This window comes from Rhinolophus hipposideros (assembly GCF_964194185.1).
Source record: "Rhinolophus hipposideros genome assembly, chromosome: 5".
Lineage (NCBI taxonomy): Eukaryota > Metazoa > Chordata > Mammalia > Chiroptera > Rhinolophidae > Rhinolophus > Rhinolophus hipposideros.
Window position 1 is genome coordinate 37319750 of NC_138051.1, and position 136818 is coordinate 37456567.

General features: G+C 42.5%; 2 protein-coding genes across 4 annotated transcripts; one reads left to right on the forward strand and one right to left on the reverse strand.

The window, feature by feature from the left end:
* Positions 1-4411: 4411 nt before the first annotated feature.
* On the forward strand, positions 4412-91737 carry EIF2AK4 (eukaryotic translation initiation factor 2 alpha kinase 4). Of its 3 annotated transcripts, XR_013993324.1 has the most exons (40): positions 4412-4628; positions 15936-16048; positions 17845-17947; positions 24049-24201; positions 25775-25855; positions 27786-27934; positions 29935-30050; positions 34214-34371; positions 35320-35855; positions 40209-40315; positions 40931-41088; positions 43862-44298; positions 45052-45121; positions 47258-47341; positions 49336-49458; positions 51288-51392; positions 53357-53414; positions 54217-54296; positions 56954-57055; positions 58352-58405; positions 59339-59575; positions 60800-60875; positions 61549-61670; positions 63771-63820; positions 64772-64940; positions 66042-66158; positions 67104-67249; positions 67668-67733; positions 70450-70620; positions 71011-71145; positions 74797-74904; positions 75466-75594; positions 77225-77311; positions 84278-84390; positions 86860-86918; positions 87832-87929; positions 89150-89218; positions 89685-89729; positions 90834-90952; positions 91498-91735. XR_013993324.1 is itself a non-coding variant. In XM_081048150.1 (39 exons), the coding sequence occupies exons 1-39, from the start codon at positions 4485-4487 to the stop codon at positions 91553-91555; spliced, it is 4959 nt and encodes a 1652-aa protein (XP_080904276.1). In that variant the 5' UTR covers positions 4412-4484; the 3' UTR covers positions 91556-91737. The 3 variants fall into 3 exon arrangements, 2 of the variants coding, with proteins under 2 accessions (XP_080904276.1, XP_080904277.1); XM_081048150.1 differs by lacking the exon at positions 67104-67249 and having other exon boundaries at positions 91498-91737; XM_081048151.1 differs by lacking the exons at positions 67668-67733; positions 70450-70620; positions 71011-71145; ... (8 more) ...; positions 90834-90952; positions 91498-91735 and having other exon boundaries at positions 67104-67285.
* A 132-nt stretch (positions 91738-91869) lies between these two features.
* SRP14 (signal recognition particle 14) lies at positions 91870-95406 on the reverse strand. The gene is made up of 5 exons (XM_081048152.1): positions 95246-95406; positions 95029-95101; positions 94436-94548; positions 93037-93069; positions 91870-92555 (listed from the first exon to the last, which is right to left on the reverse strand). Exons 1-5 carry the CDS (start codon positions 95267-95269, stop codon positions 92466-92468), a joined length of 333 nt encoding a protein of 110 aa, XP_080904278.1. The 5' UTR covers positions 95270-95406; the 3' UTR covers positions 91870-92465.
* Positions 95407-136818: the final 41412 nt, after the last annotated feature.

The window sequence follows — 136818 nt, forward strand, 5'->3', positions numbered from 1 at the left end:
GGACCAAGGACAGGAATAGAGTGGCATGGTTCCTATGGCTATGTGCTATCTGAATTTGTCACTGGCTAGAAGAGAATTTAAGATTGATCTAAGAAATTGGACATGATTTAAATATATGTTAAGTGTCTATAGGAGTGTTATTTATACTTGTCAGATCATCACAAACTTAGTGGCCTAAAAAGCAACAATCCTTTTTTTGCTCACAAATACGCAACTTGGGCAAGGCCCGGTGGGACAGCTTGTCCCTGTGCCACATGACATCAGCTGGGGCAGCTCAAAAGTTGAGTCCAGGGTGTGGAATCGGATAGTTTCTTCTCTCACAAGTCTGGCAGTTGATGCTGACTGTTGTGGGGACCTCAGCTGGGACTGTCCCCTTGAAGACCCATATGTGGCCTCTCCAGGTGGCTGCTTGGCTTCCTCGCTGCCTGGCAGCTATAATCCGAAAGTGAGTATTCCAAGAAAGACTCCCAAAAGAACGAGGCAGAAGCTGCATTGACTGTTATGACCTAATCTCAGAAGTCACATAGCATGGCTTCCACTGTATTTTATTTGTGGAAGCAGTCACACAAAAACCCCCACCACATTTAAGGGGAGGGGACACAGACCACACCTCCCAAGGGGAGGAGTGCCGGTCATATTGTAAGAACAGCATGTGAAATGAGATATTGTTGCAGTCATGTAAGGAAAATATAATCTGCCATAATACCTATTTTCCTTTTGTTAAAAAAAAAAATATCCTTCAGAAGGTCCCATTTCAGGAATAGTTCTTCTGGAATTAAACCTGAACCCGAAAAGGTCAAAAACCACAAAAATAAATTACAGTCCACTTTAATTAAAGTTTTTAAAGTCAGTTGTGTACCACTCAGGATCCATTTCCTTATAAAAATAATAAACACAACGATAGTTTCCCAGTCGGAGTGGGAGCAAAAAGAGGGAGTGAGAGGCTCTGGGGATTAAGGACTCCCACCCAGAGAGGTCCTACCTTCCTCCCTGAAAGATGGCCTCCTTCAGTCTCCACATCATTTAAAAAGAGTTACTTCTCTTTTCTTTGTACCAATAGTTCACTCATTTAATAAATGTTAATGCCCTTGTGCTGGGTAGGCTGGAATACAACAGATTCTCAATTTTCTCCAGTCACCTGTTCCTTAATCATATACCTACTGGGATTTGCTTAGGAATTTTCCTCCTTGCAACCATGGAAAAATAGGTATAATGGTTAATTTTATACGTCAATTTGATTGGGCCATGGGTTGCCCAGATATTTGGCCAAACGTTATTCTGGGTTTGTCTACAAGAGTATTTCTGGATGAGATTAACATTTGAATCTGTAGACTGAGTAAAGAAGATTGCCTTTCTTAAAATGGGTGGGACTCATCCAGTTGAAGGTCTGACTAGAACAGACAGGTAATAGGTAATTTTTAAAAGCCTATTTCCTTCTCAGTTTTTTTTCTCTTTTACTCCTGTAGTGTGGTAATAGGTAAAATTTGCATATAGGTGTTAATAACAAGTTTTTTCATACTTACAGAATCCATTTCTGCTCAAAAGAATTCCCATAGTCCAATGTTCTTGGACATTTATTAAAGAGCAGGAACGGGCTTGAGTAGGCAGGAAAAGAGATGAAACAGGATTTAGGATAATTGCAGAGACCAACATGGTGGGGGGAAGTGAGGAGGAGCTGTGGGTTTTATTTTCCCTTCCTTCTTCCCTTTCTTCATTGAAGGTGTCCTCTTCCTGCCACCTGTACTCCCCCACACCACTCTTACGTGCCCCTGCATGGCCTCTCACTAAAGGTAGGGAGAAGAGGAAAGCTGGAGAAATGAGAGTACTTTGAGTTGGTAAGCCCAAGAAGCAGCATGCTAATAAAAAAGAGGCCCTTATAGCACTTGGCTACCCATCTGGAATAAGTGGTTCTATTTCCAAATGGCTATTTCTATGCCTATATAACAGACATAGCTAGTGCAGATTATTACATAGACATTACTAGTGTTGAACAATGTCTCATTCTCTTCTTCTTCCAGGTACACAGAAGACTATTTTTCTGAGCTGCTCTTGCAAGTGGCCAGGGTTATGTGACTATTATGACTAATGGTATGTGAGCAAAAGTGACAAATCATTCTGGGCTACGACAGTGAAAAGCTGTTTTGTGATTCTCAAGTCTCTCTGTTGCCCTGCCATTGTGACTCTGGAAGGGGTCTTGTGTGGAAGTGGAAGAGCTGAAATAGTGAAGCAACCTGTGTTTCTGAGTCAACACTGGTGGGTGGGGGCACAAGCAGATGCCCTGGAGAGCCACCCAGACCCACAACAAATTTTATATGAGCAAGAAATAAACCTTTATTGTACTAACAACCAAGATTTTTGGAGCCTCTCATTATCACATCATAACCCAGACTATCCTGGCAGATATAGTTACGAAAATTGAGGCCTGCATTCTTAAGAGAGTGCAGATTTTTTCCTGGGGAATGAAAGCTCTTGAGTCAGGACTTTAAAAACTCTCTGCGTATATTCATGGGGGCAATAAGGATATCTTAGGTCCATACAAGAAAAAAAATGGTAGCTGACAATAGAGCCTCTGTGGATCTTTGATTTGAGCTATTGGGTTTTTTTCAAGTCCAAAAACAAATGGGTCTCTGAGAAGTTTATATCATTTGAACAGCTCCTTTGGAGAGTACTTAAGCTTAGTATACGTGATAACCCATTTCTTTCTTCCTGGAAACCCAGATTGTCTGTTTCCATTGGCAAACCTACCAATTCCCTCAAGATAAGAATCTAGTATAATGGAGGCAGGGGAACAAACAGCATGATTGTTGGTGTCATTTGGAGCTGGGTTTGAAATGCCTGCTCCACCATTTCCATTTGTGACACTCGGCAGTTACATGACCTCTCTAAGCTCAGTTTCTTCCTCTACCAAATAGAGATTAAAATGCCTATCTTGTAAGGCTTTATTGAGGACAATAAAATATTGAATTAATGAAAACTTCTGGCAAATTGTAGAAAATCACTAAAAGGTGATATAATATTGATTCCTATTTATTGACTTAAAGCAAATATCAAAAGGGTAGAAAGTATCACCTATCAACATTTTAAAGAATTCTCTCTTTGTAAATTGAAATAAAATACTGCCTAACAAGACTTGTATTTAAAAAAAAATTGAAGAACCACTTAATTTACAATTAGCAAAGGACAGAGTAACTTTGGGGAAATTTTGATTGAAAAGTTAGAAGTCTGTAATTTAGCCTTTATATTATTGGACGAAGTATATATTTACTTTAGAGTCTGAGTTTTTGGTATGTTAAATTACCATCAAAGCTATTATCTGTTTAAAAGATACTAACACAGACCTTCATATATTCCAAATTAACTTAATATGTGGACTGTGAAATTGTTTCCTACTAATATGAATCTATAAATATATCTAATCCAGTTTCCCAATTTGTAATAGTTCTCACACCCATAGATTGCTATTAAGTTCATCAAAATATCTGGGAGGTAGACAGCTGAATACTCCCCCACTCCAAGTAGCCTCAATAGTCTCACGACACAGATACACACATGTACATACACATAGTGATCATAAGGCAACCTGACTAGTGTTTTGTTAACAGCACATACGCCAAAACTGAAATACCCATGAGTATTATCACCTTTAAAGGAGTCAGTTTGGGAAGCTATTTCACCGTTGAAGAATACCATTTCTCAACACATTTGGGGGACTCTTTTTTTATAGTTAATTCCAGAAGCTAGCACATCCTTTCTTGTATCCCTGATTATAACAAACACGTCCTTTAAGAATAAATTTGATTTTTTTTAAAGAGCCAAAAGTTATCTGGTACCAATTATGGTGAATTAAGTGATCAAGACAGGAATATCTTCTTTGCTCTCACAGGAGATATGACTATAAAATACTGTGACTCGTAGTCTGGTTTGGAAGTAGTGGGACAGAAAATACACATAGGAGGTTGAATCTATGGCTAAGGGGATGAGTTTAGGGGTACAAAACTGGGGGGAAGAGAAGTAGTGGTCACGACTTTTACTCCTGGTAGACTTGTGGGAAGGTTCTAGCTGAGACAGTAAGTGACTTGAAAACCCATCAACGTCTGTCCCTTACGGGTTTCCAGTCATTCACTACCCATGCCAGGGTAAAGGAATTCCAGCAGGCATTTCTGTTAGAGATTTATTTTGTGAAAACGATACCATGTGGCGTTATCATTCCATTCTGATTGACTTATTCTCCCACGTTCCTGAAGATTGCTTTGCTCCGGTTCTACTGCATTTTGTGGGCAAAATCGTCTCCCGGCCTTGCTCCCTAGCTAGGATTCCTGGTGCCGCCAGAACCTACTCCTCCGGGAGCCGCACGCCGCCCCCGGCACGTCGCCCCGCCCACGGACCGCCCCCGGCGTGTGGCCCCGCCCACGGGCCGCTACTGGGAGCCGAGGAGCCGCTCCCCCGCGGCCGTGGGGCCGCCTAACTTTGGCTGCGGCGTTGCAATGGCTGGGGGTCGTGGGGTCCCCGGGCGCGCCCGTGACGAGCCTCCGGAGAGCTACCCGCAGCGGCAGGACCACGAGCTGCAGGCCTTGGAGGCCATCTACGGCGCCGACTTCCAGGACCTGCGGCCGGACGCGAGCGGACGGGTAGGAACGTGGCTCGTCGGGTCGGCGCTGGCTTGCGGCGGCCCAGCCTCCCTCGGCGCTACTTCCCCTGGCCGGGCCGGGCCTGAAAGAGCCGAGCCTCCCTCCCTCCCTCCCAGCCTCTGTAGATTTCTGCAGTCCTTGAATCCCTCGCGATTGCACCCACGCTCGCTTTTTGTACTTGCATCCGCATCCGCTCGGGGGTCTCCCGAACCCCCACCTGGGCGGAGTTCTCTCACAGTCTTTCCTCCAAGTCGGCTCCTTTCTCTTACCTCGCACTGCTTTTCTTTCCCCCTGGCACCCTATAACGTCCCTGCTTCCCTCCAGCGTTGCCCTTGCTCCCCAACCCAAAAGCCCTTGAATTTGATACAACAGCGCGTTCGTAAGGATCCATTGCAACTTGGTTGGGCTCTTGCACAGGCCTTACTGATGCCGTCCATCAGAATTCTCAAGTCGCACCCGTCCTTGTGTTCACAATTGTAAAGCGGGGAAACTCCACTTCACTCCCCAGGCATCCTCACTGTGTTTTCCAGTATGGAGGAACTTTCCTGTTATCTTAGCTGTAATGGAGAGGGAGTGTGCTGAGTAGGCTTTTTTAAGTGGCATTTGTTTTTTTGTTGTTGTTTTTTTAAAGATTTTATTGGGGAAGGGGAACAGGACTTTTTGGGGAATGTACTTCCAGTATGTACTTCCAGGACTTTTTTCCTAATCAAGTTGTTGTCCTTTCAGTCTTAGTTGTGGAGGGCGTAGCTCAGCTCCAGGTCCAGTTGCTGTTGCTAGTTGCAGATGGTGGAGCCCACTATCCCTTGCGGGAGTTGAACCGGCAACCTTGTGGTTGAGAGCCCACTGGCCCATGTGGGAATCGAACCAGCAGCCTTCGGAGTTAGGAGCATGAGCCACCGGGCTGGCCCAAGTGGCATTTGATTTTAAATATTATTTCCCTTTTTGTCTGAAAGTAAGTTAAGGCCCATTATAATCTGTTGATACTGACAGTTTTCCCCCCATCCTTGAAGAGTTATCTACCGAACTATTAGGTCTTTGGATGTTATCATTTAAAAGGTAGTTCTTCCTTCATCTGCCTTTAATTCTGATATTGCACAATCTTTTCGACACCTCCAGCATTTCAACAAATATGTATGCTCTCGGCTTTAGGCATTAGGAATACAGCGTAGGACAAAAGACGAAAACTCCTGCCCTCAGGGAGTTTACCTTTCTAGTGCTCAATTTCAAAAGTTATTTTAAACCTGAAATAGTAAAAATGTAAATATTCCCCAATGCTTCTAATAAAATAATAACATATTTTTTTTTATGATCTGGTGACTACTCCTAAACATTGAGAACCAGGAAGCAGGCCTATTAAGCAGCCAAAGTAGATGTTGCACCTGGACTCACTCACTGCGAAGCCAGCTAAGACTTCATTCAGAGCCAATTTATTTACTTTATACACGCTTAATTATCTAGTCCCAAGGCTGCAGAAAAACGGAAAGGAAAAAGGAGCTGCTGTAGGTAGGGATACCAGTACTCCCAGATTTTACAGCTGTTGACCTTTATAACAAGATAGACATGAAACAAAACCAAACAAAAACTATAGAAGGCAGGCAGAAGAATTCAAATAGTTGTCTGTGGTCCAGGATGTACAGGTCAATTAGCCTGAACAGTTTTATAGGACCCACAGGCAAATGGTCATAAGGATGAATCATAACGTAGTCATTCAACAAGTACTTATTATCTAGTATCGTCTGTTATTTGCAGTCTTTAGGAAAAGGTTATGCAGGTCTACAATCCTTTATCCAAAACCCTTGATACCTCTGATGAGTTTCAGAATTCAGAAGTGTTTGTGTTCATATTCGTGTTCATTTGCGCACATTCCATACCTTACCTAACACCTCCCTTGGTGTAGGAGGTGGGGGGTGGGGCAACATCCAAAATCAAACACGGCAACTAAACATGTAACCCAGATAAATAAAGAACTATTAATAGCCTCATGTCAGTTCAGGCCAAATGTGCTGCCAATAAATTCAGCTTAGAATTTATTGACCTGAATAAACTTAAGGTTTTTTAGAACTAAGTCTTTTAAACTTCTTTGGGGGTGCAGGAGGAATGTGATGTAGATTTCAGTTTAGTAGCATTTGTATATCATTTATAAATAACTAAACATTTTGGAAGTGAATGCAAAAAGTTATTTTATATACTAAAAAAGCTTGGACACCACTAATTTAAAATACAATTGACCCTAGAGTTATACATTTATTATTAATTATCTTGGCTAATTTTCCATGTCAGCGAAGGGTCTGTTCATTTATAATTTGATAGCTATTGCAAACTTCCTTTCCAAAGCTTGCTTCTGTTTCTGGGCCCACCAGTAGTATCTGAGAGTAGTTTTCCTACATCTTCACCAGCATTGTAGTCCTCAGACTTTTTCATCTTTGCCAGTAGATAAATGAAACATTTTTATTTCCTTAGTTTTAAATTTTGTAGGCCACCTTTGTTTGTAAGCCACGGATTTTTATTTTTCTATGGATTGTTTATGTGCTTTGGTACATTTTTTTCCACTGCACTACATATTATTCATTTGTCGGGCTATTTATAAGTTTAAGAAAATTTGCACTTTGGGTTATATATTGCAAATATTTTTCCCTAATTAACCATGTACATTTTGATATTTATGCAATTTTTTAAAACTTTAATATAGTCAAATGACTATATGATATATTTTATATATAATGTATGTATATTATATATATTTTGTTTGTTTTGTGGTCCCCATGGTTTGTTTTTCTAGAAAAGACACCTACTCCAATGTTACCAAAAAATTAATTCTTTGAGGTTTTCTTTTCATTCTTGCATGACTTTGTCTTAAAACTTTCATCAAATAAGTATAGAAAGAAGGGGGCGAGAGGATGGGCAAACTTTTTTTTAGTTTAAATAAATTGAATTTTAAAATCCTATAAAATCTAGAGAATGTTATCTCATTTCCATTTTCTGAGCTTTTGCTATCATCATTTTTAGTTTTGATATCTTCACAGGTCTAAAGCCAAAGCCTTGCCCAGATTACCCAGTTTGAACATATTACTTTATTTCTAGATTCGTTGTATTTTCACAGATTAGTTTCTTTCTCACAGAACTTACAGAATATGAGATCTAAAGCAAGTAAGAAACAAGAGGCCATGTTGAGCCAAGTCTTGCCATCAAAATTTAAGGAAGATATGATTAGCAGAATCCTAGGTAGCAATTCTAGGCCAAACACCTGAAAGTGGTTTCAGTTGTGTAATTTTTTTAAAAATGTGATTGTGGTAAAAAAACACAAACATAAAATTTACCACCTTAACCATTTTTAAGAGTACATTTCAGTAATGTTTAGTACTATATTGTATAACAAAAAATTGTGTTGGTTTTTTTAATTCATGTTCCAAACCTTATCATCACTCCCCTTCTTATCTTATAAACCTGTGAAGTCTAACCACAGGCTATAATTAACCCTATGTTTCAGCCTGGGAACCAAAAGATTTGCTGCTGTGTGGAATGGCTGATAAAATTCTGTTTTTAATAGTCTTATCCTTCACCCTAGTACTTTTTAACAGAAATAGACGCATTCTTTTTTTTTCTTGCAAAGATTTTATTGAGGAAGGGGAACAGGACTTTATTGGGGAACAGTGTGTACTTCCAGGACTTTTCCTAATCAAGATGTTGTCCTTTCTTGATGGTGGGCAGGGGGGCGCAGCCCACCATCCCTTGCAGGAGTGGAACAGGCAACATTGTTGTTGAGAGCCGGCTACAACCAACTGAGCCATTTAGCCAGCTGGGAGCTGAGTGGCAGCCCATTGACTTCATTCTAGTTGCAGAGGGCCAGCGAGGATTGTAGTTGCGGAGGGTGCAGCTCACTTGCCCATGTGGGAATCTAACCAGCAGCCCCATTGCCCAGAACTCAGCTCTAACCAACTGAGCCACCCGTCTGCCCCTAGACACATTCTTAAACCAGTTGATTTGTTGGTCCTGAGTGTTAGGAAATGTCTGAAGAAAGCACATGCGTGCTGAGCTACAGGGATTGTGACAGCATTGGCTCCTTCAGGCGGTATGCATTGTGCCAAGCAAGAGGGTCCCCAAGGCCAGTAGGGGTAATTTAAGATCCTTGGGGTTTCTTGAAGAGCTAAATTTTTTTATTTTTATTTTTTGGATGAGTTCCAAGTGAGCATTACATGTCTCCTGTTTCCGGACTGAGTTTATATCATTCTTTCACTTTTTATATACTTGAGGATTTGTTGGACTATTTTCTAACAGTTTAAGAGAGTGCCAGCTTCATGCTCCCATTAAGAAGCAAATTGAACTCATATCTTATTGTAGCAATGGACTTTTCTCCATTACTACTTTTTATGCTGCTTTTATGTCACTTGCATTTTCAGTCTTCAAAACATTTTTTTTCCTTATGTAGGATTTTGCATATTTTGTAGCTGATACAGTCTGCATTGTGTTTTCCGTTCCTTTAGTGCTCTCAAAAATTTTTGGTTACCCCTTATTTTGTGTTTATTTGAGTGCAAATATTCCAGGAATTCATTATTTCCTGATGCAGGTTAAGTCAAAGATTTTATCAACACTGAGTTCTAATGACCATTTGTCTTCTAAATGCATCCCTACCCCACTCCCCAATACATTTTGGTTGTTAAAATGTTTTTAATCAAGTTATGTTCAGCTCCAGGAGTCCTTGAATACCCTAATATGAGCTAATGCTCGGTATTCTAAATATGTTTTGCATAAAAGCTCTTCATATGTTGGGGAGCTCTCAGTTTGCTTGAGAAAAACCTGGCTGTTCCACTGTCCTTAATATGCCCTTCGTGATCCAAAATGGCTGCCTGAACTCCAACCATCACATCTGCATTCCAGCCAATTGGAAAGAGAAAGGGATGATGAAGTTGCATATGTTAGTTCTTTCATCTTATTGTCCAGGAATTAATTTAGTGGCCACACTTAGCTGCAAAGGAGTCTGGGAAATGTTCCAGCTAAAAAATCAGGGGTCCTATTGTTAAGAAATAAGGGGAGAACGGCTATTGTGGAACCATTAATAGGCTCTGCTGAGAAATACCCTAAAGTTTATGCCTTCGGGAGATGAATATAACTCTGGTCCAGTAAAACTGTCAACCAAAGATAAAGTCCTTCAAAGTAGCCAGTCACCTGGTAGCTTCAGTGTCCTCTTTTTTGGGTTAGCTTCACTTGGTACTCGATCTGGACAAATTGTGACGTTTTTGTCCAATCGTAGCTTATTCCTCAGTGGCCTTAGGTCTGTTCCTTCATCCAAGCCACCATCACTGGACTCCTGTGCCTCTTAAAGCTGAAACCTTTATGCCTTCAGGAGTCTCTTCACTTTGCATCCAAACTCTTTCCTCTTCCCTCGAAGTTGGATGGGGCATTATGTTGGCTCACCACCATTATCTGCTATCCTGCTGGTGTGAAAGTAACTGGAACACTAGGCCTGTATGGTTATATAGCTGGTCCAACCCAGGAGTGTTTACAGGATCCTAACTACTTTTTCGGGCCCCAGTGTTCTACATACAGTGTTCTCCTTAGTGGTCCCAGGGCCTGGGCAAGAGAGGCCTCCTTCCCAGAGGCTTGCCAGCAATCCTTAACTAGATTTGTTATGCTTTATGAAGCATTCCCTTTAGTAAAGACTATCTTCAAAATGTGTAGTTCCCCCAATAGGCCTCTGTTTGCTGAAGCTCACTTCCTGTTCCAATGACTCTGGGCATAATGTGAAGGCCTCTCTATCATTTCTGGAGAAGGGTAGTTACATTCAGATATACTCTTCACTTCCTACATAAAGACAAAAGACAGTGTTAAACCAGAGTTGTTACCTTACACATGCAGAGATAACTCACTTCCTGTGGTATCTCTCGTCTGTATGTTGCAAGTTCAGTTCTCTACTGGGCCCAAGGAAGTCCTATCCTTTGGTTTGCATTCGTAGTTTCCACTTACACAACTTGCTGATAATTACAGTTCTACTTATATTTACATGATTCTTGCTCCTTCCAACTACAGAGGGTTACTCAAATTTTGTTGCTTCAAAAATGGAAGATCTGTTGTTAATTCCTAGGTTGTATGCTTGCATTTTAACGTCTTGACTTAACCTCTTTCACACTGGGCTTGTTGGGTCTTGAATATTTTACTCTAAGACCATCTGTATGGCATTTCCCCTTGTTTTCTTACCTTCTTATTTCTTTTACCTTTTTTTTTTTTACTGTGATGCTGACACTCACACTCACCCTAACGTTGACCGTGACCCTTGCCCTGAGTTCTATGCAAACACTACCTAGACCCTGATCCTCGTCAAGACCTTGACACTTGTCCCAGCATCCCCTGAACCTGACTCAAATCTCATTGAGTTCATAGTCCTTTTCATATGCCTCTTGATCCTGATCATCACCATGACCCTGAAATAGATGCTAAACCTCGTTCTCAACCTTACCCTTACTTATGCTGTTACCCTGACCCTGACGCTCACTATCGTGTTTCCCCGAAAATAAGACCCAGCTGGACCATCAGCTCTAATGCGTCTTTTGGAGCAAAAATTAATACAAGACCCAGTCTTGTATTATATTATACTATATCATATCATATCATATCATATCATATCATATATTCCCAGTCTTATATTATAGTAAAATAAGACCGTATCTTACATTAATTTTTGCTCCAAAAGACACATTACAGCTGATGGTCCAGCTAGGTCTTATTTTCAGGGAAATACAGTAGGATACGCTTTGTGACCCTGAACCTGACCATGACTCTGACACTTACTTTTTCCCAAACCTTTCACTGAACCTTGAACCTATACATATCCTGAACCTGATCTGCAACCTTGACCAGACTTTCACCTAAGCCTGAACCTGACATTAAGCCTCATTCTCTACTCCACCCCTTACTTGATGCTCGCTTTAATTCTGATGCTCATTGTCACTTTTACCATGGACCCCCGACATTAACCCTCAACCTGACTGTCACACTGATCATCACCCTTTCACCCTGAACCATAGACCCTGTTTCCCTGAAAATAAGACGTAGCTGGACCATCAGCTCGAATGCATCTTTTGGAGCAAAAATTAATATAAGAGCTGGCATTATATTACATCACATCACATCACATCACATCACATCACATCAATCACATCACATCAATCACATCACATCACATTAATCACATCACATCACATCACATCCATCACATCACATCACATCAATCACATCACATCACATCACATCCATCACATCACATCACATCAATCACATCACATCACATCCATCACATCACATCACATCACATCCATCACATCACATCACATCAATCACATCACATCATATCACATCCATCACATCACATCATATCACATCAATCACATCACATCACATCAATCACATCACATCCATCACATCACATCAATCACATCACATCAATCACATCACATCACATCACATCACATCAATCACATCACATCAATCACATCACATCACATCACATCACATCAATCACATCACATCAATCACATCACATCAATCACATCACATCACATCACATCACATCACATCACATCAATCACATCACATCACACCACATCCATCACATCACATCAATCACATCACATCAATCACATCACATCAATCACATCACATCACATCACATCCATCACATCACATCAATCACATCACATCACATCACATCACATCAATCACATCCATCACATCACATCAATCACATCACATCACATCACATCAATCACATCACATCACACCACATCACATCACATCACATCACATCACATCACATCAATCACATCACATCAATCACATCACATCACATCAATCACATCACATCACATCACATCACATCACATCACATCAATCACATCACATCACACCACATCCATCACATCACATCAATCACATCACATCACATCACATCAATCACATCACATCACATCACATCCATCACATCACATCAATCACATCACATCACATCACATCAATCACATTCATCACATCACATCAATCACATCACATCACATCACATCACATCAATCACATCACATCACACCACATCACATCCGGCCTTATGTTACAGTAAAATAACACTGGGTCTTATATAATTTTGCCTCCAAAAGAAGCATCAGAGCTGATTGTCTGGCTAGGCCTTCTTTTCGGGAAAACGCTGTACTCATCCTCACCTTGATTCTGATTTTCACTTTCTTGCTGACATTGGGCCCAACCCATAATCCTTAACCTGACTCTGGCCATGGTGCTCATTCTGACAATGACCCCGAGCCTCACTTAGACGTGCTAATTCTCACGCTCACTCTGACTTTGACTATCACACTGAACTTGTGCTTAACTATGACCTGCACACTCACACTAATCTACTAATCTTTTTCTTTTTTTTCAGTTTCAGGTGTACAAAACAATGTAATAGTTAGACATTTACACTCCTCACAAAGTGATAACCCTCTTCCCCCAGTCTACTACCCCTCTCATATCACATATAGCTGTTGCAATTCCATTGGCTCTATTCCCTATGCTGTACTCCATATCCCATGACCATATATATACATATATATGGTCATATATGGACCATATATATATATACACATATATACGTACATATATATGTATATATATATATATATATGTTTAATTATAGTTGACATTCAATATCATTCAGCTTCTGCATCAGGTGTACAGCGCAGTGGTCAGGCATCTACACCGTCCATGAAGTAGTCTCCCTAATAAGATAAGTGTCCATCGGACACCCCACAAAATCTTTACAACATTATTGATTATATTCCCCAGACTGTATTTCATATCCCCATGGCTGTATTGTGATTACTAATTTGTACTTTAATCCCTTTACCTTCTCCCCCATCCTCACCCCCCTCCCATCTAGCAACCCTCAGTTTTTTTCCCTATATCTCTGAGTCTGTTTTGTTGGTTTGTTTATTCTATTCTTTAGGTTCCACATATAAGTGAGATCATATGGTATTTGTCTTTCTCCATCTGACTTATTTCACTTAGCATAATATTCTCTAGGTCCATCCATGTCGTTGCAAATGGTAAGATTTCATTCTTCTTTATGGTCAATCTTTTGCCTCTTTCAAGCTGTCAGTCCATATGGATTTAGAGCAGTATTCTCATTAGTTCTGAAATGAAGTTTTCACTGGTCAACAGTCAAATGAGAAAATGAAAGGCAGAATGATGTATAAGCGAAGACCTATTAGCATAAGATAAATTTACCCTTCTTAGGATAAGACTGAGCTCTGTTTTTGTCCTTCCTCCTACTTCTGGTACTAAAATATTCTATATCTTCAAAAGTGATATATACAGTAAACAGGAAGCACAAAAGTATTTCCTGGACAAATTTAAGTTGGTGATCATAATGTCTCTCTAAAATGTGTGGCCTGTGAGATGATCAACAGAAGAAAAGCACACAGATTTTTACACATACATGGGAAGCCCCATAGGAAAATGAAGACCCAAAGATGTAGCTAGGCCAAAAGTGTTGATATAGTGTGTTGAACAGAGAGAGGCAATTGTGCGAAACTAATTAAAATATATGGGGAGACTAAAGGAAAATGAGTTATTGTAACAAGGTCTGTTTGTACAGAATTCTCCCGGCCTCAAATCCCGGTCTCTGGTAAAAAGAATGTTTCTTTCTTCTTGGCATAGGAGGGCGTCTTTCACATGGGAGCTTCCTCTTCTGCTTTCAAGGAAGCAAAGAGGAAGTCAGAGTGCCCTTCTTGTACCTGCTGTTTTCAAGTAGGTAGCTCAAAATAATCCTTACACCAAAGTGGCATATTTTGGGATGGCCTATTCTGTCACCCTTCAAGGATATAACATCATCTATTCAGTAGCACTTTCTAAACTTGTTCTTCCATATGTATTGTTTGTTTTCCCCCACCAGAGCTGAAGTTACGTGACAGCTGGAAGCACATCTGTTTTCTCACCTGTGTGCAATAATAGCATTTGACCGAGTCAGGCAGGGGTCAACAAGTGTGGCTGACAACACGTTGTGAGTGAATGAGTGGCTGGAAGGCCTTGAGGATCACGGATATTTGTCCCTCCCCAGGACCACATTCACAGCGTCATGCTTCCCTGCAGCTTTACCACAGCTTTCATCAAGGATCATTATAAAGCCATAAAAAAACTGAGCTTACGTATTTTATACACATAGTTAGTGAGAACTTTGTTATAGAATTCAGGGTACCACACGTGAGGTTCTGGTTATAAATTTCTGCTAGAGTTTAGTATTGCTAAGTACTTTGTTGTCCCTAAAAGAATTTTTGTGCTTTCTCTTCTGTGAAATAATGTCACATTTTTTTGTTTTGTGCCCTGGCTGCCTGAACATTCTGAGACAAAGTTAAGGCAACAACTCAATCACAGCAAGTCAGGATTGGGCCTAACGAGAGAGGGCTGATACAGAGACAGAGGTTTGGGAGTCAAAGTTGGATTTGAATTCTAGCCTTATCACTATATCTCTGTGGACAGAAAACTGAAACTGAGCCTGAGCTGCTTCCTCTGTAAAACGGAGACAGCACCTACCTTGCAGAGTTGGTATAATGCCTGGATCCTGAGTAGCTGTTTCTTTCCTTTTCTCATGGTTTACATGGATAATAACCGCCTCGAATCTTTTCTTGGAAAAAAGTGTATTTAATACATTAAAAGGCAATAGAGTGTTTAGTTATATGGTGAAAAGCAGTTGATTGAAAGCATATATAAATTTAGAAGAGCTGTGAGGTTTCCATGTCAAGGTTTTCACTTGTTACTATCTCAGTATTCAACTCTCCCGTGAAGTATCCCCCGCTTAGGAGGCTTTCCCTGACCCACCTGTCTGAAGACCTTCTCCCCGCCACTGTGTCCTATGTCTCTGTCCTGTTTTCTTTATAGCACTCACCACTATTTGAAAGTATTCATTTGTCTTCTAGTTTTTATCAGCTAGTTGGACCCACGTATGTCTAAAGTGACCCCTGTCCTGCCAACCTCTAGGACAGCACCCGCACGTAATCGGCACTCAGCAACATTTGAAGGAATAGAAGCCACATAGAACATTGTGCTTCACTTCTTAGATGACTTTGAAAAGGAAAGTGCACTCTTTGGCACATGGCACAGGTGTTGTTTTTAAACCGCTTTTGGAAAATATGACCGAATTGCTCTATCAGATATAATTACATGTATTATTTGAAAAGGAGAACTTTTGAGCTAAGGTGATCATTATCTTAATCATTAATGATTGGCTCTCAGGATAAAAAATAATAATTTCTTTTTCTTTTCCTCTTTTAGGTCAAAGGACCCCCTGAAATCAATTTAGTTCTGTACCCTCAGGGCCTGACTGGTGAAGAAGTATACGTGAAAGTGGACTTAAGGGTAAAATGCCCACCAACCTATCCAGATGTGTGAGTACACTTATAAATAGCTGTGATGTGATTTCAGTTCTCTGTTTCAACAACATAGAAACAGGTTGAAATTAATGGTATTCTCTTCTTCCTGCCCCCATTCCATTTAAAATTTCATTTCCTGTTGCCCATATTTCATCAAAACTATATCAGCAATAGACATTTTCATAAAACCTATCTCATGTTAAGTCTGCTTCTAGTTGTAAAGTATACTAATATTTGCTCCATGACTAATTGCTGTTTCTGAGGTGTTAACTTCAGTTTGTTTAATTATTCATAAACTGAGAAGAGAAACAATCTAGAAGGAAGTGATAAAGGCATGGTAACTTGTGCTTAGTTTTAAAGTATGATCAGCATTAGCACCTGGAGTAGCTTTCTGGGCCGAATGGGACTTTACTCCCTAGATTAAAGGAGGATTTAGAGTTGCCCTGTTTCTGGGGGACGCTGAAGTATCATATATATTCCATGTAATCTTTCCCCAGAGATTCCACAGGGAAAGGCAGATTGGCCTGGATCTCATGTTTTATGGTTTGAACTTACCATGCAGGGAACCAGTGAAGGAAAGTGATACATATTAATAAAAAGAAGTACTGCCTTACACAGGGTGGTAAACGTATAGAATTTGTTATCCTAAGAGGTGATGGAGGATGTGAAAATACATATAGGTCAGGGCAAGCTTTTCAAAGTCAATAACCCTCTTTTGTCTCCAATACTGTGCCCAGAGTAGATGTAGTAGGCACGCAGCAAGTTAATGAATTGATTAAAGGGTAAATTAAATTTATGAAAGAAAAATAAGACAGTGCTTCTCTAGGTTTTATTTTTCCTGGCTATATTCTCTCAGATTTCCGTCTATCCAGGTAGATAATGATTGTAGCAATCTATTATAACTGAAGCCTTGAGAGCACTCAGAGATACTGAATAGTAAAGGCTGTGCTAAGTTAAATACCATGAATTACTCAGAAATGCTTGGTAGGAAGTAGAGAATCATCTTCTCTTCAGTAAAATCAAATAAAGCCTATTTAACCTCAGTGAATTGTTATTGGATGTCTATTGGTTGGGAACCAAAGGAAACCTGAAGGCTGGCTGTGTACTTTTCTTGAGTAGACAGTGTTGAGTCTTAGTTGTGCTCTGAAAGGATGAAGAGGAGTGTGAGTTAGGCATCTGCGGAACAGGCAGAGTTTGCAGAGCATGCAGGACTAGATTACTGCATGAGTCAGTGAGCATTTTTCCCCCTTGTTTACAATCACTGGGAGTGACGGGATGCAGCATGTTCTGGGAATACTAGATGGATCATCGTGACTCTGTGTGGCCCTAATTATTGTCCTGGTTTATGCTAGAGCACGTGAACTAGAACAGAGCACTTGGCCTCTTGCAGGTGAGCTATTAGAGCTGGGTGAATTGATACCAGGGGCAAGCCAGGGTCGAACCTGACCATAAAAGTGTCTGCATGGTTAAGTTACACACAGAGCTGGAGTGATTTTTTTTTTTTAAGGCAATAAAATAGTAGTTGATGTGGATCGAGCGCCAGTAAGCCTGGTTCTCTCGGGGAGCAGGACACCTGACAGCCCACACTGACGACTGGCCACAGGCGACGCCCTGACAAGCACTGTGTCAGAGTTGCTGAGGTGTAGATGAAATCCCTTGGAGGAGAAGGGAAGTGTTGCTGGGCGTATAGAGAGGTTCGCAAATTTGGCCTGTATGAAATCCCCGACCTAGTGCTTGGAACTTAGCAAATAGTAATGCAAACAAGCTACATTTTCGGGAGTAACTCCTTTCTGGTGTTGTTTCTTTTCCAGAGTCCCTGAAATAGAGTTAAAGAATGCCAAGGGTCTGTCAAATGAAAGTGTTAATTTGTTAAAACTCTGCCTGGAAGAAGTGGCCAAAAAACATTGTGGAGAGGTGAGATTTGTTTAGCTGAAATTATGAAAACTGGAACTATATTATAATTACAGTAAAAATGTCATCATGTTTACCAGTGCATGCCTTCCTGGCTTTTCTTTGGCTTAAAGGTTTTTCCATTGTACATCAAATCCAATTTTGACTATAAGGTTTTGTTTCGTATTGATACCTATAAAGTGAAACATTGCTGTTTGTATTTCTGTAATGTATAATATGTATGAATGACAAATTGTGGAGTATAGATGGTATTATTGATGCTAACGAATTTTTCAGAAAACGGTCTCTATGAACCTGGCCATACTTTTTATGTCCTTTCGACCTGGCATCATGACCTGATCTTGATTTGAACCTTTCTGTTGGAAAATGTTTACAGAGAAGTGATTTCTGACCAAACTTTGTCACTTCTCTTTCCCCATCAGAACTAATTATTTTCCTTGTCAGTAATTAGTGACATACTGTAACCCTTCAATGTCTCTTCTCTACTCGAGCATTTCCACTTCGTTTAGTACTAACGCTCTTTCTTAGTCCTCTGCACATCAGCATCTGCATGAGTTCTCCCGTGGGTGGCACGACTCTCTGGAGGGCTAGCTGGGTGACTTGTTAGGGCTGAGTGTTATTACTGTGTGTTGATGAGGACAGACCAATCCCCTCAACGTACAATCCTCACTTTGTGTAAAATCGGTGGTTTTGCCTAGGCAGCTCCTGTTGAACTGTCCCATCCTGGAAAAACTGAGAAGAGTTAAATAAGGACTGGCCCTCGGCCTCTGTTTCTGTTTCAGACCTCTAGTCAAGAGCCTGCACAGTTTTTCACTTGCATTCTATAACACAGTGAGTCACAGCGTGACCTCACAGTGTGAGGAGCTTTTGGGCTATAAAAGTTTTGCCCACTTAAGTTGCTGTTTCCACAAACTGTAGTGATTGTGGAGGAACAGAAAGTGTTTGTAGAACAGCTCAGACAAAAACAATAGGCGTTGAGAATTATTCCAAAGTTCTTTCTAGTGTAAGGGGACTCTAATTTCTAACTGAAAAATAATATGAAGTTCTATTGAAAATTCAGCTACAGAATCCTCTGGTTTCTTGAATTCATGACCTAAAGAGTTTTTTTGAAAACATTTTTTTGACTGTTTTTTTTAAATACAGTATTATTAACTGTAATCACTATGTTGTACATTAGATCCTCAAAACGTATTCATCTTATAACTGGAAGTTTGTACCCTTTGACCAACATCTGTCTTATTCCCCCACCCCAACCCCTGGCAATCACCATTCTAGTCTGTTTCTATGAGTTCCGCATTTTTAGATTCCACATGTAAGTGCTATCTCATAAGGTGGTTTTCCTTCTCTGACTTAGTTCATTTAGCACAATGCCCTCACGGTGCAGCAGGATGTCCTTCCTTATGGCTAAATAGTATTCCATTGAGTATATTTTCCACATCTTTTTCATTCATTCATCTATTGACACGTAGCTTGTTTTTATGTCTTGGCTATTGAAATAAAGCTGTGATAACTTGGGAGTGCAAATATCTCTTCAAGATCCTGTTTTCCTTTGAATATATACCTAGAAGTGGGATTGCTGGATGATGTGGTAGTTCTATTTTTAATTTTTTGAATAACCTCCATACTGCTTTCGATGGTAGCTTCACCGATTTACATTCCCACCCACAGTGCACGAGGGTTCCCTTTTCTCCACATCCTCAACACTTGTTATTTCTTTTTTTTATCTTTTTGATAATAGCCATTCTAGCACGTGTGAGGTGATAATCTCACTGTGGTTTTGATTTGCATTTCCATGATGATTAGTGATGTTTGACTACCTTTTCATGTACCTATTGGCCATTTGTATGTCATCTTTGGAAAAATGTCTATTGACTTCTTCTCTGCCCATTTTTCAGTTGGATTGTTTGATTTTTTGCTATTGAGTTATATGAGTTCTTTATATATAGTATCAGATAATATGATTTGTAGATATTCTCTCCCATGCTATAGGTTGCCTTTTAATTTTGTTGGTGATGCTTTTTAATTTGATTTAGTCCCATTTGTTTATTTTTGCTTTTGTTGCCCTTTTTTCCTTTATTTTAAATTACACTTTTTATATTGAGATAATTATAGATTCTCATGCCATTGTAAGGAATAATACTGAGAGATCACATATACCATTTATTCAGTTTGCCCCAGTGGTAACATTATACAAAATTGTAGTACAGTATCATAAGCAGGATATTGATATTGATACAGTCAGATACAGAAGAGGTCCATCACCACAGAATCCCTCGTGTCGCCCTTTGATAGCCGACTCCTTACACCTACCTCCCCCTCTCCCTGACACCTGAAATCATTAATTGTTCTCCATTTCTATAGTTTTATCATTTCAAGGAAATTATATAAGTAGAATTATACAATATGTAACCTTTAGAATTGGCTTTGTTTGAACTCAGCATAATTCTCTGGAGATTTATGCAGATTGTTGCATGTATCAATATTTCTTAGTCTTTATTCCTGAGTACTATTCTATGGTATAGTATGGTATTTCGTGGTACCACAATTTGTTTACCATCTACCAGGTGAAAGACATCTGGTTTGTTTCCAGTTTGGAGCTATTAAAAATAAAGCTGCTATAGATAGGGTGGGTTGACTGTGTTGGATACTGACCTTTGCTGTTCATGGTGGCTGCGGGTCCGGTTCAGATTGGTGTCCCAGACAGTTATTTGTTTCATCCTCATCTTCCTGTTCCTCTTCCTGTTAGTAGTCACTTCCGTGACGAAAGATAACTGTGTCCCAGTTATCTTTTTAAAAGACTTAAACAAGAATTCTTATATTTACTCAGATAGTTAACATTTGCAGTGCTCTTCAATCCTTTATGTAAATCTATATTTCCATCTGGTATGTTTTTTTCCTGCTTCAATTACAATTGACCCTTGAACAATGTAACGGTTAGGGGAGCATATAACTTAAGTCGGAGGATTCCCAGCCATGGAGTTGACCGTTGAACAAAATGGGTTTGTACTATGTAGATCCATTGGGAAAAACACACATATAAGTGAACCTGGGCACTTCAAACCCATGTTGTTCAAGGGTCAACTGAACTTCCATTAATGTTTCTTTTTGTTGTGGGTCTGCTGGTGATGAATTCTCTCGGTTTTTGAATGTTTCAGGTATTTAGTCTTTGTTTCTTGAAAGATATTTCTTGCTGGGTATAGAATTCTAGGTTGACAAAAGATGTTGCTTATCTTCTGTGTTGCATTTTTTACAATGAAAAGTCTGCTGTTATGTCAGTTCCTCTACACGTGTCTTTTTATCTAGTTGCCCTTAAGATTTTTTCTTTACTATTCCTTTTAAGAAGTTTGATGATGATGTCCCTTGTGTGGTTGTTTTCATATTTCCTGTGCTTGAGTTCCTTGAAATTCTTAGATCTGTGAGTTTATAGTTTTTATCACATTTAGGAATAATGGCTGAAAAAATTTTCTAATATTTTTTTCTGCCCTTTCTCCTAAGGACTTTAGTTGTTCACATGAAATTATCCTTCTGCTCAGTAATGCTCTGTTAATTCTTTTCTATTGTTTTCCATCTGTTTCATTTTGGATAAGTTTCTGTTGGTGTATTTTTAAATTCATTAATCTACTGCAGTGTCTAAGCTGCCTTTAATCCCATCCAGTGTATTTTTTTCATTTCAAAGATTGTCATTTTTTAATCTCTAGAATTTTGTTTTAGGTCTTTAAAAAATTTCCATGTCTTTACTTAACATGTTCAGTCTTTCCTTTTAGTTCCTTGAACATATGGAATACAATTATAACTTTTAATATTCTTATCTGCTTATTCTATCATCTCTTTCATTTCTGGGTTGGTTTTGATGGCTTTTTCTTATAGGATGGGTCATATTTTCTTTCTGCTTTATATGTCTGGTAATTTTACCTTATGGGGTACTGGATATTTTTATATTCCTATGTACTTGAGCTTTATTGTGGGGTATGATTAAGTTACTTGAACCAGTTTGATCTTTTTGGATTTGGGTTTTAAGCTTTGTTAGGCAGGACTAGAGCCGCATTTAGTCTAAGGCAGGTTTTTCCCTACTACTAAGGCAAAGAGGGAATTGTCAGGAGATGGCCTTTGGACTTGAACTGCAACATTAACTTCCCTGGGTCTCCAGCCTGCCAGCCTACCCTTTGGATGTGCCACCCTTAATAAATCTATAATTTCATGAACCAATTCTTTGAAAAAATAATCTCTCGCTCCCTTTCCCTCTCTCCCTCCCTTTCCGTTTCCCTCTCACTCACTCCCCGCCCCCACACATACAGCCTTTTGGTTTTCTTTCTCTGGAGAACTCTGACTAGATGTGTATTGCGAGAGTGAGAGTGGCTGTTGTAAATAAGGAGATCAGGAGAAGCCTCTGATAGGTGACATTTGAGCAGAAGCCTGAGGGAAGCAAGACAGGGAACCTTGTAGATATGTGGGGAAAAGAGGGACAGTTGTCAATTTTGAAAGTAGTTCTTATTTACAGCTAGTATTATATATTCTATCAGATTTGTATAGAAAATGCTAATAAATTAAACTGAAAGAAAAACCCTCCACTGCTTGGCTCCTGGCTCCTTTCTAGTATAGAAGTGGTTTTCCTTCGACATAATAGAAACTGCCTACTTTTCCCAGCTTTCTTTAAAAGAACTTTTCTTAGAAGAGCTTGCCTCCTAGACTCCACACTAGTGTGTCTCAACGGTAAATGAAAGTATATCCAGTGAAAGTATATCTGCTGTTTCTTTGCATTCATTCCCTGAAGGAAAGATAAATAGCAAGTGAACTAACTTTACATTCTGGTATACAGTGACTTCTGTTATTGACCACCCTGTTTAGTCCCTTTAGACACTGTTTTGAACATATAATTGATATAGTTTTTAAGCTGCTTGATTGTAATTGAGGATAAAGAAATCTCAGTATGGTGGTCCTCATCTGCAGAAGGAGTGTGGCATTCTTGACCTCTTTGGGGATGAGGTAGTTAGTCAGTGTAGGGTCCCAGAAACCCTGTTCTATTGAGTTACCAGCCCCGCTATGATTTATGACTCCTAGGAGCAGGGGAAAGTGGCTTCCTATAGTCACATAAAGAATGTCTGAGGGTGGGGGTGGCTCAGGTGGTTGGAGCACCAAGCTCCTGACGCCGAGGTCACCAATTTGATTCCCACATGGGCCAGTGAGCTGCGCCCTCTACAGCTAAGATTGTGAACAATGGCTCTCCCTGGAGCTGGGCTGCCATGAGCAGCCAGAGGTCTGTGTGGGCCTCTGTGTGCTGCCAGGAGTGGCCAGTGGCCGGCATGAGTGGCCGGCAGGGGGCGAGAGCTGCCGTGAGCTGCTATGAGCGGCCAAAGGGTGACCAACTGCCTCACCTGGGGGAGAGCGCAAGGCTCATAATGCCAGCATGGACCAGGAAGCTGTGTCCTACACAACTAGACTGAGAAACAACAGCGTGAACCAGAGTAGGGGGGGAGGCGGAACAAGGGGGGAGAAAAAAAAAAGAATGTCTGAGAGGGGGGCCTTTTTTTCTTCTGTACTGTCTTGTGAATGCATTCCTAAGTGGAAATAAAATGCTTTGTTGATATTGATCAGCCTCCTCCTGGCCCATTACTAGCAGGGAGATAATGAGAGCTTTAAACATCTGCCTCCGTACCCCTGTAGAACATTTTCAGTATGCTGTGTGGACAGATGAAAGCTCTGATGTTAGCAATGACCGTTCTCTGTTTAACTGTCATTACATAGACAGGTTTTCTACTTTCAGGCAATCTTAAATATTTTATTAGGTTTATTGGTACAGAAAAACATTTTATCAGATTTATTATACAGAAAATGCCAGTAAATCAACTAGGACTACAAAAGACAAGTGAAGCTTTTTATTTATCTAGTGATTTGTCTTGATAACAACATGATAAGATGAGCCCTGTAAAAGCCTTTTCCTGCTGTGCTTGCTTCATGTCCCTAATTCAGAGCGTGTCCTATCCAAATGAGCATCGCTATTGTAACTGGGTCTCTGATTGCCTGCATGTTTTTCTGTAGTCTCTCCTTTGGGCCCTCATCTTCCCATTATTTGACCATTTGTGGCTGATTTTCATCTACATGTTTAGGTGATGATATTTGAACTGGCTTCGCACGTGAAGTCATTTCTCAGCGAGCATAACAAGCCCCCTCCCAAGTCTTTTCATGAAGAAATGCTGAAAAGGCGGGCTCAGGAGGAGCAACAGAGGCTGTTAGAGGCCAAGCGGAAAGAGGAGCAAGAGGTGAGACCCTGGTCACCCACCCCAGGTGACCATCGCGGAGGACTGCGAGCTTCCATAGGTTGTAACTGTGTCTCTGCCTATACACATTTTTTTATCTTTATTTATGTTTTGCTTAGCATTGGAATCAAGAACTGTGGATTCATGTGACAGGACTGGCACTAAGAGGACCTGAGAGATTCTACCAGTTGTTCCCTCCCAACAAACATCAATGTTGCCCCTAAGGCCCTTAGTGCAGGTCTTTCAATTAAAAAAAGAAAGAAAAAAGAAGTCAGTTTAACCAATCTTCTTGTGTTCTTTCTGCACGTGTATAGCTATGCAGGAATTCACCGAGTTTTAGAGGCTGTTTTCTTCTTCCCTCTGTGGGGCCAGTATTGCATGTCCAAATAAGTAGCAAAAGGCAGAGACTGAACTATTTTTATGTTCACTAACCATCTGTATTTTCTTTATTTGCATAAGGATATACACTCCTGTGTTATTTTTAAAATCCTTTAATCAAAGTCAATATACACATCTCAATTTCATTCTCAATTTTTAAGTTGGTGAGGTGTTCTGGTTTTCATCCTATAGATGTTACTATTTCTTGTAGTTACTTCTAGGATTTTGTTTCTCCTGCTTTTCCTTTTTTTTTCCTGTTTCATTTTGTTCATCCTGTGCTTATGTTAATACTGTCTCTTTGTGGATCCCATTCACTTTCTTACTGTTTAGCTCCTATTTAATTGTGTAGCCTAGTTATCATTTAAAATTTAAAGCTTCTTATAGTCATTGTTTTTTAGGGAGGCACATTTTTATTAGAAGATAGTGAATATTTAGCTAAAAATCTTGTTTTGGTGTACTGCTGTAACTACCTATATAAGTTCTAGGTATGCTTTTTCATTTTGTTTTATTGCTGTTACAGTTTGTGGTGAGTCTCTTAATGGTTTTGATATTATAATCTGACAATTTAAGAGACTCATAAAAACACATTATTTCTTCCCTACCTACATTCAGATCCAATTGAGCAATAGATACGTGAGGCAATTGGATTGGGATCAAAATACCACTTTTAATACTGAGAAAGCTGATTGGAGAACGCAGCTGACAGCCTGTGGCGTGTGTGGGGGTGGTGGCTGTGCCACTGTGGGTTCAGGCACTGAGGGCAACTCAACCCAACTGCCCCACGTCGGCCCCACACCTCATAGCAGAGAACAGGCCCAAGTGCATGCTCTCCGCAGATAAGCAGACAGCAAAGAGATGGGACTAGGTCAAGTGTGGGGAGAAGTGACAAGCCAACAGGACTGCTGTGGTGAAAGTCTCTCCACGTGGAAACATGAAGAGGGGGGTAAGTGCCCCCTCCCCACACAGCCTTGATACCTTTTTAAATGGGAATGCCTATTGCGTAAGAACTCTTGATAAAACGGATATAACCACAGTTTGTACTAAGATTCTATATATTCAGGTCTATTAGGAAAGGAGGGCTTGAATTTCTTGCTTTTTCATTTTTTTTTTCAAATCACAAGAGTTTTTGTGATTTCAGAATTTATATGTTGCAAAGGTTTCAGAGACTGGCATTTGATGGCAATGTGATTTTTTTCAGCAACGTGAAATCCTTCATGAGATTCAGAAAAGGAAAGAAGAAATAAAAGAAGAGAAAAAAAGGAAAGAAATGGCTAAGCAGGTACTCTATCAATTCTACCATACTGAAATAGTTTACACTTTACGAAACATAAAATCTCCTTACTGCTATTAATGATCTTTTCCTCTCCTGTTTTACTATCAGTAGTAAAGCTTAAAGCGAAGCACTAAAAGGATCCCCAAACAGGAAGCAAAGTTGAGAATTGTATGTTATCTGTAGATGACTTAGGCTTATGTAACTACAGTCATTTATCAAATGAGTCGAAGGAGAGAAGAAATGGAAACTTCGATAATTAACCCAGACTGGAATTCTTTTTTTTTTTTTTTTTTAATTTTATTGGGTGTTTTCCAGGACCCATCAGCTCCAAGTCAAGTCATTGTCCTTCAGTCTAGTTGTGGAGGGCGCAGCCACCATCCCATGTGGGAATTGAACCCGGCAACCTTGTTGTTAAGAGCATGCGCTCTAACCAACTGAGCCATCGGCCACCCACCAGCAGCTCAGTGGCAGCTCAGCTCAAGTGGTTGTCCTCAATCTAGTTGTGGAGGGCGCAGCTCACTGTCCTATGTGGGAATCGAACCAGCAACCTTTTTAAGAGCACACACTCTAACCAACTGAGCTACCCGGCCACCCCTGGAATTCTTAACACTTGCAAAATAAAGCAATTTATTCCTACTGAATAGTGAATATAAACCATATAGATCTGTTTTGATATTTCATTCAGTGATGGAAAAGAAGGATTCAACAGAGCAGGTTTAAAAAGCAGTGGTGAAAAAGGATAATGTCCTTTTTCCTATATTTTTCCTGACTCCGGCTTCATCCAAAAGCCAGTTAATACATGTTTGGAGAAATCCAGAGAAAATATCACTCATTCTCTTTTATAGAATTATAAAATTATAGAATTATAGCATTTAACCTAAAGGAAATGATGAGGTGTAGTGGGAGGGCAGCACTGAGGTATAAGTAAGCAGCACCTGGCTTAAAGCTTTGCCTTTTGACTGCCTCCCTCTTTGACCTTTGGGTGACACCCTCTGTGACTCCTTTTCCTCATGCCTTAAAATGGGACTGATGATGCCTTCCTTTATGTCTCATGTAATTATTCCCACAGATAAATTCACTGCCCTCTGAATGTATAAAGCTGTGTACAAAATGTAAGATGATATTCCTGTTTCCACCAACATTCCTGTCTTAGGTCTGATCCGCCTTCCTGTCAGCCACTCCTCTCTCTCTCTCTCTCTCTCTCTCTCTCTCTCTCTCTCTCTCTCTCTCTCTCTCTTTCTTGCTCTCTTAATTGGGGAAAGAGAACAGGACTTTATTGGGGAACAGTGTGTACTTCCGGAACTTTTCCAAGTCAAGTTGTTTGCCTTTCAATCTTAGTTGTGGAGGGCACAGCTCAGCCCCAGGTCTAGTTGCCGTTGTTAGTTGCAGCGGGGTGCAACCCACCCTCCCTTGCGAGAGTCAAGGAGTCGAACCATCAACCTTTGATTGAGAGGCCGCGCTCCAACCAACTGAACCATCTGGCCATCTGGGAGCTGAGCAGCAGCTTACTGACTTCATTCTAATTGTGGAGGGCGTAGCTCGCTGGCCCATGTGGGAATTGAACTGGCAGCCCCGTTGCCTAGAGCTCGCACTCTAACCAACTGAACCACCTGTCCGCCCCTCTGCTCTCTCTTTGAACGCCTCCTTCTTTCTTTCTCTCCTCTCGCTCTTCTTTCTAACTTTTCATGCATATTCCAAGATTCTAGTATTTTCATTTATAAATACACATTCTCTTGAAAGTGTAACCTGGCCTTCAGTTCTTGAACCAGTACATATTTGGGCATTAAATTTTTAAAAGCAAGTTCAACTTTATTACACTTGAAAGCATTCAGCTTAAATAAAATGTGCACTCTCTATTGAATTCATAATTATATACCATGATTGTCTTGCATTTATGACTGACGCTTAAAGTAGGTTTTACTTTTCCTTTTTCTAGGAACGTTTAGAAATAGCTAGTTTATCAAACCAAGATGATAACTCTAGGAAGGACCCGGGAGGACACAGAACATCTGCCATTCTACGTGGAGGCTCTCCCGACTTTGTAGGAAATGGTAAACATCGGACCAACTCCTCTGGAAGGTCTAGGTAAGTTCCTGAGATTTCTGATCTGAAAGAATGAAACATGTAGAAGGAATACAAGGTCTGACAATTAAGTTTGTGAATTTGTTGCAACGATGTTGCTAACCTTTTCTGATATCAGAGGGATTATTCATTATGAATTTGTACCAACTGGACAAACAATTAACCAAGTTTACTATTTGGAAGTGCTGAAAAGACTGAGTGAAAAAGTTAGACCACCTGAACTTTTCGCCAACAATTCATGGCTCTTGCATCACGACAATGCACCAGCTCACACAGCACTGTCTGTGAGGGAGTTTTCAGCCAGTAAACAAATAACTGTATTGGAACACCCTCCCTACTCACCTGATTTGGCCCCCAATGACTTCTTTCTTTACCCGAAGATAAAGGAAATATTGAAAGGAAGACATTTTGATGACATTCAGGACATCAAGGCTAATACAACAACAGCTCTGATGGTCATTCCAGAAAGAGTCCCAAAATTGCTCTGAAGGGTGGACTATGCACTGGCATCGGTGCATAGCTTCCCAAGGGGAGTACTTCAAACGTGACCATAGTGACATTCAGCAATGAGGTATGTAGCACTTTTTCTAGGATGAGTTCGCAAACTTAATTTTCAGACCTCGTGAAACAACTTATAGTGAAATCTGATGGATTTTCAGGTAGGGAGACACACACATTTTTTACTGTTGAAACAGAATGGATGACTATGCCATGAACCAAAATAAAAGAACCAAAGGGAAAAGTTAGAGAGTGGGTAGGCGGGAGGTGGCAGTTTTATTGACATTACAGTAGTATGAGGAGTAAACAGAAGGGCAGAAGTGGAGACAGCAAGTGTAGAAGTTTGAAAACGAAGAACAAGAGGGTGCAGGGTGCAAGACTGAGTGGGTCCCAGAAGAGATGGGAGAGATGGATAGACTGAGGGGAAAGAACTAATCTAGAGGGACAGATTGAACATCAGGAGAGAGGGACAGGATCCCAGAGGAGACTAGGGAATGGAACTCGGGACAGGGTAGCTGACCCTTCTTAGATTCTGGGAAAGAGAAAGAATGCTACAGATTCAGGTAACTTTGTAGGTTGGACCATGGAAAATGTGGGCTTCACTCCTCATTGCTTCATGTTCTCAGTGAAAGGAGAAATCAAGATCATTCTAAGAGTGAGGGGGCTGCTTTCTAGAGATCTGTCCATGTGTCCCATCAAAGCATTTCTTACAAGTGTTCAATCCTGACCATCAGGAGCTCTCTCCCTGGCCTCTTCCCTGCAGCCCCCGCCTCCCGATTGATTCTTGAATTTTGCATTATAATCTAGCTGTCCAGCTGTTGCTCCCCACTCAGAAAAAAGGTAGGAAAGGGAAGGATGGGAGGAGGAGTTGGGCTTTGACTGTTTTGGAGAAGTCATGAGAGGGAATGGGGCAGAAAGTATCAACCTATCGACCAAAGACAAAGCAAGAGAATGGATAAGCATTCAGTGGTTTGGGGGCCCAAGTGGAGACCAGAAATTTGTAGAGCTCCAACACCTCCTGTTTTTCAGCTTTCTCCAGATGTACACATGCATGGAAATGAAGGGATTATGGCATCAGTGTGGCACTGAGCTAAATCACTGCTGTGGAACTGCTGTGATGATGGAAATGTTCCATATCAATGCTGTCCGATATGGTAGCCACTGGCTACTTGTTGCTATTGAGTACTTAAATGTGGCTACGATGGTTAAAGAACTGAATTTTAATTAATTTAAATTTCGGTAGCCGCATGTGGCTAGTGGCTACCATATTGGACAGCACAGCTCTAGAGTTAGGGGTCTGTAGAGTTCAAGTGGAGAAGACCGAAGACCTCTGTGGGGAGTGAGCAAGTTGAATAACTTTCCTATTAGCAACTTCAACTCAATTCCCAGTAAAGACAGATGTTAGACGGTAAATGGACTAGTAAAGAAGAGGAAATGTAGGGGCAAGAATTTCCTGCGTTAATCTTAAGTTGAAAAGAAAATCATTGTCCAAATTTATTTTTAAGGCAAGAGCGTCAGTATTCTCTACATAGTGGTGAAGATTCTCCTGGCTCTTGTGAAATCCTGTATTTCTCTATCGGTAATCCTGATCAGCTTATGGTGTACAAAGGAAAGTGTATTGGTGAGTAAACTAGCTAAATTCATTTAAATTATTCTAACAATAAAAGTTAATCATGAAGTTACAGGGTAGAGTAGACACTTGTGTCATCTGGCCCAGCACAGTCCAAGGAAGACTGTTAAGTCGTCCTTAATACAATGTTTCCCCAAAAATAAGACCTAGCCAGACAATCAGCTCTAATGCGTCTTTTGGAGCAAAAATTAATATAGGACTGGTATATTATATTATATTATATTATATTATATTTATTATATTATATATTATGTTATATTATATATTATGGCCGGTTTTATATTATGTAACACCCAGTCTTATTTTACTATAAGACCGAGTCTTATATTAATTTTGCTCCAAAAGACGCATTAGAGCTGATTGTCCAGCTAGGTCTTATTTTCAGGGAAACACAGTAGTTGGTCACTCTAGTTCCCATTACTAATGACCAGAATGAGAATTCACTCAAGGTTTCCCCTTCTGTAAGGTGGAAATTAAAACCTAGGGTCTTGGAAATAGTGTTAGAAAGATAATTTAAAGTTTGTCACCATTATAATTAATCGAGCTTTTTGAAGCCAAAATGGTTGAAATATTATGAATCAGTAGAATTTTTTATCGTGTGCATCTATTACTCATAAAGTAGATATAACAAAATGAGTTCTAATTCCTGTGATCTTTAATGACCAAGGCCCATTTTCTTAAGTTGATTTCCATCTGCTAAGCATTTTCCTGCTTAGCATGTTGTCCATGACTAGGAAAACCACTTTATTATTCTTTGTGCCTTGTTTAGAAGTTTTGTCTATTGATGGCTATTTGCAGTAAAGCAGTTCAGCAATTTGGGATTTGAATTATTTATATTAAAATCTGGGTTGCAGTATCTATTCCTTTGCCTTAAACATATGTCATCTTTTATCTACCGTACAGATAAAGCCACTAATTGGTTTAGGGATCACTTGCATATAATAAATTCGACAATTAAGTTTAATTTTTCAATCCCATGGGTATTTTTATCAGAGCTAACCGGTAGCCAGATTACCCAAGTCGAAATCGAGTTTGCTTTCTTTCAGAGTCTTTTTCCCTTCCTCTTTAAGGAGATGCAAATAAGCAAGGGAACTCCCTGGCAGCAGGTGGAGGGAGAAGAAGCCAAATATCTGACTAGTTTATGAACTGGATACTCAACCTTGGCTGCCTGAAAGCAGCCTAGACCTTGCAGGATTCTGCACGTATGCAGGGCTTGCCCTCTTCAGACAAAGCAACCATTGGGCAGGTTCAAGACTTTGGTAGAGATGACTAGCTTTGGTCTTTAGACTATCTGTGACTCACAGGCATTTCAGTCTCATGAACTGGCAGCATAAAACTCACTACTTTTAATAATCTGGGGAGATCAGGAAGGGAAATTAACTGCTTGTTACCTTAACTAGGTCTCTTATTCTCCTCAGTATTCATTAGATAGATTCACCTTAGTTAAGACCCTCATCAGGAGACACATTGGCAATCTGAAAGTTTTTTATTAGACAACTATGTAAATTTTTTATTTTGTTTTCTCACAACGGGTCTAGTTTTAAAATGTCCTAATTTTCTATGAAATGTTTTTATAAAGGATCACCTAATGAACATTTGTTTTGCTGTTTAAAATCATTTGAACTACAGAGAATTGAGAGCTTCCTCATGGATAAAGCACTAAAGAGACTATAAATGATGATTGTTCGCACATAATAGAGTATCAGTTAGACTTCTTTTGGTAACATGTTTTCCTTTAGCCTCACTGCAGTATGTTATTTTGTCCCTTTTATTATCCCCATCACCAAAAAGAGACAGGTAGAGGATGGCAATAATAAAATTATAATACCAGAAAACAACCCCGAAAGTAACCAGGAATTAAGAAATACCCACCTAGTCCCAATTGGGAAGAAATATTGCAAGACACTGCACTGTATAATGCGCAAATTTAACTAAGATTTATGTAAATAATATCATACTTTATCCCATAAACGTAATATCTTGTGTTTCTAATGTGTACTGCTTAGATCCCACATTGGTTGACAAATTTTAAAATGTCAGTTTTTTCGTAGGCTAAGAACATCAGGTGTTATTTATGTGTAGCATAACAGATCATTTTAACTAAATTTTCTTAAATTGTAAGCATTTCTGTGAAGTAAAAACTGTTTCTCAGATAAAAAGTCTCAGTGAGCTAGTTCAGCCACATTTCTCCAAAGTATATTTGCTAAGACCACTATGTCCTATGTCTTATATGTCTTATATTCTTCTTTTTTTAGATTTTATTGGGGAAGGGGAACAGGACTTTAATGGGGAACAGTGTGTACTTCCAGGCCTTTTTTTTTCCAAGTCAAGTTGTTGTCCTTTCAGTCTTAGTTGCGGAGGGCGCAGCTCAGCTCCAGGTCCAGTTGCCCTTGCTAGTTGCAGGGGGCGCAGCCCACCATCCCTTGTGGGAGGTCGAACCGGCAACCTTGTGGTTGAGAGGACACACTCCAACCAACTGAGCCATCTGGGAGCTCAACGGCAGCTCAGCTCAAGGTGCCGTGTTCAATCTTAGTTGCCAGGGGCGCTGCCCACCATCCCTTGCGGGATTCGAGGAGTCAAACTGGCAACCTTGTGGTTGAGAGGATGTGCTCCAACCAACTGAGCCATCCGGGAGGCAGCTCGGACACAGCTCGGAAGGTGCTGTGTTCAATCTTAGTTGCAGGGGACGGAGCCCACCATCCCTTGCAGGACTCGAGGAGTTTAACCAGCAACCTTGTGGTTGAGAGCCCACTGGCCCATGTGGGAATCAAACCGGCAGCCTTTGGAGTTAGGAGCACGGAGCTCCAACCACCTGAGCCACCGGGCCGGCCCTACTTTTCATTTTTTAAATGGAAAAATTATTATCAGTTTCTTTGAAAATTTTTTTTCTTTGTGAAGACAATGCAGCATCATGGAAAACTGTTATTTATATACTAAGAGAAAAAGAATGCTATATATCCATGATTCTCCATTGGGAGTGATTTTGTTCCCTAGGGAACATTTGGAGACATTTTTAGTGGTTGAGACCAGAGTGGGGGTGCTACTGGCATCTAAGGGGTAGAGAGTAGGGATGCTGCTAACATCTTGCAGTGCGCAAGACCGCTCCTTTCAACAAAGAATTTTCTGGTCCAAAATTTCAATTGTGTCAAGGGTGAGAAACCCTGTTACATAATGATTTGGTGCATTAGGGGGGAAAAAGAATAAAGGAAACTAGAAGAGAAATAAAATGGTGAAATTGTGGGTGGTGTTTTTCTCCATTTCCAATATTTTGGTAATTTTCTATTATAATCTTTAATGAAAATACAGACTTTTATGTACAGCACAGGAAAGATAGCCAATAATATCGTAATAACTTTGAATGGTGGCAGACGGTTACTAGACTTATTGTGGTGATCACATCACACGGTATAGAAATGCCACTATGTTGTACACCTGAAACTAATATAATACTATGTGTCAATTGTACTTTGATACAAAATTTCAAAGAAAGAAATACAGACTTTTATAAGAAAATTTTGGTGTTACAGAAATTTAGTTCTAGGTAGAAGTGAAAACCATACACCTATCACTAAATAAACATGTCTTTTTCTAGCTTCAGAGTAAACTGTCATTTGCTGTTCCTTCCCTCGAAACTATTAGCCAGTTTGTATTTACTGAGCATATTCAAATTTTGTGTTTAGAAAACCACTGATGTTTTCAAATTTCCAAATTCCTAAAATCGGTTTTTACTGTGCACGCCAGTCTACATTGATGGAGTAATCTCGGTGGAGTGTTCCTATTTCCAGATTCCTTCTGTCACTCTCGTGGGTGTTTAGCTGTGTGAGAGAGGGTACCCTATTGCACCCATAGCACAGTCATCAGAGGTGAACTATGGAAGGGACATTGTGAATACTGGCTACTAGAAAGAAACGTTGGTCTGATACTAAGATTTCATTGTTGATTCTTGTCCCTTTATAGTCATTAATATTTTAGGGCTCAGGGTATATTGTTAAATATTAAAAATTGGTTACAAAAGAGCATGTATTCCAAGAAATCATATTTTTTACAAGCACATGGTATCCACTGTTGAACGAATTAATATATACATCCCCTCTTTTTTTATCCCCCCAGAAAATGTACTAGTGAGATTTAATACATTTTCTTTTAATGTGCAGGCAGTGATGAGCAGCTTGGAAAATTAGTTTACAATGCTTTGGAAACAGCCACTGGCAACTTTGTCTTGTTGTATGAGTGGGTCCTTCAGTGGCAGAAAAAAATGGGCCGATTCCTTACCAGTCAAGAGAAAGAGAAGATTGATAAGTACAAAAAGCAGGTAGGCATCCAAGATGGCTCCCTAAGCGAAAGGCTTAATCACTAAACAAAACAGTTCTGCATTTGATTGGCTAGTAAAGGTAATCCAGAATGGTAAAGATGTGTTTAACCAGAAGGGATGGCTGGGGACCAGCTCTTCACCAGAGTTTCCTCAGCCCCTTGCTGCTGCTTTCAGAACTTTCACAACATGATCCAAACTTTTGCAGCTGCTTTCTTAACCTCCTTTCTCAGTCTTTATGATAGCATTAATAGCCATCTCTCCAACTAGAATTACATAGTATTTCATAATCACATGGTTTTTACAATCTTTTGAAATATTGCTTCAAAACTGAATTCTAGAGGACTGGAGAATTTTAGAGTTAATTTATAACACCGAGTTTAAGGAGAACATTTAATATTGAGTATTGTAGCGTTACATAAGAAAATGGTTACAAAACAGTAGGTAAAACTTTGTGTTTAGAAATACGTGTGTATTTTTGATAGAAGAAAAACTGTAAGTAAATACACCAAAATCATAACAGTTGTCTTTGGGTGGTGACCACCTGGCTAATTTGTGGGGGAGGGTTCTTTTGTATTAGTACTTATTAAAATTTTGACAGTGAATTTTTATATTCAGAAAAGTTAATTTTAAAATTATTTTTTCTGGTGGCCCTATCACAAAAGAAATTTTAAAAGCTCTTCACTAAGTTTATAGTATTTGAACACTAGGTTTTGAGATCAAAGAAGTTGAGGATTAACTAAATTTTTTCCATCTTTATGAACTTTACATTGATCATACGGTTTAAGGGGGAATTCAGTTCAGGGCATATTCCTTCTTCTCTCCTTTGAAAGTACGTTTTCTATTAAATATTTCACTTTTGAGGTGAAACATTAGTTAATGCTGATCCACCCAATATTATCTTACTGTTTTTAGTTGGTGTTTTTGTTTGGTTTTGTTTTTCCTTATCAGATTCAAGGGGCAGAAGCAGAATTCAACTCACTGGTAAAATTGAGCCATCCCAATGTGGTGCGCTACTTTGCAATGAATCTCAAAGAGCAAGACGACTCCATCATGGTGCACATTTTAGTGGAGCACTTTAATGGGGTCTCCCTTGCTGCACACCTGAGCCACTCAGGCCCCATCCCCGTGCATCAGCTTCGACAGTATGCATCTCAGCTCTTGTCTGGCCTTGACTATTTGCACAGCAATTCTGTGGTGCACAAAGTTCTGAGCATAGCAAATGTCTTGGTGGACGCAGAGGGCACCATCAAGATTACAGATTACAGCATTTCTAAACGCCTAGCAGACGTTTGCAAGGAGGATGTGTTTGAGCAAACCCGCGTCCGTTTTAGTGACAGTGCCCTACCATATAAAACGGGGAAGAAAGGGGATGTTTGGCATCTTGGCCTCCTGCTGCTCTCCCTCAGCCAAGGACAAGAATACGCAGAGTACCCTGTGACCATCCCTAGTGACTTACCAGCTGACTTCCAAGATTTCCTAAAGAAGTAAGTAGCACTGAGATTCCCTCTAATTGCACTTTACTCCTGTCCTTTTGATTGTGCTTGACTGTTAAACCATCTAAGTGATGTTTATAAGCTGAAAAGTGGCAACAGGATTAGAGATAATTCTTTGTTCTCCCAATCCTTTCCCAGCCACATATGTTCTGTTTTCTTGCTTATGTTTCTTGTGCCCTTAACTCCCACATTTGCCTAAATTCACTTGGGCTTAATAATATAATAGATTTTCAAGCTACTTTTTGGGGACCACCTGGTATACTCTAGGAAGTCAATGGAGATGGCTACGTGGAGAAATGCCCCAGGTGTTCCAATGGGAGACCCTTTCTGTCTGCCTTTGCTGTTAGTTCCTAAGGGGTCAAAGACAGGCTTCCTATTTAGAATGTTAGTTCCTAAGGGGTCAAAGACAGGCTTCCTATTTAGAAATCAGCTTCCGGAGTGGAATTATGCCCCCAGTTCTTAACCATTCTTCATTAGCAATGTCTCATTCAGCCAAGTTGTAGAATGCAAATGATTTTCTTGCTCTAGCCAAAGGATTTTCCACACCTATAAATTACAGGTGCACATTTCATTACAGAGCCAAATTTTACCCACTTTGAGAGAATCTGCTGAGAGGTTTTCCTTGGGCCTAAAGTCTTTGTGCGTGTCCTTCGATTTAGTATTTTCAAGTTTAGCCCTGCCTCTATTTTCAGTCCAAGCCAGACCTAGGTTCTCTGTTTCTCTGTTAAATGTGAAATAAGATCCCTCCAGTTAGGGTTTTTCTAGATACTCCCCTAGTCCAACTTCTCAGCAGAAGTTGACCTGGACTGGTTTCTTCCCTAACAATCTGTCTTGTTTCTTACCTTATTTCTTTTCCCAATCATTTGTTTTAATTCATTTGATTTACTCCCTACATTTCTTTTCTTTTACTCTTCACATTTCTTTTCCTAGTCCCATCTATCCCACTTCCCATTTGACTTAATCCATATTGTTATTTCCTGTCACTCATTGTCTTACCCATCACAAACAATGAAAGTATAGCAACATCTCATTTATAGTTACATTTTTGCTTATTGGTGAACATCCATTGGAGAAAGGTTTTGTTTCAAATCAGTCTCTGTGATGGGGAAGAGCCCAAACTCTGGAGCCAGACGGCTGGGTTCACATCCCACCTCTACCCTTCACTGGCTGAATGACTTCCACTGCCTCCCCTGAATTTCCTCCCTGTAAAATAGGGGTAATAGCACCGGCCACCTCAGGAGGTGGTTGTGAGGATTAAATGAGCTCACACCTGTAAAGTGCTTCCAGTGGTGCCTAGGACGTGGTGGTGCTGAGTCAGGGTTTGTTACCTCCATCCTGGGTAGTGGGAACTGTGGACTTAATATGTAACTTTCCAGGCATTCATCCCTTTTGGTTTAAAGCTGGACCTAGCATTTGCCTCTGCTATTTATGGCTATTATAATGCCAAAATTATTGGCTCAGAGAATTTCGTCTTTTTAACTGAAATCTTGGTGGCTATAAAAATCTCTTGAAGTTATAATTCATTCTAGGTAAGCTTTATTATTTCCTTGATCCAGATTTATTGTGATATCAATCACATTACTGTCACAGTTGAGGTAGAGTTTATAATATACTTCAGAAACCCCACAGGACACATATAGGGGTGTTCATTGCTGCATTTTTGGTACAAGTGAAAAGTTGGAAATAATCTAAATGTCCAACAGTAGGAGAATGTGTAAAATTCTGGTAAATTCAAAAAGATCTTTAAGTACAAGCTTAGAAAGATCTCTAAGACACATGGTGTGATATTGTAATTTATAGTAAATATACCTATATTTGGTCTTTGTCCCTATTTCCTGCACAGAGCTCCCAGAATTTCCTTGAGAGCAGTGAAGGTATCTTGTTATGGTAATGATGTGATTTTTTGGAACTACCTGAGGATTGGGGTTGATTGCCAGGAGAACCAACCACGTGATTGGAGGGTTGGCCCTTTCAGTCCCACCCCCCTCACCTCTGGGGAGGGGAAAGGGACTGGAGGTTGAATACATCACCAGTGGCCAATGATAAAATCAATCATGCCTGTGTAATGAAGCCTCCATAAAAACCCACAAGGACAAGGTTCGGAGAGCTTCCAAGTTGGTGAACACGTGGAGGTACAGGGACAGGGACGTGCCTAGAGAGGACGTGGAAGCTCTGCCTTCCCACAGATCTTGCTCTATGCCTCTTCTATCGGACTGTTCCTGAGTTATGTCTTTTCGTAATAAACCAGTAATCTAGTAAGGAAAATGTTTCTAAGTTCTCTGAACCTCTCTGGCAAATAAACCCAGGGAGGAGGTCATTGGAATCTCTGGTCTATAGCTGAAAGGTCAGAGCTCAGGTAACTAACTTGGGCTTGCTTATTGGCATCTGAAGTGGGGGTGGGGGGCAGTCTTGTAAAGGTGAACCCTTAACCTATGGGATCTGATGCTATGTCCAGTTTAATAGTGTCAGAATTAGATATCCAGCTAATGTCAGAGAATTGCTTCTTGGGTTTGGACACCACCTTCCACGGTGGAATTGGGTGCAGAATTTTTTACATGGTCAAATGAAAAAAGCAAGTTGTAGAATAATAGGTACAGGATGATGTCTTTTTTTTTTTTTTTTTAAATCAGTGTTCACAAAACCAAACTGTATCTTTTGTTTGTATGGTTGTCAAAGACTTTATCATTATCAGTAATGTTTTAATAGTACTTGCAAGGAGAAGTTATATTTTGCTCGTATAATTATTAATAAAAATTGATTTTAAATTTAGGGAACTACAGTATCTCATACAAATGCTTTTATTACCATCTTTTCTTCCCCTTTCAAAATATAAAGTTAGGAGTGCTTCATTTTTTTAGTGCTGACATAGTGCTTCATGATAGTTGCTGTCACCACTTCATAGGTATAGATTTTAAGTCCAGAATTCAGAACGATGGTTGATTCTTTTAAATACATTGTTTATAATCGGAGTCAAGTGCTACCAAGTGGTGCTATGTGGGTCATTTGTTATGAAAATCAAAGAGCTTAGATAAGTTAGAACAGTTGTTCTCTGACTTTATCTTGGATTGAAACCACCTGGAGAGTTTGTTAAGGCACAGATTACTGCCCAAATCCCCAGAGTTGCTGTTTTGCTAGGCCTGGGATGGAATAGAATTTGTATTTCTAATAAATTCCCATGCTACTGGTCAGGGACCCCACTTTGAGAACCACTGGGTTAAAAGTATGGCTTGTTTTCATTCATTAAAAAATGAAAATAAACAGTTAAGAGGTTCAAGGAATGAGAATTAAAAGATAGTAGTATATGATAAATGTGGGACTTTAAAAAAGTAGGTCTTAATTGTTACCAACTTCATACTGTAATGAACAGGCTTTATCTAAAGTTTATTGTATTGGGCCTCAACCCTGCTCAGCTATTTTATTTGCTTTTTTGGGGAGGGTGGGGGGAAGCTTTATGGTTGGTCTCCGGAAAGGCTTGATTTACCATGGCAAGACATTAAACTATTAAGGGAGTGAAAATTTATAGCATACTTGTGCAATCCAGGTGGTTTAAAAATTGTTCCATGAGGCTAAGTCTTTCTGCCTCTGGAAACTATAGTATTACCCCCCTTCTCTGAGGGGATACGTTCCAAGACCCCCAGTGGATGCCTGAAACCACAGGTAGTACTGAACCCTACATAGACTATGTTGTTTTTTTCCTATACATACATACCTATGATAGTTTAATGTATAAATGAGGCACAGTAAGAGGTTAACAGTAACTAATAATAAAATGGAACAATTATAACAATATACTGTAATAAAAGTTATGTGAATGTTGTCTCTCTTTACCTCTCTCTCAAAATATCTTATTGTACTGTACTTACCTTTCTTCTTGTGATGATGTGAGATGATACAATTTCCCACGTGCTGAGATGAAGTGAGGTAAATGACGCAGGCACTGTGAGTTAGCAGTAGGCTACTATTGACCTTGTATATAGTAGGCTATTATTAAGTAAAATAAGGGTTACTTGAACACAAGCACTGTAACACCAATAACAGCCTATCCGATAACCGGCTACTAAGTGATTAGCAGGCAGGTAGTGCACCTGCTGGACAAAGGGATGACTCAGAGCGAAACGACGGGAGATTTCATCATGTTGCTTAGAACAGCGCACAATTTAAAACTTAAGAATTGTTTCTGTAATTTTCCATTTAATATTTTCAGACCATGGTTGACTATGGGTAACTGAAACCGTGGAAAGTGAAACCGTGGATAAGGGGAGGCTACTGCGTACTTGTTTTTGATTCTCCCTTCATACCCAGCCTGGTACTCGGCATATAAATTCTTTCTTCCCTCTTACTGAGGTGTGTTTGCCTGGATGACAAAGAAAGATGGAGTCCTCAGCAGCTATTGAAACACAGCTTTATAAATCCTCAGCCAAAAATGCCTTTACTGGAACAAAGTCCTGAAGGTGAGTCTTTTACCATTCTTTTTTAAATTCACTTCTTGACATAAATTATTTTGAAAGTATACATAAACCTAAAACTGGAAAGGACTCTATGGATCATTTATTTTACCTATTTTATGCTGAACTGTACATAAATCCATTCACTTAATGGGTAGTATATGCATGGAATTGTTTTGCCATCCCGGTTTTTCTAGTCTTTACTGATGGGAGTATACATTGGTGTAGGCCCTTTTAGTGTTTAGTAACCTTTCTTGTCATGTCACCCTTATTACCACGTAACTGGATTTCCCTGCTGCTTCTAAAGTAGAAGTTTAAGGGACCTCGGTAGAGATTGGTATGGATCAGGAGACCTGGGCTTGGGTTCTGGCTCTATTGTGCAGTCATTTCCTTGCTCTCTGTCTCAGTTACCTCCACCTGTAAACTTGGGCGAATTGTATATTTCAACCTACTTTAAGGAGGACAAAGTGAGGAAAGTATTAAAGGGTCTGCCAGGTAAGAGGCACTTTTCAAACTACTGGTTGGGGCCCCTTCTTCTAGCGCTTGAATCACTGTTGTACATTGCAGCTCTTCCTGTATTTCCGATGCCTCATTTGTCTCTTGTCTTTTGTTTTATCTCAGATTCTGGAGGACGAGATTACATTGAGACCGTTATTCCTAGCAACCAGTTACCCAGTGCTGCATTCTTCAGTGAGACAGAGAGACAGTTTTCCCGCTATTTCATTGAGTTTGAAGAATTACAGCTTCTTGGCAAAGGAGCTTTTGGAGCTGTCATCAAGGTGTGATACATAGTTGTCCCCAGTTCCTTTTAGAGCTCCTACTCTGTTCCATTTCTTCAGATGTATGGACTTGGCTTCTGTTTTGAGAGGGGGAGGGAAGTGAATTCGACCATTTGAAACTATGATGACCTTCATGAAGTTAAAGGGTTTGAAGTTACACTAGACACTAAGAGTGCATCGTTCCTCTTCCTTGCTTGATGCATTGACATGAAAACCGTGTGATTATAACAGCCCTGCAAGTAGAGTCAAGACCTTTACACTAAGAACATTTTTGTGTCCTTTGGTTTAGAAAGAAAACTCTTTTTCTCTCATTTGCTTTCAGAGTTGCTGTAGATAAAAGGGCTGCAAGGTTAGAACTAAAAGATGGAATTCCAACTGGGAAATGGCCCTAGATGGTCTTAATGGCTTTTATTTTCCAGTTTTTATTGAGATGGAAAATTTGTGATACATTATTAAGGTATGCTCTTGTTAGGTCTGCCTTTCTTTATTCTGGTCTATTTGGGTGACTTTTATTATTATCTGCCCCTTTAGAAAGAGATTTCAGCTATTTTAATATAATTTAAGTATTTTGTTTGAATTTAGGAGACCCAGACTAATATTAAATCCATATAAAATATGTCATCTTGCCCATAAGAAGTAGCCCACCATCAATAAGGCCTATGTCTGTTTAGGATTCTGAGAGTATTATTTGGAAGCATGACTAGTATTACTGTGGAAGGACTTTTACACCCCCCCAGAAAAAGATTGGTTTTCTGCAGTAATCAGGCAGAAAGACCATCGTAAGCAAGTTTTACAAAGGGATGTTATAATATGGGAAATTTTTCACCTTTCTTCTTGAAAGAATACACATTACAGTTAGGGGATTAAATAGATCTGCTGTGGACAGACGGGGACCCTGATTGGCTCATCACAGTTACCTTGGGGAGGCGTGAAGGATGGAAGTGTGCTATTCGTCCTTTAGCTTAGACTGTCGTTTTGATCAAGTCCTTTCACTTCTTTATATTTTAATTATTTTTATTATTTTTTAATTTATTTATACTTTAGATTCTTGAATGCAAAACATTATCAAACTTAATTTCTTTACAAGTACTTAAAAATGATTAATAAGCTCATATAACAAAAACATCTCAGTAATGTAAGCCTTCGAGTTTTTCCTAAGGTTTCTGCCTCTGAGAACCCTACAGCCCTCACACCCCACCTCTATTTCCAGGTTAGGTTAGGGCGTTCTTCTCATTGTGTGGCATTTTCTTAGGAGTTGGGCCATAACTGTTTATGCACCTTTCCATTTGAATAAATGAATTCCTAGGAGTCTCCACCCCCCAGTCGGTGATTTATAGCATAAATGATGTGTGTATGGAGACATGAGATTGAAAGGCAACGTTAAGACTTCCTACTGTTTTCCACTCTACTAATGTAACAAGAAAAGAACTGTCATTTTTTTGGAGTATATTTCATATTTCATCTTGTGTGCCAGATGGCTTACAAACCTTTCCTTCAATCTCATGACATTCTTATGAAATACGTGTTATCCTCACTTTGCATATGAGGGAACTGAGGCTCAGAGAAGTTATGTGATTTGCTGAAAGTTACATGCATGCTAAAAGCAGCATTCAGACCCACATCAGTTTTACTCGAAAGCATGTGTTCTTTCCACTACTTCCACACAAAAAAGGTTACCTGAAACTCCATTTTATAGCATTCCTTTCTCATTCCTAGAAGTAGTTTTTTAGTACTTTAGTACTAAAAAAGTATTTTTTAGTACTTTTTAGTCCAGTTGAAACCTGAGCCAAACAAAAGAATGATGTTCTCTTATCTTTTGTTTTCAACTAGTTTTCTCTCTCTGCCCATGGCCACGTTGTTGCTCCCTTGACCTGCACGGGTGGGACTGGAATGTTCTGATGAATGAAATTTTATAAAAGTTACTTCAGTCAACTGAATTGCATAGTGCAACTGCCCAGCATAAGGATGGCTGGAGACTTGCCTTTGAAACTTTTTCTTATATTTGTAGTTTATTGTGCTCTTAATGATACCGTTCTAGTTTCAGTACATGTCATGAATTGTAAGTCTTCAGTCTTCGTAACAAATCAGTGGGCAAGAGTTGTGTTAATACTGAACACCTTTCTCTGTGAGGCCTTCATACAGGCCTTTACCCATCACATGTCATTTAATCCTTACAGTCACCCTTTGAGGTAAGAAAGGTGGTATAGATTCCATTTTACAGATGAGAAAATTGAGTCTCAAGGAAATTAATTAGTCCAAGTTCACACAGCTTTATAAGTTGAGAATTATAATTTTCATTTAAGTCTTAAAATATTTGGAGTTTAGTGCCTTTAAGTGTAAAAAAAAGGCAGAGGAACTAAAATCATTTGAAACCGTACATTGATTTTAGAAAATAACTATTTTTAAAACAAGGTTAAGAAAACAATAAGATTTACTTAGAAATTTAGGTAGCAGATGTGATATTGGAAAAGCAGGGATGTAATGGTTAATAAAACTAATGATTAAAACGGAAATTGTCTTCCCCAGGATCTCTTAGCAAGCTAAATACATCTAGTTTGGAGTGAGATGTTTTCTAAGTTGTTGTTAGTCAAGACTTTCCTCAGCATAACAGTTTCCAAACATGTGGATCTCGACTGTAGTTGTTGGTTTTCCCTCAGAATTCCAGGTTCTCCTTGCGAGGGGAATGGTGAGGGAACGTGTGACGGTCCAGATGCCAGGCCTCAAGGTTATGAGCTGCTGACAGTACCGGCTCCTTTCCCCTTCCGCACTGCAGGTGCAGAACAAGCTGGACGGCTGCTGCTATGCGGTGAAGCGCATCCCCATCAACCCAGCCAGCAGGCACTTCCGCAGGATCAAGGGCGAGGTGACACTGCTGTCGCGCCTGCACCATGAGAACATTGTGCGCTACTACAACGCCTGGATTGAGAGGCACGAGCGGCCGGCTGGCCAGGGCACGCCACGCTCTGGCACTGGGCGCCAGGCCCAGGATGGGCGAGCCTTGCCCCAGCTGCCGGTGGGCGACAGCGACACGGACGGCCCCGACAGCGTGGAGGCCGCCGCCCCGCCGCCCATCCTCACGGGCTCGGTGGAATGGAGCACGTCCGGGGAGCGCTCTGCCAGCGCCCGCTTCTCTGCCGCAAGCCCGGGCTCCAGCAGCGATGAGGAGGATGACGAAGATGAGCACGACGGTGTCTTCTCACAGTCCTTCCTGTAAGAGCACACAGCGCTCACAGCAGCCTGCCTTGGGGTCCCGCTGCTGGAGACAAGCCCCTGATCTAATTCTCACAAGCCCACCCAGGAAAGGGGTTCAGATAGAAATGCAATCCTGTTTGCCATGTCAAAAATACACAACAAAATATGAAACCCACTTTTACAGAGTAACCACATGCAATCCGAAGGGGTTTTTCCCACTGCCTTCAAAAGATCTCCAAAATCCAAGCCCTGGAGAAAGATAAAAATAGAAATTTTTTCCAATACCTTATCTTAACACATTGAACAGAATTTTTGTTTAAAGGTCATTCCTTTAGATAAGGGCTTCCAACTCTTTGGAACATTGAAGAACTAATTTGGAGTCTTGATATAGTGCCAACTGCAGTTCCAGAAAAGGTTACCAAACCAATAATTATGATCCTAACCTATAGTTATGCATCTCAGAATCTACCCCAGTCATTTAATTTTATGATTTTATTTCATTGTATCCAGGTGGATGCAGTTTATCATAACTCTTAACTATTAAATTTTTTTAGGAAAGTTATTCAGGCCAATTTTTATTTAAACCAAGAGTTCCGTGTTTCACATATTAGGAGAACACAAAGCAGCACAGGATTGTGGACAGATTCATGCCTACACGGTCATGGTACAGTGTCTCTAGCCTCTTTGCTTTCTAGTCATGAACAAATGTTGATTTTCAAAATTTTAACAGGGATTTTGGTTTCCTTAGTATTTCTCTATTTCTCTTTTAAGACCTGCTTCAGATTCTGAAAGTGACATCATCTTTGACAATGAAGATGAGAACAGTAAAAGCCAGAATCAGGTATATATATAAATAGAAATTATACCATTTTATTCATCATGGGATGGGTATGTAAGACACTAATATTTGATGATATAAACCTCAGGTCGAATAGTAAAGCATTAATCTGATATGCAAATATAGAAATCTTCCATTTAAAAACATAATTATTTAAAATATATGCTACTCACATTTATTTATAGGCCTTAATTTACCCACATAATAGAACATGCCTGCTTTTAGAAAAGAGGAGTAAAACCACATAATAGAACATGCCTGCTTTTAGAAAAGAGGAGTAAAATGATAGCTTATATTTATATATATATATATATATATACATATTTATATATATATATACATATATATATACATATACATACATATATATATATATATACATATTTAATAAAAACCATTTCCTAAAGGATTTGGGGAAATTTTATGTTTGGGGACGTGGATTCAATGCAAATTCATTGAGTGACTAAACAGCCTAATTGTGGAGTCAAGTAGGTCTCTCTCTCACACATCAGTTAATCTTGATTCCTTATTTTCATAATCCATCCCTTAGGTCAGTGTTTTACCGTGTGACCCATGATCCAATAACAGGATATGAAATCTATTTCAATGGTCACAACCATCTTTCTTTTATTCTCAATGCTGTACAAAAGAGTAGAGAATATCAAATGTATCACACTAGTAAAGGTAAACTCTATTTGTGGAACTTGTCTCTCATGAGTATGTGTACTGGGTGTGATATAAAATATATTTCTTCATGTGGATCACGCTCAGAAAAGTTTGAAAAGCGCTGTTCCAGGCCTTGAACCCTACCCAATTCTGTATTTTCATCTTCCCAGTCCAGCAAGGCCCCTCGATGCTGGTGTGTGAAGCCCAGCGTGAAGCTTTGTAACTACCAGGGCTGTCAGTTGTCGCTGCACAGAAGCATTCTGCACCTGGGGGTTGAATGCAATGACTTTATTACCAGAAATAAAAATATAATTACTAGCAGTTATAAAGGGCATTCGTAGTAGATAAAGAAAAGTCTACATATAGATTCTGTTAGATAAGCAGTTAAATTGATTTGAAGGAGGTTTGAATGCATTATCCAGCATTTTTTAATAAGCAATTCCCTTTCTATTAAAATCATCCTCTTGGTTTAAATTTAGAAATTACAAGTTTAACCAGGAATAATAGCAGAAATCATCTAAACTACTGGTTTTAGCATAAATCATCTACCTAATTATGGAGATATCAAATTTACAGTCTTGGTTTTGCTCTGTTAAGGGCACCATCCCATGGGCATTCTAATCGATGGGGAGAAGCCTGTAAGAGATTAACAGTCTTTCGCAGATAATTCCCATAGTATATAAAGGACTCGAGTAGAATCTGATTGTTTCCAGAACAAAGTTATTTTTTTTCTTTGATAAAGGAAAATGTTGAAAAATGCTTCTACAAAAAAACAAAACAAAAAACCCCATAAATCAGAAATGGTCAAATGCTACCTAATGCTTTTTTTCCATACTGGGACAGGGGAGTAGTTAAATACATCTATTAGAAAAACAAAGAAAAAATTTTTAAAGGGGACACAAGTTAGAAAATTAGCTGTGGGGGACAAACAGACTAGCCACGTGGAAAAGTAGTAGAGAGGATCGGTGGCTGTAAGTGCTTGTTCTGCAGGAGTGTAGCCCAGAGGGTAGCCTGTTCTTTGGTCATACCATCATATTTAAATTGTTTCAGCTAAAGATGGATTTTTAACCTTCTGTTTCCAAAGGAAGGCATTCTGGTAAAACTAAAGCCTTAAAGTATTAGCCTGTATACATTCTTTCCTTCTTATCCACAGAAAGATATTAATGGTAGAATTGACTTGACTTGGAGTCTTTCTATAGATTGCACACCTTTAATATCTACCTGTTTTCTATTTTCTCCATCGTTCTATACAGTGATAGACCTATAGAGCGGATTCTGGTAGTAGCAAAATTGCCTTTTGAATGCTGTACACAGCTAGAGGACAGTGGTTGTGTTCTGTTCCTTGAGCTCCCCTCTAAGACAGCAGAATGGCCATGTATTTAGTGGGGGCAGACACAAATGACTTGATGATGGTAATGACCTTGTTTAATTTTAGTCCCCATTTTGAGTTCTTATTTGCTCCTCTTGGGTTAGGATGAAGACTGCAATGGAAAGAACAGTTGCCACAAAAGTGAGCCATCAGCGACCACTGAGGCTGTGCATTACCTTTATATCCAGGTGAGACCCTGGCGTGTAACTTGGGGACACAGCAACTCCAGTAGTTGCTGGTGGGGATGTTTCAGGAGACCAGAGCAAGACATTGGGCAGAAGAGCAGTCACCGGCACTACCAAAGATTGATTGGCCAGAGAGAATTGCAGCATGGAGGCCCTTTCCCCTAGCCGTGCACTCATGCTTTCCTGTACCATAGCAGGAGATGGCATAGGGCGGTACTGATGGGCCCTGGACTCAGGCTTTGTAAGTTTATATCCTGGATCCACCAGTCACAGCTGTGTGAGCTCATGCAAGTTTCTTCATCATTCTGTACCTGAGGTTCCCCATCCATAACTTAAATAATAGTAGTTATGTCAATGCCTTATGATGAATAAATGAAATAACGTGTGAAGTAATTAGAACCATATCTGAGTTCCATAAAGACTAGGCGATGCATGTACAGAAACTCTACTTTGTCTAACAAGTTGAATACAGACAAGTAAGATACGCTGCGCACATATCCTTGTGTGCACAAAAGAAATCAACATACCCTGTTTCCCCGAAAATAAGACCTAGCTGGACAATCAGCTCTAATGTGTCTTTTGGAGCAAAAGTTAATATAAGACCCGGTCTTATTTTACTATAAGACCAGGTGTAATATGATATAATATATGATATGATATAATATATGATATGATATAATATAATACCGGGTCTTATATTAATTTTTGCTCCAAAAGACACATTAGAGCTGATTGTCTGGCTAGGTCTTATTTCGGGGAAACACGGTAGTTTTAGGCAGAATGACTTGTCCCAGAACCTCTAGGGGACAGGAGCCACAGGCAAACCAGATCCAATGACATGTATCTAAAGGGAAGCCTGCTCACACACCCGAGAGGTGGCATCCTAGACAGTGGTGAGCTCTGCCAGCAGAAGGACAGCCACAAACTGAAAAGGAAAGCTTGCTTCCGCCCCAGGTGAACAGGATCATTATGAATATTTTCAGTCATGTCTGCTAGTAGGCAAGTCTTCAAATGTGAGATAACAGTGGAAGAAGGAACCCTGAGACAAGAGAGTAATTAGGTGATCGTTTTCCTGGGATTGGAGCTGGTTTTAGGTATTCCCTAGCAGAAACATCTCTGAGGTACCACTCACACACATGATAAAGCATTTGTCTCCCAAACCACTAACTTCTGAGAACTCTCTAAACAATTATAATGATACAGAAGTACACAGAAGAGGTGCAGCTGAGGTGGGGTAGGATCAAGGTGTGGGAGTCAGAGGCCCTTGTGAGGCCTGGAGGATGAGTCAGAATTTGTAGACAGTTATTCTGAGCATGAGAGGATATTCCTCTCATTTAAAAGTTGATGTTCCTCTCTTTAAAAACAATTAGATCCTCCTTCATGAGAAATCTCAACTCTGGCACTGGTTTGGCACATACAGGCTAGTTTCATAAATCAAATGCTACATGTCAGTTGAAGATTTAAATGATGCTGTATTGTTTTGTGATACATCAGTACACTTAGGGGGTGAGCTAGAAATTGCCTTTACATTACACTTAAGGGTCCTTTCTTGAATGTTTTGATATTTATAGTTTTGTGCTAGACTTAAGGGCATTGTCATTAATTTAATGTACAAATGGGAAAGGCTAATGACATTATTAGATTAATTAGCACTTCTTGGAAATTTGGGATTAGAAACAATCCCGTAAAACAATAAATATGCTTCTCCATTTTTCATATTATTTGTGATAGATTTTAAACAAGTACGTTGTTTTTCTTAAGGAACAGTACTATGAAAAATTGCTTATGTTAGGATGCTAAGATTATGCATATTTCCTCCCCAATTTTTTTAAATACTCTTGGTTTCTTTTGTCAATTTATAAAGAATCAAGCCTTTCCCATAACTATTTGAAATCTGTGGTACGTATTTTAAAATGAGGGATTACATTAATTGCAGTTGTCCTCCTTAATTGAAACTCTGTGTAACCAAATCCTGCCTGGTTTGTTCTTGTCCGTAGATGGAGTACTGTGAAAAGAGCACTTTACGTGACACCATTGACCAGGGACTGTATCAAGATACCGTCAGACTCTGGAGGCTTTTTCGAGAGATTCTGGATGGATTGGCTTATATCCATGAGAAAGTAAACTTTACAACATTTCATACCAAAAAATTTCCGTTTACATAAAATTTAGGACTGAATAAAAAAGTAATGTAAGATTGGAGAAAGACAGAAATAGAGGGAAAATTATAGATGTATTGAAATAATCTATTTTTATAGGAAACAGAACAGTGTCTCAAAAGATAAGAAAATAGTACAAAGTCCCAAAGTTCAAAAAAAACACTGAAGGTTAAAACAAGGATCAGCAAACTGTGGCCCACTGGTCAAATCTAACCCACCACCTGCTTTTGTACAGCCTGTAAGCTAAGAGTGGCTTTTACATTTTTAAATGGTTATTTAAAAAAAAAAACCAAAAGACTAATAATATTTCATGACACGAAAATTCTATGAACTTCAAATGTCAGTGTTCATAAATAAAGTGTTAGTAGAACAGGGCCACACTTGTTTGTTTACATTATTTGCCTATAGCTGTTTTTGTGCTACAGTTGCAGAGTTGAATAGTTGGCGACAGAGATTGTATGGCCCCTAAAGCCTAAAATATTTACTTTCTGGCCCTTTACAGAAAAAGTTTGCTAGCCTCTGGGTTGGAGGAAATATATGAACACGTATGGAATGTGAGGATGATTCCTTGAGTTGTTCAGAATAAAGTGAGAGCGTGATTAATACATGCCATGTTATTTGATTCTGACTTAGTGCCGTCCTCCCTACGCGCATGGAGAAACCAGAAAGCCATCTAGCAAGGATAGAAATAAGACTCTGAGTAACATAGTTTGCCACATGTTTAGAATACCATTTTAAAGCTAGAAATTGCCATTACACTGTAAATGCTAATGGGCCTAGCTTCAGGATGAAATACTGCTCATTTTTTAAAAAATGGAATTATCTAATGCGTTAGCATTAGTATGTTTTTTCCTTTGCCTCAATTTTCTTTAACCTTAAAATGTTTATACTGTACCATATTTATACTAAAAAGCCAGGACCGTAATTTATACATGTCTACTTTATAAAGGATTTGGTGGAAGCAAAATTTGCAAGGTTAGAAATAAGAATGAGTTCTGACTAAGGCCGTTAGAACCCTGTTGCATCCTGAGGTCCTAGAACCGTGCCCTATACGCGCTCTTTTGTCAGTCTAACTTGCTCAGTATCTGCTAATCATTTGCTAACACTGTGCCACACCTAGAAATACAGAGAGGCACAAGTATGTGAGAAACCTCATATTTGAGAGGGACTTTTATTTATTTATTTTTTTTTGAGGGAGTCAAAATTTACCTTCATGTAAAGGTAATAGAGATCACAGTGTGTTTTTATTACGTATGATTATCTCATAATACCTGGAACAATAAGCATTATGAGGATGCCATTAGGAAGGGGAGAAAGCATGCTCATTTAACAAATAATCATTGAGCACTTTCTGTGTGTGCTGGGGATGCAAAGTTGAAGTGTTAGAAGTACTGCGATAGGCTTCGTGAACGAATTGGCACTTGTAAATGTTGGTACAGTTCAAATGAGTGGAGAAAAGCAAGAGTTCCCCAGGCAGGGCAAAAGTGTGAAGAAAGGAATTGAAACAGGAGTGAAAATGGTGTCCGTCTCCCTGACCAGAGCAGGGGATTTGCGATGCAGCAGAGAGAAAGAAAATTGTGACGTGGTAAAGGGGAGCCTTGTAGGTAGACTGGGAGAATGTGACAAGGCCATTGGCAGAACAGACAGGAGACATTGCCGTGGCTAGACAGCTTGGAGCAGCATGGTCTATGGGAGAAGACTCAGCCAATTTTGTCACTGGGTTGGCCTTTTAAATTAGGAAGCAGGTATAACTATAAACTATGCTTCGTTTCTCTGCTCTCTTCCGTCAGGGAATGATTCACCGGGATTTGAAGCCTGTCAACATTTTTTTGGATTCCGATGACCATGTAAAAATCGGTGATTTTGGTTTGGCGACAGACCACCTCACCTTTGCTGTGAGTATTTTTAAACGGGTCCTGAAAATGGACCCACCTTCCTTGGTAGTCATGGCAGCGTTAGAAGACAGGACGGATGATAAGTTCACTAAACTCTGCTGCGCAATCCCCAGGAAGTGACACAGACCCGAAGGGGTGGGCAAATGATCGTGTAGGCTTTCACGTTGTGAGTACGTTTTAGTGAGTACATTCCACTTGCGGGACACCAAATTATTGGTTTGTGAATGATTTTTACGTCAGAGGTATATAATACCTTATGAGATAATTTGGAATTTTGGTCTACCATGCCAGGCACTGGCCTAGATACTTTATACTCCAGGGGCTTTTAGTTAGTTTAGGGAAATTAGGCTTAAAGAAACATAAAACACCAATCCTAGAGCGCATATGATCCAGAAGGTGTTTGTTCTTCACAACATTGTACAGAAGCTGTTCAACCTACAAAGCTAAACTAATGTGAGTGAAATAGTGATATTAGAGTGAAAGACCAGAGAAAATTTACATATGGTTATGAGGGTCAAGAAAGGCTGTATAACGAAAACAGCATTTCAAATGTTCCTTAAAGGATGGGTAGGAGTTCAGCGGGCTGAGATTGACGGCAGAGCATGGTGACACCAGGGTAGGAGATTCCAGAGAGAAAGAACAGCATAAGCAAAGACCCTGGGGTGAGCAGACATGATTTTTTGAAAGCCAACATGTTGTCTGGTTGGTAGGAACTATGAGGTGTAGGGGTTCAGTGAGAGAGAATTCTGGAAGGTTGGGGTCTTATAGGTGGCAGGCATTGTGTGCCAGAGAAAGAGTTTTACTTACATCATAAAACAGAATTATAGGCACCAAAATCTAGAGTAGATGCAGTTAATTTTAAGGGTGGTCAGAAAAAGGAAATAGGATTTGGATTAATGCTCAATAATCCATTTGGATAAATGGTAAATAGGGGGTAGATTAGAAGGACAGGTTAGATGGAGCAGAGAGGGAGGAAATGGGAGGGGACAATAAGGACGTGTTCCTGACCAGAACAGCAGGGCATTTTGAAGAGTGCTAAGACCAAGCAAGGGCTAAATGATGGGGATCTTGATCACCAAACTAAAGAATTTAACTTGCTTTCTCGAAAGCTGTAGTATTAATTTAATGAGATAGATAAGAGCACAGGCTCTGGAGGACCACTGATCTGGGATAGAATCCTATGTCTGCCACTTCTTTATGGCATGATCTTAGGCAAGTTATTAGGTTGATGCAAAAGTAATTGTAGTTTAAAAGGTTAAAAATTGCAAACACCGCAGTTAATTTTGCACCAACCTCAGAGTTAACCTGTCAGTACCTCATCCGTACAGTGTGCCTAACACTAGTCCTTACTTCAGAGAGCTGTCAGCAGGATGAAGTAAGAATACAGATAAAGTACCTGGAACAGTGCCTAGCTCTAAGAATGTTAAAGCTGCTCGTGTCGATGGTGATGCTTGAAAAAGCAACCTGTGGAGAAAAGTGCTTTAGGGTCATATATGAGACAGCAGGTCACAGATACAGTGGGGGCAGCTGAGGCTACCTCCGAGGTGTTAGCAGTGACCGTGGAATAGATTCCGTGACAATGTCTAGGAAAGAAGAGTAAAATTGACCCAGATAAATAGGAAAGTTAGAAAGTGAGGTGGTTGTTATAGTTAAAATACTCTTATTCTTCCTACTAAATGGATTCATTCTGTTTTGGCGTTTGCTTCTATAAGCTTCCATGGGTTTCTGTCATGAAGAAAGAGTTCTATAGCGAATTCCTTTCTTCTTGATCTCATTGGGGTTTCTGAGAAGCCCTGCGTTAGTGGGCTAACGAAACCAAAAAAATGTAAGCTCAAGAAAAGCATTATTATAATTCTGGTTTCTGTGTAATATTTTTTACTCAGTCTTCATTTAGAAATGGATAAGCCATTCCTACGGAGTAATATAACATTTTAATGTGATATTTGGCTTACTTGTATTTTAAGGCTGACGGAAAACAGGATGATATGTCAGGAGATCGCTTGATTAAATCAGACCCTTCAGGTAAATCCAGTAGATTTAATTCGTGTATTAAAGAGCAGACCACAAAATTTCTTTTTTTCTCTCTTATCTTGTTTTTTTACATACCAAAAGTTGTGCATATGTAATGTATACAACCTGAGGACCTTAGAGCTATATATACACCCATGAAACCATCACCATAATCTATGTCATAAACATATCCATCACCTCCAAAAGTTTTCTCCTGCCCTTTTACTTATTATTACTGTTATTATTATTCATTTATTTATTTTGTGATAAGAACACTTAACATAAGATAAATTTTAAGCATACAGTGTAGCATAAACTATCTTAATCTGAAACCTGTTTTTCATTTGTAAAGATTTTATCCTAAAGTATAATTATTCATTAAATTAACAAAATAATGGAAATACTTTAATTTTTTTCCCCTTTTCACTATATTAATTGTTCTTTAGAACTCTAAGAGTTTAGAGCTTCAGTTAGAGTAATTGGCTGCTGTGGGTAGACAGTGCAGTTTGTCTGAGCCCATGAGGTCATAGGAGGTTACCTCATGAGCTGGGCCAATCGGGCCATCCCGGGTCTTCTATCTGGCCCTGCCTGTCCTCTGCAGCAGCAAAGACATCCTGTGTGGAACAGTGTGTGTCCATACAGGACTTGGCATCAGTCGCTTGGCGAAATGCACTCTGCTTCTTCCTGTGAAAAATGTGAACAGTTAACAGATCGTGCCTCACTCTTAAGCAACCTTTTTTTTTCTTTTAAATAAAAATTTGGCTTCTCTGAGTCCTCTTATTGGAAAGCCTTCCCTCCACCTTCTTCCATGCAGGTCATTTGACTGGAATGGTTGGCACTGCTCTGTATGTAAGCCCAGAGGTCCAAGGAAGCACCAAATCTGCGTACAACCAGGTAAAGGGGGAGCTTTCTGGGGAGAAGGAAAGGTCTCAAGAGTGAGATAATAGTATGAACATTAAAATCACAGCATGTGGGGTTTAGTTACCAGCTAAAATAGGAACATTCACTCATTCGATATATACTATATATCCATATATTTATCGAGTGACTACAGCAAATAGGACACGTGGTGCTCAAGGACTGACTGAAGCTGGCATGGTTGCCGCCAAGGGGTTTACAGTCCCCTCATCCATCCATAGATTTGAACTAGCCTGGTTCCTGGCCAGGCCCAGGCCACACAAGAAATAAGGCAATCGAGTAATAGGACAGATGTCTTGGTCCAGCCCTCACGGAGCTTATCCATTAGTGGATGAAACATGATAAACAAAAAGGAAAAGAAATAACCACAAATTGTGATAAGAGCTAAGAAGACAAGGAGTACAGTGACCAGAAAAAAATAGGAGACATCATCTTTAGATAGACCACGGAAGGCCTCCCCAAGAAGATGGCTTTAGAATAAAGGAGAAGGGAAAACTCATGCAAAATTGGAGCATGCCTGGGAGAGAAAAGGGTGAAGCACCAGAAATAGCATGCCTGAAGGAAAGGCTCTGGGTGAGAGTTAGCTTAGCACGTTCAAGACAGTAAAAAGCAGGTCCGTGTGGGTACCGCATGCGGAGAGAGGCATGAGGTGAAGCTGGAAAGGCAGGCGGGGCGAGACCTTGCCGGGCCAGCGTAGCATGATAAGGAATGTGCACAGGGAGCCACTGAAGGATCCTGAGTGACAGACTTCACTCTGGCTGCTGCTGGAGGCTTCACAGAAGTCCAGGTGGAGCTAGATGGCTAGAACCAGAGTGGTAGCAAATGAGATGGGGAGAAGCATGCTAATAAAAGATGCTCTGTGGGCAGGGCGATTGACAAAACGGTTTTCCTCATGGAGGGCGTGTTGCGTGAGGAAAAGGAAGGAAAACAGAACAGTGCTCAGGTTTCTGCCAGGAGCAGCTGGGGGCAGGATAGTTAGGAAAGACACTGGGGACAAGGAGGAGAAGACGGCAGGAAAATTCTGTTTGAGACATATTAAATTTGAAATGCCTCTTGAGAAATCCAATAGGAGATGTCCAGCAGGCTGTGAGAGGCTCGATTCAAGTTCAGAAGAAAGGTCAGAGACAGAGGTATAAATTTGAGAGTCATCAGCACACAGATGGAATTTAAAGTCATGAAACTGGATGAGATCACTTAAGGTGCAGAGTTCAATTTTTTAAATATACTAGGCAAGCAATTCACATCAAAGTGTATTTTCAGGCTTGCAGTGGAAGTACAGCTGGGTTTTGGTTCTGACAGGGAACAGTGACAGAGCTCCGAGGCAGACCTCCAAATACCCAGCAAGGGTGAGGGTGTGGGGAGCTGGACATGCACACAGCGTGGGTGTGGGAAGGCATCTTCAGTGCCCCCCTTTGAGTTCAGTTTGGAATAGCATAAGGAAACCCTTAAAAGGACTCTACTCTTCGGCCCAGCAGTTCCACCTTTTAAAATGTATCCAAAGGAAACAACTAGAGACAGTCCAAAACAATTACTGTGAAAGGGATTGCCACAGCAACATTTATATAACAGTGAAAACACCATAAAACTGTTTAAAAATAGAGAATTGGTTAAGTAAATTATGGGACTTCATGTAATTGAATACTATGTGTCATTAAAACCATATTTTAGAAACTTGTTTTAGAAAAATATCCTGAAAAATATTATTGCTATATTAAGGGAATAAAAGTTACAAAAACTAGTGTGTACATGTACATATACATTAAAAAAACAACACCAGATGTGCATATGAGACATCAGTAGTAACTTCTTGAGCAGTGGGATTATGGGTGAGTGCTATGTTATTCTTGGGGCTTTTCTATATGTTCCACATTTTCTGTAGCCAACACATGTAGGAAATGCCGCAATGAGTGTTTGTTTTTAAGACTTCGGGGGTCACCAGTGATAACGAGAGAGGCTCTCCTACTCACCCTTGAATCCAAATTCGTTCAAGAGTTTTTCTTGAAAGTGGCTTCTGCGCCTGTGAGCAGTTACCCTGCGCACGCAGGCCCCACAGCTGGGTGGTGCTCGGCTGCCTCAGGCACACTGCCGTCTGAAAGCCCTCTTCCCTCTGACACTCTGCACTGACTTGACCTTCTTTTTTACTTGTACTTGCATATTTTCATATGTTGTCAGGATTTATTACAGGATCTTGTTGTGCCGTTCTTCCATCCTCACTGGTATGGCTCTGCAAGCAATAGTTTTTCTCTGCTGTTAACTGCAGTGTTTGGTCAGTGTTTCACTTTTGAGACAATTAGTAAAGATGCACAGTAAAGATACGCCTATGGCAAATCGAGGTTGTCCTTGCTCTTTAGTGATTATTCTTAGTGGTCAACCAGTGGTTATGTACACCTGTATTCACAGCTAAACCAGTTCCAATTAATTTTCAAGGAAAATGTTGCAAAGTCATGCCACATGTTTTACCTCATCTATACTTTATACCTATACTTTTTCAGAAGAAATCAGATTTCTTCTTAGAGTGGCTTGGTTTTCACTTTCGCAAATTTTCTTCCAACTAACAGTGCTCATGCTCTAATTCCCTGTAAATTGCACGTTCCTATGAAGGCTGTCTAAATACAATTCTTTTTCCTCCCCAGAAAGTGGACCTCTTCAGCCTGGGAATTATCTTCTTTGAGATGTCCTATCACCCCATGGTCACAGCCTCAGAAAGGATCTTTGTTCTCACCCAACTCAGAGATGTATGTATCCGATGTTTCAGTGCACCAGTTTCTAGTAACCTGAATCTTAGCGTGAACATCAGAATTCAGTGCAGGGTATTTTTCTGGTATTTATAATATAGAAGAGGTGATCCTGCTGTAATTTTCTATGTTTCTAGTAAATGGCAACTTCCAGCGATGAGAAACTTTCCCTGTTTCATTTTTAGAAATCCTATTTGGAGAAATTGCTAGGTTATTTTTAAAAATTATTCTGAGAGATTTACTCTTAATTTTCAAACAAAGGAGGAATCCAAAAATTTTGCATAATATCAGTGCAGTTACACCAGTGGGAATAGGTGATAAGGATAATGGATATTCAGTTCTAGAAATTAAAGGTTCCAGCTGAATAGACCTGGTATAGTAATGCGTAAAGAAAACCACCATGACCAGAAGTTAAAAGGGGTCTGGGAAAAATATCAGGCACTTGAATTTTTTTCGGCAATGAAATTTCCATTTGTGTTCTTGGGATTAACCCTCTGTTATTGCCCAAACTGAAAAGGGACAAATGTTAACAGTGTCTGAGGTGAAGGATGCCCATTAGAAACAGCATTGAGGTGAAAGTGGGAGTGAGGTTTGGGTGAGGGTGATTTAGATTTACATATGCATGAACAAGAGATACGGAGAGCTTTCCTCTTCCTTCCTGAGCAGAGCAAAATAATGTTGAAAAACACTAGAATTATTTCACTGCCAGTATAGCATGGACAGCTGTGTTCATATAATATAGGAGTATATAAATTACTGTGCTCTTGCCTTGACTTGGAATGGTCTTAGAGAATGATATCTTTGATGAAGTGCCTTTCTTTAGTCTAAAAGTCATGTTTGTTCTCTCATTTCAACAATATCTAAATTATAAAGTTAATGTTAAGATTGAAGTCATATTTACCAGAAAGGTGAGAACTTTTGGGGAAGTAGAGATATCAGTGTTAATGTTTTTCTCTTACCCTGCATTGGTGTTTTGGTGTTTTTGCCTTTTTTCATCTGTGTGTTTAATAAAGCAACTTTGTCTTTCTCTGAAACCATTTGATTTTAAAATACGTACCTTTGTCCTCAGAGGAGGTGCTTTTTATCACCTAGGTTGTCATTTGGGTAAAGTTTGTATTAAAATAATACGTATGTACTTAGAAGGCTGTGCACTGGATATCAAGAAGAGGTTACATCAGTTTTCCTTTATTAGCAGATTTTCATCACTGTGTTTGATTTTCTTACCTCTGGTGAATAAATGCTTTCACTGTGGCAGTCTGCCAAGCACTTGCTGATTTGAATATAATATTCTTTTAGCCCACTTCACCTAAGTTTCCAGAAGACTTTGATGATGGAGAGCATACAAAGCAGGTAATTTTCTGATGCTTTAATTACTATCTTCACTCTTGGATTTTAATTACTATTTTTCTTCTTTTTCAATTAGTAATCTTCTGCCACTCATTCTTCTGTCCTGGGAACAATGTGTGTGGGGAGAGGGGGAGATGAAAAGATGAAGCACTTAAAATGTTGCTAGATTTTAAATACACCATAAAACGTCAAGAATTGGCATAGAAAATTAACAAACAGTGTTCTTTTGTGTGGTTCATTGTGCTTTTGAAGTGCTATTTGGAACCTTGGCTTAGCTGTTGAAAAAAAGAGACTGCTTTTACAGCTCATTGTTTTAGAGAAAGCTTGGTACTTTTAAGAAAAGAAAAAATAATTTAAAACTAATTGTATTCTGTTTTGTGGTTAAAGTAGCTCAGATTGTAAAGGGGAAGACTGGACAGTCTGATGGTACAGTATTTTAAAGCAAAATAAATTCTCCGTGTTACAAATCTCTGAGTGTGTATGTAACCGTGTCATAGGTTAATATTGGCATCCAGAGTAATTATTAGTGAATTTGTGCATTGCACTTCGGGCGTGTATTTCTTCTTAGTGTTGGTTTATCTTGGTGAAGTGTTCCTTGGTTAATACTTTGTCATATGGAAGTTTATTCCTTAAACTGACTTTCCTTAACAATTATAATCAAGGCAAAAATTTCTTAATTTCAATTATTAATGTTCAGAACAGAAACCTAGCTAGAACATTACATTAGTTTGCTATTTCTTACTTATTGGTTACCCGGTTGCACAACCCTATGGCTGTGACCAGAAGCAGGGGTAAAAGTGACAAATTCAGAGATTTCAGAAATTAAAATGCACCAACTAAGTGCAAGAAGTGTGGTGTCTTTTCTTTGACCTGAACCGACTGCTGCTCGTCCGGAGAATTCCTGAGCATCACTGGTGTGTCTGGGTCTTGTTCTAGAAGTCTGTCATCTCCTGGCTGTTGAACCACGATCCCGCCAAGCGGCCCACGGCCACAGAGCTGCTCAGGAGCGAGCTGCTGCCCCCACCCCAGCTGGAGGAAGCAGAGCTGCATGAGGTGCTGCACCACACGCTGGCCAACGCGGACGGGAAGGCCTACCGCACCATGATGGCCCACATCTTCTCCCAGCGCATCCCCCCCGCCATCGACTACACCTATGACAGCGACATCCTGAAGGTGGGCTTACGCCAGGCTCACGCAAGGCTCAAGTCAGTTCCTTGCTTTTCATGGATACCTTTAATGCCTCCAACATAAATTCTTAACCTGAGGTCTGTATATGCAGAATGTGTGCATATCCGTTATTCTGGGAAGAGCCAAGAGCCACACTCTTAATCACTTACTTGGAGGAATTCCTGACCCACCCACCCCTTTCCACCTTCCCACCAGATTAAGAAACAGTGCTTTTAGAGACTGAGCACTGGCCCAGCTGCCCTGAGCCAAAAACATCCAACCAGCTCTCATCCGGTTCAGGTGGTCAGCCTCTCCCAGTGTTGGCTGCACAGGAGAGCCACCCGGGAGGCCCTTTGACAATCCAGCTGCCTTTGTCCAACCGACATCCATGCTAATGACTTGGAATCTCCAGTGTGAGGTACCTCAAGAATCTGTTTGAAAGCTCCCAGGTGGTTTCTGAAGCATAGCTAGGTTTTCAATGTTTTCTTTAAAACACAAAAACAAAAAACAAAAAGCAGCAATCAGAATCTGAAGCAATATAGCAAAATGTTCAAATTTCATCAAGTTGGCTGGGCGTAGTAACAGATTTTTGTTACAGTGTCTGTATGTTTCTGTATGCTTAAAGTAGATAATTTCTTGGTAGAGGAAGTAGTGGTAAGATATGTGGAAGATTATTGTAGATTTCAGGAGCCAGTTTTTGCTGTCTGACAATATTAGAAAGATACAGAATTGTAGGTGATTTTTTTTATTTTTGTCTTTTTGTTCATCTATTGTTTCAAAATTTTCTCTAGTGAATGGTACCACTTTTATAATAAGAAACATGAAAAAGAAATGCCTTTACAAAATATGTAAATGCCATGTGGCTTTCAAGGGGCTCACTGTGAATCACCTTAATATGTGTGAGGGGACCTGCTGCCGTTAGGAATTTTACTGCTTACAGCATCCCTGAAAGTCGTCAGGGAGCACGTGGATATTTGACTAGCTCTTTCTGAAAGGCGTATGTCAATGTGGTTAAGATCTTGGACCTTGAACCTTGCTTTCCTCCTCAAGTAAGACATAGTGCAAGACACGTGGTTTCTTCTTCCCTGAATGTGTTCAAAAAGGGACTGACTTGTTGAGATCTCTTTTGTGATACTGAGAATAAGCAATGTAACACTGACTGCCACACATTAATATTTTAGGAGAATCCCTTTTATTAGGCTTTGATGACATTTTAATTGGTCATTTTAGGGTAGCTTCTCAATCCGTACCGCCAAGATACAGCAGCATGTGTGTGAAACCATCATCCGCATCTTCAAAAGACATGGTATGTTCTTTTTTAAAAGTCATATGCCTTCTCAAAATATTAGTTTCTTCATCATTAAAATGTACTGTCAATGGATTTGGGTGCAATCATATTTTACTTTTAAATTCAGTTATAAGCAGCTGACATCATGTGAAATTTAAGCTTACTTGTACAGCTCGGCTTGTTGAGGAGAAACAGATTTGAATATTACAACCTTGCTGTACAGCTGGTTGTAGAGTCAAAACTGTGACTAGGTTGACAAACTTAACCTTAGGTAAGTTCTCCATTAAGAATCAAAGATAGGGGGGTAGCCTGATGGCTCAGTTGGTTGTTGGAGCGCGAGCTCTCAACAAGGTTGCCGGTTCAATTCCCCCACGGGATGGTGGGCTGCGCCCCCTGCAACTAAAGATTGAAAATGGCGACTGGACTTGGAGTTGGGCTGCGCCCTCCACAACTAGATTTAAGGACAGCGACTTGGAGCTGATGGGCTCTGGAGAAACACACTGTTCCCCAATATTCCCCAATTTAAAAAATTTTTAAAAAAAGAGAGAAGAAGAAGAATCAAAGATAGACTGATGATGCTTCCAACAGTCCCAGTAGCAGGTTATTTAACTGTCAGCTTTGTATTCATGTTGACTTGCCTCCTAGGAGAAGGAGAACCTGATGATCAGCTATTTTTTCCCATTTGGTGTAGGAGCTGTCCAGTTGTGTACCCCACTACTGCTTCCCCGAAATAGGCAAATATACGAGCACAACGAAGCCGCCTTATTCATGGACCACAGCGGGATGTTGGTGATGCTTCCTTTCGACCTGAGGGTGAGGCTGGGAGCACTCTGCTGACAGTTCGGATGCCGTGTCTGGTCACAGGGGTGGCACATCTGTTAAAGGATTACCCCCACCAATCTTTTTTTTTTTTTTTTTGCTGGACTTACAATCTAAATGTCACCCTTAGGACACGTATTCTTATGGAAGTTATCAGGGTGAGAGCTTTACTAAATGTTTACTAGGAATTTAGTAAATGTCCACTGTGCTAATAGTACACGTACTTTTGGCCCTAGACACCGGAACCCTGCGTTGTAGGTGCCATGTCTGTACCTGTGTGCTGAGCTCGGCTGAGTAACCATAGCAAGTTAACCCAGGCAACTCAGACAGATAAATAAGAGTTTTTTCTTTACTTCCTGGCTAGATCTTCGGTAACTGCCTAATGTGTTAATGTCTGGAACAATTAAATTCTTGTAACAGCAGTGTCTCTGCTAATTGGATCTGCTGAATTTTGCTCATGCTTTTCTTCTGATCCCCAGGGTTCCCTTTGTCAGTGACGGTTCCAGTTGTTTACCCACGTAGTGTTGGCTGCTTGCTAACAAGCCTATCTATAGCACTGTCCCTTTGTAAGACAGACGAGTTTAATACCTCTCATGTACAGAAAGCACTCCTAAGTAGAGAGACGAGCAAAGGATATAACCAGGCAGTTCTCAGAAGAGAAAATGGACAGGGCTGATAAACTGCTGAAAAGATGTTCAACCTCACTAATAATAAGGAAATGCGAAGCAAGGGTATCTCCACTTCAACCATCAGACAGGCAAAAATATTTAAATTAATATCCAGAGAGGACAAGGGGGTAGGATAATAGGTACTTTCATATGTTGCTGATGGGAATGTAAATTGTAAACCTTTAGAAAAGCAATCTGAAAGTATTTAATAAAAATTTTTTAAATGTTGATGCACATGATATACCCTTTGAATCAGCAATTCCTCTCTGAGAAATTGATTTAAATAAAATAAACATATTGGTGTATGAATATTAAAAGGATGTTCACTGTCATATTATGGTGGTCAAAAACTGAAACTGCATGTTCATCTGTAGGAAAATGGTTGAATAATTTCTTACGGAATATTAATGAGGTATAAGATCAACCTACATGTATATTCAGATGTATCCATATCTATATTTGATCTGTAGGAATGCCCATGGTGTATTGTTAGCTGGGGAAAAAAAAAGTGTGTTTAAAAGGAACTCTAATATCCCATTTTGGTTATAAAGAAAGAGAGAAACTTTTTTTAAAATACCAACTGAGTTTGTACATACAGTGCACTACACGTTTGCGTCACATAGTATGTGTGAGGTGTGACATGCTCTCATGCATGTGAATGACCACGCACACCAACTTGTTTCTCTCACCATAGAGTGAAGTGTGAAAGAATACTCTGAACCTTTAACCATGTTTTTCTGGAGGCATTATGGGATCAAGGCAGTTTCTTTTTCATATCTATTTTGTGCAGCTTATTATAAGAACATGTTTTCAGAAGAAAGTTCCTTCCATATTCTTGGCTTCTGTTTTTCCTTTACAGTAAATAAAGTGACTTGGGATTATTTTGAGTGAGAGATGGATAAATAGTATCTCAGACTTTTGAGCTCTGTTAAGGAAAGTGTAAAAGTGCAAGCATTTACATAGCTATACTTAAAACTGGCTGCTGCTTCTCTAGACATTAGGAGACTAAAGTGTAGATTTTTAAACATCTCCCTTTCTGTGAGCTAATAGTCAATTCCAAAAATATAAAAAGTATTCACCCTTTGAAAATTTGACCCATTAGTTAATGATACTATCAGATCTCTTGGGACAATCTCAAAATTGTTTTATAAATTGTGGTGATTATTAGTGGATGATTATTAAGAATTTCTCCTAAAAGACTGATAGGAAAAACAGGAAACTCACCATAAGAGATAATACCAGTTCAAGAAAATGTGAATGATAAGCAGTGCACAACTTTGTACTAAAAACCAATGAATGTACACTTTCAAAGGGTGAACTTTGTGGTATGTGAGTTACATCTCAATAAAGCTGTTATCAAAAACAACCAAAAGGAGTGTGCTAGTTGGCACGTCTTGACATTGATCTTTGAAACTTTATTTTTCAGGTTCCTTTTGCAAGATACGTGGCAAGAAATAATATATCGAATTTAAAACGGTAAGAAGCAACAGGTGTTTCATTTGGTGGATGTGGGAAGAAACCCGGGACAAATGTCTTATCATCTGTGAGCCCTACACAGTAAAGAATTTGGGGTTTAGAGTACTGAGCTTGGAATATGGTCAAAACGCCCAGCCACAGTAACCCTTTCTATAAGGTGGGGAGGACAGCCAGCCTCCTCTTTAGAAGGAAGGTAGCAGTTGGGTAAGTACCTTGAAGCTCCTGCAGTCTTTTCTGTGCCTTCTAAATGTCCCCAAGGAACATCATAATTATTTTCACAAGTAGTGGCTTGAAAAAAACATCTGGCTATTCTTGATCATAGGTGGCCCCTTTTAAAATTTAATTGGAGGGACAAATGGCCGATGGTCCCTATGTGAAAACTGCCTACACAGGCAGCTGAACAAAAGCAGTGTGTAGGGAAGTGGAGTAAACCCAGCAGGAGCGGTGAACGCTGGGGAGCTCCAGGCACTTAGCACTAGAGAAAGGTTTTCTGTACATTCAAATACCACAGGGGTCTAACACCAAGGTCTTCATAAATTGGAGCAGTATGGTTGTCAACGAGGCACCCTACTTTGAAGCTTTTCTCCTCAAAAGAAATCAAAGCTCTTTACACACCTTTATTCTCAGCTGCCAGGTGAACAATTAATAGTCATAGTCCTAAGGTGTGGGTATCACTGTGTAGGAAGCAAGCATTTAAGGTAAAATTATTTTTGTGTGTAATTTCATCTCTATTTCAGACATTAAAAAACAAGTTGAGCCCCATCATGTAATAGTGGGAAAACTGGGAATGGAAACCTAGATCACGAGGCAGACTGTTCTGGGCAGATGTATCTTTAAGCGCTCTTGATCATACCACTGATTAACTTTTTCCCTTTATCTTGTTCAACAATCTCTTATGCATATTTGATCCCAGTAAACAATGACTTTAGAAATCCGGGTTTCTCTCTCCAGATACTGCATAGAACGTGTGTTCAGACCTCGCAAGTTGGACCGATTTCATCCCAAAGAACTTCTGGAATGTGCATTTGATATCGTCACCTCTACCACCAACAGCTCTCTGCCCACTGCTGAAATCATCTACACTATCTATGAAATCATCCAAGAGTTTCCAGCCCTTCAGGTTGCTTTCTGTATTCTAACGTTTTGAGGTTATTCCGCATAGGCTCCTTCATCCAACATGGGGGGAAGACACCGCCTGCAGAACTCCTCAGTGTGTGCAGGCAGGGAATCACAGTTTTACTAGAGCAACTGAAAAGAGTTCAGTGATGTTACTTTTGAGGTTTACCTCAGGCTCTCACCTCTGCCTTGATAGGAAAGGGTTTTGTTTTTGTCCATTTTGTTTTAGGGGGAGGGTGTTGTTTCTCTGCTCACTCTTCCAAAATACAAGAAATTAGGCTAAGATTCCTGGAATACTTTTAGTATGTTTGTACCCTGTTCAGAACCCTCAGCAGCTGCCTCCTCATGTTTGCATGCTACCTAGCCAGTGGAGACTGCTTCTAGCACAACGGTTTGCTCTCCGCAGGCCTTCCTGCCCCATCCCACACGCATGCCCCATCCACTTCCACCACGGTGCCATCAGTCATAGTGTTGCCTTGTCTTAAAAGATGTTTTCCTCCCAGCCATGGTTTGGGCCCTTTCTCCGCAGGAAGCCTGACTGCTCCCTCGTTTTGGGCTGGCTACCTTTTCATTCCCACTCTCACTGAGAGCACTTGAGATGAGACATCACTGCTTCCTTGAGTTGTGTCTGTTGTTTGTTGTTCGGTCAGAGTGTGTGCTCTTTCAGGGCAGAGCCCATGTGTCTGCTTTTCTGTATGCCCCACTGCACCTAGCCCAGCATGCAGGGAGCGACTCTGAATGCTCGTTAATGGGCTTGTGTGGACAAAATAACGATACCCATCCCACCAGCCTGTGCTTATAATTCAGTTGCTATTGAACTTGATCCTTTCCCTCTTGAAATCTGTGAATTTGCTCCACTTTTTTAACAGCTGAAGGCCAAGTTTCCTTCATGTGTGAAGTAAAGTGTTAAATTATACTCTGACTACAGCAATGTAAAAAGAATGTATATGAAAAAGTAAGCTGGAAAGCAATATGCTAACATTCAGTCTACCATGTTCAGTCCACCCATGTATTAGGATGCTAAATTGGTGGTAAGATTCTAGATTTGGTCTTGTACCTATATTACTTTCATAATGAAATTTTTTTTTTTTTTTTGGTATCCTAGGAAAGAAATTACAGTATTTACTTGAACCATACCATGTTATTGAAAGCAATACTCTTACACTGTGGGATCCCAGAAGATAAACTCAGTCAAGTATATGTTATTCTGTATGATGCCGTGGTAAGCATTTAATTACTTTCAGATGATATTGAAAGATAATGTTAGTTCATGAGCAGTTTCTTACTGATGTAACTACAACACTGAATTGGGAGTTTTGTCTCCTTTCCTCATTGCTGTAAGGTGGAAGAGCCAGTTAGCTTTGATTATATAAACAGTTAACAAGTACTGGTTAAGCTTTTATTCTGGACCAAGCCTTGTACTACTAGTGACTCCAGAGTGATTTTTTTTTCTGATTTCCAAAGATCAAATTATGTTATTTAATTTGTAAGATAATAAAGTTCTTCACTAACCTACTTCTCGAGGCAAAAAAAAAAAAAAAGAATGACCTATAGTGAGCACCTACCCCTGTGCCCAGCATATTCTAAGCTCTTCATGTGGATTAACTCACTCCATCCTCAGAAGAGCTGTTGTTATACTTACCTTACAGAAGCCAAGGAAAAGGAATGTTAATATTGAGAATAAAAGACTTATGCCCTGCCCTTAATTCTTCCAACCTGCCCACGCTATTCAGTGACGTCATTTTGGGTTTGGATTGGTTGCATTGGGGAAGAGTGGCTTAAGTCTCTGTCGGAGCCTCACTTAGCTCTCCTTCCTATGGGACTGGGGCAGTGGTACCTCCAGGTACTCTTCCTTATTAGCTGCATCGTGCAGTATTCAATACTCTAGTATGTGTGCAGGTCCTTTATCGTATGTGTACAGAGCTTGGAGGGGAAACATTTAGAATTTGAAATAGTGTTATATTGTGGGGCTTGGATGGAGGTGAATGCTTATCTTTTCTAATTTCTTTTCATGTTAAATATCGTTTTTATTATAAATAAGAGGCCTCTAAGCGATTCAGTAGCAGTGCCAGTCTATGATTAAGGCAGAACAAATAGTGGAAGTCCATAATGGCTTATTGTTTTTTATACACCAAAAGGCTTAACTAGTTTTTCTTTCGTCTGGCAGGTACACCTCGAGGTCCCTAACATTACTGTTTCTAGTGGTTCTCTCCTCCCCAAAAGTGCTGCTGCTGTTTAGCAGTGACAGATACAATATGATGATGTCAATCAGACACGGGCAGAAACCCCAGGGATCGTGCCGAGGGGTTTCAGGTCAGCCTTCTTCATATCCCGCAGCCACAGCCTAACTGCCAGCGTGGGATGAAATGCTGAGCCTGTCAGTACGTGGTTTTTATTAGGTGAACACAGATCAGTTGACTTAAATTTCCACTCCCCACCCAAACAGAAACACCCTGGGTAAGCCCATCCAACTCTGAGTCGCCTCACCAATTAGCAAGTGCAGCTTACCCCTTTTAATTATTTTATGTCAGAGTTTTTCAAATTTTAAAACACTGTTATAGTTTTATAAGTAACTTGGGAAAAAAAAATTTCAAATCAAAATTAATCCATCCTTCGTGATTAAGAGGAGTTTGTCCAAAATGAAGGGTGTACTTGTCAGAATTAGCCTGGAAATTGTATCTTGCTCAGGGCCAGTTTGATCACTCATCATTACCTTTTTCTTCTACATTAGACAGAAAAGCTGACAAGGAGAGAAGTGGAAGCTAAATTTTGTAATCTGTCTTTGTCTCCTAATAGTGTAAGTATAGTGTAAGTACCTCCTAATGGTGTTATTACAGCTCTCTCTGTGATTTTGATACCAGAAAAATGTCACCAAATTCTTGCTGCAGTAAGGCAGCAGCATTTCCTGCCGCCTCACAGACAGTTTTTCCCTTGAGTCTTAATAGGTACCATGGCAACCTCTGGGATTAGGGGAAGAGAGAAACCAGTGCTGTGATCAAAGAATGCCTCTCCCTGCTGCTGCTTAATGTGCTGTAATCATCGTTCTTTCTCCATCTCAGATACTTCTCTGTCACACCCCTTGTAAAGGCTCTGCTTGGCAGAGCCTCCTGCTGAGCAGACCTGGTACTAGCTGTCCTCTTCTGAAATAGATCCCATGGGACTAGAATGAGGCACAGAGCTCTGCAGACTCATTTGTGTATTCACCCATCCCACAGCCCACCCCACCCCAGTCTTCTGTCACCTCTGAGTCTAATTAAAGTTCTTGCTTTTCTGGTACATTTCCTATTCCTAAAATCTTGCATTTGATCCCATTGGCCATGAGGAACATCTCATGGCGTAACCAGGTTTGCTGTATTCTCTCTACAGGCATCAGATTGGGCCCAGATCTTTAGCATAATAACCCACACTTAACTGAGTCCCTAAAAAGCAGAAGACAACAGGGATTTCTTACATTTTTCTGAATGTTTATATAAGAAGAGAGATTTAAAAAACAAAACAAAGCAAAAAATCCTTTCCCAGAACCTTTCTAGCCCTTGGTCTGACACTCAATTACCTGAGCCTGTGATGCTCAGCAGAATTCATGATGGGGTAGATTAAAATATGATTATACACCAGTCAGGCAGAGTCACTCAATTTTTGGACAACTACAGTGTTACAGGCAGAGTGCTAGGGGTATAACGGGAAGTAAGTTGCAGAGTCTACAGACTGCTTTCAACGTCTTAATTCATATTGGCCTTTAAAAATCCATGTGGGGATACATTGCAGCATACTCATATATCTACCCTCAGCTCTTTAAAACAACTTTCACAGGGCACACGTAGACCCCAGTTTAAAGAAATCACCCGTATAGTCTGCAGACAGAGAAAGTAGACCAGGTACATAGCACTAGGAGTTCTAGAAATTCAGCCAGGTTAAATTTTAAGTGTTAAATATTGGAGGAGATATTAATGATATGCAAAGTGACCCAATGGCATAATATTCTAATATGAAGCACGGTATTTAAATGATACCCTAGACATGTACACAATACATACCTATGTGTACAAATGTATAAATAGCACAAAGAATCTGCTCAAGGAACTGCCCGGTTCAGTAATTTCTTACCTGAAGATTTAGGCCTCTGAAGTATTTTGAACTAATGTCACATTCCAAAAATATTTCACACTTGCACATGAAACCTGCACTGGTTGCTAAAGTAGCTTCTTTTTGCTAAATCCACTGGTCATTTGATGATGATAAGCATTAATTCAAAGTTGTATGTTTGATTAGTTGAAAATTGAAAAATTACTATGTAATAAAGGCAATTGGTATTCTCATTATTTAAAAATGGAACTCTAAGGATATTTAAAAAAAGGAGTAGAAAGATTGCAAAAGAGTTTCAAACATCTGGCCCAGTCTTACTTTACAGATGAGGCAGTAAGGCTAAAAGAGATACTATGACTTACCCAAGTGTGGCGTTAGTGGTGACAGGATAAGGACCCAAACCTGGGGATTTTGACTCGAGTGCTTCTGGTATTTTATTAATGGGGTAATTTAATGTTAAAATTTATTGAGAAGAAATAATTTATTACAAAGATTTTAATAAGACAATTAAAATTAAAATATTTTATCTTTAGTAAAGAGATTATAGATTTTAATACTTTTTGGATTTTTTTAAAAATACAAATGATTTAAGATTATATTATATTAAACTAATATTAAGCTTCATTCAGCTCTTAGGTTCCAGGTAGCAGTTTAGTTGAACCAAACCAGGTTCTCTGCTTGCCTACAACCTTAAAATAGCTATAATTTTGTTTGTTAATTTGCACTTCAGCTCCTGGGAGTTTTCTCTCTGGTCTTAGGATCCTAGTTATTTCCTTTCACCTGTGCCAGGGCCTGTGCCTGGCCCACAGAGGTCATCACCAGCCACTGCCCTCTCCTGGGGAGGACAATGTGTACAGCTGGTGAGAGGTGGGAGCTGGGTTCGAGGTGTGAGCAGAGAGAAGGAAAGATCATTGCCTACAGGAGATAACATCCGAGCTGCATCCCAGAGCTCCCAACAGGAGTCATTCAAGCAAAGGGAGGAGAGGGGATTTCTGGTTGACTGGGTGTGGTATTAGGACGAGTCTGTCTTTGCCTTCCTGCCCCCCTTTTGTGTGCCTGTAGTAATGGGAACTCATGAGAACGAGGATGAAAAGGGGAACAATACTGGCTTGAAAATGTATCATTAATGAAGACTCTGCTAGCACCAAGGTCTGCTCTATTGGGGCCAGCATTAACTGTAGGTTTGTGTGAGTAAAAATAAACTGGGAGTAGGTGCCTGAAGCACTTCTGCGAGGTGCCTTAGAGTTGCTGGAAAAGGATAATCCTCGATTGGGATTATGGTAAAGGCTCAAGTAACCTTCAACTACAAAATTCCCCTCTTGGCGGTGCAAAGCTCTGCGGGGGCCCCCTGTGTGTACAGAGCACAGTGCAAAGTGAGTCCTCCCGGCCGGCCGTGGACTGGAAGCTAACTGTCTCTCTTTGCTTTCCAGCTGGGTCGACTCTACAAATTTATTGAGCAGAAGGGAGATTTGCAAGATCTAACACCAACAATGAATTCATTAATAAAACAGAAAACAGGTGTTGCCCAGTTGGTGAAGTATGGGTTGAAAGACCTAGAAGAGGTGGTGGGACTGTTGAAGAAACTTGGCATAAAATTACAGGTTTGGCAATTGTTCGATTCTGGCATTTGTAGCATTAATAACAGCACAAGGGGGAAATGGTTTTTATTTTATTAATGCTAGTAAGTGTTTTATTTTTTCCAGAAGAACTCTGCTTTCTACATTTTGGAACATCTGATAGCTAGTAATACTTTTGGCTTACATCAGAATTCTTTTGCGAGGGTCAATTCCTATCGTACAGCAATTCTTACTATGTCAGCCTCAGAGAAGTGGTTATTCTTGAAGAGAGCAGAGTTTCTCTTGGCGATCTGTAGCTAAACGGACCTTGCGCCAGATCTTACTGAATATTTGGTTTATGCTGCGTAGATTGTTCTGATGCTACTCATGGAAGACGGAGCCCCTGACACATTCGTGTGGCGTTTCCCTTGACAGGTCTTGGTCAATTTGGGCTTGGTTTACAAGGTGCAGCAGCACAGCGGGATCGTCTTCCAGTTCATGGCACTCATCAGACGGAGGCAAAGGGCTATGTCCGAAATCCTTGCAGCTGGTGGCAGATACGACCTGCTGGTGAGGGCTTGCCCTGTGTTTGTTCATCTGTTCTGGCTTCATCTCCTTTCTTCCTCAGCTTGTTATTTTGAGATTTTTTTTCAAACCTGCAGAAAAATGGAACCAGTAGTAGAATGGAACACCTGTATACCTTTCTTCTAGGAATAGAAATGTCTTATGAACCACATTGGTAATGTTCTTAAACTTTTATTTTAAAATAATTATAGATTTACAGGAAGTTGCAAAGACAGTGCAGAGAGGTCTTGTGTACGTTTGACCTAGTTTCTTCCAATGGTTAAACCTGGCATACCTCATAAAACATCAACATCAGAAGTAGACATTGGTCTACTGTCTGTGTGCAGTTCTGTGCCATTTTATCACAAGTGTGTGATCTTTTATCACAAGTGTGTGGCTGTAACCACCACTGCCGTCAAGATGCAGAGTTGTTCCATCACCACAAAGTCTGTTGCTGTCACCTTTACCACCACGACAAAAGAAGTGTAGAAACCTGACCTGCCTTTATGTCTCTTACCCCATCCCCCATGTAGAATGTAATTGTCTTAAATTCTCCTTCTATATATACTGAGAGCCATCAGACAATGCTATGCTTACTACTTTGACTGTCAAACTCTAAGAAACTCGAGAGAAGAAAATCTATTGTATTTCCCAAACATCTCTGGTTTCTGATAAAAAATGTGCTGTCATTTGAATTATTTTTTTCCCCTATAGGAAAGGTGATTCTCACTCAATGCTTTTAAAGATTTATTTGTGTATTTGTTTGTTTACTTTTGTCGTTAGTTTGAAGTTTATGATGTGTCTTGGCATGATTTTCTTTGGATTTATCTTGTTTGGGACTTTCTCAGTTTCTTGAATCTATAGGTTTATGTCCTTTGCCAGTGTGGGCCCCCCACTGAACCCCAGCAGGGCAGCATCAGAGAAGATGAAATGGGAGCCAGGACTTTCACATCTGCCTGCAGGTAATGCTCCCCATCCCCAGTGTCAGTGGAGGCCAGCAACCCCAGGATCCTGGACTTTCACCCCCACCCAAGCAGCTACAAAGCCACCCTCCAAGCTGGGATGGTGCCAGAGGAGGCTGAGCGGGAAGCTGGAACTTGCACCACTCTGCAGCAGTAATGGGGTCGCCCACCACGCCCCCACCCCCTCACCACAGTATCAGTGTAGGCACGTTACAGGCATTACTATCTGTTGTCTCACCTTATTCCTCTCCTTGGACTGATGACACAAGTGTTAGGTCTTTTGTTATGTCCCTGAGGTTCTGGAACATTTTGCCTTATAGTCTGTTTTCTCTCTTGTTCACATTGAGTAATTCCTAATGTTTCATCTTCAGTTTCACTGATTCGCTCCGCTGTTATCTCCATTCTGCTACTGAGTCCATCCAGTGAGTTTTTAAATCTATTTCTTTAAAGATGTACTTTTTTCACTTCTTTCAAGACTGTTTGTTGTGGTGCTTGCTGAAGTGTTTTTATGATGGTTGCTTTCAAATCCTTAGGTAATTCCAATAACTGTGTCGTCTTAGTGTTGCTGTCTGTTGATTACCGTTTCTTACTCACTTTGAGATCGTCTACGTTCTTGGTATGATGTGTGACTATTGCATCCCAGATATTTTGAGTATTTTGAGTCTCTGGAGGTTATCTAGATCTTCTGGCTTAGCAGGCCTCCTGGGGTACCACACCTGTGAGGCAGAGAGGTGCCACCTTGCTGCTGCCGACTGAGGGTAAAGATCCAGGTTCCTCATTCAGCCTTCTTAGACGTCCCCTGAGTAGGAGACTCGTGCCTTGTTACTGCTTCCCACACGTCTCCACTGACACTGTGGTGAGCGGGGTGGGGGCGTGGTGGGAGACCTCCTTACTGCTGCATAGTGGTGAAAGTTCAGCTTCCCGCTCAGCCTCCTCTGGCAGCACCCCAGAGGGTACGGTGGCCTTGTTACTGTTTGAGTTGGGGTGGAAATCCAGGATCCTGGGATTGCTGGCCTCCCCTGATTCTGTTGGGGATGAGGGCATTACCTCCAGGCAGATGTGAAAGTCCTGGCTCCCATTTCATCTTCTCTGATGCCACCCTGCGGGGACTTTGGTTGATGGGGGGACTCCTTACACCAAGATGAATGTGTAGACCTGCGCTCAGCCTTTGCTGGTGGGGGAGGGCCTGTGTTTTTTCCTATGGTGTTTGGCTGGAGCAGGGCAGTATTGTCTAAATTTTCTGTCCTGTTGGGTTGTCCCTTTCATGGTCTTTGGCCAGAGAGAAGGTTTTCATCTGGGCCTTTTTGTTGGTTCTCTTTGGAATGTCTGGGTTACTGGTTTCTCCAGCACTCAGTCCAGGATAGATGAGGCAAAGACCAAACCCAGGGAACTAGCCACATGTCATGTGGTCCCTGGCCATCTACCACCTTCTCTGCACTTCACAGTCTTATGTTTGTTTTATATGTAATTTTTAGCTGTACTTAGCAGGAGGAATAGGGAGAAGTGTACCTACCCATCTTGGATCCAGAACCTACATATGTTACATTTTAAATTGTTTAGTAACATAAAGTAAGTAAAAAGAAATAGTGAAATTAATTTTAATAATAGATTTTATTTAATACAATACAAAGTGTGATCAAAAAATACAGTGCTGCTGCCAAGTGCCATCCAACGGAAAGGCAGGGATATTCCATACGGGAAGCGGCACATCGTACCTTGGTGACAGTGTATGACAAGTTTCAACTTGTTCAGTGCAGTCAGTCGGGTGTGAGCTGTGTTTGAGAGAAGGTGTGTTATAAAGTGTGCTGTAAATCATTCCCCATCATTACAACTCTCCGTGTCACACATCACTTCTGATGTACAGCAATTTCTGTCAGATAAAAACATTATGGATGGTTCTCATCCATCTTATTCACTGGATCTGGCACCATGCGAGTTCTGGCTCTTCCCCAAAGGCAAAATGTCCATGAAAGGTAAACGTTTTGAATTGATTCAGGACATCGATCAAGGCAACCACAACAGTACAATTGAAAACACTCATGAAAGAAGACTTCCAGAACTGCTTCAGAAAGGGGCAAGAACAATGGGATAAGTGTGTTCCAAGCAGGGGGAATATTCTGAGGGGGATTAACAGCAATGTGTCTTTTACTGTAATAATTTTTTTTAAATTTAAACATTCACTGTATTTTTTGATCACGCCTCATATATCCAAAATATTATTTCAACATGTAATCAAAAATTTTTAAATGATCGAGGAGCTATTCTACATTCTGTTTTCTAAGTATTTTCAATCAGTGTTTACTTAACCCAATATACCCCAAATACTATTTCAACATGTAATCAGACATCTAAAAATTATTACTGAGCTATTTTACATTCTTTTTTTTTACTCTGAATCTTTGCGACCAGTATGTATGTTATACATACAGCACATGTCTATTTGGATTAGCCATATTTCAGATGTTTAAGCCACATGTGGTTAGTGGCTGCCATATTGAACAGTGCAGTTCTGTATGTAACATTTTCCTAAACTTGCATGTGTGCTTCCTTTTCTCTCTCTCGTTCTCACTCTTGCTACACACACACATCTTTTTGTTGAACCCTTTGATGATAAGTTGCCCTCTAATCATTGCTTTGCCCATAATTGAAGTTTCTTCTCTATTTCATAACCAGAGCTGTGTGTCTTTCTCTGCAGATCCCCCATTTTCGAGGACCACAGGCTCTGGGGCCAGTTCCCATTGCCATTGGGGTCAGCATAGCTATAGACAAGATATCTGCTGCTGTCCTCAACATGGAAGAACATGTAAGTTCTGGCTTTGCTTTCCAGTGCACTTTAAGTGGTCTTTCATTTTGTCATGTAATTGTCATAGTCATTTACATGGAGCCCCCATATGGCAGCAATAGACTAGAGTTTGGGAGATTGTTTTTGCCCAGATAGGCAAGCCTAAGACTTGGCACGAGCCCTTGCATTTCAGTCCTCAGCCTCTAGCTGGGGGACCTTAGAAAATCCATCCATCCTTTCTTAACCTCACTCTCCTCGTCTATAATAAGCTATGTAATTCCTTTGTGTTTCAAGCAAGATTAGTTTTCCCAGAGGAAAAGAATATCTTCCTGATGACTTAGTGTACTTGAAATAATTTCTATTTTAAAAGACTAATATTAAAGGTGGGGGGTTTTTACTGTTATTTATTTATGTATGTATGTATTTTACTATCTCACTTTGAAGCACAGATTTCTGCACATGTGTTGCTGTACAGGATTTCAAATGCCTGTCTTCGTAGGAGTGCTGCCTCCTTCCTGGGTGGTGGTCCTGCCTACACGCCTGCAGTCTCTTCTAAATGTCATCACTCTGTTTCTGATCCAGGTGACAATAAGCTCTTGTGACCTCCTGGTGGTAAGTGTTGGCCAGATGTCCATGTCCAGGGCCATCAACATAACCCAGAAGCTCTGGACGGCGGGAATCACAGCAGAAATCATGTATGACTGGTCACAGGTAAGGAGACAAAAAGCACCTGTGGGGGGAGGTGCAGATGGTCATGGCTTCCATGGCACACCGTCCTCGACAGCTTCAGGTCCTCAAACCCTACCCCCCTCTGTGGTTACACTTGCTTCCTGTACTAGTTTCTGATTGCCGGTAACAAATGACCACAAACTTCGTGCTTTAAAACAGCACAGGTGTAGTAGCTTACATTTCGGGAATTCAGAAGTCTAAAATCAGTATCACTAGGCTCAAATCAAGGTGTTGATAGGGTGATTCCTTCTGAAGGCTTGTGGTGGGGAGAGTCCATTCCTTGCCTTTTCCAGTTCCGAGAGACCACCCACATTCTTTGGCTCAAGGCCCCATCCTCTGTGTTCCAGCTCGGCAGTGTAGCATCTTCTTTCCTCTGTGACCTACGCTTCTATCCTTACATCTGTCTGACCGTGTCTACTTCTTACAAGGACCCTTCTGATTGCTCTGGGCTTACCCAGATAATCTCAAATTCCTTAACTTTATCACATCTGCAAAGTCCCTTTTATTGTGTAAGGTAACAGTCACAGGTTCCGGAGCTTAGGACGTGGACACCTTTGTAGGCCATTATCCAGGCGACCACAGTTCCCCAAGGCATGCTGTGTTTAGCGTTTTTGTGGCTTCATATCCTCAGCCCTCCTATAGCCCACTGAACACCTGCTACCCTTTAGAATGTGGGGCCTTTACATAAGTAACTTCTGTAATGCCACAAGCACATCACAGAGGGGCTGCAACCCTAGGTGATTGTGCAGGTTGTACACACGTCCACACATACTCAAGGTGCTCCAGAGCATGAAGACAGATGCCTGTAGGAACAGAACCCCCCACCTTCCCTCCTGCTCCTTTCACATCACCTGCCAGTGGTTTTTCTGAAGCTGCTGCTGTTTATTTTTGTGTGTTATCTAAAAACTCATGTCAGAAGTAGGCTGAGCAATAACTTTTAATCATTTGAGAGAGCAGTATCCTCTTCTGTTTGTTTACTTGTTTCATAAATTGTTAGAGCAGTACTCTGTCTTACAGTAAAATATTAGCCCAGGCCGGCACAGGGGCGTCCCCCGCGGGCTTCTCTGTTCTGAGGTTCTGTGCTTTATGCTTCAGTTCTGCTTGTCACCTTCCACTATTTCTTGTGTTGCCTTTGCTTTCCTCAAAGGCCATTTCAGAGAGAGAGTGTTGTGTAATTTTGGGCACCTTCCATTGAGATTTGAAGCTTTTGAAAACCTCTTACTGTGTCCTGACCACACTGAGTGCCAATGGCCCCTTACACTGTATTTCCCCGAAAATAAGACCTAACCGGAAAATAAGCCCTAGCATGACTTTTCAGGATGACATCCCCTGAACATAAGCCCTAATGCGTCTTTTGGAGCAAAAAGTAATATAAGACCCGGTCTTATTTTCAGGGAAACATGGTAGAACAATCGTGAAAGTAATGAAAGCAAAAGAGGTCTTCTTCCTCCTTTGAATTCTATACTTTTCTTGCTTAATATTTATAACCCCTGAAATTAGCATGTTCGCTATGAGAATACAGTTGAACAGTGTTTTCATTCTCCTTAATTACTTGAAGCTGCTTCTCCAGATGCTCAGTGTTTATTTCATATACTGTGCTTATTTATTTCAGTCCCAAGAGGAATTACAGGAGTACTGCAGACATCGTGAAATCACATGTGTGGCCCTTGTCTCAGATAAAGAAGGAAGCCATGTCAAGGTAAAGAAATCTTTCCCAGTTCCACAGATTTCCAAAACTCTGTATTAACTGTGGAGCACGCAGCTTCCCATTGAGGCCATAGCCTTGGGTGTGGGTGGCAATTCATTACTTCACTCTCCTTGCACTGCTGGGCTTGTTACTGGAGAGACTGTATAAAATAAGGAAGAGAGGAACTGAATCTGAACACTTCCTTAGAGCTTAAAAAATTTTAAAAAATAAAATGGTAGCTGTAAATTTTTCCTACTTTTCCCCCTTGTTTTCTTTTTCCATCTAAGAAAATAAGAATAATTAGAACAGATACTACTGACTAGCATATCCTCTGGCTGCTTACTAACCAGTTTTACTGTGTTGCATTTAATTAAAAATGCTCGTAACTATATTCCTAAAATTATAGGAATAATTTTATAGGAATAACCTCATAATCTTTATTTCTGTTTTTAAAGGAAAAAAATTAAAATCAACATTTTCCACTTGTTTTTCTCTCATAATGTGTTTGGTTTTGATATCAGGGTAATGTTGGCTTCACAAAATGAACTGGACAGTGTTCTCTTCTGTTTTCTGGAAGATTTTGTGTAGAATTGGTATTATTTCATCCTCGTATATTTGGTTGAATTCACCAATAAAGCCACATGGGCCAAGATATACACATAGAGGTATTCCGGTTACCTTTTGTTGAATGAGTTTTGGTAGTTTATATCTTTCCTGGAATGTTTCCACTTCATCTGAGTTTTCAAATATTCCCTTGTTGTTCTTTCACTTTCTGTAGGATCTGTTGTGATATCCCTCTTTCATTCCTGATACTAGTAATTTATGTCTTCCCATTTTTTATTCCTGATCAGCCTGACTAGAGGTTTATCCATTTTATTTGTCTTTTCAGAGAACCAGCTTTTGGTGTCATTGATTTTTGTTTGTTTGTTTGTTTTCTATTTTATTGATTTTCATTCGTTATTATTTTCTTTATTTGGCTATTTTTGGATTTAGTTTGTTCTTCTTTTTCTAGTTTCTTCAGACAGATCATGGGTTGACAAACTACAACCTACAGGCCATATCTGGCCCTCAGCCTATTTTTGTATGGCCTGTGAGCTACAAATTGTTTTTATATTCAAAGGAAGAGGAGGGGGAGGGGTAGAGTGTGTGACCTACAAGACAGTCTGTGTGACCTGCATAGCCTAAAATGTTTACTGCCTGGCCCTTTACAGAAAAAAAAAAATTGCTGGCCATCTGGCTTAGATCATGGATTTTAGGTTTTTCAATTAAATCAAGCATTTAACACTATAAATTTCACTCTAAGTACTGCCTTAGTTGCATACCATACATTTTTATATTTAGTGCTTTTGTCTTCATTCAGTTCAGAATATTTTCTAATTTCCTTGATGATTTATACTTTGACCCATAGGCTATTCAGAAGTGTGTGGTTTAATTTCCAAATATGTGGGTATTTTCCAGAAATTGTTCTTTAATGATTTCTAATTCCTTTGTGGAATTAATCATACAGAGATCATACTCCATATGATTTCAGTCCTTTAAATTTTATTGAGACAGGTTTTAAAGTCCAAAATATCGTCTGTCATTGTAAATTTTCATGTACACCTGAAGAATGTGTATTCTGCATTGTTAGGAGGAATGTTTGATAAACATCAATTATCTCATGTTAGTTAGTTGATAGCATTGCTTAAGTCTTCTATATTTTCTTTTTTTTTTTTTTTTTTTTTAAAGAAAAATACCACTTTTATTTTGGTAATAAAAATTAGAAGAAACCAAAAAAAAAAAAATGGAGGGGGGAAGAAAAATAAGAATCACAAAGTAGATTATTATTCACCATGGTACAGTATTGATTTAACTAATTGAAATTTTTTTTTTCTTTTTTTTTTTTTTTCATAAATTTTATATTTTCACTAAGTTGTTTTGTCTACTTGTTCTATCAATTATTGAGAGAGGAGCATTAATCTCTAGCTATAATTTTAGGTTTATCTATTTCTCCTTTTAGTTCTATCGGTTTTGTTTCATTTTTTTCCTAAACTTTTATTTATTTAAGTGTGTTTTTCCAGGAACCATCAGCTCCAAGTTAAGTAGTTGTTTTAATCTATTGTGGAGGGCGCAGCTCACAGTGGCCCATGTGGGGATCAAACCAGCAACCTTGTTGTTAAGAGCACCGCGCTCTAACCAACTGAGCTATCCAGCTGCCCCTAGTTCTGTCAGTTTTTGCTTCATGTATTTTAAAACTGTTATTTGGTGAATGTACATTTAGGATTTCATATCTTCTTGATAAATTGACCTCTTTCTCATTATGAAATATTCTTCATCCCTAGTAATATTTCTTGTTATTAAGTCGTTTGGTTAGTGTCTACATGGCTTATCTTTTCCCACCCTATCTGTGTCTTTATATTTAAAGTAGGTTCCTTAGAGACAGTCACTAGTTGAGTTTTGCTTTTTTATCCACTCTGACAATCCGCCTTTTAATTGGAGTGGTTAGACCATTTTTAAGTAATGCAATTATTGAAACGTTTGGGTTTAAAGCTACCATTTTACTATCTGTTCTTTTTTCCATTTTTTCTCTTTTCATGTCTTTGCATTATTTTTTATTATCCCATTTTATCTCCACTGTTGGTTTATTGGTTATAATTCTTTGTTTTGGGTGGGATTTTTTAGTGACTTCTCTAGGATTTATAGTATACATCTCTAACTGACCACACTCTGCATTCAAAAAATACTACACACCTTCACATGTATTACAACAGAATACTTCCATTTCCCCTTTCATCCTTTGTGCTGTTGTTGCCAAACATTTTTTTCTACATGTTATAAACCCTATAACATATTGTTAATATTTTTAATTAGTCAATTACCTTTTAAAGAGGTTTCAAATAAGGGGGATAATGTCCTTTATATTTACCCACATAGTTACCATTTCTGGAACTGTTTATTTTTTTGTATTGAGCCAGGTAGCATTCTGATTTGATTTTCCTTCTGCTTGAAGAACTTCCTTTAATATTTCTGGTTAGTGCAGGTCTGCTGGTGATGAATTCTCTCAGCTGTTACCGGTCTGAAAAAGTCTTCATTTCACTTTTTTCGTAACTATAGAATTCAAGATTTACTTACCTTTTTTTTTTTTTTTTTTTTTTTTTTTTTTTTCACTTTGAAGATGTGTTTATCTTCTGACCTGATTTTTTAAAAGGCTGCTTTGATCCTCTGTATATATCTTTTTTTTAATTTTCTGGTAGCTTTTAAGATTTTTTTTGTCACTGGTTTTCTGCGATTTGAATATAATGTGCCTGTGTGGTGGTCTTTGTTTCTAATACTTGGTATTCATCGGGCTCCTTTGACCTGTAGATGTATAGTACTCATGAAATTTGGAAATTTTTCAGACATTATTTCTTCCAATTTTTTTTTTTTTTGCCCTTTTCCCCCTTTTCCTTCTGGAACTCTGATTACACTATATTAATCATTTGATATTGCCCCACAGCTCACTGAGACTCTCCTTTTTGTTTTGTTCTGTTTTTCCCCCTCTCTCTGCTTTATTCTCAATCAGTCCCTGCGATCTCTAATCTGCTGTTAATCGCATCCAGTGCGTTTCTTATTTCAGATACTGTATTTTTTCATCTGTACCAGTTATAGATGTGTTGTTTTTTAATGTCTCTCATTTATCGCCACATTATAGTTCTTGTTTTCTTTATATTCTTATAAGATTTGTAATAGTTTTAAGGTATTTGTCGATTAATTCCATCATCTTCAACATTTCTGGAACTATTTCTATCTTTTAATGTTTCAACTGATTGTGAGTCATATTTTCTCACCACTTTTCATGCCTAGTAATTTTTGACTGGTTGTTGGACATTATGAATTTTACATTTTGGGATGCTAAGTTTTCTTAAGTTTCTATAAATACTGTTGAGCTTTGTTCGGGGATGTAGTTAGGATCCTTGGATTCTGTTTGATCCTTTCCAGGCTTGGTTTTAAACTTTGTTAGAGCACATCCAGGGCAGCCTTTAGCCTCCGCCTAATTTAGCCCCAATATAAGGCAGCGCCCTTCGGAGGATTCTGCCTCATGCCCTGTTACGAGATCTCTATTCTGGTATTTCCAGCCTTTGAGTTCCAGAAATTATTATGCCTACTCATTTCTGGTGGTTTTTCCCTTAGCCTTGGGTAGTTTCCTCTCACCCATGCACAGATCAATTCTCTACCAACGTTGTGAGTGGACCCCTCTGTAGAGAAATCATTCTTTCTCTGAATGTGTAGCTTTCTCCTCTTGGTCCTCTGCCCCATAATTTCTAGCCAACTTGGCCTGCCTAAACGCCAGTCTGTCTCCCCCATTTAGCAAGTCTCCTGGTCTGTTTAGGTTCCCCCTCCCAGCATTGCAGTCTGCAAACTTCCTCAACACAGTAACCTGGGGCACTTGTAGGCTCACTTTGTTTTCCTTATCTCAGAGATAAGTTGTCCTTCAGTTGTCCAGTGTCTCAAAACCATTGTTTATGTTTTGTCTGGTTTTATAGTTTAAGGTGGGAGGGCAATTCTTTTTTTTTTTTTTTTTTAAGGTTTTATTGGGGAAGGGGAACAGGACTTTATTGGGAAACAGTGTGTACCAGGATTTTTTCCAAGTCAAGCTGTTGTCCTTTCAATCTTAGTTGCAGGGGGCGCAGCCCACCATCCCTTGCAGGAGTCAAGTAGTCGAATAGGCAACCTTGTGGTTGAGAGGATGCGCTCCAACCAAATGAGCCATCCGGGAGCTCAGCGGCAGCTCAGCTCAAGCTGCCGTGTTCAATCTTAGTTGCAGGGGTTGCTGCCCACCATCCCTTGCAGGAGATGAGGAGTCGAACAAGCAACCTTGTGGTTGAGAGCCCACTGGCCTATGTGGGAATCAAACCTGCAGCTTTTGGCGTTATTTGCACAGAGCTCCAACCGCCTGCGCCACCGGGCCGGCCCCAGGAGGGCATTTCTTGTAGTAGTTAATCCTCCATGGGCAGATTTGGAAGTGCCCACTACTCGTCTGCTCGTTAATCACAAAATCATAAATGACCCTAAGATCACTCTTCCAGAGCAGTGATTGCTCCTGCAATATTACCGACAGATGACTGTCTAGCCTCTGATGGATAATTCCAGTGTCATAACGCACTGCTATAATGGTTAGCAGATTTTAAAAACTTGAATCGGAATCTGCTTCCCAAAATTTACACTCGTTGGTCCTATTTTTACCCTCTGGAGTAGTCAAGGTTAACAAATCTAATTCTTCCTCCTCCTTTCAACCACCTTCAAATAAATTTTAGGAGGTAGCTGCCATGCCATTTTAAGTGTCCTCTTTTCTGACTTAAACATTCTGATTACTTAAGCCATTCTTCATAATATGGTTTCCACATCCTTGACCCTCCTAGTTAACCTCCCTTAGACACACTTAAGTTTGTCAATGACTGTCTTTATATGTGATACTAGAATTCTACAGAGTTCTGTAAGCATATTCTGACTAAATGGGAAGGGTCTCTGACCTCCCTCAAGCCAAATACCATATTTCTCCTAAGTGAACTCTTAGCAACCACGTGGCTCCTTTGGCTTATACTGAATATATCAACTAAAACCCATTGGACTTTTCAGTTAACGTTATGTCTGGCTGGCCTTCTACGGCTTTCATTACAGGACTACATATTTATCTCTATTAAATGTGATCTTGTTTATTTCAACATATTTCAGCCTGTCCAATTCTTTTGAATCTTGTTTCTGCCTGTGAATGATGGGTCAGTAGCATTATCTTCATATTTGAAGAGCAAAACATTTCATTCATCCATTCAGCAAATGCATTTTAAGCAGTCATAGTGTGGGACGGATTAAATTTAGGGCCGTGAAGGATACAGGGACATTAAAGCCACAGGCTTTCAAGGATCCTGCAATCTGGTAGGAACATAAAACATTTGTGCATAATTGTGACCTAGAAAGTGCTAAATGTCATGAAAGTTCTACAGAGGAAGTTCTCTGAGGGTTCATCAGCCTAGGAAATTATTTGGGAAGTAGCAAGGAAGTTCTCAGAGCAGAGTTGAATCTTCATGGATGGGCAGGATATAGGTTATGTGCCGAAAGGACCTTTTAAAGCAGAAGGAATAGCACACGTAATGGTAGTACTTTCCATAGATTATCCCAAAGATAGAGGCAGGCCAGCAGAGAACTATTCTGGTATTACCTTCAATATTTTGGGTGAAGCCGGATTGTAAACAAGGGTACTTCAGCAGGAGAGAATGGGTCTAGCTAGATCATGGAGAGCCAAAATACCCAACCAAAGAATTTGGACTTGATTTAGCACCTAAGTGAGGTATGTTTAGACAGAAGGGAACATCAGAGTTGAGAGTTGTAGATGAGAAAAATTAATCTACAGGGATGTGTGTAACATGGAGTGAGGGCAAACTTAAGGCAGGGATGGCTGTAGGAAGAATGTCAGGCTATCCCAAGCCTCGGTTGAGTGCTGGCCATGGGAGTGAAGATGAAAGGGCGGGTACCATAAAAGTGGGATAACAGGACTTGGGTTTGAAAGGAGGGGGAGTTGTAGAAACCTTGGTGACTGACTAAAGGATGTTTAAGGGGAAGGATATGTGAAAGAATCAAAGATATAGGAGCTGGTTAGTCGTGGCCTTTTTTTTTTTTTTTCAATTCTATCTGTGATAAGCTATTCCAGTCTAGACCAGGGTTTTTCAACAGCCACACTTGGGCATTTTGGGCCAGATAATTCTTCATGCAGGCTGTCGTCCTGTGCATTCGTTGCAGGATGTTTAGCAGCATCCCTAGCCTCTACCCACTAGAGGCTGGTAATACCCTCCCACGGTTGTCACGATAAAAAATGTCTCCAAACATGACCAAATGTCCTGTGGGGAGCAAAATCACCCCTGGTTAAGATTCACCAATCTGAATGTTGACTGAGTAGTCTTACTTTGGTACTCTGATTCAGCCTGTTGGCTTCAGAAATGATGGGTCTGTTTCATTCTTTTTAAGGTTAAGTCCTTTGAGAAGGAAAGGCAAACAGAGAAACGCGTGCTGGAGTCTGATCTTGTGGACCACGTTGTGCAGAAACTGAGGACTAAAGTCAGTGATGAAAAGACGGTCAGGTAACTAGTAAGCGAAAGCCCAGAAAGCCAACTGCAAGTGCCTAGACAGAGCTTACGTACATTTATTTTCAAAGTCAATTTGATCCTTTGGGGAAATAAAGATATGTCAGGATAACTTTTAATGAACCTTTTTATTGCTTCTGAATAACTCCGCAGTTCACTTGCATGACCTCCTATGTAAGACTAGGCATATCTTACTTTCAGTGTTTGTTCTTCATAACATGTCAAAGAATCTTTTATCATTTTGAAAGGCCTAAGGAGCCAAAAATCTATCTGCTATTATCTTATTTGGCCTGTTAATCAGTGAATTTCAGTAGTGTTCTGTCAATGTATTTGAGAGCTCTAAAATGTTCTGGGAATAGATCTCATATATTTATCATGGGAATGTAAATTGGTTCAACTCTCTGGATAGGAATTTAATAGCCTTAAACCTAAGAAAAAATTGACCCAGCAATTCCACTTTCAGGAATGTATAGTAAAAATTATTCCTGTGGGATATGAACAAAGATGTCTATCTAGGCATTATTTGTACCAGCAGTTCTCAAACTTTTTGGCCTCAGAGCCCCTTTATACCCTTAAAAATTATTTGAGGACCCCAAAAAGCTCTGTCTATGTGGGTTATATCTATCAATAATTTGTGTTAGAAACTAAAATGGAAACATTTTTTAAATTATTTATTTATTTATTTTAAAATAACAATAATAAACCCATTACATGCTAACCTATTTTTAATGGAAAATAACTGTATTTTCCAAAACAAAGTAAATTTAGTAAGAAGAGCAGCATAGTTTTCCATTTTCCCAGATATTGTTAATGCATTATTTTACATTTTTTTGAATCTTCTTAAAATGCCTTAATAGAAGAAACTAGATTGTCATATCTGCTCTGTATTCAGTCAGTTGTATTATCACACATCATATAATCTTTAGAAAATGCCATTACACATTCATGAGACGATGAGAATAAAAAGGATAATTAACATTTTAGGATTGTGAAATAGTTTTGAGCTTACAGATGCCCTGAAAGGATCTCAGAAACCTCCAGAGGTCCCTGGACCACACTTTGAGAATCTCTCACTTATACTATCACAACATTCATTGGTACATTGTTTGAATTATGGTAAATACAGTGACATACTGTGCAGCCTTTAAAAATGATGATTCTAGTAAAGCTGAGTTTATTCACACGGAAGGATGACCACAAATAGGATGTATGACATGATCCTAATTTTCTCAACCAAAACACACAGCCCATGCATAGAAAAATGTCTGGAATGATGTACCACATTTTTAACTGTAGTTATTTCTGGTTAGTGGGATTACAAGGGATTTTAGTTTTCTTTAAGTTGCTCTATATATTTGTAACTTTTTTTTGTTTTTTTTTGTTTTTGTTTTTTTCCTTTATCTTTTGTAACTCTTTGTATATAGGCTCATAATCATAAAAATACAATACTCATCCTTTTTTGGCTTACATCAGTGTTCTCAACCAGCATCAATTTTGCCCTCCAGGGACATTTGGCAATGTTTGCAGACATTTTTGGTTATAACTACTGGGGGTGCTCCTGGTGTCTAATAGAAACCAGGCATGCCGTAAAACATCCTACAATACACAGGACTGACTCCTGCACCCCCCAACAAAGAATTATCTGGTTCAAAACGTCAATAATGCCAAGACTGAGAAATCCTGGCTTATATAAAATAAACGTTTTTGCTTTCTTTTCCCTCCCGGCTCCACCCCTTCCCATCTGTATTCAGCTTGCATAAATTCTCCAGGCTTTTTCTGAGGGAATAGAATGTTCTTGATGTCACCAGTTATTAGGATAACAGATCTAAATCAAAGACATAGGTTTAGAAAATAAAAAGTCTGAGTGCAGGTGAATATTATCAAGACACTTAAAAGGCCAGATGGGATCTAATTTTAGCAGGGAAAGGTTTAAAGTCTTTCCTCCTCATGAATGATTATTTACCTGTTTTCCCAAGATAGAGTGCTATTGTCTCTTAAAGGTTGTAATTCACAGTCTTTGAAAGAACATCCATTCACAGCCTTTGAAAGAATCTCTTGATTTACTAAATGTTCTCCTGTGAGTGATCAGCCAAGGTTGTTGCCATAATGAAAGTGGGGTTTGCCGTTACTAATGTTTCCTTATATTGTGAGGCTAGCAGAAAGAACATCCATTATATTTCATTGAAATTAGCTTCTTATGTTAGCCAAGAATTCAAACCTAGCTGAATAAATCAGAATGTTGTCTTGGTTAATTTGAAATGACATCCTTTGTAATTCTTAATTGCTCTTTGACTAAGAGCATAATTAAGTGCAAATCTTTTGTTGCTTTTGTTTTTCCTCCAATAATAACCAATATTAAATATTTTTGTATTTAATAGAAAAAGTGGTTCACTCTAAGTATAGCTCACTGTAAGTAATCTGTGTTGCCTTATTGACTGTTTTCTGTTTTTGTTTGCTTGTTTTTAGAGAAGTTTCTGAAAATCTTGCAGTACAAAATCTGAAGGGGTCATTTTCTAATGCTTCAGGTATAATAACTAATTATAACCTAAACATAATAATGCTTTTATGTGTGTTTGCTCTAAGCACTTATGATTGTGGCTAACACCTTGCCTTGCTGCATCAAAAACATATTTTTAAGGTAACACATATACAATTAATTGTAACAAATGGAATTTATCCCTATGGTTTGAAATGCACATCCTAGAAAATAATGAAACGAGGCATTTCATGACGCTTCTGATCCTGGTATGTCTTGTCTTACTGTCTTATTGTTACAGGTGGTTTAATCTTCCTTCGATTTACTTTATCGTATAGTTTAAATGTGGGTAATTTTCCTGGAAATTTTTCCCATACAGAAGATTAAAGGAAAGTATTCTGAAATCCCTTGGAGAAAGACACTTTATACATTTTGTTTTCATGAAAGCCAGGAAGGAACAGTGGTGATAGTTATGCCTTCAGTTTCATCTTATCTGACTGAAAAAGAAATGTCCCAATTAAGTGCACAAGACGACATACTGGGCTTTTAACAGAATTGGGTCTTTTTGGTTCATTTCTGTTAGTATTGACTCTGCCACCATCAGATTTCAAATATTTGAGGAATTTAAGGACATATTAGAGCTTGGGAGATACTTTTTGATTTTTTTCCTTAGGTTCATGAGGTTTTGGTGACTCATATTGCATCCCTCTGCCTTTGTCACCTCCCACTCCCACCTGAGGAGAGAAGGCTGGTGGGCTTGACGAAGCATCAGAACTGCCGGCTGTTGGGGTTCTGGGACCTCCTGGGCAGGTGCAGGAAGTTAGAGAGAAGACAAGGCCCAGACAGAATCTAGCCCATAGAATCACACCAGAGTGGATTCTTAATCACCTCCACCTCCGTCATCGGGGGTATTATAGAACATGGGACGAGATAAGGCCGTGAATTCTGACTCTTTGTTTCAGGTCTGTTTGAAATCCATGGAGCAGCAGTTGTTCCCACTGTGAGTGTGATAGCCCCGGAGAAGCTGTCAGCCAGCTCTAGGCGGCGATATGAAATTCAGGTACCCTGCAGTCTCCATGGGAAGCTTTCTAATGGGAGCTACAGAGAAAAAAGCAGGAAAGGAAAATAAAGTTTCCTGGAAATATCTTCCTTCCCACTTCTCTAATTTGGTAGCCTCTGAAAGTTTCATCAACACAAAGTATCTCTCTGGTGCCAGGATTCTGCCCCATTATGTTCTCCAGTGTGGACTGTGGGCGCCCACCTAGAAAGCACCTGTTGTCAGAATTACTGGATCAAAAAAAAACCTTTCTGATCTGGCTCAATTGGCAGATGGGGTTTGTTTTAGCTTTAAGTGACAAAGCAGAATAGATCTATCCCAAGATTTGGGGCAGGTTTCTCATTGCATACATAATCTGCTACATGTGTGATTCTGTGCCAAGTGCAGGGTAAAATATAAAAGATATAGGACACGGCCCAAATCCTCAGAGTTCATCGTCTTAGCAGCATATGCATTTTATAGTTGGAGGACAATAGGCAAAAATAAGTAATAGAAAGCTGAATAAAATGTTTGTGAATGTCAGAGTGTACTACAGACATGGGAGAGATAGGCCAGTGTTGGCCTTATGGAGGTGACCCCTGAAGAACTGAAATAAGCAGGAAGGGCAGGTGAGGGTGTTCCAAGTGGAAGGGACAGTAAAGTGTCCAGCAGTCTGGGCACTCTAAGGAGCACAGCCAACACACGGGCCTCACTGGGGGAGAGGGTGTTAGAGAGCAGTCACTTTTTAGAAATGTGATAGATTGAAATACGAAAGATCAGGGTACCCCGTTTTTGGAAGCTCTCCTGTTCCTCAGGCCAGGTGGAAACTCATTTTCCACAACTTTCCACTGCTTTCCTCACCTGCCATATTTCAGTTCCATGTGTTCATTGCTGTCACCTTCCCCTGTTGCCAAATTGAGCTTAGTACTGAAATCTTCCTGCTTCCACATGCACTATCTCACTGAGCTTTTACTAGGTATCGTTTCAAAATTACAAAGAAATCAGCAACTAGGTGGATTATTAAACAAATTATAAAGATAGGCTATAAAATCTCATTTCCCCTGAAATCATAATAGGCTACACACTCATCTTCCCCAGGTGGATTAAGAGCAAGTCCTAGGATAATACTTGGATCCATTTTAGGCTTTGGTTTGTCACCTGATTGTTTCCTGGAATAGGATATAAAAGGACAAGATGGCTTGGTTTGACAGGTTCTGAATTCTGACATGTTTTCTTCTTGCTAGGTACAAACCCGACTTCAGACTTCCCTTGCCAACTTACATCAGAAAAGCAGTGAAATAGAAATTTTGGCTGTAAGTCGCTTTTAACATTTTGAGGATGGCTTCTATCCATTTTGTCAAAGTAGTTTCCTCAGAGGTCAGGGCTTTTCCACTCAGCGTCAGCAGTATTGGGAGGCAAGCCTATTATCACTGTAGGCTGACACAGGTGTGAACCACCTGTAACCTAAATCTGTAAAACACTGGGGAGAAAACTGCACTTTGTTTCTCCTGCTTTCTTCCTCTGAAAGATGGGGTGGGGGTGGGGGATGTGAAAACGAAAGTTATTCTTCTGTTTCAGGCCTTTGCCTCACTAAGCCTACACTGAGTCAAATCCTTGGAGTGTCATTTGTGAGCCAGCGCTGAGGTCTTCCCACGGCATGGTGCCTCAAGGCTGCTTTGTAGCACAGTAGTATCCCAGACTCTGCAGCCCTATTCATGTCGCTCCGTGCAGTGACACCACTGTCACAAGTCAGTAATGTATATTTTTGTGTATTGACAGGTGGATCTACCCAAAGATACAATCTTACAGTTTTTATCACTAGAGGTAAGCAAGATGAACTCTTCTCCATTACGGTTTTTAAAATCCTTAAGTTTTCCTATTAATTTGCCAAAATAAAATTGAAAATGGCATTATTTTGTTAATGATTATTAGGTATTTTTTCGGACAGTTGCAGGAATTTGGTAACATTGTTCCTTTTAGGTCACCTATATATTACTAAATCAGATTTTGAAGGAACCACATTTTTCTAGTGATGTTCTTTTAAATTTCAGAGATTTAACAAATACCTGATGCTTTTTACTGAGTGTCAGGCTCTGGCAGGCCTTGTTCTAAGCATTTTACAAATGCTAACTCATTTAATCATAACCCCAAGACTCAGGTACCATTATTATCCCCATTTCACAGATAAACAGAAGCATTTTACAGAGGATGGAAGTAGTGAGTGAGGTTAAATATCTTACTCAAGGTGTACCCAACTAATGTAGCAGAGGCAGGATTTGAAGCAGGGCAGACTACTGGAACGCATGTTCTTAACCACTGTACATACTCTGCTGCCTCAAACTTTCACTCCAGCTAGAGAAGCTCATTTGTAGAACTAGAACAATATGGAAGATCTTTTGATAAAAATTAATTTTGGTCCTTTTTTTGTTTTTTATGGGTACATACCCTTATTACCAAATAGCCTAATAAGAACTTTTTTAAAATTTAAATTAATAGTTACACCTTTGCTATTAAGAATGTTTAACTGTGATCATAGTTATGGGCGATTTTTGCAACATGTCGTATCAAAGAATATTGTTTTGTCTACCCAGAGTATTTAGTCAGATTACAGATGAAAAATAAACTTTGCCCCAGAACATTTCCTACTATTTTGTCGTCTTGTATATAAGCATATTCCTGTCAACGTAAAGTTACATTAGCACACAGGCTGCAGCAGTTCATCAGGATCTCATAAGGTAGTCTGTTGTCAAGAAAACAGATGTTTCAGAGGACAGTCGGAAGTCTCCCCACCAATTCTACTGTCTCCCTATAATGATTTCTTCAGTATACTTAAGGGGGGAATGGCACTGGCATTTCATTAGTGACCCAGAAAAAGTCCAGCTAATAAACCCTAGTACCTGTTGTTAAGTCTTATCTGTTTTTTCCTAGTGGGATGCTGATGAACAGGCATTTAATACAACTGTGAAGCAGCTGCTGTCACGCCTGCCAAAGCAAAGATACCTGAAATTAGTCTGTGATGAAATCTATAACATCAAAGTAGAAAAAAAGTAAGTTATCACTTTGGCATCACAGATTTCAACATGGGTTAAAACTCAAGTTGGGGTTTAAAAGTAACAGATTTTGTCTTATTGAGATTTGATGGCTGATAAGCTGTTATGTTAGAACTGCAACTGGTAACCAGTAAATCTTGCTCAGGACTGAATCAGTCCATCAGTAACAAAACACAGCAGTCCGAGGAGTAGCTATCCCACTTATAATTTTAATCATCCACGTAACTCCTAGAAATGTTTAAATGATAGCCGTCACTACTTTGCTTATGTCCTCATGTCAGAACCCAGTTGTTCATGTTACCAGACACTTAAAAGGCCACAAGAGCAAAGCCTCTGAAGTGAATGGTGGTCTCCTTGTTCAAGAACTTTATACTGCAGACCCTTGCCAGTAAACTTCTATAAAACATATGCAATATTTAATGCCTAGCCTTCCATTTTGCTTTTGATTAAACGAAACTCCTACAGTTAAATGTTCTAAAAATAATTTTTTATTAATGTTCTTCACCCATTATACTGATCATACCTTCTCCTTTCTTTTGCAGGGTGTCTGTGCTATTCCTATACAGCTACAGAGATGACTACTACAGAATCTTATTTTAATCCTAAACAATGGTCATTACACTATTCAGACAGGAATGTATACTATAAAATGTGTACATTCATTGTAATTTTAAGTTAACTTGACAGTCTAAGAAGCTGTCCTACAAAGTTGAGTTTTGTGGGTAAGTTTTTCGTATGTAATATAAATTTATCTTTTGGAATATAATAAATACTTTCATATATATGCTGCTTTTTAATTGTAAATTTAACGCTAAAGGTTTTGTGGAGCTAGAATACAACAATCTTGTTCTTCCCTTAACTCTTATGACTAAGTACATGAGACTGTCCAAACTGAAGGGTATAAAGAAGTCAAATATCATCAACTTGGAATCTTTATTCTTGAATTTGTAATATGCTTATCCTAAGGTGGGTAAGCAAACTCTAATTTGACAATGAGCACCCATTCAAATTTGCTAAAAGAACTATAGTAATAAAATTATATAGCCAGTTGGGAAGAATACCCGTGAACTAACATAACTTTTTATAAAACTGTCAGGTTTCAACTCCAATAACCTAGAAGATAAGGCTAAAGCCTATTCATAATCACATTCCAGAATTACTAGTTATTGCCAGAGACTATTACTATGGGATGGGAAAAGGAATAAGAGATGATCAATGCTGATAAATAGATTTAATGATACATTCCTCTTCACACAGATGGCTACAAAGACTTTAATCTAGGAATATACTCTATGCAACACAGACCAATTAGCCAGATCTAAAATAAACTGGCTTCTGAAAACTACCGTGTAAACATTACATCCCTTCTCCCATCCAAAATGACCCTAATATCACATGAAAACAGTTATTGTAAGAGAACCAGAAACCTAGTTTTGTGGTCAAAAGGAAAAACCAAAGGAAAAAAAGCACTTCAGTGGTTAGTTGGGGAAAGCAGGGAATCAGGCGCCCTTCACTGTGCTGCTTTGGTCTTCTTACTCTTGCTCTTTTTGTCCCTCTTCTTCAGTCCATCCATGTTAGCTCTCAATAGGTTTGAATAAGCCTAAAAGACACAGAGCGCGACCTTAGTGGGAAGAATTGCAAATTGGTAAAGCAGCTGCCCCATTTCCATAATGGATTTAGTGTAGTCAAAATCAGAAAGCCTATCTGATAAAGCATGTAATACACTGGGATACTTGTATCTTAAGGAAAATGGTGTAAGAGGAAAATACATTATAGCAGCTTCTACAACACCCACAGTGAGTTGCATATTTTTAAAAAAAACGAAAAGGGAAAACTGCAGGCAACTTCTTGTTCAACTATACTATAGGTAGAGCATATGTGAAGCATAAGATGACAAGATCTAGCTTTAAAAAACTAAAACGGAAAACAGTAGCAGTGTTGAAAATAAAATTCACAGCCTGGCAGTTTTTACTTAAAAACTGGTAAATCACAGGAGAGCAGTGAACCTAAGTATCAATTTTGACCCAGTGCTCAATATTGTGCTGAATTTTGCCCTACAAAAGGGAACAGCAGAAACTCACCATCTGAAACTTATTCACTTCTTTGGAGCTCACCTGGAAAAGAGGGGAAAAAAGTTCAGGGTGCCCTATAACCCATATGGAAATCTCCTGCCTCATCCCAGATAATTCAAAAGCCTCAAGAAGACAACATCTTAATCTTTAAAATATTTCTTCCCAACTTCAGGGGTCACAATACACTAAAGGTTATTTTTCTACTCCGCTTTCCTCTGCCTGAGGAACAAGCAAAGTCGCTCTGGACTTTTTTTCACACGAGAACTTTACCAAGATGGGAAGAGGCAGAAGTGGGGTCCTAAAGAAACTGCTTCTCACCTCTACTGAAATCTCTTACATACATGGCATTTACTTTTTCCCCCTGGGTTCTGAGAGATGTCAAAGGATTAAGTATTAATCTTTTGTGCAAGATACATTTAAACCTTTCCCTCCCCATCTTATTGTAAACCCACCTTCCATTAATTCAGATCTATTTAAGCAAACTGCAAGCTACCACAATGAGAAATTCTACCTCTCAAAAGATTCCTTGGGTTTTCATATTTCATGATACCCAAACTTTATTTTTAAAAACCACGTAAGCTTTACTATAAAAGTCCTCTCTACATAACTGGTCATGGGAGACATCAATTAATTATGGTCTACGATCTCCTAAGTATCCTATACTGACGTGACTGGGGGACAATCTGGTTCCGTCCAGCAGAATAAAAAAGGAGAGGCAGAACTCAGCGAGGTTGCGGGTTCAGTTCCAGACTCACTGCAGTAAAGTGAGTATCACAATAAAGTGTGTCAGAATCTTTGCTGATGGAGGCTCTTGCCTTCAATTTTTTAAAAAACGCAACATCTGGGAAGCACCATAAAGCAGAGTGCAATAAAAGGAGGTATGCCTGAACGAGGTGTTCGTTCGGTATCCAGGGAGCCTCTTGCTTTGCCATATGCAGTCTCCACCTTGAAAAGGAACACTAGGGCTCTTGACCAAATTTACACTCTCAAGTCCCAAGCCTAGCATAGCTACACAGTTGCTATGTGAACCACAAAGGTAAAGGAAGAAACAGCTTAAAAGCATCATCTGATACCAAGAAACTGTTCCTTGAAAGCCCAGCAGGGTAAGGGGACTAAGTAATCAAATATGCATGCTACCTGCTCCTTAAAGTGCTACTAAAAGTATGGACCAATATGCCAATTTCCCTTCCACAAAAATTTCAGCAGAACAAGTGGCTGACTTCTACCTTCCTTTTAATGTTGCTCCTGAGCTTTCTTGTATTAATTAAGGTAGTAAGAGAAGGCTCTCTTGTGTCCGGGGAGCGACACAATCCTTCGCCTTTGCTTTAAAAGATCTGGTTCAGCTAGAACCCCATCCTCAAGTCAAGTCTGTAAATGCCACAATTGTAGTGTCGGCAATCCAACTCACCACAGTGCTGATCTTCTTTTTCCCATCAGTGGCTCTTAACAGACACTTGTTGTCTGAGGGCTCAAAGCCCTCCACGGCACCTTTCCTTGGAATGGGTTTAGTTCGCCCATCATCTGCAGGAGAAATACGTCCTGGTGAACGCGATCGCAGACGGGAACGGTTAGCGAGTCAGTTACAAAGGAAGGCACGGATACGAAGGCGGTGCCTGATCCCCCGGAACTGCCCCAGTTCTGCCCACGACCTCCTCCTCCACTACCCGCGGTTCGGCCAAACCTTAGGAAACTGCGTGCTACTTCCTCCTTCCTCGACGGGAATGCTGTCCTATCAACGCAGGTTAAATCCCACCCAGTGCAGTGGGGTTTGGGACCCTTGACAAAAATAAGAGCCCTGCCATGCTGGCGCCCGTTGGAAACTAAGTGCTGGGGGCCGCCCCAGCCCCCAGTCCTAAAACCCTCGGGTCCCTCGGTCCGGAATGGACAAGAAGGGGAGGCGGGGAGGCGTCCGCGCAGGACTCCCACACACGGGCACCCCGGCCCGGGCACCGCGCGGCCCCCCAGCTCCCTTCCAGCCTTGCCGCCGCGACAGCTGCTTACACTTCTTCAGGGTGATGAACACGCTGCCCGACAACCGGCACTTCTGGAAGAGCCTGGTCAGCTCCGTCAGGAACTAGAACACAACAGAACCCGCCGCGTTAAGCAGCCCCGAGTCCCCAGCCCGCCGCGCCCAGTCCCGGGCCGCCCGCAGGAGACGGAGGTCCCGAGCTATTCCCCGAACGGTCTCGGCCCCTCAGCCGGCCGGCTCGCACCGTACCTGCTCGCTCTCCAACAGCACCATCCCGGCTCCGCCAGCTCCCCTCGGTCAGCATAAGTCCCACGCAGTGGTAGCCGGAAGTCCCGCCCAGGCTGCGCAGCACTTCCGCTATTAGGTTTCAATTCTAGGCCGCGGATCTCGGCCTCCGCCCTCGCCCCGCCCCGAGTGCCCGGCGCCTGCGCTGTAGGAAGCCCCCGCCGGGCCGGGGGAGGAACGGCCCCGAGGGACGCTGGGCTGTCCCGGGTTTTCCCGGACGAGAAATCCTGTCCTCCTAGTCACGTGAGGGAGTGCGACAGCGCGAAAGCTGTGATAGAAACCTGTGGTTGTGTATATTTAGCTGTCTGTTGGGCGAATTATCTAACCGTTCAGTTTCCTCAGTTTCCTCATCCTTAAAAAGTGTGCATAATAGTGGTGTCCACTTCACAGTGTGCTTGTGAAAATTGAATTTATATTGAAGACCTAGAACAGTGCTCGGCACATAGAAAGTTCTCGATAGGCGTTAGCTGTTACTGTTATTTTCATTATCATTGTCCCCATTATTATATATTCCCACAGCAGTGCTCTGAGGGGGTGGCCCTGAAGGGTCTCACAAGAGGGACTGGAACCCGGTCTTAGTTTTACCTCAGGATTCAGTCAGGGGATGTGTGTTCGAGGCCCTGCTGTGCCAGGGGCCCGCTGGAACCCTGTCCAGCCAAGCATTCGATCGTGCAATGATTTTTTCACTGGGAGCCTCTTAGCCTGTGCCAGGCCCTGTCGTAGGAGTTGGGGATAGAGCAGGATACGAGACAAAGTTCCTGGTTTCCTGGAACTTGCATTAAAGAGGTAGGGAGGAAATCAACAATAAAACTAGTAAGAAGTATAACTTCAGGTAACGATGTGTTGTGAAGACAACTAAACGGGGTGGCACAGACGAGAGCAACAGGGAAGTAGTTTAGGTTGGGCTGAGAGAAGGCTCTCTCAGGAGAACGCCGAGCTGAAAGCTACAGGAAATAGCCATTCAAAGACTTGAGGAGAAAACGTTTCAGACAACAGGGAATGGCTAAAACAAAGGCCCCTAAAGGGAAACAAGTTGTCCTGCTTCCCGAAGACTGGGAGAGGTGTGGGAGTCGGGAGGCCATGTGGAAGGAGGAGTGAAGGAGTATGGAGAGCTTGGAGAGGTAGCCGGTAATCAGGTCACGGAGGGCCTACCGCCGTGGTGATTTGGGATTTTGTTCCAGATACGAAGAGAAGCTTCTTGCTAAGCTTTAGACGGGACCGTGACGATCTAATTTACGTTTTTAAAAGGTCCCCCTGTCTGTAGCATGAAGAATGCAGTGTAGAGAGACAAGGCAGAAAATGGGGAGACCGATTACAGGATTGGAGCTTCCTATTGCTGTTGTAATAAATCACTACAAACTTAGTGCCTTAAAACAAGATGAATTTATTTTTTTTACAGATCTGGAGGTCAGATGTCTAAAATCAAGGTGTCTGCAGGGCTGCATTCCATCTGGAAGCTTCACAGGAAAAATCTATTTCCTTGCCCTTCTAGAAGCCGTCTGCCTTCCTTGGCTTGTGGCCCCCTCCTCACATCAGTATAACCCCTTGGTTCCATTGTCACATCTCTTATTATGTTGCCCCAAAAATAAGACTGAGTCTTATATTAATTTTTGCTCCAAAAGACACATTAGGGTGTACTTTCAGGGGATGTCTTATTTTTCCGTGGACAACAATCTACATTTATTCAAATACAGTCATCTTCTTCTAGAACATCATCATAACATATTCAGTGTATTCATCCATCTGGCTGACAATCTTAACTGGGGCTTATTTTCGGGGTAGGTCTGATTTTCCAGGAACCACGGTGCTAGTGATTCTGATCCTCCTGCCTCCTTCTTACAAGGACCTTATGGTTACACTGGGCCCATGTGGATAATCGAAGATAATCTCCCCATCTCAAAATCCTTAATTTAATCACATCTGCAGTCCTTTAAACGTGTAAGGTACCATTCGCTGGTTCTGAGTATTAGGATATAGACATCTTTGGGGGTCCTGCCACAGAAGTTATTGCAAAAGTCCCGGTGCTAGCACATTTGCAATCAGATTAGGGTGTATAGCAGGTGCTTAATTAACATCATTATAACGTTGATGAGATGCCCTAAGAACTTAACTCTTGTTTATATCGATTACCCTAGGGTAAAATTGGTTTCATAATACATCATTTCACTTGGAGTCACACAACCCATAGACAACGTTAAGTGAGGACTCACTGTACTTTGAAGATAGAGTCAACAGGACTTGTGTTCAATTTAATGTGAACATTAAGAGGAAACAAGAAATCAGGGATGACTCAGTCTTTTGATTTCAGCAACTGGGTGAATGGTGGTGCCATTTACTGAGAGAAGAAAGACTTGGGAAGTAAAAAGTTTTGTAAAAAGATGAAAACTTTTGTTTTGGTCATGTAATATCTGAGATGCCTATTACATGTCCAAGTGGAACTATCAAGTAAGCAGCTAAATATGCAAGTTTGGAGTTCAGTGGCAAGGTAAACAAAAATAAAAACTGGGGAGACATCTCCATATGCCACAGAACTAGCACAGAGAGGAACAGTCTAGTGAATCCCTTCCTATGGTGCTGCCAGCACAGGACCACTCTGCAATGACCCCCACTATGAATAACTTCTGTGGGGACAGAGCCAGGAGTGCAGTTTCCAGGCTCTCGGCCTCAGGAGGAAAGGTGCTGGCTCGGGTAGTAGATGGCCATCAGCTGTGACTAGTTGGCCGTCAGCTGTAACCAGTGAGCCATTGGCCACTAATATAACTGCCGTGGCTGCGCTAGCAGCAAATGGGGGCTGGCAAGCGCGGATTGCAGTTAGCAAGGGGTTGGTTGGCTGGTTGGTTGTTGGTTGGCAAAGAAGCGGCCAGTGGATTGCAGATCATATGGCTTTTGCTTCCTGTGTCTCCAACCCAGCTGCCAGCGAGAATATAGTGGTATGACTCCCCTATGGCTCCGTGGGTGTTCCTTTTTGGCCTCGCCATATCCTGCGTTCTCATGTGGGGAGCGGGAGCTGAGACCCTGCATGACACCCTGCATGACACATGGCATAGCGAGCAGGGTACGGTGCCGGCCAAAGCTCTCCGAAAGGTGATGGAGCAGTTTGTGTGTATGAACACTGAGTCTCAGGAAGACCAGCAGGAGCAGCTGCCGGAGAGCTGGACCCCTGTGGAGAGGTGGGAAGACATGGACGGTTCTCCGACCAGCAGAGGAAAAGCCATGCAGCTTCTGGAGAGCTGGACCCCCATGGAGGGATGGAAAGATGTGGACAGTTCCCCAACCAGCACAGGCCAGAGAAAGCGAAGGTCGTTGCGGCCCTGTGGGCTGGGAAGTGCTTGCTGGGGCAGCCCGGATGCAGGACTCGTAGTCCCAGGAGGAAACGCTTGCTGAGTCCTCCGTGGGAGATGTGGGTGAGGTCAAGGTCGTCCCTCACCCCCAGGTTGGGGAGGACTTGGAGCCCTCGCCCTGTGGAGAGGGGACACGTTGTGGGGCCGGTGCACAGCCCTGGTTAATGACTATGGACTATGGGGAATTGCCTTCCATCCCTGATTTGATGGACCGCTTGACTGTTTGCTTGGGAATGTACCACCATGTAGTGGAACCAGTGGGTGTTTGCGTCCTATGTCTCAACTGGCTGCCGTCGAGAATATGTAAGCACCTTGGCTGTGAGCCATTATTGTTCCAGCGCAGTGTCCTGAGAGACCCTGGCTGTGCCCAGGAAGTCTGGCTATGCTCAGAAAGAGTGGTGGTGCCAAGAGCCCTGACTGTGCCTGGGGAGACTGGTGGTACCCTAAGAAGCCCAGGAAGTCTGGCTGTGTCCAGAAGGACTGGTGGTGCCCTGAGAAATCCTGGCTGTGCCGAGTGCCTGGCTGTGCCCAGGATATTGCGTTCACCTCCAGGCTCCTCGCACAGGGCCCCTCGCGGAAGACACTTGTCGCGTAGATTGTGAGGCGAGACCCTGGAGGTTTGGGATGTGGGGACAGAGCCAGGAGTGCAGTTTCCAGGTTCTCGGCCTCACGTGGAAGGGTGCTGACTCAGGTAGTAAATAGCCATCAACTGTGGCTATTTGGCCGTCAGCTGTAACCAGTGAGCCATTGGCCACTAATGTAACTTTTGTGGCTACGCAGATGGGGGCTGGCAAGGGCGGATTGCAGTTAGCAAGGGGTTGGCTGGTTGGTTGTTGGTTGGCAGAGAAGCGGCCAGTGGATTGCAGATCATATGGCTCCTGCTTCCTGCGTCTCCAACCCAGGCGCCAGCGAGACTATAGTGGTATGACCCCCCATCCATGGCTCTCTTGGGGTTCCTTTTCAGCGTCGCCATCTCCTGCATTCTTATGCGGGGAGCGGGACCAGAGACCGCGCATGACACCCTGCATGACACACGGTACAGAGAGCAGGGTACAGTGTCGGCCAGAATCCCCAAAGGGGTAATGGAGCAGTCTATAGTATGAAAGCTCAGTGTCGCGAGCAGGGTACGGTGCCGGCCAAAGCTCTCTGAAAGGCAGTGGAGCAGTTTGTGCGTATGAACACTCAGGCTCAGGAAGACCCGGAGGAGCAGCTGCCGGAGAGCTGGACCCCTGTGGAGAGGTGGGAAGACGTGGATGGTTCTCCGACCAGCATAAGCCTGAGAAAGCGAAGGTCGTTGCGGCCCTGTGGGCTGGGAAGTGCTTGCTGGGGCAGCCCAGATGCGGGACTTGTAGTCCCAGGAGGAAACGCTTGCTGAGTCCTCCGTGGGAGATGTGGGTGAGGTCAAGGTCGTCCCTCACCCCCAGGTTGGGGAGGACTTGGAGCCCTCGCCCTGTGGAGAGGGCACACGTTGTGGGGCCGGTGCACAGCCCTGGTTAATGACTATGGACTATGCAGAATTGCCTTCCATCCCTGATTTGATGGACCGCTTGACTGTTTGCTTGGGAATGTACCACCATGTAGTGGAACCGGTGGGTGTTTACTTCCTGTGTCTCTACCGGCTGCCATCGAGAATATGTAAGCACCTTGACTGTGAGCCATTATTGTTCCAGAAAGACTGGTGGTGCCCTGGGAGCCCTGGCTGTGCCCAGAGAGCCTGGCTGTGCCAGGATATTGCATTCACCTCCAGGCTCCTCGCACAGGGCCCCTCGTGGAAGACACTTGTCGCGTAGATTGTGAGGCGAGACCCTGGAGGGTTGCAATGTGGGGACAGAGCCAGGAGGGCAGTTTCCAGGCTCTTGGCCTCATGTGGAAGGGTCCTGGCTCGGGTAGTAAATGGCCATCAACTGTGGTTATTTGGCCGTCAGCTGTAACCAGTGAGCAATTGGCCACTAATATAACTGCCGTGGCTACGCAGATGGTGGCTGGCAAGGGCAGATTGCAGTTAGCAAGGGGTTGGCTGGTTGCTAACTGGTTGTTGGTTGGCAGAGAAGCGGCCAGTGGATTGCAGATCATATGGCTCCTGCTTCCTGCGTCTCCAACCCAGGCGCCAGCGAGACTATAGTGGTATGACTCCCCCATCCATGGCTCTGTTGGGGTTCCTTTTTGGCCTCACCATCTCCTGCCTTCTTTTGCAGGAAGCAGGAACAGAGACCCCACATGACACCCTGCATGATACCTCTAAAGATCCTTGGGCCTTGGTATCACTAATTCAGAAGTTGGAGTCCTGGTTGGGAGCCCCAGATTGGCCAATCTTAGGTCACGGGCTTGAGCCTAAATCCTGTAGGTGGATGAGAAAGCGACCCTCTGACCCTTTTATTTTATTTGCCTTTCACCAAGACCCACACAATGGGGAATTACAAAAAGGTTCAGATCCCAGGAGAACAAAAGCCAGCGTCGATCTGCTACGCAAGATCATTAGCCTAGGGTGAAGTGGGCAGAGGGTGCTGGACATTTGGAAGAATGTGAAATCATCAGAAAGCAAACATATTCAAGATGTGTTATCAGATTACCAGAAAATGTCAGGGTCCACTTCATATTTGTGGTCATGAATTTAAGTGGAACAAGTTACAGTTTGTATGATCTAAGGATTGGCCTAAATTGCGACCATTTTGCTCTGAGTTTCTATCATTCGTTGAACATTGATGTTCTTTGGAGCCATGGGGTTGGTGCTAGGAGCACCAGGGTGAAGGAAATGGCCCTTCCTCAGAGGAGAACAGAGGCTGGAGGCCATGATTCATCTGGAACTTTATCAAGGCTAGCCTTCAGTGGGACACATCTCACTGCTTCCTGTAGGCTCAGTCATACCTCAGTTCCACTCAAGAATCAACAGTCATGGTGGCCCCTCGGTGACATCTCATTTCCATCCATGACAAAATAAACTACTCTCATAGTAATAGAAATATCCAAGTCTGACAGTTTAGCATCACACTTGGCCCAGTATAATTCAACTAAAAACAGTATTCTTCAGGCTCCATTTCTCTGTTGGAAGTGATTAACAGCACCTATTCTGAAGTCAGATAATCTGGGTTCAGATCATACCTCTGCTATTTATTAATTATGTGACCTCAGGCAACCTCTGAAGGTCTAAATCTCTATCAGCAGTGACAATATTTTATAGATGTTATAAAAAATGTATAATATACTATATTTAAGACTCAGGCTTGCTCTGCCTAATATAGTAAGTATGGATGCTAACGTTTAAATAATTAAAATTAAGTAAAAGAAAAAATTCAATTCTTTAGTCTCATTGGCCACATTTGAAGGATTCTGTATCCACATGTGTCTTGAATAGAGATAGAGCATTTCCGTCATCACATATTCTGTTGGGCAGTGTTACTGTGGCTAGCTAGCATTGGGGCTGGCACACAATGAATGCTCAATAAACAGTAATACACTATTATTTATGGACCATCCATCTTCCATCATTTGGATACCACCATCTTGATTTTTGCCATTATCCTAATACCACCTATACTATTAATACTTTTCTTTACGTTGACTCATTTTATACTTAAGTTTATTTAAGATTATTCTAAATGAAAAATCACTATCATTTGCTATCAGTAAAAGGAATCATAAAAATAAGTACTACCAAACAAAATAATGTGGCTAAATTTAAAATTTTCAGATTTAAAAATTTATTTTAAATGAATAATGCAATAATGAAGCAAATCATTTTCTAAAAATAGATACCTGAAAAATAAATTCCCCAATGAGAAAAAAACGGAATTGTTAATGGTCAGGAATAAAGACAGCTCAGTGAACAATGAAATTGAGAGTCGTATGTCAATAAAATTTTAATGTCAAGGACCCAAAATTCTACCTTGCAATTAAGTTAGTGGTGTTTGGCCCTTGAAGCAGAGGAGTATGTGAGGCAGGACGCTGGGTCACCAGCACCTAGTCACGCTGGCCACACACCTTCCCAATCCTCCCTCACTGGAGGACTAGAAAATCAAAATGGCTCCCAAATCCCCTCCCACTTGCTGGGGCCTTCATCAAGGGCGTAGGTAGCAACATGAGCAACACCGAGCCCCTTAGCACAGAACACCTGCACCTGCTTGACCAGCCTCAGTTGCCACCCCAAGTGCCAGGCTGAAGCAAGATCTGGGAGAGAAGACCACATGCTCCTCAGTGGTCTGTGGCCTTTGGGCCTGGAGGAGTGTCCTGCTTGTACTACCTAAGGTCGTCTCTCCCTAATGTTGTGGTCACATGTGTCCTTTCCTCATACAGAGCATATTGCATTTAGTAGGTATTAATTAGGGCTAAGGTTTGAATTAGGTTTAAGGGTATTATTTAGGTTAAGATTGAGTAATTTACCGCTGCAGTTACTCGAATGCAATTAAGCTTGGCAGTGCCTAGAATATAGAACGGTGTTTATAAACACAGATGCTACATCCTGGCTGCCTGGGTTTAAATCCCCGCTCTACCTCTCCTTGTCTAAGTGACTGGAGGCAAATTAAAAGGTCATTTAAAAAAAAAAAAAGGTGAAATGACTCTCATGCCCATATTCATGATCTATTTACCTTCTTATTAATGAGGGAACTAGAGAGATGCTACAGTCATTCAAGGTGAATCCAAAGAACAGACCATCTATAGATCAGGAATATAGAAATGAATTTGTAAATGGAAGTAAAATTGAATTTTCCATAACAGAGGAGAGTTGAACAGAATCCTTTACATATCCATAGACAAGAGCCATCCATTCTCTACAACCTATAGGTCTGCAAACTACCGGAGCTCACAGGCAATGAAAGGCTATAATCAGATGTCATAGAAGGGTGTGCTCTAAACAGTGCATCGTTTTCCATTGGAAACACCCACATTTTTTTTTTTTTTTTTTTTTGCTTATTTCAAGTTTACTTAAATCCTTTTGTCTCTCAATTTCTTCATGGGTAAAATGAGGATGTAATTCAAATGCCTACCTCACTGTGTCGTGGAGAGGGGTAAATGAGCTAAGGTATGCATTATTACATTCCAGTCCCTTAGACTGGAGTTGGCTGTTTCCCTTTTCTATTTGTCAAGGTGGATTCTGCAGAAGCCAGTCACAATGACAATAAGCATGGATTAGTGCCCACCTTGCCAGCTGTTATGCTGGTTTCCAGTTTCACACTCTGAGAGGCACCACAGGTTCTTCCTCACTGTAGCCCCAGTGTGCTGACTTTAGGGTCAGCTCAGAATGGAGGAGGAAGGGTGTTGTCAGAATGTAGCAGGGAATGGCATTGGCAGGTTTGGGTTCAGGGTGACAGGAGTGAGGTCCTAATGCCTAGAGACATTCTGAGTCTTTGGTTAGTGGTTACCTCTAGTGGAGGCATCCTAGAGAAGACCAGAGGGTTGGCCAGAGGGAACTGAAGGTGTGTCCTAGATGTCTGGGTGCCCAGAGTGAGAGAAGAGCCTCCCCAAAGCCATGGCAACACACTTCTTAAACTGAACCCACCCAGAGACTCGGAGCTACCAATTCCTTTATTCTTTCCTTCAGTCAGTCGGTAAGTGTTCACTGTGTGTTTTCTTGGGAGATTCAGGGCTCCAGTGACTTCTGCCCCCACCCCACCCCTGGGGATGAACTCCTGGATTTAGATCTCAGCACTAGTGTCCTAGCGAGACAGCATGAGAGCACTGGAGTAGGCGTCAGGGGGCCTGGGTTTGCCGCTGGTCCCTTACTTTCTGTTGGACCTTGAGCTAGGTACTTACCTGCAGTTTCCTCTGCATAGTGCCTAAACCAGAGGGTTGTTTTCAGGTTTCAGTGAGATAATCCATGTAATGGGCTCAGAGTAAGCACCAAATAGGTGTATTTCTTTTATTTTTCACCATTATATAAAGGACTTAGACTAGATTGCTAAGGTTACTTCTACTTCCAAAATTCTGAAAGCTACTGCTTCTCTGCCCCAGGCCCCTCCTGGGGGCCCTAGGGATGTTTCAGGAGCCCGTGAGTGTCAGTGGTTAGTACTGGTCTTCCCCTTGCTAATGGCAAGAAAAGGGAAGTAGGCAATACCACCACGCCCTGCCTCCAAGCGAGCATCTTCGGGGTGGGAGCACCCTGAAGGGCCCTGCCTGCAGCTCCCCTTGGGGCCAGCAGGGGACGCCCTGACCTCACCGAAAAAGCGCAGCCAGGGGCAGCCCCAGCCTTCCCAGATCACCTTAGACCATAAGAATATCCAAGATTGTTGTCATTATTTTTCAAAGTTATTTCTGCTGCAGCTAGCGGTTTCTGTGTAACGGATATTACCATTTATTCAATCATTGAATAAATGAGTACCCACTCGTGCCAGGCACTGCTCTAGGTGCTGGGGTCACAAGAAACTGACCAGTTCTGCATTAGAGGAGGGACTAATTTTTTCTCAGATAATAGTAGCTCGCTTATATTTATTGAGAATATACTAAGTCCAGGCTCCCTTCTAAGTGCTTTAAATATATTCTCTCTTGAGCCCTCGTAATAGTCCTGTGAGGTGAGTTTTGTTTTACATCCATTTTCTGGCCCGAGACACTGAGGCAGCAGAGGTAAAACGACAGCGTGCCCCGGGTCACACAACTAGAAAGAGGAGTAGAGATTGGAACCCCCACCCAGTGACGTTAGAGCTAACCAGCCTGCTCCAGAAGAATAGCAAATGAACACAGCCTGAGGGGAGCCCGGGTGGAGACAGGAACTTTCAGATATCCAAAGAGGTGGTAAGAAGGGAGCAGCAGGTGGTGGGAAAGGAGGGCAATCAGGGAAGGGGCCAGGTCTGGGCAGAGTTGAAAAACCTGGGATTCCACTCTCTACCTCTCTCCCTCCCTTCCTCTTGATGTGGCTCCACATCCCAAGGCCCTGTCCACCACCATCCCAGACTTCCCACCACCACCACCACCACCACCACCACACAGGCAAAATCTCGTCGCTTAGGTCCTCAATCCGTAGGTTCTAGGCCCAACTCAGCACCTTCTGGCTGTGTCTCTGAAGGAAAGTCATTTCTTCAATGCCGATGAGCCTCCATTTCCTCACCTGTAAAATGAGTGTCTTCCTCACACGGCTATGGTGCAGTTATGACAAAACACAGTAGGAAGGTCAGGTTTCTTGTTATTTCCCCCTCCTACTCAAGCAGTGGTCTGAGAAGCAATATTCCATCCTCCAAAACACCTCCCCCCACCCCCACTAAAACCCCAGCCTCTCGCTAACCTCAGCTATCTGCACAGAGGCAATCCATCTGGGAGCTAAACCAGGCTAACATGTTCATGACAAATGGTTATATATGTCACACACACTCCATTTGGGGAAGCAACTTAGGCAATATTAAACAAAGAAAAGACTCTAGAGGTGGGATTTCAGGTGCTGGGGCTTTGGGGAGATTCAAAGGAATTCTCAGTACCCCACAGACTGCACCCCATGGACAGACAGCCCTAGCCCCACATGCCTGGAAGGTTAGTTGTGTACAGAATCAGATGGTGGAACTCATGAAACATGTGAGCTTTAACAGGTTCTCCCCTTCGATGATTTCTTTCTTTGCTGAACCTCAGGATGGGGAGCGTCACCACACCCCATTCATATTGTACAAGGGGAAACTGAGACCAAGAAAAATAAGCATGGTTACTATTCAAATAGTCCCAGCCCCAGGCTGGAGGTCTGGGGCATAAAGAACTCTGTCCTCTTCCTGCCTTCCTCCTTCCCCCACTTCTATGGGTATAGTGAGTGGGCAGATGGGCCCCTTTACTCATTATGATTAGGGGTCCCAAAATTTTAAATTTCCTGCCTGGAAGTCTAGGACAGGATTATATAGCCAGAGTTTCTACCCAAATTATCCAGGTGTCCTAACTCCCAGAAGTAACAGATGCTGCTCATCTCCTGGACTCTGTCATCATGCATCCTTGACTGTCCGGGGAAGCCCACTCCACAGCTCTGAGACCCGAAGATGCAGAGTCATGTAGGGCACCTGAACAGACGCAATGAGCAGACTCCCCATCACATCAGAGCCACGTGCTGGTAATAACATCCAGGAATCACTGACTTCAATGAGTCAAAATATTGACAGGCAAGAAGCCTCTGAGACCTTCTAGACCAACCCTTTACCGTCTGGTTACTGACTAGTAAGAAAACTGAGTGAGGCCCAAGAGGGAAAGTGACTTGCCCAAGGTCACAAAACTCGGCAATGAAGAGAAGGGGCTAGAAGCCCTGAGCCCCAGGCCCATGCACTTTCCACTGCCTTTCACACCCCTCTGAAAACCCCACAGGGCTGGGACAGCGGCCAAGAAGGAAAACATAGGCTCCTCAAGATTAGACAAGGGCAGCTCAGGCAGTGTCCTAGCAGGTGGGCTCCATGTTAACCTCAGTCCTCCTTTGGGAAGGGGACACCCTGGGCCCATCCTCACACCCCACGCACCAACATCGAATTAGAGGCTGTAGGAGGCAGCTTCCTGCTTGGCCCTCATCCAAGGCCATTTCACAATGGGGGAAAGAGTGCTGGGCTGAGAGTCCTGGTTTACTGTTCACTCCACTCCTACCACAGCCCCTCTCAGGCCCCCTGGGGAGAATGAGCTAGGCCCTACCTGAGATTTGGAATATAGAAGGGAAAGCAAGGCTGGAGAGCCCCCTTTGTGAGTGCTCTGTGAGCCATGCCCTGGACTTGGGCATGGGGGCAACTTTGCGGGTGCCCATCACGCTTCCCTTTCCCTTGCCAGACACCTGCAAGAGTTCACACTGCAGGAATCCTTTGTAGGACAGGAGGCAGTCCATTCAGGGTAGCCCCATTACACTCTCATTATTAGGCAGAGGGAACCTGGGAACAAGCTTGGAGAGGGGCAAGCCATTGGTCAGCTTCCTGTAATAAGGCAATGTGACTACCGGGCAGAAAATTCCAGGGAGGGGAGCTCCAGTCGTCGTCCTCCTCCTCCCAACATGCTCCAGCCTGGCATGACCAAAATTCAGGCAGGAACCAAGAGAGAGCCTTTGGGACATTCAGCAAGAATTTATCGTGCCCTTACAATAGGGTCAGCTCTGAGCTCAGCTCCGTAAGGGAAGGGATCTTGTTTGAAGTAGGAGGCAATGGTTCGGGACCCAGATTTTCCTATCTTTAAGTCTTCAAGAGGAGACAGAACAAACCCAGGTGAAATGTCAAACCACAAAACAAGGCAGTGTGAGATTGGGGCCCACATTCTCATGCTGGACAGTCCCATATGGCTGAGGGGGTGGGGTAGGGGTAAGATGAGGAGGCCCTGAGAATGGGGAAAATTCAGCTCTGCAGTGATGGTGCTAAAGGTCTTCCAGGCAGGGAAGGGAAGCTGATGCAGGAATGCATATGCATATTAGGGGACAGGACCCTGTTTGCATGCACAGCAATGAGGCTGGGCATGTGCCTGGCCCAGAGACACGTCCTTCCTCAGCTCCCTCTCCTTAACATGTGTTCATGGGGAGCTGCTGGCCTACTGAGCGGGTGACCATGTGGAGAGCTAGGCAGGAAAGTGGGGGTGCCAGGGAGCTCAGCCCCTCCCTGGAGGAGCCCTCTGACAACAGGAAGCAGCTGCAGCAGGCTCCAGGGCTGTGCTGGTGTCTGTCACTCTCCTTCCACCCCACTGCAGTCCCTGCAGAACAAACTGTTCTTCGAGAAGCTCTGGGGACGGAGGGCCCACACCTGCTCCCCAGGTCGGTTTGGACAAGCCCCCATCGGCCCAGGCATGGAGGCCAGAAGAGCCATGACATGGCTGAGCAGCCCCCTTCACTCCCTACCTCCTCCTACCCTAGAGCCCTGCTTCAGTTTATGGAGACAATGAAACACAAAACAAGAGTTGGGGGTAGGAAGGGAGCTCAGGGACTGAATCTTCGTGAAGACCTCATCTCCAGGTCTCAGACTCTAAAATGAGTGGGGATGTTAAGTGGTGTGGCTTTGCAGAAACAGCACTGGATTGGAAATCAAAGTCCTGAGTTCTAATCTTCATTCTGCTACTAAAAAGCTGTGTGACCTTGGACAAGTCACTTCTCATCCGTGGACTTCATTTTCCACCCCTGTAAGATAAGGAACTGGAATTGATGACCTCAAGGGTGACTTTGAGTTTAAAAATGTGAGACTCCAATGCCCTGAAGTAGCTTTGGGGTTGTTCTAGTGCCTGTCTGGGGCTGGGGTAGCTGGGAGAGAAATTAGGATGAGAATCTGATTCAGGTCTAGATAAAATGGAATTGGATTCAATTTAGGACCTGAGATCGGTTTTATTTCCCCAGATCCCCATGATAAAGAAATGTGGGCCTGTCAGACTGACAGTACCTCAAAATGAGCTAATTTTATGGAAGAAGATTCCCCAACGCTTGGTGAAGAGCCAGAATCCTAGATATTTTGAGGTCATTCCTCAGTCCCAGTCCCCCACCCCCAATTTAGAATGAGCTGGGAGAAGGGACACCCTTGAGAGCAGAAAGTGGGATGCGGTAACGCCAGGCAGGAAAGGTCCCAGCTGTCCCAATGCTTTTCCTCACTTAAGCTGCTCCTTAAAATCCCTGCAGCTGCGGACCAAGCCTTTCATACCACAGTTACAGCTAAAACTGGACATACCATCGAAATTCCCAGGATGGCCTAAATGGCTAAGATTCTACCTTTCTAGGACCCAGGGTATGCTGGGAGAGGCTTTAAGAGGGGTGGAACTGGAAAAAGGAGAGAAGGTGGAGTTCCAAACAGCACAGGAGCCAGGCATTTTCTGAGGCCCGATAGAGGTCTGGCAGCTCAGACCAGTTCCCCGTGGGCAGTGATATGGCAAAAGGCTGTGGGCTTCTTCAATGCTTCTGGGTCACTTTCTGAAACGTTTGCTTCCTAGGCCCTAGCAGCCTGAGAAGAGGAGCGCAGTTTAGCTCCAACATGTCTACTACCTGCTCATCTTCTAGTGGGGTGGGGGAGAGGCTGGGCCTCCCACCGGATTACCCACGTAGCTTAGGTGAAATAGATTCTGTCCGAGAGTCTTTAAAAAGTAGCCACCACCCTTGATTCTTGGAGGCAGCTTCAGTACAGGGTGGAGTGTGGGCGGTGGAAGGGAGGGTGAGAAGGTGTGGGAGAGGGGAACACGTGGGTCTCCGTTGGCTTTTAGTCTGCAGGCTGCACACCGCCAAGACAATGTTGGCGGATTGCATAAAGATGGAGGAGGAACGGGCCAGACCTGTGTGCCACTCCTCTACTGTAGCCCAGAGCATGTAGACTCTGGCTTGGTATGCTCGTGTCGGGGGGGTGTTTGTGTGTGTGTGTGTGTGTGTACGTACATGCACACACACAGGCATACATGCACATGAGGATGTGCATTTGTTGGCCTAGGTGAGCACTGGAAACCACAACAGAGAAGATTCCAAAACTCTGTATTGACAATCAAGGCCAGTGGTGCTGGGAAATGAAGAGTGAAAGCCCACCTCCCACCCTTGCCCCTCCCAAGACCCTGCTTCTCACAGAACACACGAAGGAGAGAGGTGGAGAGGCTGGCACTGCAGGCTTCATTTTCAAGGAGCGCTCAGCCAGGCCAGCAGCCTTCTCACTCCAGTGCAGCCTTCCCCTTCTACTACTCTAGGAGCGTTAAGTAAGCCACTCCCTTGCCCAGGGCCCTGCTCCTCCAAACAGATGCTATCTGGCAGGAGGAAAGGAGGCATACATACAAGGAAGAGCTTCAGAGCAGCACCTCCAGTACTATATTATGAAGGAGATGGACTTTGAAGGAAAGAAAGGATTTGGAAAAGCTGAGACCCATGGACTAGTGGATGTGGGAGGTGAGGAGACATTTCAAGTCAGGCGGGTGATTTACAGGAAGGGTTAGAAGAAGCCCACTTTGGTTTTTCTGACACCAATGGGATGTCCTGCAGTTCAATCAGTGTCAATTCTGATACTTAACTACCCAGAGTTAGCCTCACATGCCACAAGTTAAAGGTCAAAGTCCCTAAGAAGACTGCCCTTACTTTAGATGCCAGATGCAAATGGGTCCCCAGGCCACCCACACTTCTGTCTGAGTTGGCTCCTACTACCCCCCTTCAGGTTCCATAACTTGCTAGAATGAGTCACAGGACTCACTGAAATTGCTATACTTACAATTTGAGTTTTATTACAAAACACAACTCTGGAACAGCAAAGGGAAAAGGCGCATAAGGAAGGTCTGGGGAGAGGGGGTGCAGATCTTCTGTGCCCTCTTTTTTTTTAAAGATTTTATTGGGGAAGGGGAACAGGACTTTATTGGGGAACAGTGTGTACTTCCAGGATTTTTTCCAAGTCAAGTTGTTGTCCTTTCAATTTTAATTGTGGAGAGCGCAGCTCAGCTCCAGGTCCAGTCGATGTTGTTAGTTGCAGGGGGCACAGCCCACCATCCCTTGTGGGAGTCGAGGAGTCGAAAAGGCAGCCTTGTGGTTGAGAGCCCACCAGCCCATGTGGGAATCGAACCGGCAGCCTTCAGCATTAGGAGCACGGAGCTCCAGCCGTCTGAGCCACCGGGCCGGCCCCTGTGCCCCTCTTCGTTGAATCGGGTGTGTCACCCTCCCAGCACATCAGTATATTCACCAACCAGAAAGCTCTCTCAGTTTCAGTATCCAGAATTGTTATATGGAGTTTATTGTCATAGGAATCATTGATTAAATCATTGATCTCCTGATTGAACTCAATCTCTAGCCCCTTTCCTCCCCCAAGAGGTTGGGAGTGGGGTGGGGATGAAATTTCCAATTCTCTAATCGCACCTTCCTACCGCCTGTGTGGCCTGGCCAGCCCCTCCCTTGAAACTAAGCGCCCACGTGAGTCATCCATTAGCTTAAGCTCAGGTATGATGGAAAGGGTTCATTATAAATAACAAAAGACACTTCTATTACTCAGGAAACAACAAGGGTTTTTGAAGCTCTGTGCCAGGGAAAAGGGGACAAAGACCAAATATATATATATTTTTTTATACGGCGGTTATAATGGACAGTTTCTGTAGGGCAAAGAAGCGGGGGCTGAGGATGGAAAGGTAGGATGGGTCAGAAATTGATGGGTAAGAGGAGAAAGAACTATACCCTCCCTCCTAAGGAAGTGGAAGCAGAGGAAAAATAGTAGACACAACTCCCTCACTTTCCGATCTTGATAGAATATTTCACCCTTTTTATGTGTTTAATTTCCTCCCAGGTGTTTCATCTGGAACAAGGAGGCATGTCTCAGTCTCTGCTTTGGCACCAAGGCCTCCAGGACTTAGGTCCACCTTCCCCCAACTCAGCCTATTGACATTCCCCTCCTCCCCTTCCCCCAGTTCAAATACCATCTTCTTCTAGAAGCCTTCCCTGATTGCCCCAGTGAGAAGTGACCCTGCTCTGAATTCCAAAAGCCCTTTGGGTCAGTCAGCCCTATGTTGTTACTCATGTTCTTCCCAATTTGATCCAAAGCACATTGCCTTGCCCTGTTCTGCTTCACTCAAAACAATCAGCACTGTGTGTTTTGTATAACATTTGTGAGCTCTCTGCAGACATCCATTATTATCACTGGTCTCCCCTCTGTCCCTGAAGAACTTGGTGCTTTCCCTGAGCCCAGTCTCTCCGAAGAAAGTGTGAAGGTCTCTCTCTTTGAATAGAGTATGACTATGTGTCTTTCTGAATAGAATGTGAATGCCTACCCCACCAGACTGCTCCTCCAGGGCAAGGATTTGTCTCTACATTCCAACCTTAGCACAGCCTGACAAGTAATGGGTACTCAGACACGTGTGCAGAATGAACTCAGTTCCTCCTAGAAAACGTCACCTTTCTCATTTAAGAAAGAGCAAGAGAGGAGGGGTGACTTATACTGGGAAGAATGGAGGAGGGGGCTAACACAAGGGCAAGGCTGGCCTTTCCCACACGACTCGGCCTCCTGGGCCTGCTGCCAGAGACTGCTTTTGGTGAGTGCCGGCAGGTGGACTGGCAGGGTGAAAGGTCGGAATAACCGGGGCAGGCAGGCAGGCAGGCAGGCAGGCAGATGGGCAGCATGAAGCACCACAGTAAGCTCTGGGGACAGGCGTAGCTGAAAGGAGCCCTTCTTTCAGGGAACCGTGTGAAAGTTTTCCCCTTGAATGGCTTCCAGCCCCTTTGAAAACCCCAGAGCAGTGTCCAAGCCATGGTTTACTTGCCACTAACGGTTACCATTCAGAGGCCCTGGGCTGCGTGAGAGCAGGTCTGCTCAGCCACCAGTCCCTCCTCTGAGGCCAGGCCTAATGCTCCCAGAGGCAGCCCTTCAAGGTGTGCAAACCTTCGGGGTGGGGGTGAGTGCCACACCTGAGATTGAGGTTCCCATCCGCCTCCTCCCAGGCAAGGTCACATGACAAGGAATCGCTCAGGGAACCTGGAAGCCAGACTGGAAAAGGGCCATGATATCCAAGTTTTCTCAGTGGCCCCCGAAACTGGCCCAGAGACAGATGGTGCCTTGGCCTTTTTCTGCAGGTTCCGGGCCTCTCAGGTGGGGAATTGTCTGTCGCATCCCTGGATCACAAGTTCTTTGAATTTTCCATGGCCGTGTACCCACTCCACACTCCCGAGAGTGGTACCAGGCATCTTGGGGAAGCCACAGTTTGGGAATGGAAGGAATGGAGAAGACCGGCTCCTAAGAAATAGTTAATCCTCTCCCCTTCCCCCAGGCCCCTTGCACCTGCAGGCTGCGGTGTGTGGTTTCCCACAGCTGCAGCTGGCTCTGCAGCAGACCCCTCCCTTGTAGGGAACTTGAGAGGCCCCATGGCCTGAGGCGCCTGGGAGGGGCTCCTTACCCTGGTCCAGCTGCTGGGGTGGCATGGTCCAGCTTGCCCCCCCCCCCACACCTGGACCTGCCACAAGGAGTGCTCTGGTTGAATGACCAGTCCTGGGAGGGGTCTGCTGGGCTTCCTGCTAAAGCCAAAGGCAGAGATTCCAGTTTGGGAGGTGGCCACAGACCCCCTCTACAGGGCCTCTCAGCCCCTCCCTTGTTCCAACTTCAACTGACTTCTGGAAGAAGCCATGGCCTCTTTAGTGTGGGCTTGGCATTCCCCCTAGGGGAGAGGAGGGGTGGGAGCTCCTGAAGGAGAGGGTGTGAGAGGTGAGTGGGAAGGACAGGAAGGCACAGGAGGAAGTGAGATTTGGCAGGGCCAGACTCTGTTGGTCAAGACAACCTTGAACCCACAATGCGAGGACTCTGACAGGCTCTGTTCTCTGTCTAGCCTAGAAAAGGGCAGGTTGACACAGAGCCTGGGCAGACACCCAGTTGCCCTCTGGGCCTGACAAATGTGCTCAAGAGACACTTTTGCACACTACTCATTCTGAGGCAATGAAGAAAAAGTGCGGGAGCTTCTCTGCTGGGACATTTCCCCAGGACAAGTAGCAGGGTCCCCAGATTCAAACCCTTGGTAATAGCCTGCCCACTGCCCCACCCTTGGCCACGCACTCAAATCCCAGGGGGACATCTGGTTGATGCCACATGGGGTGCTCTGCCCCAGATCACAGCTTAGGGGTATTCACTCGGGTCTGAAGCCAAGGTTTGGGAGATGGCGGGATGGGAAGGCAGGAATCTGACAGGCACAAGAGGTGACAGGGCCCAGAGCTCTGGCTTATCTCACATCCAGCTCCAGGCAAATTGCTTTAATTCAACACTTTCCCTGTGAGGCTCTGTGGCCTCAAGCTCAGGGATTCAGTGGCCTCTAGTCTGTAGAAAAAGCCCAGCTCCCTCTTGGAGACAACTCCCCCGCTAGGATAGGAAGAGGGAGGGTGATTTGGCAAAGAAGGCTTGAAAGGAAACAGAGCTACCCATCTGCAGAAACCCCTGAGTCAGATGTGGGGAGGAGGGAGCGAGAGGGCCCAGCAGAAGCCGCAATTTGGTCCTCATTCCCCTGCCTCAGGAAGAGGCCAGCTGCAAGGTGGCAGCCAGGCCTGGAGGAGGTGAGGGTGCATGCTGGGCGGGCACTGGGCAAGCTTCGGTTTGGGCTCCCGTGTAACCTGACACTCCTAAAGGTGTATAACCGATGCCAACCACCCTTGCCAGTGCCAGGAGTCCCCTGTGTATTCCAGATTTGTGCTTGGCCCATTCTCAGCAGTGCCACGTGGTTATGAGCACAGAGAGTGGCTAGGAGTCGGCCATTGATTATGGTTTGCCTTCAGGTATATAGAGGCAAAGCCCTGTGAAAGAATCCTGAGCTCCTTAGAGAGGGGGCTAGATGAGAAGGCCCGTGACAAGGTGATCCTGTCTACACTGGGTTTCTGTTTTTGCTTTTTTGCTGTTATTACACTGTATTCAACATTAACTCATCATGGTGGTCCTCACCCCAAGTATCAAGAAAATTCCAGGAAATCCGTTGGGAGAGCTACAGCACGTGTCTGGAGTGCCATCTTCTGAGTTCTGACATAAACAGCATTCCTATTTTCCTCCTTGCTCAGCTCCATCCCTTCTGACAATTTTATGTCAATCTGGACTTTTTGCCAAGACTGAACTGCTCCATTACTGAGTTAGGAATCTTTCTATTCATGCGTTTATTTTGTATCTCATTCAACGACTATTTAATGAGTGCCTACTGTGTGCCGTCCATTGTGCTGGTGTCGGGAATACACTGATGAATAAAGCAAGGCCCATCCTTGGTGAACCGACAGGCCACACCCCACAGGTCACAGCCAGCACCATAGGGGTTACTATCTGCACCCAACCACGACTATAGAGCACTTCCAATTTCTTGAAAGAAAGATCTTAGCGTCCTTAGAAGATAAGCACCCCCAAATCCAACTGTGATTTTTTCAAAGATATTTTTACTTATCTATTTTATTTTTAATTATGTAATACAGTCATGTGATTCAAATACAAAATGACATAAAAATCTCAATAATATTTTCTCCTAATTTTCCCCTAAGGGTTCCCATCCTCTGATATAAAAATTTTTTTAATATTCTTCCTGTATTTCTTTATGTAAATATATTTTCTTAATTTTCTTCTTTATTATTCAATAAGTAGTTTACTATAAGAATGGTTTTTCTTGACAATATGTCCTAGGGATTATTCTATGTCAACACGTAGCGGGTTCTCTGTTTCTTCTTACAGCTGCAAAGTGTTCCCTGTTCTAAACCAGTCCCCTACTGGGCACAAGGTGGTCAGTCTCCAATCCTTTGTCAGGCAGTGCCAGATGTATCCTTTCAGATGTGCACAGGTACCCGGGTCCAAGGTTTCGTGCGTTTGTAATTTAGAGAGATGTTGCATGCTGTGCTCCGTAGAGGTTATGCCCTTTTCATTCCCATCAGCAGTGTAGGAAAAGGACTTTTTGCCCACCAGGCCAAGATTTTTTTTTTTTTTAAGAGAAAGGAAAAAGGCAATATCAGGGCTCCAAAGAAATGAGGCAGGGGGAAGGCCAAGTCCCGAGCAGAAGCCCAGAGCCTGGCCGGTGATGGAAGCCTCGGGCTGAGTGTTTTCAGGCTATGGTGTTTTATTTACCTTGGAGCAGTCACCCTCACAGCTGATCAGTGGGGGAAGAAGGGAGTCCAGGAAGAGAAGCGATGAGGCGAGCCTAAGGGAGAGAGCCCTGCTGGGGTGTGGTGGTGGAGGTGGTGGAGTTATATATGAGTAGGGACCACAATACTCAGCAGGAAAAGAAAATGAATGCAACGCGGTGGGGTTTATTAAACCTGGGGAAGAACGTATGAGTTTGAAGGTATCTCACACTGTTTTTAGGTGTGGAAGGAATTGCGGAAACTCTTCAGTGGGATTTCCAGAAGTATTACTCAAGCATTGGTGCAGCAAATGCCAAACATCGTCCAGCACTGTTCTAGGTGCTGAGAATACACACGTGAACAGCACAAAATCCCCACTCTCTGGAGGCCTAAAGGGGGAGATAGCCAGTAAGCAAATAAGCAAAGAAACACATAAATATTTCAGATAGTAAGGGGCAGGGGTAGGGATTAGTAGGGGGAGGATGGAAAAGAGGGAACTATTTTCTGAGGGGGTAACATTCAGGCAGGCACCTGAATCTTGAGAAGGAATGGCCCATACACAGATCTTAGAAAAGGAGTCCTCGGACAGAGGGACAAGAAGGGCTACCGGAGGATGAAGGAGAGGGGCCTGTCACAGCATGGGCGTGAGGCTAGAGGAGATGGACTGGGAGGGGCAGGCAACAAGCTGTGGAGTCTCGTGTGGGCTCCGCACCATGGCAAGGAGTTTGGTTCTTATTTCAGGACTAACAGGAAAAATAAACTGGTTGCAAAGACACATAGTGCATGAATCTATTTACGTGAAATGTCCGAAGTAGGGAAATCCATAGAGACAGAAAATACATTCATCTCTCAAGTAGATTAGCCCAGGGCTGGGAGGGCTTGGGAGGCAATGGGCAGTGAATACTAATGAGAGTGATGAAAATGTTCCAAAATTGATCATGGTAACAGTTATATAATCCTGTGAATATGGTAAAAAACAAAACCACAACAAAAAAAGCCCACATTCAACTGTACACTGTGAATGGGTGAATTACGTGGTATGTGAATTATATCTCAATAAAGCTGTTATTAACAGGATAACAGGAAGCTGTTGGAGGGCTGCTTTAATCAGGGGAGTAACATTATTACCCAGGCTGCTGTGGGAGAATAAACTGTAGGGAGGCAAGAGGAGAGGTTGGAGACTACTGCAGTGGGTGACGCAGGGGGCCTCCGCTTGTCGTTGGCCTGGGCTTGTCGCTTTGTGAGGGAAGTTAATGAGGAGGTCACACTGGGTTATATTGTGAGTTTGATAATGGATTGGACACGAAGGGTGGGGGGAAAAAATGAATCCAGGCTGCTTACCTGCAATGAAGAAGACTGGAGAAAAAGTCTGATTGGGCAGGAACAGGCATCAGAGCTCTGCTTTGGACATGAGAGGCCTCTGATATGCCCGCTAGGTAGGGAAGATATCACCACCGTGTAAATGGTCAGCAGGGCCAGAGAAGGAATTCACCACCAGCCAGGATCTGGAGCTACTGTTTCATTCTCTGCTCTGTTCCTCATTGCCTCAAAGACTCTAACCTCCGGGTGGCATTTATTTAAAGACACAGACCTTGATGGGATGAAACCAGGGAGACACTGCCAATAGAAAAGAAAGCCCCACACCATGCTAACATTTAAAGATAAAGAAGAGGAAGAGCCAGTGAAGGAGTCCTGGACTCCAAGTAAACACAGTGTTTCAAGGCGGAGTCGTTGCTCTACTGTGCAAATGCTGCTGGGAGACTGAACAAAATGACGGAAACTGACCTTTGGATGTGCCAAGAGGAGGTCATTGATGGCTGGGGCAAGTGCAGTTTCAATGGAGTGGCAGAAACAAAAGCTTGGCTAGAGTCGGCTAAGAGGGAATGGGGGTGAGGATAGGGGAGGCAGGAAACAGGGCAGGGCTGGAGAGGGCTGCAGGGCATGATGGGATTATCCTTTCAAGGATAACAGGTCTCATCCTAGCCTCCTCCTCCAGCCTGGACCCTTGGATGATTTATGGCTGTGAAGCAGAAATATTGGAGGTAGGGGAGGGAAGTCTTGCCAGACATCAACTGTGCATAGGGTCAAGGGAAAGTTTGTTTTTAAGATGAGACAGATTACAGTACATTTATATGCTGAAAGAAATAATCTGGTAGAGAAGGGCAGTTGCATAGTGCAGGGAAGAGAAGGATGATTTGGGCGCAGTCCCAAAGTAACTGAAGGCATTGGAATCTCATGCACAAGTGGAGGGGCTGGCCCAGAATTCGAGAGAAGGCCATTAATGTAAGAAGGGAAGGCAGAGAGTAGGGCACAGATGCAGGCACCTTGGGAAATTTGATGGGGAGAAGACAGGTACTTTTCATATGATTGCATCGATTTTTCTCAGCAAAACAAAAAGCAAGGTCATTTGCTCATAGCAAGGAACAAAGAGGAGGTGCTGAAGGTTGGAGAAGATGTGAAACACTCATCTGGAAAGTGGGGCAGTGAATTTAGTAGAGAAACACAGTAGGATTCCTGGGCAAGCTGAGTGCCCACTTGAGGTTTGTGGTCAGAAATGTAAAGTGCGGGCTCGTCAGTGTGGCTGTGAATTTTCTCGTGATGTTCAGCTACTCAGTGCAGGTGCAGAGTAGGTAGGGTGTTGAGGTTAAGCAGGGTCAAGGTGTGTCAGGGAGGTCCAACAGAAGGGAAAGGGCCAAGAGTGTTGAGGGCTTGTGCAAAAGGGCGATATTGTCACAGACCATAGAATCCAGCTGGAGAGGAGGTTAACAAGGTGATAAAAGGACTGATAGACAGCAAAAGGGGTAAGTTCGGTGGAATGGAAGTCTCAATGGGAGCAAAGAATAGAGTGGAGGTAACAGTAAATTATCTAAACACAGGAAGTGGTGGGCAGAGAATGGGGGTGTAGAAGCGTCAAGTTATAAATTATGGCCATGGGAATGGGAGGGAGGTGAGGAGAAGAAGATTGGTGGAAAGAGGAGATCAAAGACCACAAGAGGTAGGTGTTGGGTGGGTCACCTACTTAGATGACCTACCCTGCCCATTGTCTCTAAGATAGCTCCTTCATCCCCTGTCACTGCTCCTTCACCTGCCATTTTTTCCTTTTGTAGCATTTCTACTTACATTATATTAGGCAGTACTTATTTATTTGTTAATCACTCTTGCATCTGTGGGAATGTAAGACCCTCGAGGGCTGGGACAAATTTTCTCTTTGATTTACTCCTATATACTCACTTCTAAGAACAGTACCTGGCACAGAGTAAGTTCTCAAAACTATTTCTTGAATGAAAGAATGAATGTTAAGGTCTTGAAAAATAATGAAGGAATGATGGTGAAGAGGAAGATCATGAACCAGGCACTAGAATATTCTGTGAATAAGTGGGAATGGCCTAAAGCATGGTAAATGTCTACAGCCAGAAGGGGTGGTGATGATTTGGTCTGATTACATGGCTTTCAAAGGAGATGGAGTTTTAGTGTGAGGAAGAAGGAGAAAATCCTAGAAACAGCCACCAGGAGAAAGAAGGACAACTCCCCACCTCCAGGCACATTGGGGTGAGGGGTATAGCAGAAGAAATAGCCACCACAGGAGGTAGCTGCAAGGAGGTTGTGTTTTCAGGATCAGGGAGGTTTTTATTAGAGTATGAAGGTGAAGAAATGTTCACAGAAAAGGTTGAGTCTATGGGAAGATTTTGCTGATGATAAAGCATGAATTCCAGAAAGAGAAACAAAAGGTTTTAGGAAATTGGATCAGATTAGGGAATCTGTATGGGAGTGAAAGTCTGGGGGATGAGGGTGACCAAGATTCTCTGGCTTCTGGGGGTGACTGGGGACATGAGGGCTGCAGGGCATGATGGGATTATCCTGATGGTCTTTCAAGGATAACAGGTCTCATCCTAGCCTCCTCCTCCAGCCTGGACCCTTGGATGATTTATGGCTGTGAACCAGTGATGTTGGAGGTAGGGGAGGGAAGTCTTGCCAGACATCAACTGTGCAGAGTGGGAGGCAAGGGTAGCAATGAGTACAGGAAGAAAAGCTGAGTGGGCACTCAAGAAGCTAGGTTATCAATCATTCCTACAAGTAGTTGTGTCACTTTAAGTACCGTTTTCCTTACCTGTAAAATGGAGAGGAGAGGAGGTCCCGCCCAGCTCTGTAATCCAGATCTCTCTTTCCTTCTCCTTTCCATGACCTCCTTTCTCCTCAGCCTTCCCACCACTTAACCTAGGCTTTCTTCTTCCTGGGGCCCTTATATATTAACCCCACTCCTGCTGTCAGGATAGCTAGGAGGCAGAGTCAAGGCATTCCCTCTTCCCCCTCCTTGGCTCCAAAATGCTCCTTGCACTGTCCCATGCCACTCTGATGGCATTGAAGTGAATCTCAGGCATGAGTAAGGAGAGGAAACTTCCCACAGGCAGTGGGGAAGACTCTAGAGGGACAAGTGACAAAGCCACAGACTAACAGGGAGAGGCTCCCCAGACCCTCTGCAAGGAAACAAAGCCAGCAGCCACGGCTTAGGGAAGGACTGTTCAATATCCAGCAGCTCCATGAGCCTGGGACCCAGTCAGAGAACCAGCCAGAATGAGGTTCTGGCCATGGGATTGATTTGAAGTTCTGGACTCAGATGCGGGGGAGCCAGGTTCTCATACAGCCTTTTCTAACAGCAAGTGTGTGGTCCTCCCTGACCTGCTGGGCAGGGATAGTAATAAACGGCCTTGCTTACCTCACTTGTTGCAAGGTGAAATCACAAATGCCAGCGTTCCCTGAGTGCTCACCATGTGTCCAGCTTAATCCATCCTCTCAACGACCCTCTGCATGAACCTCTATATGATCCCCCCTTAGGCTGAGGTGACAAAGACACAGAACATCTAAGTCACTTGCCTAAAGTCCCACAGCCAGTAAGTGACAGAGCCAGGCTCTGAATCTCTAAACCATACATTAGAGATTAATTGTCACTTAGTTCCCTCAACAACCGGTGAAGCATGTATTACTGTCCATTTTACAAATATGGAAATGGGCTCAGAGGCGTTGATTATTTGTCCAAGGTCGTTGGGCTGACAGGTTTGACCCAGGCCCCTCTCTAATGCTAATCCTCTTCTCACTGGGGTGCACAGCGTCCCCAGCATGAGCACGGGGTGACTCTTCAGTCTGTCCTACCCGAGGCGCCACCTGTGATACAGAAGAAATCGCAGTCTAATTTCAGGCACGTTCTGCAGGGCCGAGGAGGCGGCTAGCCAGACGGCTTTGCTGGCAGGAAGGTTTTGCTGAGCTGCATCCCCCTCACTCCAGAACCCTTCCTGAAACGTCCCCAGACAAGGTGACTCTTCTGATGTATAGGAAAGGTGAGACCTGCCCACATCTCTGTGTTCTTGAGAACTATGCTCAGGTAATTGACTATTGACATTCCAGCTTCTTTAGAGAATCTCTGAAGATTTTTAAGTCATTGTCAGCAGGGAAGGGTAAGCCCCACCATTTCTCAGGTTGGATAATGGAGGCATGAGAGGTGCCTCCTTCAATCCTTTTCTGGTGTCTTTTCTGTATGACGTGAGGCAGGAGGTGGGGACAAAGGCGTGCAGGCATGATTGCTCTCCAGAAGACACAGTTTAGGAGCGGAGATGTGCAGGGTCCCAGAGCCTTCCACTGCCTGATGAATGAGAGCTGTGGATAGCAAAGCTACCATGCTGGCCCTGCGGTGTGGTCACTTAAAACCACTCAACTGAAGAGCTCCGGTTTCACCTTGTGGCCACACCACCACACTCCTCTGCCCACGCCCATCCATAACACAAATATAATATGTGCTCAATAAATGTTAATTGGCCTCATAAAGGGCTCAGGAAAGGCTTTGGGGAGGAAGGAGGTGGTGTTCCACCGGGTCCTTGAAGGGAATTTAGTTGGTGCAGAGATGAGGGAGAGGACATAGGCTGCGCATGGCCACGGGGTACATTGGTAGGAGACTATAGTGTGAGGAGAAATTAGATGGGAACTCAGGGGTCTCCAGCCCTTAACTCCCAGAGGCCTGGTTACCACATGGTGATTTACACACCCTGTTCTCAAAGACTTTGACTTCTCTTAGGCCCTGAACCACAGTCTGCTCCCCAAGCCTATGCCTGGCAGAGAGCTGCACCTGCCCAGAGGGAAAACCTTTTACAAATTGTCACCAAGACATTGGATACGCTGACAAGGTCCTGCTTGATGACCTGGCTCATCCCATTCATTGCCATGACCCCACTCAGTGTTTAAGAGCTGTTTGCAGTGATGGAAACGTTCTCTATCTATGCTGTCCAATATGGTAGCACTAGCCACTTGTGGCTACTAAGAATCTAAAATGTGGCAAGTAAGACTGGGGTCTGAATCTTTCATTTTATTTAATTTTTATTAATTTAAACAGCCACATGTGGCTGGCTGGCTAGTAGTTATTGTATTGGATGGTACAGGTGCACATTCCTGCCTGGCCGTGGACTGTCAACTCCATAAGAGACTAACTGTGCCTGGTTTTGCTTACAGGCTTCTCCCCAAAACCTACACGGGGCCTGGAACATGATTGGCACTCCATTAATTAAAAGTTTGCCAGATAAACAAATGAGCCAATTCTCTGTTTCCTGCACTGCCCTCTATAATCTCTTTAAGAGCAGGGACTATGTCTCTTTTGTGTGTGGGAAAAAACCCACAAACATAAAAATTTTCATCTTAACCATTATTAAGTGCACGTACAGTGCAGTAGTATTAACTATATTCACACCATTGGGCAACAAGAGGTTGTGTCATTTTGTATTCTCAGAACCCAGCACAGCGCCTGGTACATAATCTTAGTAAATATTGACCGCCTAACGATGGGGGAGCAGGCTTTTGAGAAGGCCAGAACAAAGTTTCCAGTGCCATCTCCTTTCCCTTCCCCCCATTCCCTGAGGCTTTGAGAACAACCTGGAGTGAAAGCTCTAGAGGATTGGGTTATAAAGAACATTCACAAGACAATCCATTTATTTTTTAAATTTAAAATAAAGTTTAATCCACATACCATAGGGGTCGACTGTAGTAATACATGTATATAACTTAGAAATGTACAAATATTTGGGGGTACTGCCTCTTAATTTTTTGCTGATTGGTTGGATGTCACAGGTATATGTGTATTTAAATCATATCTATTTTTTGAGCTCACTCCTTTCAGAGGAGTCAAAATTTAAGTTCTGGCCCTCAAGTAAATTTTCAGTCTTAGTCATAAAACTGGGATAACCTACTCCAGGAGTGCTCAAAGGAGGCTGTAAATCAAGAAAGGCTGAAGAGAATTCATTTTCTGATCCTCAATTTTCTATGTTCTTCCTAGAAGTGATCTTTCTGAAGAAGTACCTATGACAAGGCATCCCCTTTCACACCTGATGGAATAGAGGGCTTTACAAAAGAAAGCTGCACCTCTCATCTATTCTAACCCCCACTGTGAGCACTCCATTGTGGGTAGGTATGAGAACTCTGAATGACTGTAAGATGGGGTAAACAAGTCTTTTTTGCAAGTCAGGTAGTTTCCAATTCTTTGCTTTCAACAAAATTGAAGGAAACGCTAATCAAATTGTCAGTGAATCATTAAAAATAATTTGATAATAATGATATTAGGCATAGAAGTTGGAAGAAGAAGTTCAAAGAATTGAATTACATTCCTATAACAAAACTCATTGGGTCACATTTATCTATCTATGTGTTCATTTAAACAATGTTTCTGAACGTTTAAATCTATAAAAGTAAAACATGGGAATAAAATAGATGCTGAACCTTCAGTCTAGCGATAAGGAATAGTCATCCACATATATATGCACTAATTGGGAAGAAAACCTGCGTCTGCCTCCTCATTAACAGATGCATTTCCAAGAAAAATTTACTTCTATGTTTAATAGTTGTTTATCAAATTTTACAGTTATTTATATTGCTCTGATCAATCGCATGTTAATCACTGTAACAACTAAAATCATAACAAAAATTGTTAACACACAGCTTTATGAACAAAGGAAGTTTTAACTAAAATTTTTATTGATATGTTGCTCAAAAGATTTTCAATCATAAAAAAAAATGTACATTAGGATAAAATCTTTAACGGGTGGAATGGAAATACAAGCTCATGGAAGGAAAGGACCAATGTAAATTTCCAGTTGTGAAAGAATTAGTTTGTTTCTCTATTTTTTAAATGGATAATGGAGGATATCAAATTGCTATGATATTTCGATTCCCTCAGACATTTAAAAATGATATTAAAACTTTTATTTAAATTGTCAATATTCATTCTCCTTTGAATTTTCATGATGATAATGTATAATCAAATAAAGGTACCCAGAAGGTGAAAAAAAAACAAACAATGTTCATAAAATGTTAGAAAGGATATCCTTTGGAACTATTTAAACTTGTGATGAAAAATTTTAAATGCCAACTTAAAAAAATACAAAAAGGTATGTAATGTAAAAAAATCTTTTAGAAGATTTGAAGACCACTGTCTGGAAGTTAAGGATCCCGTGTCTACAGCGCCTGCTCCCACCCCTAAGGTACCGGGTTGGCCTCTGGAAGTACATTTGTCCCTCTCTGCCTTTACAGAGAATCTTTGATGTGGAAAAAAAAAAAAAAAAAAAAAAAAAAACGAGAAACAAAACAAATCCCTCCCCAGTGTGCCCTACCCTGGGACTGTGGCCGCCGACGTCCCGTCCGCGGGGCCCTGGGCTCAGCCGGCCCTCGGCCCCTCCCCACCAGCCGCCGCTGAGCCCCACTCCCTCCCCCGGCCCCTCCCGCCCCGCCGCCTCCCAGCCCCAGCCGTACAGCCCCGGCGTAAATAAACCACCGGGCAGGGACCCAGACAATGGGCCTTGGCGAGGAGTTAATGGGCTGGGCCTCTTGCGTTAGCCGAGTGTGACCGGAGCTGGCAGGGGGCCTGGCCTGGCGCCAGCATCGATTACGACGAGACGGAGCCAGGGCAGACTTGGCACGGGCGGGCCCCACAGCTGGCAGATTCAGTCACCCTGGCCACGAGGGCATTTGGCCTGCCCCAGGCGCCCGCTGCCACCCGCTGGCCGGGCTCCCGCCGGTTGGGCTGCCGTCACTGCCAGTGGGGAAGGGCCGCCTGGTGGGCCCCCAGACTCGGCCCTGACCTTTGGTCCTCCCCAAGGACTGTCCCAGATCCGGCCTCTTCCTGTCCCAGGCTGCCTGGGAGGCTGCTTTGTGGCCCCAGATTGGGGGTGGGGGGTGGGGGCTGGGGCAGCGGCAAGGAATGAGAACCTGCGGAGGTTGCTAAGCTTGGCTGGTGTCAGTCAGCAGGAAGAGCAGGTGAAGCAGGCCTCATTTCGTCTCCAGATTGGGGCCCCATGGGGCATTTCTTTTCCTGTCCCTCAAAAACCCTGCGGGGCCACTTGGCTCTGCTCCACTTCAGCAGCCCCACCCTGAGGAGGGAGTGGGACTGGAGGCAGGGGAGCCAACCTGAGGGCTCTCCCCAGCTTCTCTGCTAAGAAGCTGTTCATGTTGGAGTTTACAAGCGGGGCTTGGCTGGTGGAAAGGAAATTCTTTGCTTTTTTAAGTTTACTTCTAGTTCCCAGACTCTCCTTGGACACTCTCCCCTGGGCAATGAAGTATAGTATAGCTCTTCATCACTGCACGTGTCTCCATCGCAAATTGGCTCTGTGTCCTATCCTGAGGAGATCCATGGTCTCACAGTCTTGCTGAGCAAAGGTTTTGCAGATTTGGCCTGACATCAGGGACACAAATCATTCTACTGGGCAGAGTCTCCAAATTGGAGGGGATGGTCAGTACATCTCTCCCCTGAGAGGTTCAAGAAACCCCACTGAGGAGAGAAAATACCTGGCCACATGCCCAGAGTGACAGACCCTGCTCCCTGAGGCCACAGGTGGAGAGCAGCGAGGTCAGGTACTCGAGAGTCTGGTGATCCCACAATCTCAGAGCTGCAGGTGGAGATGCGTCCCATCCCAGGACGCAGCTATAACCCCACCCCACCCCGACCCCCAGAAAGGGAAGTCAAGGGAGTGCGAGAGGCATTTGAAACAGACCACCTGAGAGCAGAGGAAAAGCAGTTAGGTCTCATGTCACCTCCTGTTCTGCCTTGAACCCTGTTTCCTTCGCTTCCCTCCTCATGCTCTAGGACCAGATCGTTTACCTTTCTGTGAGCTCTGTTTGATATGTGTAATGACTGACTAGCTGAGGGGTGGGTGGAGCTTGGGGGGGCTGGTTTGGGGAGAATGTGTGGCCCACCAAATGACTTCAGCTCTAACACTGGTGAGTTGTGGCCTCCAAACTGTGAAAGATGACGCAGTGACAAGGAACAAAATTGGTTTTGACTAGGGATGAGAAATGTCCAGACATTTGGCACAAAGGGGAGGAATGGTGGGAGGGATGACTTTTCTGAACGAAATATGGACATCTGATGGAGAAACAGAAATACAGACTATTCTTTTTCCCCCCTCTACACTTACTTTTTTAGTGTCCTTTAAGGACCCACAAAAAACACTTAGGTCGTTTAGGAACATAAAATGTGCTATGCATAACTTGGCTCATAAAATTGTCACCTTTGTTATATGGTTTCAGAGATGTGGAGGCCTGTTAAAAAGTTAAAAACGTGTTGTTAATGGAGAGTCTTTATTTTCCCCCAATATTTTTTAAAACCAAAAGACTCCTCAGGGAGTTTCCACTTTTTTTCACCCCTGGCCTTCACATCGGCAGCCTGGACTCATCCTTCTGGCACCAGTTTACAAAGGAACTTGAAGACCTCTCACACCGGAGAAACTCACACCCAGGGCCGGCTTCATAGGCGTGCGACCTGAGGGCCCCTGTGCTTAGAAGGGCCAGCACTTGGCTTAATACTCTGCTGTTGCCATCTTAAAATTCTTCATTATTTTTTAACAAGAGGCCGACGTTTTCATTTCTCACTGGGTCCCACAAACGACATAGTGGATTCTGCTTGCACCCCACCAGTCTCCATTCCTAAGGTCAACACCGATCTTCCTGGTCCCTGACTCTCTGGGCCATTGCTGATCCTCACCAAAAGTCTCTCCTGGATCCTGGATGGCCTTGTCCTTGCTTAACGCTCCTCCTTTTCTGTAGGCCCCTGCATTCTCCTCCTGATCTTCTCCTGTCCCCAGCCATCTCGTCAGCATCTACTTCTTATATCCCCCTTTGGTCTAGCTCTGGTGACCCCCCTGGAACACAACAGCACCACTGAGTCTGTTTCCAGCATGGGGTCGATTTGAGCAGCCAGGCTTGCCCCTCACTCCAGCTGGTTCCCCTCCAGAAGCCATACTTTACATAGAACAGGAAACCTTCAAAGGAACCATGCCTTCCTGGTTGTTCCCTTATCCTGATCCAGTCTGGGGGTGTTTTTGCAATTTTCCTGTCAGCTCAGTAGGAAAAGTTCAAAGAGACTCTGTCTTCCTTTCTGGCTTCCTTTCTAGACGAAGCAGCTTTCTCTTGGCTACTCCCCTGCCCCACCTCTCTCGAGGAAATTGGTGTCTTTCCTCCTCCCTCCACCACCAGAAAAAGGTCCATCCCTGAGGGTTATCCTGAGAGCAGGTGTGTGTGTGTATGGGGGCGAGGTTGGCATCTGAAACCCAAGGTAGGTCAGAAGCCAGGCAACTGCCTGGCTTTGGGGTCTCTTTGCCAATGGCCCTGTATGAAGTTAGACTCTCAGAAGATTGGAGAGGGAGAAGCAGGGAAAGAGAGAGCTCCTGGGGCTAGAAGAACATTAGCAGCTCTCTTTAGAGCACCTGCATCACCAATTCTGAAAGAAGGTGATGAACTGTTCAGAATTTGCCTCTCCTGGACATACTTCCTAGTGGCCAGTGACAAACAGGAATTTGTCTTTTCCGCCTGCTGCTTTTCTGTGGAGGAAGTTTAGGAGCTGAGCCTCTTCACTGGAAAGAGCTTTGGATCCCAGGGTTCTTTGGAAGGGGCCTCCAATTCCAGAATGTGTGGCAGTCACTTTTGGCCCAAATTGGGAGTTTTCTGGTTCTCCCAGGGCATTAGTGTTGCTCAGCATTCTACTCGGTCAATTCTAACTGCCCCAGAAAACCTGGAATCCTGCTCAGAGAAGTGTGTAAATACAGTTAACATCACTCCTTTGTCCCTGCTCTCCTTCTTTCCTCCTCTATTAAAATGAGTCAACAGGACCTGGGGGTAGAAGTGCTGTGCCCATTGTTGTTCCCAGGCCAGACATAACCACCCATTGCAGGAGAGCCCACCAGGCCCACGTACAAGCCCAGGGCTCCAAGTTCACCTTTCAAGATCAGCACTGAAGCCAGCCAGAGACAAACTGTGCATCTCCCCAGAGGTGGGACAGGACGAAACAGGTAGGATTGTAAGTAGGCCAGGAGACAAGGTGAACAGTAGGCCCAGAGCCAACAAGAACATGCCCTGAAAATCTAAATCCCAAAAGAGTAGAGGGGGCTTATTTCGAGAGAGGCCCCAAAGGATAAATCCTATGGAGTAGACTCAAATGGCAGAGGAATATCTGGTCAGACTCTGGAGAAAGGAGAAAGACACTCTGGGGCAGGAGAAAGGCAGAGGAATAAATGAGGGCAGTCAGCAGAAATTACTTCTCACCCCACAAAAGGGAAGAGGAGTAAGGGTGGAAATTTCCCTCTTAATCAAGACTGCCAAGATGCTGGGTAAAAGTGGAAGGGAAAAGTGGTACACAGGGCAGAAAAATCCCACCATCAGAATCAAAGTGATTCACTGAGTCTAGTGATAAGAGAAGGAAGGGAATACAGTGAGTGGTGAAATTTTAGCCCTGTTAGTCAATCATATGACCCAACAGTGCCTGGGACTTTCCTTGTAGAATTAATGCAAATAGACTTGGAATACCCTTTGTGGCCAGAGAGGTGCACCAGCTATGCACCCTCTCGCAGTGTACAGCCAATATTGGGAAGTGCCTGCCCAGCCATGGTCTATATTCCCCAATTCCTCTTGAAGTAAGTATGCTACTGTGTGACTAGTACTCACTAAATGGAACATGAATGGAGATGGTATGTGTCATTTCTAAGGTGATGTGGCTAAGAAGCAGATGTGCCTTCTCCGCCCTTTCTTTCCCCATCTGTAGTGGCTTTTGAAGAAACACGTGAAATTGGCCGAGTGACAAGCTAGAAGGAGCCTGGGTACCTGAATCACTACATTGAAGGCCATCTATCCATCAGATGCCTTCAGTAGACAGTTGTGTGACGAGAAGTAAATTTTTTTCTGTTAAGCCTGTGAGATTTTGGGTGGTTATCTAATAGAGAAGTTAGTGTTCCTTACATTTCTGACCCAGAAATTGCACTTACAGGAATGTTTCCTAAAGAAATCATCACAGATGCAAAGATTGATACAGCCTAAAAACAGTAAGCAAAACCTTAAATGGTTATAATCACAGCAAGTGCTGCAGAGGGCTCTGAAATATGGGAATGGGAAGTGGCCAGCAGAGGAAAGCAAATAGATTGGGCAATTGCACGGTAGTACAAATACTAATAGTTGTGATGGGAATAAGGAAGAACAGCAGTTGAGAAGAAAATAAGAAGATTGATCAACAAGCTCTGTGTTTAACAAGTGTGTAAACTGAACCATCTGTACAAACATTTTGGAAGAAGTTGGTGAATAGATCCTGGCATGGAAATACTTTGTTAATTGCCATCAGGGGGTAATCAGCATTTTTTCCCTAAGAAATCCTTTGACATATGATTAAATTGCCAATGTCTCTTTTAACTTATATTTACATTTCTCTAATCCAAGTACCCTAACATTAGTGTTTTCACAAATCTGAAGCTTTTTTTTCTCCTTTTCGTAAGTGATCCTTCTCACCACCCTCTCTGTCTCCAGGCAGAAATGGTATTATTGGTAGAATAAGTACAAGAAGTAATGTTTGAAATATGACATATTTGTATATTGTGTATTTGTATGTTGCTTATACTTTCAAATTACTTTCCCCTATATATTGTCTATTTTGCAGAATTGTAATTACTAATTGAAACAGCATTTTTTTGGATTGACAACTCTCATAAATACCAGACAGGATTTTCAAGGTCACATCATTTCATTTTTTGAAATAATGATATCAAATATGGACAGAACATGAAAAGAGAAAAAGGGGAAAAAAAATATTCCCCTTTGGTTACTATTAGTCAGGATAGACAACAGTATCCTGCAGTAATAAAGTAACTCTGAAATGCCAGTGGACACAAAAAAAGGTGTATTTCTCTCTTAGGCTATGTGTTCATTTCAGGTTGGCCAGGGACTCTGCTCCACATAGAACTCGGGGACCCAGGGTGACAGGAATTACACCATGTTGTTGCTGCACTCTCTGAAACAAGCTGCACTCAATCACTGGAATAAGGCGAGAGAGAGTAAAGAATGACACATAGATATTTTTTGCCCCAGCCTGGAGGTGACACACACCATTTCTGCTTATATTTCATTGCTCAGAACTTGTCACATGGCCCAATGAATACACAGGACTAAATGCAATGTTTAGCAAGCACCACTGTCTCCGCCATAATTACTAGGTCTTCTTTCACTCTATCTACCATTTCCTCTCTGGGACTGCCTGTTTTCTACTTATCTTTACATATACATGATAATCTAACTTTCTGAGATTCTACTAGGACAGCAAATATGTGTTGTCATTTCCTCCTCCCATGCCCAGCGGACATTGCTCATTGGTCATGGCACTCTTTTCTGCTAAGCCTAGTAGCATCAGAATCCTTCCCAACACAGGTGGCTGCCAGTTTCTCAGTATCATCACTAGAGATGAAACTAAATTGCTGTTCCCTGCCTAAGAAATTTCACTGACCCCTAGGACATGAAACTGGCTTGTTTGGCTCCACCTCCACTTCTTTTTTGGGGGGATGGACATGAGACCAGCAGGCACTGGGTAGGTCCTGTTATCTGTACTGTTTACAAATACCTAATCTGGGGCCTCCAATGTTACCAGCATTTTCGGGCTCTGGTATTTTCCTTCAACTTCTACCACTTTGATCAGGGTTAGAACAATCAAAGGAAACTTGACTTCCTTCACAGCTAACATGGACTAACACAAGACTGAAAGAAAAGGAATCTTTAGGGAAAAACAGAAATACAAGTCCTTCTGACCCAGAACTTTGAAATCACACAGTACAGTCCTCCTCTCCAGAAGCCTCTATAGGTTTGCAGGTCACTCCCCTAAACCAAGGAAGGGAATCTTTCACTTCTACCCTCCGTGATATGAAGCAAAGAGAATATCTTTCATTAAAAATAATAATAATAATAATAATAAATTTAAAAAGGAAAAAATATCCCGTTCCTTAAGGAGTAAAAAAAGTAGAATCTCAATAAGAACATCCAGAATGTTCTTCCCCTTAACCATTAAAACTCTCCTCACCATTTTCTATGTCTTGCGAGCTTTATCCCGAGCCCCCAGGGTCTCTGGTAAGAGACACTGTAGAAAATAGAGAAGTTGGGGCAGGCTGCTGGCTTCCTTGTGTTTTTTTCCTCTAAGTCGTTTCCCAAAACTTATTAAAGTCCTCACGTTATACAAAGTGAAGATTTGTTCTTTTACACCAATAGTCAAGACTGTTTCGACAGAAGTTTTCACTACTGTTGCTGTTTGGAATTGGCTCAGCAGACGTAAACAGGGTCATCTGGGGCCAAAGAGGGTGGGTGTTTAGTTTTAAAGCTCTGGGGTTAAGAGTGAAAGCATGTGACTCCAGCCTGGCCAGAAACAGAGAAGTCTTTGTGTACAGGGAGCAAGCGATTGGCAGTCCTGAGGCTAAACACAGGGGGAGAGGGAAAGAGCGCTGACACAGGTTTCAAGGGTCTGATAGGATACCACTGCAGGGAGGTTAACTCTTTGTGTCAGGCTCCGAGGCTTCCGTGGGGAGCTTCTGTTTGTGGCTCATGGTAGAGAAAAGAACTTTAAAGATAAAACTAGTAATAATAATAAATAGAGCTTCCGTGGTTTGCAAAGAAGCACATGTACTCCCATAGTCAGTGTTGAGATGAGGCAGGCTCAGTGTTGAGATGGAAGCAGAAGCCATGTCTGGGGTTGGGGGTTGGGTAGATAATCCGATAGAACTTCCTTGGAGTCCTCATATCTAAACACTGCAGGCTGTTCCTGTGCCAATGCTACACACACACCCCTCCTCCGGCTCCTCCCGCTTCTTGTCCTGGATGGCTGGGATGAACCAGAAGAGAGAACAGGCAGCCTGGACCACATCTCCCCCTCATTGCCCCTCGGGAGGGGGGAGGATAGTGACTGACTGCGAGAGGGAAGCTGGTAGGCTGCTGACACCGCCCCACCTGGCTGTACCCTCAGGCATCAGTGACCCCTCGGCTGCATCATCCACCAAGGTGCTGGGGACCCACGGGGTACTTGGTGAGCTTGGGCTCTGCTCATGGTTAATACCGAGTAAGACAGGTGGCCCTCAGCCTGGCCCACAACCCTACACTGCTTGGAGCCCACCTGCCCCAGTGTCATGTGCCACAGCCACCTCTGCCCAGAAATTGCTGCATTGAATCTTTCTGAAGTGAGTAAGTCAAGTTTCCTGAAAGTCTGCAGAATTTGATTTCCAGGCTTTGGCAGGGGGAGGAAAGGGAAACCAAGTTCTTTCTGCCACTCTCAAAGCCTGGCTCCAGGGGACTCCTCAGGAGGAGTTCCAAAATGAATATGGTGGTGGATGGCATACCTCACTGCGTACACAGCAGTACTTACCCCATTCCTCCAATCTGTACTCATCACTCCTTCCTTCCACAGAGATTTCTGAGCCTCTTGCATGTGTCAAGTTCTTCACTGGATGGTGGGGATCCAGTGATGAATGAGACAGACCAGTTCCTGACACCAGGAGCCTTTAGTCTATCCGGACATGCACAGAGACATTCACACACTAATACCCATTGGTGGTCAAGAAAATGGCGATAGTGATACCGGATAAATGGTGACTGCCAATGGTGAGAGGTGGTCCTGATGGAATGTGGTCTTACAGATGTATTCAGTTTTCCCAGTCAATGTAATATCACCAGCTCTTCTCTACGTGTCAGGGAGGGATCACTGCAGTTCTGTCTCTGGAATGACGATCGGCAGTAGCAGTACCAAGTCCTAGTGTTCAGGCAGGAGGCTCACTGACCCCAGGCTTGATCCACCAGACTTGGGGCTCATGGGCTTTTCTGTGGTTGCTATTTAGAACAGTATCCAGCCCACTTGAATGAGTGTGTGTGTGTGTGTGTGTGTGTGTGTGCGCGCGCACGGCATCTATGAAATAGGTGCCCACTGCTCAAGGGCACCTGGCAGATGTAATGATGTGTTAGAAATGAGATTGCCACCAGGCACTGAACCCTCTCCACTTCAAAGATAGAGTCACCGGGCAGAACCCTGGGCTCACTCGGGTGAAAAACAAGAATCTTTTATCGGGGCTGCCTAGAGCGCTCAGGTTTTTGCCCTCTACAGCTCCTGGGTCTCCCAGGGCCAAAGGCCACATTCTCTTACACCTTCAGCATCTGACTGCGTCCCACCAGCTCATTCAGCACGTACCCCGAGACACTTTCATCAAGAGTTCCTTTCCTCCCTGAGGTTATGGAAAGGTACCCAGGCTCATGGTCCATTTTTAAGCTGGGTAAGATATAAGGGCTGCAAAGACAACTGTGACCACAAATACCTTGTCTGGGCTGGGCATGTAGCCTCCAAAAGGACCCTACCGTTGACAGTGCTTCAGCCTCCGAGTGTGCTGAAGGAGAAGCGTGTGTCTCTGAAATCCAGAATGCAGTACAATAAACCCAAGTGCCTCTAGAGACTGCACTGTCCTCCTTCAGTGAACTGGGCGGGGTGGGGTGGGGGGGATGTCTGTCTCGTGGCAAGTTCAAGCAATATGGAGTGGAGGGAGGAAAGAACGGGCTTTGGTTTCAAAACTTTTGCACTACTTGTTCTTTTGCTTTTCCCTTCTCAATAAAACACTAGTCCTTAAACCTGGGGACCAAGTGATAGATTCAAAGACTCAATAAGTGGCCAGAAATCTTATTCAAAATGAGTCTGTGCATATTTTGTGCCTTCTCTGGAGGAGAGGATCCTTATACTGTTTCAGCAGAATCTCAAAAGAGTTAACAATCCAAAAAAGAAACTGCTGAATAAAATGCTGGGGAGGGGGCGGTCCCAGATATGCAGTCTGGTCCTACCCCATTTTACAGGTGAGGACACCAAGGACCAGAGGTGAAGCCACCTCTTTGCCCAAAGTCCTTCAGCCAGTTAGTGACAGAGTCATCTTAAAAACCCAGTCTCCTTAATCTTAGTTGGGTGGGGTTTCCACTGCTTCACACTAAGTAGATTTCTTTTAGGACATAATTTGGAGGACAGGGATCCGGTGGCCTGTTTCTTTAAAATCTGTGCATGGGTGTGGGGTGGCGTCTTACTCACAGTAAGGGGCTCAGCCAGCGCCATTGACTCGTTAGCTAGGCCTTGTTTCTCTCCTGGGCAGGACTTGGTGTTAATTCAAATGCTAGTGACAGCTCCACCTGCCAGGTAGCAGGGAGTCAGGGGACCCTTGAATGGCAGCAAAAGCACCAGCCAGACAGGACATCACTGACTCTCACCCTCCCATCAGGGCAATTCCAATTCTAATTCTACTCTGAGCCTTCCCATTTAGGACCAACACTTCTCCTGGGAAGCAGGGGATTAAGGACGCAGAGACTGGGTATAGTGTGGTCCAATGGAGTCTCCTTTTCACAGGAACTGGTTCCAAGACCTCCTGTAAGGCAAAAATCACATGAAATGAAAATTGCCCTTGGAAATTGCCCGTGTACACTCATGAAGTATAATAAGCAGACATATCGCTTCTCAGGAAATTCCAGCCAGCCCATTTTTCCTTCAGCTTGGAGGAAAGTTCTGTTGCCTCCGTTGAAGAGCAGAGGAAACCACCAGCATTCAGGGTCATACTGGCGCAGAAAAACTTATCTTGGAGTGTGATAAGATGTTGGTAAGATAGGAGGCCAGGAAAGGGCTGTCGTGCATGTTCCCATGTCACACTCACTCCAAGCAGTATGTGTCCACTGAGTGGAGGGCAGGAGACCCGTCTGCTGCACTGTGTCACCGTATCTGCTCTGTGTCCCTGCACCTGCCCCCCAACTAAGCTGTGTAGTGGACTTTGTGTCAACTAAATGGGTGCTCCAGGAAACTCCACCTTAACACTAGCCTCTCAACATGCTGCCACCTTGGGCTGCCACTCCTGAATTCCTGACCCACAGAAACTCAGATAATAAATGTTTGTGGTTTTAAGCTGCTGACTTTGGGGATAATTCATCACACAGAATACAAATGCAGACTTCTAATCATCCAAGGGGGTAGCTGGCGAGGCAGGCTATTCCGGTAGACATGTTTTCCAGGGAGGACGGATGGGATCAGGGCTGTCTTTTAGAAAGGGCCCCTGGCCACAGAGAAGTCACTGTGGAAGGAGTGAGGCTGGTAAAGAGACCAGTTAGGAGGCTCTGTGGTTGTCCAGGCAAAGACTCACATTAAGACAATGCAGCAGAGATAGAAGATAGGTACAAGAGATATTTCCCAGCAAAAAAGGTGAGCACTTATTGGTCAGCTGCCTAGAAATAAGAACAGTAATATTATTAACATTACCAGCTAACATTCACTGACAACGGAGTATGTACCAATCACTATTCTAAGCACCTTACATGTGTTCACCCATTTAATACAAACTTATGAGGTAGGTACTCCTGTCATCTCATTTTACAGATGAGGAAACTGAGCCACAGAAAGCCTATGTGACCTGCCCAATGCCACTCAGCTGGTGAGCAGCAGAGGCTGAGCTCAAACTGGGGCAGCTGTGCCTTTAATTTCTCACTGGACTTACTCTGGAGGAATCAGAGAGAGAGAACGGGAGGGGCAGGGACAAGAGTGAGCTCTCAGGTTTCTAGCCTGGGCAACTGAGTGCAGCCTTACCCAGAGTAGCAGATGACTAGAAAGAAAGACAGTACATCACCAATCACCTACTAATTCCCTGTGTACCTCATCGGAGCTGCTAATGGGCTCAACTACAATCCAGCACGTGAAATGTAGAATAACATCCGGACGTGGCACCAGGCCGCACTTCTACCACACTCCAGTAAAAATAAACCTCTCTGTCCAAATATAGAGTGGTTAGAAGTGCCATGTTTTACAGGAGAAGAGGCAGTTATTTGGCATTAAAAATAGACACGCTTTGGCTTCCTCACAGATCTGGGCAAGAGTACTGCAATTTCCAAGTGGAAACCCAGATGGATGGGGTAAGCCCCCCTCAGACTGACTCAGCTATTTAAAAAGTCCAAATAGAAAATTACATCCCCTTTCTGGGCCTCAGTTTACTCATCCACAAAACAAAGAGGTTCGACGAGACGGTTGAACATCACTTCAAGATCCCACTGTCTATGAGAGGAGGAAATGGAGTCCAAGACTGGTCCTCAGAGAGCTGACAGCTTCCTAAATCATGGGGCCCCGTACAGGCCAGGCGAGTTGGCCCTTTGGCTCACAGCTTACTGCTGATAGGACCAGGGGTGGTTTTTCCCAAGGATTTTCAGAACTCTGTCAAGAGCTTTAAATTACCCTCTTGAATCAGACACATTGTTAATCTACAAAGAAATGCAAGCCAGGAAGTCTCCCTACAACTAGCCTACCTCCTGAGATGCTACCTTGATAACAGGAAACTGAAGCCCAGCTTGATGGGGGTGGGGTGGTGAGCAGGTCCTTTGCACACATTCCCTTTAATCCTGCAAGGCAGGCACAGCTGTATTTTATACCTGGAAGAACTGTCAGTCCCGAGAGGTTACATAACTCGCCTGAGATCATTCCGCTGGTGGAG

What these genes read in the sequence shown, in the direction of transcription:
- EIF2AK4 (XM_081048150.1), top strand. Translation starts at nt 4,485, where the DNA reads ATGGCTGGGGGTCGTGGGGTCCCCGGGCGCGCCCGTGACGAGCCTCCG. An exon ending in ATGGAGAGCATACAAAGCAG is followed by an intron (nt 58,406 to 59,338) that starts GTAATTTTCTGA and finishes GTCTTGTTCTAG; the next exon opens with AAGTCTGTCATCTCCTGGCT. An exon ending in TCATGTATGACTGGTCACAG is followed by an intron (nt 75,595 to 77,224) that starts GTAAGGAGACAA and finishes TATTTATTTCAG; the next exon opens with TCCCAAGAGGAATTACAGGA.
- SRP14 (XM_081048152.1), bottom strand. Translation starts at nt 95,269, where the DNA reads ATGGTGCTGTTGGAGAGCGAGCAG. An exon ending in TGCTGTTGGAGAGCGAGCAG is followed by an intron (nt 95,102 to 95,245) that starts GTACGGTGCGAG and finishes GTTGTGTTCTAG; the next exon opens with TTCCTGACGGAGCTGACCAG. An exon ending in AAGTGAATAAGTTTCAGATG is followed by an intron (nt 92,556 to 93,036) that starts GTGAGTTTCTGC and finishes TGTGTCTTTTAG; the next exon opens with GCTTATTCAAACCTATTGAG.